Source organism: Schistocerca cancellata, chromosome 4, assembly GCF_023864275.1.
Source record: "Schistocerca cancellata isolate TAMUIC-IGC-003103 chromosome 4, iqSchCanc2.1, whole genome shotgun sequence".
NCBI lineage: Eukaryota > Metazoa > Arthropoda > Insecta > Orthoptera > Acrididae > Schistocerca > Schistocerca cancellata.
This window is the reverse complement of record NC_064629.1, coordinates 799,806,645-799,918,782: the sequence shown is the minus strand read 5'-3', so window position 1 is coordinate 799,918,782 and position 112,138 is coordinate 799,806,645. Positions and strand designations below refer to the sequence as shown.

Below are 112,138 nucleotides of genomic sequence, written 5' to 3'. Positions count from 1 at the left end.
GCATCTGCGCCGTGTGAAGATAAAGATCGTTTGCTCAGCCTGGCAATTCCTGAGGTGCGTTCGCGATCTCGCCTAATCAATTTGTCTTCATTTTTCTTCACACTCGGATGGAAATGTGTTCTTCGTCTGGCGGTGAGGCTCTCTTCTCTTTTTCTGGCGAGAAAATGCAAATGGGCGACGTCGTCGCCGCCGGCTGTTCTGGCACACTCGTTTGGGGAAGTCCCCGCTCGTTTTTCGAGGAATGTGCGCACGATCCAGTGATGTAAATCTGAATTCGCCTTACTGCCTCTTTTCTGCGCTGGACGAGCGTTATTAAGTATTGCGAAAGCTTTCGGCAGAGCGCGCCTACACCCGAGCACGGTTCTCGTATTTCTCCGCAAACGTGTTCGCTCGTTTTCAACGCTGGCCTTGGTAGACATATAAGGACAGCGGGTAGTCGTCGTGTTTCCTAAATATCAACTGTGAAGTACATGTTTTATTAACCGAGTCTATCTTAAGTTCCTCTGTGCACGAGTTGGACAGTTCGCTTTCAGTTTCTTGCCAAAGGAAATCAACGCTGGCTAATGTAATCGTAATTTATTAGCTCAAAGTTTTCTTAGGACGTTAGGAGCAACAACCATATTAATAAAACTATGAAAGCGGATGTCTGCACTTCGCAGATCTCTGCCTCAAGAAGACTTATGTGTGAATTGAAGAAACAATTGCTGTTTGTAATCTGTTCCAGAATACCTTTTCAACACCTTTACCAGTTCCTCATCGATGTCCCCATCCGTTTCACTCTGTTATCTCACTAGTCCTACTGTTTCCTTCTTTCCCGTATATTTTCTGTTGGTCGTTTTAAGTAGCGGTCTCTTCTTCCTCGCCTCCATTTCAAGTTGTTCTACACCATTCCATTACATTCAAACTCTTCCAGATTATTGTCATCGTTTCTACAACAATTACGTTTATCCTTTGGCGTCTTTCTGTCACATCTGTCGATCGTAAATCGGGTTAGGTTTAACGATATAGTCTTGCCACTCTCAGACATGTAATGCGATTTTCGCAGATCTCAGATATAGATGTGAATGATTTATCCTTACATTTAACTTTTGTACGTTCTACATTATTGCGCAAATGTTACTAAAAATCTAAAAGAGAGTTACTGTAGCATTCACCCAAGTGGAACAAAGATTACTTATGGAAAATAGCCTTATTGCTGAAGGAATTATCTGTAGCGTTGTTGAAGGAACCATCCCGGTATTCACCTACAATTATTTATTAAAAACAACATAAAATCTAAGTCGAGAAGCTTGGGTCCACCCCACTAACAACGAGTCCGTTGCCTTAAAATCTGGCCCACGCACCTAAATACGAAGAACCTTGCAATAGGTCCGTCAGTTACCCGATGTTTGTTCCGAAGCGGGTTAAGTTTCCGATTGTATTTTTATGGCATTCAGCAAATCTTCCACATAGCTTTATAGCTGCGTGACAATTTCAATCATTTTTGAAAAGTTCACAATACACATTTTCCTTGATCGCTGCAACTTTTTGCTCTGTTATTAAGTTTCCAGTCATCATACACGCTTCCGCAACTTGCAAGAATAGAGCACACACATAGTACCTACACCTTAAAATTTGTGCTCATGCCTGGGGCTGGACTCAAACCCGCGATCCTGTTTGTATTTACAAAAGCACATTTGAATTTTAAGCAGTAGTAGAGTGCGAAATATAAGAGATTTGACACAAGATCTAATACGTACTAGGCGACCAGGAAATTTGGGAAGTCCAAGATTTGTTTTATATACGCCGATTGCATTGACTGGTAAATGTGAGGCTGAAGTGAGTTTATAAATAGTGAACAGAAGGGATTGTAGACTAGTGTGCGATAAGACTGTATTGTACAAAGTTTGCATGCGAAGGAAGCCGCTCTAGAATGCAGGGTAAATAAAATAAAGCCCGAGTGAAATAGAAAGAATTGATCATAAGGTATCCTATTCTTGATTACTCCTCCTCTGTAATGTATAGCGTCAGTCGTGCTTCATTCTGGTTATTAAAAAGTCATGACGTATTGCGTACTCGGCATAATATTAATAGCCCAGTTCTCGACTCGGTCATTAAGACGAAACCGCCTAGCAGCAGGGTATCCTCGTGGTTGACACACCAGGTTCAGGTGGTCGGACACTGGTTCTCTATATTGGCAAGAATAATGAAAGTCGGACCTGCCACCTTAAGAGAATGCGGCTCGTACTGTGAGGTGCAAGTCAGCACCAACCCGGTCACTCGGCAAGTTTTTCGGGCTCTGCCTTATGTAAATGGCGTCCTCTGTGAGGGCCCTCAATGCGTTCGTGTGCGCGTGTTTGCGCCGCGGGACAAAATACGGAATAATTTATGGGCGTGTGTGAAAATGCTGCGCATATCGGATTCAAGGAAACGAACTAGCGCCCAAGTTAATGTTTTGTGTGCAAATGGCGGCACACGGAGTCGTATGGGCAGACGTCAGCGCTGCGGCGTTGCAATCATCGCTGACTCGGGAACGCGCGCTCCGCCCTTGTGGGTCCGCGGCCAACGCGTGGGTCATTCGTAACAACGCTGCGCAGCTTACACAGGAAGCAAAGTACCTGCTGGGGACTCAAACAAAAAACAGCAATTCGGGCATGCGAATATTTAAACACACCAAATTTTGAATGCCGATGCAGGTGCTAATTTACCACGGTAACGCTGCTGTGTCTGCAGATCTGCGGGTCGCATTCTGTTTATTGCTCCAGTTTCGTGGGATATAGCCACTCCTAAAGTGTTGCGAAACTATTTTGCGGATAAAAAAAAGTTTAACATGTCGCCGCCTCGATTCGAAAGCCGCAATTAAACTGAAGGTCTCCGTGGCATTGGGACGTCGCTCGTATATCAAATTGTAATAACGATGGTAATAACCAGGAGTATGTATGTCAGTGGCAAGATACTAAAATCGGCGAATCTTTGTTGAGTAATAGTGCCGAAATGTAACGTGAGTCCTCGGACGAGAAAACAACGTTCGATACAGTGGCAGATTTGTTCATAATACCAAGGAATGTACAGTAACAATCGGCTGACAGCGGTTCAGTGGCACAGAAATAGCCGTAAACAGAAAAGTTGTTTCGGCGTAAATTGCAAATAAAAATACACAAAAACATGAATGAAAAATGTCATAAAAGAATTGGATATAAAACAAAAACAACCTTTGCGAACAAAATTTCATTTGCTAGGAAGAATACAGGTCAACCCAAAAAAAAACTGAGAAGTCTTCGTTAGTGTCTATGTACTCGAAAAAGACAACTGCGAAAGGCCCAAAGCTGTCACTATAGAAGGATTGCTAAAAAGCGGAAAAACGTAATTGGATCCTGTTAAGGAAAGTTTTTCAAAAAAAGTGGTTCGGTGAACCGTCTGCCAGGCACTGAAGTGTGAATTGCAGAGAAATCATGTAGATGTACAAAATGCATGTTGGTGAAGCATAATTTTATCGACACTTCACAAAATAAAAACGTAAAAAAAAGAAATAAACATAACAATACCCCGTCCAGATAAATATGTTGTGCAGTAAGGAGACATAGTAAGCAAACCTACAGTCTATCTCGGATTCTTCGGCCGATGTTCGCCTGATGATTCTTCTGACGTTTCGCCGGCACCAGTGGATGGCACTGTCAAAGTTTCACGCTCCGTTGCTGGAGACGAAGCCAACAGGCAGTTTGTCAACAAGTGGTCACGAAAGCTTTAACACTCTTGCATTACCGCACAGCAACACCGTGTACGATGTATATGGACAGTTCTATCATTGCGGTTGTCACCAGTATGAGCGGCCTTATTTCGGCAGTGTTGATTGTTTGCTCATCCTGCGTAGTCACACTACTCACGGTAACTAGCAACAGTAGCTAAGATACGAATATCATGCAAAGGACGACGCATGATACTTATCATCTAGGCTCTTTTTGAGTCTGGTTCGTTCCTCGCATGTTCGTTACCACATAGATTCCAGTCCCGGTCCCATCTTTCAAGTTTATACTTGTCTTGATGTTTCTAAATCGGATGTGGTGGACACTGAAGTAAGTCCAAACGGTCAGTTTAGAGTTTGTCACTGCGGAACCCTCCCGTAGCTCTTAAACGGGTTAACAGTTACACGATGCAGTCGTGTTAGGGACGCGTGGCGTTCAAATCCCTAGTCGGACTTCCTCATTTAGGTTTTAATAATCTGGATCGGATGACGCTATGGCTCTTTAAACCAGACCTTGATGCTTCCTTCTCTTAACTGGGTTTATGTTCCGTCTCTTGATGCCGTCGACTTCAACGCGACGTTAATTTCAACGTATCTTCCTTCTCTCATTTAACTCCACGTGGCAGTGAAGCAAAGATGTCTTCAGCCCGAAGATGGATTGTACCCGACGCCACTTTACTAGGTATGGATGTATTAGAAGTGGTATGCCCCTGCCTTCTTTCGGCCTTCGAACTGATTTTCGCAGCTAGTTATAGGAGGACTTACAGTTTCACAGGCATACCGAACCACGGCACAGCTTAACATTATTCATAATATTAACCAATAACTTCCAGTGGGTGAGAGAAGTGATAAGCGAGAGAAAAACTCATAGAATGGACTGGGTATTGAGCGCAGGACCTTTGGATTTGTTGTCTGATACCTAGTTAGCTAAGGAGCCACGCGAACCCATTTGTATGTTATTTCACTTCATTTCATTCCTGGTTCATCGTCAATCATTCCTTCTTGACAGACGTCAGTAACGACAGTGTCCCTGTTCTGTCTGTGTTGATGGGTGAACGATGGACGTTATTCTTTTTGCCATCGTTGAATGAACTGGCAGGTGCCTGGAATGACTAGCTGCAGCAGAAAGAACAGAAAGACCTTAATCGAAACGGGTGAATGAACGTTCGGTATATCATTTACCTGAATACGTTGTAAGTACCAAACCGAACCAAACCACCTAACTAGTCTCTGTGCCAGCATATTTGTTGACTTCACCAGACAAACTCGTCCAAATTATTGGCATGAAGCACAACTGCAGACATGCGCGGAAAATCGAACTAACCCTCAAATGTAAAAACTTACAGATAAGTGTTGCCATCTGTTGTTTGGTACGGGAACTATCAAAATTGACATTGGTCTCACCCCTAAATATCCTAATGTGATATTTAGGTGTGAGACCAACCTCAATTTTGATAGTTCCACGTACCCAGCAACAGATGGCAGCACTTATATTTAAGCTTTTACATTTGAGGGTTAGCCCGTTTTTCCCCGTGTCTTCAATTTCACTACATCATTATCATACTTTTCTATCGACTTCTGTGCCTGTTGTGACGCTCTGTACCTCTCGCGAACGCTTGTCCTTTCAGAATGAAGGCGCGTCCCCATGTTGTGATGTCCACAGTCCCACAATCCACGACGTCGATCACTCGCTGGGACAGCCGGCCGACATATTTGCAATGCTGAATACACGAATTTCACTGATAAATATCTCGACGAGCTCTTGTCGTATTATACGCGAATTTTGGATCCAAATACATTTATAAGCGCAAAATTTTCAGAGGCGATTTACATGATATTTGAATGCTAGAATTTCAATTTTAGATTTCGCGTGTTTGTAAGGGAAATAATTTTGTGGGTGATGGCAGCGACCAGATACAGGGGAATCCTTGCTTTTATTGCCTTTAATACGGACTGTGATTAATGCGGCCGCTGCAGCGCCACCGACGCTGTATTCGTGCATATTATTCACCGCTGCTAAGATTTTCTCGAAAGCTTCGTACCGGTGTGCCGTGCTGGCACTGGTAGCTGCGTTATTATTCATTCCCGTGGGAATAAGTCTAAAAGGACAAGCTAACGGAATGTATAATTTAAATATTTTTTACACATTGTATGCAGATGAGGAGGTCTCTCTCTCTCTCTCTCTCTCTGTCTCTCTCTCTCTCTCTCATTCTCTTCAGTTCAACTGAAGGTGGCCGGGTTATTTGGCAGGCACTTGCAGAAGGCGTCCACTGAAGGATTTTACGTCGCAGCGCTTATGGCATCCGATACCTGTTCGATAACATTGTCGTCTTATATTGTTTGTACCTCGACACGAACCAAACTGGAACAGTTTGTTAGACTACTGAACTTTCGTCTAGTACCGGTTTCGATTCCAGAGCACGTAATTTCAATCGCTCCTTCTGAGGTTCTCCACCGTAGCTTTGCTGAAGGTATAACTGTAAACGCAAAGTCTTCGGCGACAAGGTTATTGACTAAACATAAAACCGAGCGAGTTGTACCACAGTGGTTAAGACACTGGACTGTTACTCGGAGGAGTAATGCATTAGCCATGCTTGGCTCGAGTTTCGTTGTATTTCTTTGCAATTTATTTCCGTTTCTCTAAAATTGCTCACGATCAGTAGAATTACTTTCCTGTGAAAAACGTTTGTGACTTCTCGCTCTAAACTGCCCCTCGACGTAGATATATTCCCCCCGTAACGATTTGATTCCACCGTATTCTGAACTATTCAGAGATCAACGACTGATAATGGAATTCTGTGCTTTATAGATTGTGATTTGCGAGTAGAACAAGTGTAAATGTAACTTAGTGTAAATGTAACTTTCCTACAGTGGGATTATTGTGAAAAATTATTTTTTTCATATTAGCTACAAATTAACGACATTCTCTGTACAGTAATTAACACAGATTTCTGTCTTGTTCCCCGTGACATATGCAGCAATCGTTATCACTAATTCATTGATTAATCACGTGATGTGTGTCATGTTAGAGGGTGATTACGGTACTGGAAAGAACATCCGTCGAGGCTGTATACTCTTCTTTGTTAACGAAACCGGAGAGCCAGGTGAATGAAGACCTGCTCCATGGAGTATTCTTTCAGAGAGCGTACCAATTCTGTGTGTTTGGAAGAGTGTTTACTCTTGTTCTTACGCGCGGCGTGTGCCACGTTCCCGTATACCTAAGTGTCGATTTTTCTTTTTTATCGAGTTCAGCTCGAGATCGAAATTGACGAAGTATCGTAATCACGGTGGTTATCTGGGCACTGCGCCCAGCCGGACGCTGTCATTATAATATGTGGAAAGTATTTTGTCTTCTTCTTGGGCCTAGTGGAGCCGTGCCGTAAAAAAGACTCGCGGTGATGTCCGTTCCTATACCTGCTTAAAAATTACTCTTCCGTCACGTATGCTCAAGAATGTATGTACTTAGGATTTCTACTTTGGAAGCAGTCATTCTTTGCCATGTAACATAAAAAGTGGGTGTGTAATTTCTGCTGGCTGAGAACCTGTAGCACACGCATGCAACCCGGTCATTAGGGAGACTTTCCAAGTTTTTATTCGGAACTTGGGCTTAATTTTCATTTTAAAACTGCCATCGGGCTTTAGTATAAGCGGTTAAAATGCTTATAGTCCTTGATAGGCGGGCGCGTGCTTAACCACAGGTCGGCCGCCGGCGGCAAACGCCACGCATTAGAATCGAACCGAGAACCTGGCCGCCCATTACACGCCAAGGACTTCAGGAAGACGGGCGCGGCTGCAGGCCTGACACCTCGGGCTTCTCACCGACTTGCATTACGTTTGGCGTGTTTCTTCGTCTGCTGCGGTCACTGAGTTGGAATTAATCCGTCATGGGATGCCGCGTTACAGGTTATGCAGTATCTCTAAACAGATCAGGAAAGGAACGCTGGCTACAAAATAACGTATGAGAATATTCCTGTCACACCATGCATGGTTTAAAAAAAAATATAAGAAAGTTTCGCGTGTAATGAGTCCTACGTGATCGCGGCATTACAAATGAAAACCCAGGACAAAATATGTTCTCTCAAGGTGATACAATCGTTAATGCGTGCAAGGGACTAAAATTCTAGAGCAGTAGCGCCCAACCCTTTAGCTTGCCAGGGCCACACTGCAAGAAGACGAGTATTTTACCGGTCGTGCGATAGATGCACATATCTCAGGGGCGCTGGATACTTGCTTTGTACCGGCTGCATGCGACCCGTGGGTCGCGTGTTGGACACATCTCCTCTAGAGGAAGGGAGTTAGTAAAGTGGATCTACATAGACAAAGAATTTGACCTAGTTGGGAAATCGCCTAGAAAATACCCAGAGTATCCAGATTCAGGTGTGGCTTACCTCCCCGTCTCATAAACGCTATTCGAATAGGTCATACTTGTATACGTAATAAACGGTTTAGAATATTAAGTGATTCCTCACAGAGAGAAAAGGATTAGTTAGAGTGGACAGTCTGTCTATCAGATACCGTTTTTTTTTTTTTTTTTTCGCTAACAAGATATGATTTGCGTGTTCAAATGGTTCAAATGGCTCTGAGCACTATGCGACTTAACTTCTGAGGTCATCAGTCGCCTAGAACTTAGAACTAATTAAACCTAACTAACGTAAGGACATCACATACATCCATGCCCGAGGCAGGACTCGAACCTGCGACCGTAACGGTCGCTCGGATCCAGACTGTAGCACCTAGAACCGCACGGCCACTCAGGCCGTTCTCTCAGTTTTAAACCGTTGTTCCGAGAGAAGCATGGGGATATTTAAAGTAGCAGTACAGAAGTTGTATCATGCAGCGGCAGCTCCGAATATTATGGCGGCGCCTGGGTGTGCCTTGGCCGCAGCTTCCGGAACTAATGGAAGCAATCAGGGAGACGCGACGTTTCCGCGGCCTGCTCGCATTGTCTCTCTTCTCGCGGCGAAATGAGTTTGGTGTCCCGGGAAGGCCACGTGCAGTGTAACGAGTGACCTTAGCTGGCAGCGTCAGCTGGCAACGAAGGCGACCGGCTCCCCCGGGCATTGTGAGGGCTTCGCTGCCTATCCGAGTGCGTTCACACGGGCACGCGTGCACACTGTACGCGCTTTTCCCTGTCTCTTCTCGCCGAAATGCCGCTCTCAGTGTAACGTGGAGTTGCAGCGTGCCGAATGTGTCTCATCTCAGCGTAACGGACGTCATCTAGTTAGTCGAAGAAGAAGCATTTCGTACCAGTTGCCATGATTCCATCGTTCTGAAAGTCCTGGTCTCCTTTCTTTAGGACAGAAATTTCGTGGTTTCCTTAGGAGTGGTTACGTGCAGGAGTAGGGAAATGAGCGCAGAAGTCCCCGAGGGTTATGTCCTGCAACTCGAGTACTGTCGTATTTGTATTAATGATGTAATCATAGAGAGCTGAAAATCGTCTGTCACTCATTACACATGTCCAGGAGACTGCCCAATAAGCTCGACTTCACGGGAAGGATATCTGCTGCGAATCGCTAAAATACAGTATTTCAACCCCCAAATGATCCAAAAACTCGCGTGTGGTTTACAAATTAATGAAGAAAGTAATCGAATTTTCACAATCTCTGCTTCTTTACGTCCCGAAGGAAAATTGCCCGAGGGACTGAGGAATATACGCCACACTCTTTATCTGGAGAGAGGTTCCACAAATCCACCTAGTGTTAATGTCGGCACTGTGTATGCTTGTCACCGAGTAACTGGAAAAGGATCGTGGTGGGCACTTTGGTGTATTGGAGGGCAGGCGCAGAGCCACGTGTTGCGTGTCGGGTGTCGGCGGCACCACGCCGGCCCGACGTATTCGCGCCGCGGAGCGCCACCGGAGCGACGAGGATAAAGCAAACAGGCGGGGGCCGACCTCCGCGTCCTGCATTGCAAAGCGGTTTCTTCCCCGTCATCTCGCATTCGCCACCGCCTCGTTCGAATCTGTCACTCTCCATTTCCAGAGACGTCTGCGCGCCGACCGGAAAAACATAGCGGAGAATGGCCTGCCATGTGGTTGGGTCAGCTCTCTTACTGCCTTCAGTACTCGTCTTAAAAAAAATCTCTCTCCTGTTTTTCCTCTACTGACGTAGCAGTTCCGTACGTAGAAGGTCGTAATTACATTTCGTGTTTGTTTGTTGTACTTTCTCGCCCGGCGACTCGGAACGACGTATGTTGTAACGCTGTAGGTTTTGAAGAATGCGTTGCGAAAGTTATCCAAGGACGTGTATCTGGTAAATATATTTATTAAACGTATATTTCACGAAGTTGGGTTATAAACGTGGAGCACGTTTGCAACTCACTTTTCGAGTTTGGGGAAGTGAACTGTGTTTAATTCGATTAAAAATTTGCGCCGATGAAACATAACTTGACAACTGGCCAGAAATTCTTGTCCCCTTGTGAGAGATATTTATTTAGATGGGTTTATTACGAAGTGAATACGCATCATACAGAATGGAAGCATGCGATCTAAAGGTTCACTCCTTTCGTCACTCATTCAGCATATTCCATAAAATAATAGTCAATGAAAAACCCATATTGCCCTGCAAAAAAATCGAAGTCCTGCTGACCCACAAATTTCAAATAATGGGGAGCTATGAATAGTCACTTTAGACAAAGTCATCTGTTAGAAAGTCAAAAGCTGAAAGAGGAATTAAGCGTCATGAGTATCCTCGTGCCGGAGGCGGAGGTATAGCTTCAGTATCCACAAGGAAGACAAGTCGTAAAACGTTCACTTAGTTGCAGATTACTTACTCTGCCCAACTAACTCCAAGAGAAGTTAATAAAGACAGAATGGAAATACAGCGTTTAAAGTTCCAACGACTTCGCCACATGCTCGATCAGCGAACCACAAACAGTATTCCACAAGCTTGGAATACTACAAAAGCTCCATTGGGGTTCACTGAAAAAATTCGAGAGCAAATTTTGAAATTTTGTTTATCAAGAAAACAAACTAAAGTAGTCGAAGCTGACTGAACTACAAGAGGAATGCTTGTCAGCAAAATAGTGGCGCTGGGAATAAAGGTAACAGACATTACGAAAATCCCGGTCAGGATTGCCGGCAAAACCGAGCAACGGGGTGCAGTGACTAAAGCATTAGACTCGTTTCCAGCAGAATTGGCGTTTAAATCGCTGCCGAGCTTCCTAAGTTAGATTTTCTGTTATTTCACTAAACGACACGAGGCGGATTCTAAGATAGTTCCTCGAAAAAAGGTCACCATCATGCCGTTCAGTTATCTCTAATCTTCCTCCCTTCATACTACAGTCCACCCAAGATTTGTCACAGGTACTATGCCAGTTGACCTGCGGTTCCTAAAGTGGAATAATCACGACCATTCCAATTCCGTAAGGGACTCTACGAATTGTTTTCGCCCTCCTCTCTTATGACATTACGCCACCAATGCATCAACGAAAATCGTGTGGGTGATCTTGTGGTTGAATGTAGTCATTGTTTGCTTTTCTATTTTGAGAGTGACTTCTTATCAGACGTGAGAGGGGATAATCAAAAACGGGTTTAAGGTCCCAAGCGTAGCAAGCCGCTGCTTGGGGCGCCGAGCTGAGAGGGGCGTCAGAGCGCCACGACTGTAAGATTTCTCTACAAGGCATTTGACAATTGGTAGCGGCCGCCTGGGGTCGCCAAGCCTAATTGCAAGATTTTGTGCGTATCAGAATTAGTAGCTAAAACTGACACGGGTGACAGTATACGAGTGGAAAGGAAGAAGTCCGGGGTTGTGGGGTGGAGTGAGGAGAAAATGATAAGTTGCTTATGTAGAAAAATGTTCTCGAATTGGCCCTGGTCGAATAGACCATCAGTCTACATGTTTGTACGTCACAATGGTGATGGTATAACTCTGCGCTTCCGCTTTGACGCTGTTCAGTGGCGTGGAGAAATTGTTACTTCGTCACCAGTTCCTGTACATTGGGCGCAGATAGCTAAGTGCTGCGGAAATCGTCTTCAACGGCGGAGCGTTCCGAGACCGTTCACCCTTCCCAAAGAAGCTCGCATTAAGCTCACCGGGCCACAAAAAATACGTTTGGTGGACATCATTAAAGCAGTGGCTCGCTGAGCGCGCAGGCTCACACTTTAATGCAGCCCGCGGGGCACGGCGGCGCTTCCTACCGACCGACGCCTTCCTCTCCGCAGGCAACGCGTGCGCCGATTGGTGTCGCTGCTCTACCGGATACCTGTTTCACCATTAGCTGGTTGATGCCGCTCTGTGACGTGGTGCATGCGGCAAATTTCTGCAAATGCGAAAGTTTAGTCAGCGCGACACCCTTGAAGATGCCGAAAAATCTTAGATATGAAACCTCCGAACAAACTGTCGAAAGTGTACTGACAAGATATTCAGACTCAGTGTTCGAAACAAGGTGGCGCAGTAGTTAGCACACTGGGCTCGCATTCGGGAGGACGACTGTTCAAACACCCTTCCGGCCACCGGCCATCCAATTAAGCTTTCCTTGATTTCACTAAATCGCTTCAGGCAAATGACGGGATGGTCCTTCGCAAAGGGCACGCTCGATTTCTCTCCCGGTCCTTTCCCAATCCGAGCTTGTGCTCCTGCTCTAATGATCTCGTTGTCGACGGCACATTAAACTCTAATTTTCCTTTCTTCGAGTGTTTTCTTTTTCCGTCTCCATCCAACTGAATTACTGCTCTGTCTGTAACAGTCTCGCTGTCAGCGAGACCCGAATTTACTGCCTTCATTTCTTCCTTCCTTCTCCGTCATAGTCTGCCGCCTTTCCATACGCCAGAGAAACTCACAAAAACTCTAGATCATGATAGCTTGACAAGTATTTGAATGGTAGTATTTCCAATTACGAATGCAGTGTTACATCATTTCGATCAGTGGCCCCTGCGTTGTTTCCCCTTTAGAACCACTGTACATTACATTCATATTTACTAAACAAGACTTGCTACGTACTTACCGACACCAGGTCAAATTCGAAGCAGGGACTCTCCTATTATCTGTCGGCCATGTGTTCTTCAGAAGCTAACCGTCCATTAACGCTCGCTATTTGTAAGTAAGGCAAGTACCCGGCAGCCGGCCGGTGTGGCCGTGCGGTTAAAGGCGCTTCAGACTGGAACCGCATGACCGCTACGGTCGCAGGTTCGAATCCTGCCTCGGGCATGGATGTGTGTGATGTCCTTAGGTTAGTTAGGTTTAAGTAGTTCTAAGTTCTAGGGGACTGATGACCACTGATGTTAAGTCCCATAGTGCTCAGAGCCATTTGAACCATTTTTGAAGTACCCAGCGGGACACTTCGCATCCTCAGAGCTATCAATTGTGTTCGCGGTGTTTCAGCTGGGCTGCCGGTAGTCCTGTCTTAGAGGACTACCAGCAGTGTGCCGGCGCTCGTGCCGGAAAATGCGTGAAGCGAGCCGAGTAACGGCGCGCGTCTTCGGCGGCTGCTCGCGTCACCCGGGCATTGTAGTCTCCCGCGGGACCAGGACCCAAACAATGCGCGACGCCGCGCCGACCGGAAAATTAGATCGGTCCACCCAGGCCGGCACGCAACACGTGGCCGGGCCTGCTGTTTGCCTCGCCGCACGAGGCCTCTTCCTCCTACGTCGTTACTCACCTCTCAGTGATTACACGCGCGGAGTTCAAGCTCCCTCATAGAGATCACGGCATACTAAAAGTCGCGATCTCCAGATAGGACCGGCATCTCTCTGTGACCTTGACATGTTAGGAACGGCAGAAAACGCGACGAATCACTTTCGAACTTGCTGGTCGTGATTTCCAAAAGAGGTCAGAACCTTTGCAGTAGTAGTGTCTGGGTTTCACATTAGGTAATCCGAATTCTTCATTAAGTAATTATCTGCAGAGCAGAGAGATAAAAAAAATTACATACAGTTTTCCACTGCAATTATCCTAACAAGGAAACATCGCTAACCTTACCACAGATTTTAAGCAAGGAAAAAAAGCAGAATTGCATCATCTTATGCAAGTACAGCTTTTAAACTTCCGCGCGCACCAGTTGTTGCCACTCGCTCCACCCCACTGCTATCGTCTAATGACCGAGCAACAAGTACTGTATAGCGGAGTGACAACCAGAGCGATGTTGAAGGCGAGAGAATAAGAGGGGGGAGGGCAACGTCTGCCCAATGTGTTTTGAAATCTTTTTAGAGAACATGTTATTCTACGCGAAAAACATAATATAAGTACGTAATATTTCAACCTTATCCTCATATAGACCTATGTTCAGCATTATTTTAACTGTAGCCTCGTACTGATATTCTGCAATTATATACACGCTCCAAAATCAAAGTGAATAAACCTAAGCGATTGCAGAATTATTTTGAAATGCAGTTAATAATCTATCTAAAATTTAACCATGTCTGTCACGTTTAAGAATAGCGCCTCTCTTGAAAATGTACGTCACTTTAACAGTGATAACTTTAAACTCTGACGAAAATTACGCGCAACAGCGATGTTAATAATTAAACAGCGCTACGCTACTTCTTTAATGACAATAATTCGTTTTATTCGTTTACACTGCATTTGTGAATCGTAAAATAAAAATGTTCAAAGCAAGAAGATCTCTGGTACCGTCTACAGGTTACAAACAGCGCATAGTTTGACACAATGAACAAAAGATGTTAACAGTTTCAAAACAGTAATTCAGATACCTCTAACTCACTCCACTGCACAAGGCATAAGGCAGCTGCAGTGGGGCGGAGCGAATGACAAAGATGTGCTCCACGTGGAAATTTAGAAACTGTACTTTCAGAAGGTCAAAACTGCGTACTGTCGAAACTGTGACCCAAACTTTCAAGCGGGATCGATTACTGCGGCTGAAAACTTGCAAGTGAGCTTTTTTCTTCTTAAGTGCTGAGTAACGCAGTATCTCAGTCTACACTGAGGTGACAGGAGTCGTGGGATAGCAATTTGCTCATACGCAAATGGCGGTAGTATCGCGTACACGACGTGTAAAAGGGCAGTCCATTGGCGGAGCTGTCATTTGTGATCAGGGGATTCACGTGAAAAGGTTTCCGGTGTGATTATGGCCGCACGACAAGAATTAACAGACTCTGAACACGGAATGGTAGTTTGAGCTAGACGCATGGAACATTCCATTTCGGAAATCGTTAGGGTATTCATTATTCCGAGATCCACAGTGTCAAGTGTGTGCCGAGAGAACCAAATTTCGGGCATTAACTCGCACCGCGGGCAACACAGTGGCCGACGGCCTGTAGTTAACGACCGACAGCAGTGGCGCTTGCGTACAGTTGTCAGTGCTAAAAGACGAGCGACACTGCGTGAAATAACAGCAGAAATCAATACTGGACGTGCGACCAACATATCCGTTAGAACAGTGGTGCAAAATTTGGCGTTGATGTGCTTTGACAGCAGACGACCGAAGCGAGTGCCTTTGCTAACAGCACGACATAGCATGCAGCTCCTCTCCTGGGGTCGTGACCGTACCAGTTAGACCTCAGACGACTGAGCACCAGTGGCTTGGTCAGGTGAGTCCCGATTTCAGTTGGTAAGAGGAGATGGTAGGTCGCAGGTTCGAATCCTGCCTCGGGCATGGATGTGTGTGATGTCCTTAGGTTAGTTAGCTTTAAGTAGTTCTAAGTTCTAGGGGACTTATGACCTCAGCAGTTGAGTCCCATAGTGCTCAGAGCCATTTTGAGATGGTAGGGTGCAGACCCCACGAAGCCATGGACCCAAGTTATCAACAAGGCACTGTGCAAACTGGTGGTGGTTCCATAATGGTGTGCGCTGTGTTTACATGGAGTGTACTGGGTCCTCTGGTACAACTAAACCGATCATTTCCTGGAAATGGTTGTGTTCGGCTATTTTGAGACCCAGCCATTCACGTTCCCAAACAACTATGCGCGATGTCACCGGGCCACAAGTGTTCGCGATTGGTTTGAAGAACATTCTGGACATTTCGAGCTAATAAATTGGTCACACAGGTCGTCCGACATGAATGTCATCGAACGTTTGTGGGACTTAATCGAGAAGTCAGTTCATCCACAAAATCTTGCACCGGCAGCACTTCCAACGTCTTGTTGAGTCGAGGAATCAGAAAAGCGTGCAAAAGTCCAGGTGGCTAGCGAATGCGAGAGGTACGTCAGTGTCGATAAGGAAACGACTAACGGCGAAAAACGATTACGTGGTAGGCTCATGGGCACACAGCGGCCAGCCACAGTCCAGACTTGTGTCTTATCTGTTGTAACCCTTTTTATTACTCTGTGTACCCACTGTATTAAAGAGGTTGATAACTAACCTACATTTTAATACGAAACACTTGTTACTGTTTTATACCCATATTTTCAAGAAAAATCTATGGCGTGGACTCGAACTGTGCACACACAATTTTTTTCTAAGTATCTGTTAGCGAAATTATCCGTAGTGGTTGCGGAAAATGATTCTCATGCGAAACATCGTTAAAAAATCTTTCTGTTTTAATCACCTTGAATCCACCGACTTCATTGTAGAAATATAACAAAGTCTTACCTTTTATACCTCATGTCGCTACTAGAAGCATGAGAGTTTTCTTCGTAACATTTCTTCACTGGTTACACCCTTGTCTTCTTTTCACATCCTACTTGCTTCACTAATCTTTCTTCCTCTTATTTGTTCTATGAACTGGTCTTTTAGAATCATAGTTCATTACTGTATTTGGTAGCTCAGTCTTTGATTCTTGGAATATGGTTTATTAGTTGTTTTATATTTCGTAACCTACTACATGGCAGTTCCTTCTTTCAAAACTAGTCTTTCGGCAGTATCGCACACAAAGAAGTTTTAAATTAATGGACTGTTTCCTAAATGGTCATACACCTACGACAGCTGAAGCTGTTTCAGCTCGGCACCGTATTCTGCCCATCGTAACAGGAGGGTTCGCAGCAGAACTTTCAATTTGCATATTGAATAAAAGATGTTATGCGTGTTTTGTCCGATCTCAGTTTTTTCATCATGTAGGAGACACTGCCCCATCTGTCTCGTGAAATCGTCGTTGAAGTTAGTGTGTTGCACTGTTTCAGCAAGGTTGTTTCACAGGCGAAAAACACGTTACCATGATGATACATATGTCAGCTATACAGGCCATGTTTTGGTAGTTCCTTGGAAGCTCTTTGTGTAGGAGGCACCATTAGATATGGTGCAAGAGTGTACGTTATTGAGAAATGGCAATCTTATGCGAGGACATCAAATGCCACTGCTAGCCGAGCGAATTTCGATTGACGGACCTTTTACGCGGTTACTTATAATTCGATCGAATGTATCGGACGGTAAATGCTGTAGCGTTGTACCATACCGTGTGCATATCGGTACTCTTTAACAGTACGCTTCAGTCCATAGTTCACTGTCATCACACCTTGCATGTACTCTGATATTCATATTCCGTATTGCAGTGCGCAATTCATTGCGTTCTCAGCTGTCAAGAATCAATGAGACAATAGAGATTCATTGAATGTGGCCTTTTTCCTCCTGAGCATGATCACTGTTATTTTTACAACTGCAATTGTTGGCCTGTTCTGAGCAGGACTGGCTGTCTCTCCCATTCTACTGGAAGTTTTATCTGGCACATTTTCACCGAAACTGCAGTGACTGAGAAATTCATAAAGTCGCCAGGCATGTTTTTACGCAGTTACTCACAAAATCAGTCTCTTAGTAATTTTATTTCAGATAAGGGCAAATAACTGACCAGGCAGCTACGCGATCACATTTGTACCGTAATTTGTTAGGAACAGGTAACGTTGAACAGGAAGTATGGATGTGCTTCCTAAGCCGGCCGTGGTGGCCAAGCGGTTAAAGGCGCTACAGTCTGGAACCGCGCGGCCGCTACGGTCGCAGGTTCGAATCCTGCCTCGGGCATGGATGTGTGTGATGTCCTTAGGTTAGTTAGGTTTAAGTAGTTCTAAGTTCTAGGGGACTGATGACCTTAGAAGTTAAGTCCCATAGTGCTCAGAGCCATTTTCTTGTTCTTCCTAAAATGAAAACATAACTACTTAGTGACCTATTCATGTTAAACTTGTTTTTGCATTCATGATCTGAATTCCTGATTAGACTCAAAATTTTTTGTTAAATAATCCCTATCTTTCCCTGTTGACTTAATAACTGACAGAAACGACAGTGCCTTCTGAGCTGAAGATGAAACCTGCGTCTTTATAGTTAAATGGCCATTACACAAATAGGTAATGTCGCCGTAAGGCACAATATCTGATTTCTTTCTGTCAGACTTCTTACATATTTGTGAAATATGTATTTGCGGCGGAAAAGGAGAAGTATTCCGATATTTATGCAGACGAATATCGAGAACTATGTGAAATGTACAGGCAGGCTAGCGGACAAGATTGACTCCATCTGTTAATGCAGTTAGTCGATACGAACCTACCTTTCTCGGCTGCCTCTTGTTCTAGAATGATCGTACACGTCGAAGAAGCTGCAACGTGAGGTCGCAGAAAATACTTAACTCTTATTTGGCCGAATCGGTTTTCAAAGCCCACTCAGGTTTTCCCTGGTTTCCCTACATCACTTTAGGTAAACACCGGGGCAACTCTTTCAAAAAGGCCATGGTCGATTTCCTTGTTCATCTATGTACAACTTCGTGCCTTATGGACATCAAAGCCCGCGGCAGGTTAACCCGAACTTTCCGACTTTCCTTGCAAGAACATGTGTAATGCAGAACCTCGACGAAAATCTGAATGTAGTACGCGAAATCAGCAGGTTTCCGCTTTAGCGGTGACCACCAAATACGAGACATTTCTTAAGTCAATCTCCCTTACCTATAGAATTTATCCGGAATTTACTGACACAGGGCATCATTAAAACGTGTGTGCGAAGATTTCATTACAGTGAAATGAGACGTTAAAGCGAGCGAGATTTGTTCGTTGACCTGTTGCGTGTAGCCGACAGGGTTATAAAGATCGGCGTGTTAGTGGCCAGTTTGGAGATTCGGCGACTACTGTTGGCGAGGCGGTGTGAGAGAAGAGAGCCCGAGGTACGTCTCTGTTACGCACAGAAAATGTTGTGCGGCAAGCTCGCGAGATTTAACGTGACTCGTTAAGTTAGAAACACGGGCGTCGCGCTCGCCGCACGCACTTCAGCCGGTTTACAAGTCCGCCACATCTCGTATTATATGCATATTATTAACGGGTTAAATACAGGCAAATGTGTCGTTACGTCGACTTTCAATTTGTAGAAGTCGGTTATCAATTACACGCGCGGCCTGTATTCTGTCTGTACGTACGCAAATTGTCAATTAGCGTAGAGCAGGCAGCGGCCAGCAAATGAGGCAATGGGGACGGGTCGAAGAAATGCAGGAATGCAGGCGTCTCCGAGTGAGACGTGAGCGTCGGCAGCTGCATTTGTCTCTGATTGACAGCGAGGATCGCTTTATTCCGTGGAATTGGTAATGCGCGCGCCGCTTACCATAACGAGTAGTCGCCGGCACAGTGATGGATTTCGTGCGGCCGGGAACGTACGGAAATCTGTGGTCCCCGGCTTTTTCAATAGACATTCACCGGCCGCTAAATGATGATGTCGTCTGGTCCCGAAGCGGCCTACCTTTCAGTACTCGGGAGGTCTCAGCAAGTCGGCGGAATAAAACAGCGAGCCAATTGATGGTTATCAGGCTACTCTGTTCCTCTTGACATATCCAGTTTACTCTCAACATGTCAACAGCCTTGTCGTTTGTGCCGCGCCAGGCGTCATTACTCAGGATAACAGCCACTAGGTTTGTTCACCACTCCAGTATCTAATCTACGTAATATAGCAGAGTTTTAGAACTGTTAGCGTCCACAGCACTACAAAATGTACATCCCGTACAGGACGAAAAAATCAGATACTATTCCATCGTTCGCTGTAAGATAACACGATTAAAAATAAAAACAGTGCGTCACAAGACTTGTCATCATGAACGGTACGAGGGGATCACTGCTAGGGTGAAGGTGCCATCGATGTTAAGGACATCATAGATGGATGGAGGAAAAGAAAGCAGAAGCAAACCCACCCCGCGAGGAACGACAGGTTCTTTAAACGTTAGGTAAATCTGTCATGTGCGTGTGACGTGCTTTTGGCATCATGACGCTATAATAATAATGTAAACAAAGAATCTCCAAGCTAATCTTATTCTACCAAATCGGACTATCGTACTACTGTTAGCTAACACGAATCTAGTGCCCATGATACAATGCAATTCTCTAATAGTAAATACAGGTTCAAAATGGCTCTGAGCACTATGGGACTCAACTTCGGAGGTCACCAGTCCCCTAGAACTTAGAACTACTTAAACCTAACTAACCCGGCTGGTCCCGGCGGAGGTTCGCGTCCTCCCTCGGGCATGGTTGTGTGTGTTTGTCCTTAGGATAATTTAGGTTAAGTAGTGTGTAAGCTTAGGGACAGATGACCTTCGCAGTTAAGTCCCATAAGATTTCACACATATTTGAACATTTGAACCTAACTAACCTAACGACATCACACACATCCATGCCCGAGGCAGGATTCGAACCTGCGACCGTAGCGGTCTCGCGGTTCCAGACTGTAGCGCCTAGAACCGCACGGCCACTCCGGCCGGCTAAATACAGGTTCAAATTTCCCCAAATTTCTCCAGAGTAAGGCATAATGGACACGATTTAAAGTGAAAAAAATTAAGAATGTTCCAGCTCTCGTCTCAAAAATCTCAGGTCGCATTGTAAACATGGTAGGTATGCGCGCATGAAGGGTAAACCCACTTTATATATATATATAAAAAAAAAAAACTGTCCCTCACAAGAACAGAAATGGATTTTGTTGTCAATTTCTGTTCTTATAAAGCTTTTGTGGGGCTGGGTGTTTTGGAATGCCTCCATTCTATGACGCCAAGTTACAGTGGATTGGGCGTCAGTTTAGAAAATCTGTGTGAATATGCGTTGTTTCGTATGTCGGAACAGTGTCATTACGCCCATAACAGTGCAATTCCCAATCGTAATTACAAAAATTACAAGCACTACGCGCGTAGTATGAGAAAACGTTCGTACGTCTTCTCCTTCGCAGCAATACGGCGTGATTTTTTCTTCGCAGAAATACGGCAAAAACTGAGAGTGAAATATGGCGAGAGGGGACGAGCGCAAGACCGTGCGTGTGCAGCAGGGGTTGAGTTTCCCCCTCATTCCGCGCAGGACCCCGGATCTCATTAAACGGGTTCTTCCCTTTTGTCGAGCAAGGATCCCGTCCTTCAACAACAGCTGTCCTCGGCCCTCGTGGGCCCAAGTGCGCAGCGCCGCCGCGCGTCCCGGCCCGGCCGGGGCCGCGTCTACAATTTTGTGCAACTTACACCCCGGGCCCTGTCACCTGCTTCCGTCTCTTTCCTTTACATTTCTGTTGTGAAAGTGCGACCGCCACCCTTCATTTGTTACTTTCCACACGAGGGAATCCCTCGACACCCACTTTGTTATCGGCCAGAAATCCTTTCTTCGCTAAGGCTACAAACCATTCTGTAATGCTGAGTTTCTTGACTTTTTTCGTACGCACAGCTGAGAAAGGTTAGAAAAGAATGCGAAATGCGTGTAGGAAACGAAACTAACCGTATCTGAAAACGAGGACGAAGATGACGGCTGCTGACCTTCACACAACCTACGTGGAACGCTGCGAAGGAAGAGATATTCGTTTTCTTATTGCTCAGTTGTAGCTTCTTATCTGCGCTTACATTAAAATTTACCGGTAAATTGTAGACAGGAAAGTTAAAATATCGTGAGAAACTAGCAGCAAAACTTCCAAAGTTTCATTTGTAGAAGTACAAGAAGATATTTCCGAATTTTGAAGAGTCAGATTCTTGTTATGGGTAACGTGAGGGCTACAAAATCATTGTTTAAACTGAAGATTACACTAACCATGTAAATTAGATTGCGTTGTACGTAAGACTGGAAATTTGTCGAGAAGCTTCCTATTTTCTAACAAGTCCTTTCGCTTGTAACATTCTACATAAATGTATTTTTTGCAAATGAATACATCATTTGCCGTTTTGCGAATAATTAAACAGAATGGCTTACAGGTTATTGAAAATGCGCGCTAATTGATATTCTCAAAGCAGGTTTTGTCTTCAGTACAAGGAGACATTTTAATCGTAGATACTGTACAGCCTTTAAATGGTTCAAATGGCTCTGAGCACTATGCGACTTAACTTCTGGGGTCATCAGTCGCCTAGAACATAGAACTAATTAAACCTAACTAACCTAAGGACATCACACACATCCATGCCCGAGGCAGGATTCGAACCTGCGAGTACAGCCTTTAATTTAATTTTTTTTAATACATCAATTTCAGATGTAGAACCTGATTAAGAACTTAACAATCCCACAGTGCACAGTAAAAATTAAAACAAAGTTAACTGTGTGGATGCCATGTGTAGCTGTGATTTTGTAAATGTCTCGCACGTTTGAATAACAAGAAAAATTGTAACGGCTTTCCGTGTAACTATTATTCTTTTTTGCTACCATTGATTTCAGTTACAGTGGTGACATAAGGCCCTTCTCCTGCCGGCACTTCCCACTTACTACTTTTATTCGTGTTGCTCATGAACTATGCATTTCATAAACGCATTTTTCATTGTTGTGCCGAAAATAAAGTTGTTGGTATTCTCTTTCATATCTGGATTATGACAATATATTCATCGTGGAGAAAAAAAACTGCAGTCCAATCATTTGACTTACACCGTCATTAATGGAACTTGAAAAAGCGCTTATTTCTTCAATCCATTACCTGTTTAGTGCATCACGACGTAGGTAAAGTAACACATTAACTATTAAATGAAAATGAATGAAAGTGCGGGAACGCATTGTCAGAGGTCTCCCAGTCGTGCACAGATAGCAAGACGACACATGGCTTGAGGTGAGCGTGACTACAGCGCCAAATGTGCTGGTCCCGCAGCACGAGGCAGTTGAAGGAACAGGAAGACACATTACCGGCCAGCGAACAGTTAACGGTGCGCTGTTGTGGTGTTCTTCACTACAGCATGGCCCGGGGACATCACCGGGATTACTTCACACGGGGAAGATTCATCGGGAAACTGGAAGATGGACCAAATGATACGAGTGTAGACCAGGAGACTGGTGCTACTTACTGCATTGTTTCACGTGCATGAGGAGCTTTCGAAACCACAGGAACTTCTGTCTGAAGAAGAGGGAATGCTCGACAACTATCAACTATAGCAGCAGATGTCCGCTACAGAGTGCATCAGTCAAGGATGGGGCTACGTCAAACACCTGGTGCAAATGCAACCGCACTCGACAGGACTGCAAGGCACGCAATCTCACAGTCCACAGTGGCACGGCTACTGAGTGGGGGTCGCCATTTTTCCTGACGGCCAGTACGTTGTGTTCCTTTCTCACCCGTAAATTGGCTTCAACGTTTGCGATGCTGGCAAGAGCATAGGAAATGCACCAAAGAGGAGTGGCATTGCTTGCTTTTCTCGGATGAGAGCTGGTTGAGGGGGCCTTCTGGACATACCCTCAAATGTTTGGAACACTTAATGCACCCGGGAACACAGTCTGACATGATCGTTTTGGTGGTCCAGGTGTTGTAGTGTGGGGATTCATAATGCTGCATGGGCGTACTGACCTCCATATCTTTGAACATCGTACACTTACCGACCAACGTTATTGTTACTCTATACTGCTTCCCCATATGCGTGTTTTCAGGGGTGGGTTCGCCGGCCATTGTCGCTGAGCGGTACTAGGCGCTTCAGTCCGGAAGCGCGCTGCTGCTACAGTCGCAGGTTCGAATCCTGCTTCAGGCATAGATGTGTGTGCTGTCCTTAGGTTCATTGGGTTTAAGTAGTTCTAAGTCTAGGGGAATGATGTCCTCAGATGTTAAGTCCCATAGTGCTCAGAGCCATTTGAACCCTTCAGGGGTGCGTTCGGCTCTGACTTCATTTTTATGGATGAGAATGTGCCACCGCATCGAAAAGCGCATGTGGAGGAGCTCTTGGAACGAGAGGATACTCGGCGAATGGACAGGCCTGCCTGTTCCCGTCTTAAATCCCATCGAGCACGTGTGGGGTGCGTTGAGGATTGAAGGAATGGAACGCCCCACCACAAGAACTCCTTACCAACCTTATAACCAAAAAGGGAGCACGTCGCAGAGCAAGCACTGCTGTCTGTGGTGATCATACACCCCATTAAGAACCATGTCCCGCCTTTCGTAAATCGCTGTGGCGTCAGTGTTATTTCTGTTCCTCTCATTGGATTTCTCTTTCAGCTATCTTCTGTACTATACTGTAGCAGTTATTTCTATGTTTGGTCCAAGTTTCATCTAGCTATGTTGCTTCTCAGTGACGCATCATCCGAAAGTTGCTTTCGTCCTTAAGTTTTGCACGCCAGTAGCCTATATATTGGCGTTCCCAGGCATCGCCTGGAGATGAGCGTATGTTGTACGTCTAAGTAGACAATTGACAGAAGTAAATACTATTTTACTGCTATAGTTAGTAGCTATTGTGAATATAAAGCATCGAAACACAGCATTCGCATTCGGGACGACGGCGGTTCAAATCTTCGTCCGACAAACCACAGTCAAGTTATTCCTTGATTTCCTTAAATCAACTTCCAGGCGAATTGCTTTGAAGGACACGGCCGATTTCCTTTCCTTTCTTCATCAGTGCGAGCTTCGTGACCAACAACATCGTCGTCGACGGGATGTTAAACCCAAATCTCCCAATTCCTCCTCTTGAATTGTTAAAAAAATATATTCCTTGACTTAGTATATCCACGAGCACGCACCTAGCCTTTCAGCAATATAAAGATTCTTAATTACAAAGCTAAAGGTGTTATTGTTGCTCTTGTTGTGGTCTTCAAAAAAATGGTTCAAATGGCTCTGAGCACTATAGGACTTAACATCTGAGGTCATCAGTCCTCTAGAATTTAGAACTACTTAAACCTAACCAACCTAAGCGCCTAGAACCGCTCGGCCACCGCGGCCGGCTGTTGTGGTCTCCAGTCTGAAGACAGGTTTGATGCAACTCTCCTTGCTAGTGTATCCTGTGCAAGCCTTTTCATTTATGAGTAACTACCGCAGTCTACATCCTTTTGATGCAACTTACTGTACTCATCTCTCGGTCTTCCTGTACAATTTTACCCCGTCTCCCCCCCCCCTCCCGCCCAGTTCCCCCCCCCCCCCCCCCAATACTGAATTGATGATTTCCATGATGTGTCAGAATGTGTCCCATGAACAGACCCCCTCTTTCAGTGAAGTTGTGCCACAGATTTATTTTGTCCTCGTTTCTATTCAGTAACTACTCATTAACTACGCGATCTACCCACCCAATCTTCAGCATTCTTCTGTAGCGACACATCTCAAAAGCTTCTATTCTCTTCTTATCTGAACTGCTTATCGTTCAAAGCTACATTCCTGACAAATACGTTCAGAAAAGACTTCATAATATTTACATTCGACCTTAACAAAATTCCGATTTTTCAGAAGTACTTCCGTTGATACAGCCAATGTGCATTTTATATCCTCTATATTTAGACATCATCAGTTATTTTGCTGCCATCTGATACTTTTAGTGCCTCATTTGCTGACCTAATTCACCCAGTAGAAACACTTCAGTGCCCTACTAAGTAAGGCCCTTATGGGGATGGTGCGTTCTTACTTTTCTCTAGTCTGTGAGCCGACTCAGTCATCAGCTTATGAAGTCACCAACACTAACTATTCCATTATCATGAAATTTCTTTTCTTTTGCGATTTTCTAAATTGAAAGTAGTAAATGTTGTTGCATCATAGGTAACTGCCAGATTAGAAATTCAAATTTTCGGTATTCGATCTCCGCTCTGAAATACTTTTTAGGCACTTTCTTTTACTTTCATCTTTTGAAATGCATTTTTTGGGTAAAAATAGCAAGCTCGTAGTGGTTCGGCTTCTACACTAAACTGTAGGTCCCCCAATGGCCGTCTAGGTGAAGCGCCTCCCAGATCGACGGAAGACAAGTATATACTACCTCCAACAGATCTGCACTATCTGCTTAAAAAAAATGATTAGTGGACATTAATACGGGATGTGTCCACCTTTTGCCTTTATGACTCTCTGGTGGGGACACTTTCAGTGGTGTGTTTGAATGTTTGTGGAAGAACGGCATCCCATTCTTCCTCAAGAGCCGAAACCAGAGAAGGCAGTGATGGGGGGTACACAGGAGCTTGGAGCGAAGTCGACGTTAACTTATCCCAAAGGTGTACCATTGGGCTGAGGTCAGTACTCTGGGCAGGCCAATGCATTTCAGCAATGTTATTGCCACCAACCATTGCCTCACAGATGCTTCTGTATATGACAGGCTGTATTGTCATGCTGATATAAAGAATCATAGTCTCCGAACTATTCCTCTATTGTACGCTGCACACATTGCTGTAATATGTGTTCATATCCTTCCTTATGTAGCGGTTTCTTAAGGCCGATAAGGGGACCACAACCTAATCACGAAAAACACCCCCGTTGCGGTAACAACACGTCGTCTGTACTTTTATTGTTGGCACTATGCATGACGGCAGGTACTGTTCTCCAGATATTCACCGAACCCAAAATCCCTTCATCGGACTGCCACAGAATGTAGCGCGATTCATAACTGGAAATGACTCGTTTCCAGTCATTCGCTGTCTAGTGGCGTCGCTGGTAATACTTGGTAATTCAGGAGTGATTCCTTCCATTGATTTCACGTTGTTGTTTTCTTTCCGCAATCCTCAACGGTCCCTATCAGTTAGTACACGATATCTTCCTAGTCTTGATTTAGCTGTGGTTGTTTCTTCGCTTTTCCTCTTCACAATTAGACCACAAGTAGTCGACTTGGGCAGCTTTAGAAGGATTGAAATGCCCCTGATGGATTTGTTACCTAGGTGACATCCTGTGTCAAGAATAAGCTAGGAGTCAGTGAGCTCTCCTGACCGAACCACTCTGCTGTTACTGCTTGCCTGCTGGCAACACAATATTTCCCTTCTCCTTTCATAGTGGCGGGTCCGCCCTCATCACATGTAGTGTCAATTCAATTTCGCATTAGATAGGGATGTCCGGCTATTTTTGATTAGAGAGTGTATGTGTAGTAAGTTACTGAAGTATTCAGTCCAACTTTTGGTTTGCAGATACCTTCTCTTATTATTTAAAAAAAAAAAAATAAAAATAAAAATAAAAATAAACTTTGAATAGAAACGGCATTATGTGATAAGCGAACACTGCAAAGTAAGTAGACACGATCAGATGAGTTATTTAGTGTGAGGACGACGTGTCGGCAGGTGATGCTGCCGCAGGACATGGCGACCATCCTGACGCTGGCGGCGATGCAGGACCAGCAGAAGGCGGCGGCGGCGGCTGCGGCGGCGGCGGCAGCGGCGGCGGCCGTCGTCCCTCACCCCAGCGGCACGCCGCCCTCGCCTTACGTTCTCATGGACCACTCGCCCAAGAACGGTAAGTAACGCTACCTGTGCTGCATAATGCTTTCGACGTCCACCCGATATGCCGACCGCTAAACCTGTGTCTAACTCGGTACCCGCAGACTGCTCTGCCGGGCGCCATAAAGAACGTCGACTCGAATTTTACCGACCTGCCAAAAGCTCGCTATTACATTCCTGTACAAGAAAAACGAGATTTTAGCTATGAATCAAAATGTAGCTTATTTTTTTATACACTGACGGTAAAATCGCACGCAAAAAATAATTAATGTAGAGCAATGAAATTTTGGGAATATATTTGTTTAGGTAATGATTAATGTTACAAGATCACAGGTTAATGTAAGCGCGAGATAAGCCATCGTAAATGTGAAATACTGGTACATTAATAACCGGTGTTACTTTGAATGGAAACGTGCATGCATCGTGTTGTACAGATGCCGGATGTAAGTTTGTGGAATGGAGTTCCATACATGTTGCACCTGGTCGGTCAATACAGGGACATGCTGTTTCTGGATGACGCTGGGGTTGTCGTCCGATGATGTCCCATATGGGCAGGAGTAGAGACAGATCTGATGATTGAGCAGGCCAAGGCAACATGTCGACACTCTGTAGAGCACAGTGGGTTACAACAGCGGTATGTGGGCGAGCATTATCGTGTTGGAAAACACTCTTCGAATTGTGTTCATGAATGGCAACACAACAGGTCGAGTCACCAGACTGGCGTAAAATTTACAGTTCGGTTGCGTGCGATAACCACGGGAGTGCTCCTGCTGTCAACTAAATCACACCCCAGACCAAAACTACTGGAGCAGTTCTAGTGTGCCAAGTACACAGACAGCTTAGGTGCAGGTCCTCAACTGGTGTCCTTCTAACCAACACACTGCAGTCTCTGGCACCGAGGCGGAACTAGCGTTCATCAGGAAGCAACAAACTTCCACCGTTCCCTCCAATGAGCTCTCGCCTGACTGAAGTCGCAAATGGTGGTGTTTTTCGGTCAGTGGAATGCGCGCTACAGCGCGTCTGGCTCGGAGCTGTCATTGAGGTAACCGGTTTGTAACAGTTCGTTGTGTCACTGTGGTGCCGACTTCTACTCCTGTAGACGCAGAACGATGCGACACAATGGTCTTCCCTTTCTGTAGTGCCACGTGGCCGTTCGGAGCTCGGTCTTCTTGCGATCGTACATTCTTGTGACCACCGCTGCCAGTACAGTGGCTGCTTTCCTTCCAAGCCTTTCTGCAATGTCGCAGAAGGAACGTATAGCTTCTCATAGCCCAGTTGCACGACCTCGTTCAAACTCAGTGAGGTGTTGATAATATCATCTTTGTCGCCTTAAAGGCATTCTTGTCTAACATCGGATCGCCACGTCTAGTCTGACAGGTATCTATCGCTCACGAGCGTTACAGTGCGTATTTAAAGCAAACCTGATTTGCATCCTCATAGTGATGCTACTAGCGCCACTGTTATGGGACTGGCGCGAAGTTTGAATAGATATCATCTTTCAGATATACAAACACGCGCACGAACTTTCGTTTTCGTCGCACACCTCCTTTTTGGTGTTGTGATTTTTTTCCGTCGGTGTATTTCTACAGATTTTGATGAGAATGACTATCTGTGGCAATGGTCAGCCACTGGTGTTCAATATCCTTCTGCGGAGCTGAGAATGAGAATTAGTCAGTTCTCATTAACTCGAAGATCCCTAAGACTGAGACCGAATTTTCTAATTGTGAATCTTAAAATATAATAACCACATTTTACATGGTTTACACAATAGATTTCCACGGTCGCATCTAATTTCCCAGAGGATAGTTTTAATGTAGATAACAATGAGAAGAAAGAAAGAAGTGAGTCCTTTCAGTAGCACATGATGCAGATTTGTTTTTACGTTGGTGCAACCGGAATGGAACTAATATTTGCCACTCGTGGAAACTTCATCGCGTAGTAGTTTTCTCGCTACAAAGTCTGTACGTAGAGTTGAAAATTACGTATAATTTCCGTAAAGAATATTCTTCATAATAAGTTTCTTTCCAATGACTCATGTATTTGAAGAAGCTGGAATACCAATAAACACCAGTGTGTTTTTAGTTTACATTTTCCGAGTTCTCTGAGGCAGATTGTTTTCATTTACAACCATCCTGGTTTCACTGAGACAGAGAAATAAACGAAGACTTCCGCATTGTAAAACTGATCTTGGGTACTTTCTCTCATACGCACAATTTTCATAAGTCATTTTTGGGAACTTTGCTCCAAAGCAACGTCGGGGTTAGAGGCCTCTTAAACTTTCTTATCTGTCACTGAACAAACTTACTCTCAAGTACGTCGTATTTACAGTGATCTTAGGAAAAAAATGGCCCTAAGATAATGTTGACATGTGTGCAAGTTTTCCTGTAGCCCCCTTTTTTTAACAGAATACGGAAAAATAAAAGTATTCGAAAATTCACTATCAATGCTACCCAGCACGTTGAAAGTAGCAGTAGATATCGACAGAAATTTGGAGGCGAGAAGCAGCCTCGACCAATACGGTAGATGACATAAGCTCGTCAGTGGCTAGTAGTTCAGCGCCAGTCCAATTCTGCTGAGAGATTTTACGAGATGTCAGAAAGAGTATAACATCGCGCGTGGCAGAGCGTTTCTGACAGATGGAAAGTGGGAACCAGTTTCCGGCCGCAGTGGCCGAGCGGTTCTAGGCGCTCCAGTCCGGAACCGCGCTGCTGCTACGGACGCAGGTTCGAATCCTGCCTCGGGCATGGATGTGTGTGATGTCCTTAGGTTTAAGTAGTTCTAAGTCTAGGGGACTGATGACCTGAGATGTTGAGTCCCATAGTGCTCAGAGCCATTTGAACCATTTTTTGGGAACCAGTTAATTGGACGCTGCCTCTCTAATACTTTCGACGAGTCTTTATCTTACATTATTGAATCGATCCGAGAATGTATCGCAGTGTGTTTATGACACAGAATAAACAGTGCTTTTGAGAGTCAGTATTGTCTCAGCCAGCTCACCGTACACCGTGGTCGGGCTAAGAAATTTGATAACAGCAGCAACTTTAGTACTAGCTCAACGCCTCGCTCCCCCACTGCCACTTCCTCGGGTTATCTCTATCCAATACGCAGACTTGTATGAAAGAGACTGATATTCCTGGAAATAATTTCATTTTTGAATCGGCATAAATTCCCAGTATGTATTGTGCATTCTGTTGAAACCTTCCACATCGTTATCGCCTTGATTTGGTGATTTTCTTTCTGCTTATAACTCCCGAATACCAGAACTCCCGAATTTTCCATGATTTCTGCGGTGAATGATTGTGTTACTAGGTTACATGTGTTAGTAGGTTACGGCGTACAACTGCGTACAAAATTGGTGAAAAAAGAGGTCAGAGGTAATAGAATCAAAGGCAGCTACAGAAAGGCTGGAGAAAAGGAAATAGTAGGTTCTACCTGTCTCCCTCCCACCTCCTGAGTAGAGAAACAGAAAAGACTCAAGAGGCTGGTTTCCACTCTTCGCCTCACGGGCGTTTCCCAGGTCTGCCCCCGGATGGCTCTCTACACACGTGGTCTCTTTCGAATTAATCAAATGAATATTGTCTTTGGAATCGCATCCATAGGGGAAAACAGAACATCGCTTAGCAAAATACTTATCTAAGGACAAAACTTAGATGACTTACCTGTGTAAATCTTCAGTTCAGTGCCTGTAATGCGTTGACGGTGCAATTCTGCTGTTGCGGTTAGGGAAAGCATGCTCTGTGAGCTGATTGGTATCGGCCAGCTTTCTATATACTCGTTATTACAAAGGGCCTTCCCAGAAACCACCACCAGGCTCTTTTCAACTATTTTCCGATGACTGCTTTGCCGCTCGCTTTCATGGAGAAGCAGCTACTTCACACTAAGCAAAATCGTCCCACGTTATGTTAACCAAGAAACTAAACTGCCTGCATTGTGATGATGAAATCTGCAGAATCAGTTCCAACAAGAATGCATCAACAAGACTTGAAATAACATTTCTTCGAAATTTGTCGAGTGATTCTGTGAAAAACATTGTGCTTTGGTTCACTCTTGTAACTGCCTTAGTGAATCTGTTTCACATATCAGAGGAAGAAATTATGTATCGTCCCCAACGGAATGATGCCTAGTAAAACATTGTGGTGTTCATATCAACGTTTACTTCGAAGAGATACTGTAACATACTGTGTGAGGCGGCTTAGTAATTTAAAACAGGTCACCAGCATTCTAGAGGAACAGGTTTCAAATTTACGTCCGGCCTTCCAGATTTCGGTTTTTTGGGGTTTCTCTAGCTCATGTAGGCAAGTAGTGGAATGGTTCATCTGAAAAGGACATTTACTCACGAACAACATGAAGGCTCTCCTCAAGTTCTCAACAGCTTCAATTTAGTCGTTTAATAGCAGCAAGTCTCGGTTTGGAAATGGTTGTAACGTTAGTGAATAATACTACTATAACTAACGGCGTTTTCTCATATACGAAAAACAGTGTATTCCTGTCGAACACGTTGGACAAAGCTTAATAAGAGATGTGTTACGGCATTTCCGTATTCGCTTACCTGCAAGAGGAGCATTCATTTCTTTCTTGAACATAGTGCGCCAGTCACTTCAACGACGATAACACACTGAATTATACTGATGTAAACGTAGTACTTTCGTGAGTTATATGTGGTTCACGAGAATATTTTGGGACATTTGGAAAGTTTGCCTATCGTCATTCATCTTCAGTCACAATTTGACAACATTCATAAGGGTACCTAAAATTACGGTTGTCATAGAAGGGACATCCGAGCTGAAGTCGGCAGATGTGAGCGAAAAACATATTTTCTAGTATGAGAAGGTGTAAACAAAATTGATCTAGAAATAGTTGTAACAGAACCGTAAACATCTAAATCCACATCTACATAGAGACTCCGCAAGCCACCGTACGGTGCGTGGCGGAGGGTACCCTGTATCACTACTAGTCATTTCCTTTCCTTTTCCACTCGCAAACAGAGCGACGGAGAAATGACTGTCTGTATGTCTCCGTATGGGATAACATAGCCCCGTAACAGTCGTCTGAAAATTCACTTGTTATCAATCTACGGCCAGTCTTCCCAATAAGAAAGTAAATATCGCTGTAAAACGAAAACTGGAGATTTTTTCTTTATACCTGGCCAGAGGTATCACTGCTCAACAAGTCAGAAAAAAATACTGAATTCTTTAAGCTATCAGCAAGTTCGAAATGCCCATCAAAGATTCGGAGACGAAAAAAGGAGATCTGTTTGGAAGTAATGACTTGAGTATTCATCACTTGAAAATATCACAGCGGATGAAGGAGAACTGAGTAATGTCCACGTACATATATGGCACACACTCGACATAAAATTGATTTTCTTATATATGGTGTAAAAAAAAAACAACATAAACAAAACTTTAGTGTGTTCATAGGAGATAAACGGAAACACTCTTTTTAATGTGACAAAATTGACAGAAGTGCCCCATTTCTCCGCTAGTGTACATGAAGGTTTTGTCGCTAGTGATGTTCAGATGCCGTGTGGTGACTATTGTTTTAGAGCTCTTTCTGACAGTTTGTGGATTTCTTTTTGTGGCGGAAGTTGAAGCGTTTGGTTACGAGACGCCGATAGGCACTCCAGACGAAGTGGTTGCTGGTTTGGCTGAATGTGATCCATTACTCATGAAACTCCTGGTTGCTTTAAGCGCTTTACGCAATCATTACCGCGCAGATGCCATTTGTGCCATAATGGAAACAGATAATATATTCAACAATGTATCTAAAACAATATTCACGATAGGCAGTTTTAAGACTGTTTCTGAACATGACTAGCGTCAAACCCTTCGCACACTCGTAACGGGAAAACTGAACTCCTGTGACATTTTTGTCATACAAAAAACTGTTTTTGTATCTCCTCAAAACACATTAAATTTTTGTTTACGTAGTTTTTTTACACCCGTGTGTATTTATTTGGAATCTGACTCGCTGTGCCACTAATATACGTACGTAGAATTAAAACGCGTGGAAATAAGAAACTGTAACATTCAATTATAAAGTTACCTACACAATTACAGACTAGTGTTTAGAAAGTCTTTTAGGCATATCACAAATTCACAGAAGTCACCAAAAAGCATTCCACGTTGATAGAGGATGTGTACTATTATAACGAGTCTAACAGCCAAAGGATAACAGCCAAAGGAAATGTGTTTGATATCGTTGTGTGTTATAGTAATCGTGACTCAAGGTTAAGGTGCGATACGATGTTTCCGAATCTTCTTCGGAGATGATATTTCTCGTGTCGAAACTAATCCGCAGTAGTGGATTTGTTTTCTGGTAAATGCATGCCCTCGGTGGTGCACTTTTCTCAGCGAGCTATTAAATTTGCACGACACGGGAGTGGTCGGCCGGCGGGAGAAAGACGAAAGAAAAGCAGAAGCGGCAGCAGCAGCGACGTGGAGCCGTGGAGGCCCTCTTCCCTTCTCTTGCTGTAAATTTAAAGTAATGACCCTCCCCCTCCAGGCTGCTCCAGTCTCCAAGCATCAGCTTTTCAACAGCAATTGCTTCCAATAAAGGATACTCTTTTTATTATCGCGCACAGTATCAGTGGGACTTTTTTAATTTTTATTGGCGGGCCGCGCAGTCGGTGCGTTTCGGGTGCGCCTCCGGGCGGCCGCAGCGTGGGAATCTCGACCGTGTCGTTCAAATCGGGCTCTTTATTTTATTAAGTGTGTTATACGGGGGCCCGGCCAGAATGGACCGGAAGCGGGGGACGTGAGCGCCTGCAACGTTGCATCAATTTCTCAAACACGTGCAAGCCCAAGCGGGCGCACAGCTGTGCGGCCGCCGACAAGCATTACGCCCTGACGTATTTCCTGCTGCGCTCGCCCAGCAGCTGAGGTCTCTGCAAAGATTACCTTCCTTCTCTCCAGACTAAACTTCAACTTTTCTCACCAAAAAAGGTCCGTTAAACGAAACTTAGAAATAATCTGTTACAGTTATTCGTGGCAACTAATAGCTAGGCGGAAACGCTACGTTGCTCTTTCGAATAAGCTATCCACGGAGCGAGAAACGTTCTAGCTTATGCCTTAATAGTTTACCAATCAATACGGATTCAAACACCGTAAACGAATACTGAGATGGCTCTTTCAAAAAGGCCACACCCGATTTCTTTCCTCGTCATGTCCTGGTGAGGTAGTGATCAGTCTGACGAGGAGACGTTAAACTCCGATCTCGCTTCCTTTAAGCAATTAAGAAATTCTGTTTCTTCAGTAGTGATATCTCAGACTGCACGTTTTCAGACCCGAAATAACCCTTGCCAGCGAATTCAAACCCAAATTCGATTCTTAAAGATCATTCAATCACTTTCTGAGAAGTTTAGTCCACCTGCCTAGCTGGGCGGTAACGTGCTCGCCTCCCCTGCAAGCGGGCCCGGGTTCGATTCCCGGCCGGGTTGGAGATTTTCTCCGCTAGGGGACAGGGTGTTGGGTTGTCCTCATCATCATTTCATTCTAATTACGGGCGCGCACGTCGCCCAATGTGGCGTCGACTGAAATAAGACTTGCACTTGGCGGCCGAATTTCCTCGGATGGGGCTTCTCGCCCAATGATGCCATACGCTCATTTGATTTGAGATCTTTAATCTCATTTTACAGTACTCATTACATTGCGAGGACCAAGGTTATGTGTATCTTATGTTTTTGAGTTCACACATTTGTTACCGCTCAACATGCAAGGGTGTTGATATTTCACCGTGTAATACAAGATGCGTGCCAAAGAGACAGAATCAAACTAAATTTCAAGTGTTTTCAGTGCAGATCTACCGTCACTTTTCGAACACTGATCAGGTTTTCTCACCACCCTACGTTTCAAATATATATTACTAAATTTCTGTCATCATTTTACTGCACGGAACCAATTACATTTACATTCTATAGTGTTATTTCTTCATTTTGGTGACTGTGATGATCGTGCACACTGTCGAACAATTCGGATATTTGTTCTGGTACGCCTCATAGGGAACACTTTAATGCACCGTAATGTTTCATATATTCGTTTCGAGTGCCACAATAATAAAAATGTTATAGGCACATTATATGCTTATTCCAGGAATGCCTTGTATCAGTACTTATCAAAGTCACAATTTGTTCTGCGAAAACAATTACAGATATTTTAGTTTGCAAGATGCCTATGAAATTACTAAACTCCGTCTCCAACCCTACATCATTCATTCGCTATTGCCTTCTAATCATGGAAAATGTGCAGCCCTTCTTACGCTGATAGTTATAACCGTTAAAAATACCAAGGCGATTCAGTCTACTTTCAGCAGTATTGAAATTCATTTCTCACCAGTACTGCTAGAAAGTGTACCGATGTCTCAGTGAAGAAACTGACAGTGTAGTACACAGAAAACCGGAAGACAATGATCTATCTCAGTTAATGTAAGTGCCACTGGATAGAAAGCTTTGAAGTTTCGTTGGAATTCGATGCGTTGCATGTATTTAATTTTTTTAGAGAAAAAATGTGTTTGGATGAGATGTATCTGATTCCTACTCTTTCTGAGTCGCGTCATTAGTTGATCACGAAGTAATTAATAATGCTGTCGAAGTTTCAGTGACGTGTCCGTTTAGATCGGAAAGCCACGCCAAGTACAAAGTTTCAGGGCTGCTCACAAGTATCCTGGAAAGAGTCAAATCACATACAACGTTTCGCTGATATTCAGAATTCCTTCGAAGCGGATGTCGAAACCAGCAGTGCGCGTCACGTTTCCGATCATTTATTTTCCCTGGGTAACACCTAAGGCATGTAACTACACATTCTGCTTGGGATAGTGAAAGTTGGCGGGATCAAGATTTCTTAGCAGACCTTCTCGGAAACTTCGTCGTTGCATTTCTCATTCGATTTTAAGGGAAATAACAGGAAAGCACGCCTGCTAAATTCCGGGCAAGAAGCTGTTGGGGTGTCCACCGTTGGTGAGTCATGTTACTCCTCGCAGCGAGCTGCTAGACGGGCGCCACCTTACTGAACCTCTGAGGTTATTTATACTCAAAAAGTAGTAACTAGAAAATGTACCTATTCGATTGATTCTTTGAGTTGCACCCGGACTGTGACGTTGTAGCAGACGTCTTTCGCTGTACATATACCGAGCGCAAGCATCCAGTAACCCCTTTTAAGGTCCAACATAATTCACATCGTCGTGTTTACTCCGACTAGGATACATTAAATTCTGTCTCCCGGCAATTGAATAGGTCGCGGCCTCATCCTAGTTCGCCTCGATTTCGACGTGGCAGTATTCCAAGATAGGCGCAGTCCCGACGTGTGAGGGAAAGGTGGCAGCTGTTTTTCGAACAAAAGATGGTATATGTAATTGGATGGCTGCCGTAAGATGTAGGACGGAACACTGCGCGCCGTCCGGAACATATAGTGCGCTCGGCGCCCAGAATCTCAGGCTCGCACAGAAATTAACCGCAATTTCGAAATGTCGCTGGGAATTATTTTTGCCGTTCTCTTTGTCGAGAGTCAGGAATAGGAAAATGAATTAAAAAGACGTTCTTGTCGCTAGGCCAAATTATTTCGGCACCCTCCGGCTGGCAACTAACGGTGGCTTTTCTGACCTACCGCAACTTCCACGAGATGGTCGTTTACTGCTACACCACTCCGGAGCAATTTAATGACACATTATCGCTCAGGCGTCGGATTTGTATATATTTCTCTATAGAAATTGCTTCTGGTATTTGTTCTAAATAGGCTGATTCACGGAGGTGTGACTGGTATGTGAAATTACTCGTCGCTGAGTCCTATTCGTGTCGTTCAAGACAGTAATCGAACTTAATCGAAATCAAAACTGCGTGTGGTGATGTGCCTCTCTTCCTTGTGCTGAGGAATCTTCAGATTTTCACATGCATTCTTCAAGTAGATGTGAAGAGCTAACTGGGTGACATTTTTTTTTCTAGCCGATCGAAACTTACTGTGTGTAGGCATACTGTGTGGTATGTGAAGAATTATTTCTCAAGAACTATTGAAAGTGCTTGATGTAATTTGCTGTTGTCTTCAAGCGATATATATGAACAGTATGCATGTGTTTCCGGGATACCCATACATGTCTCATGACTCTTCATACCGAGAACGATCTTTAAGAAATTAGTACTTTGTGTGTTGATTCATAGCTTGCTAGACGATGTTCATAGATATGAGAGAAAAGTAACATAGTATTCAATTTCATTTATCATGTGGCGTCTATAGAGGTAATCAATTTCATATAGTCAAATATAAAATATTTATGTACTAAAACTTATACAGCATTCGCAAAAAGGACATGCATTATAAATAAAAATTGAAAGATTCTAAAAGTTTAATGGTGGTTACATTATGTAAACATTAATTAAAATCTCGTTTTTACATAGCACTTCATTTTTCGGGTGTGTCTGCTACAGTGCGATGTTCAGTGAGTTCAGCAATTCAGTTACTTCAGTTGTTGCTGTTAGATCGTCCCAAGTCCGTTGGAATTTCCTGTGAGCGTCACGGTCACATTGAGGATTTTTAGACATTTTCCACTTACAGAGCATAGCTTTCGTTCTGGCATGCCCTGTTCTGATTCTGTTAAGGGGGCTCCATAATTTCCAAGGAAAATGCTTTCCCTGTAAGTGGTTTGGTTGGATCTATGTAGGCCGTGTAGTTGCGGTTCTGAAAGGGTGCCCTCACTGATCTCCATTGTTCTTACAAGACGGGTGGGTGGAATGTGGTTCCAGATAGGTTTCCTAAATTTAAGCCTATTATAGGGAAGGAACTCAGTGTTTTATTTATTGGCAGGTCTTTGGAGATCGAGATATAGCTGATCTTGTTCCACTCTCGAATCATCTCGATTATAAATATGTTACAAGCTTCTGGGCGATGTAGACTTCGCTACATACATAGGACAATTTTGTGCTTCGGTTCCTCATCGAGTTTTCCTGGGGTAAGACTTTCAAAAATGCATGACGTGCTGTGAACACTATAAACGATCCGTCTGATCACTACCAAAATCGTAAGTAGAGAGACAACGTTGTCGCATAAATTTGGAGAACCAGTAACACTGTTGCATACATTTAGAGAAACTGTATTTCAGATCACCTGTAAGACAATTCTAATGCTTTCATTGAATGTTTCGGAAAAGTCATTTAAGAATATGGCAAAGCGGAGAAGGGTATGTCACTTTTTACTATTTTTAGTCGAAGCACAATATAAATGTTCTCCCCCCCCCCACTCCCATTTTTGGGTTGTACAGCTATATTAATGTTATGTTCCTGTCATGTGGAGGTCAGTGATATAGTAAAATTATTTCTTATGCATGTAGTTTTGCGTAGCATTAACTATTTAGTATTACTCAGAGTATGATGGTACCGTTTATTTATGACAAAGAACACATTCCATATCGAAGGGTCAGTTTTACTATGTTCTCTTCAGTTGGGAGGTATAGGGGAGCAACTCTGGTGTCAAAAAATGATTGAATTGCTCGCATTTTCTCGCGTGTGCGATTAAATTCACCATCTGTCGCTCGACGTCACAACAGTAATGAAATTTTGGCTCGTAGAAGAGAGCTTATGGAGGCTGCAGGCGTTTCCTTTCAAATTTCCGTAGTCGCGAGAACGCCGCGAGGCAGGACATATAATCAAACGAAAATACCAGCTTAATATTACATCCCTGCAATCACAGAAGACAATAGAGGAACCTCAAAAACGCGTCAGAATTAAAAACCTCATTACGTAGTGGCTGCGTGCAGACTTAAAACATCTTTTGTTAGCCTTTTGCTCCTGCAAGTATTTCCGTTTGGCAAGATGAGAGAGTAGCCCCCGCTCTTCTTCCCCTCCACATCCCTCCGCAACCCTGAAATAATGAGTGGTGCTAGCAGCCAGCTATGCAGTTTGCGTGCATTACTACCTGATGCGGCGTGCGCGCTATTTCTGAATCAGAATCGTGACATTTCCGATAGTGTGCGGCGCAACCTCCGCAGCCAACTGCAGCCAGAGCTAGCTTCACAATGTCGCGCCCCCCTTTTTGTGCAATCAGAGGAGCTAATGTTTCTCGCGTGTCCTACAAATTATACGTTTCCTTAACTGCTGTCACTCGGGTAGCAGATAGGTAGAGAAGAGCTACCTCTGATATCTGAATAAAACTATGATAGTTAAAACATAAACGTGTGTTTCGTCATGCATCATTCTCCAACCACAGGTGTTGTCCTAATACATTCTGATATGGATTCTGCAGAAAAAGAGGAATGCGCTTGATATAGGGCATGGCACTTGGTAGTTTACGGTTCATACACAACTCTTTGCTCGAGTACTGTAGAAAGAAATCAGCAGCAGTTCATACTGTTTCAGTCAGACATTAACACTGAATTTGAGAAACAACGTTTCTTTAGTTACTTTGGTGTGGGAATAAGAACGATAATATTCTTTTTACAACTGTCTTTGCCTTCTGATTCCCATACGGAGATATACTATAAATGCAATTCGATTGCCATTGTTTTGCTTCAACATGATTAACTGAGCGACTTCGTCCTGTCGTTAGTATTATGAACTTCATTATCACAACATTAAGTTTGACTAGGATGAAAATCATGTCAAGATTATTTTAAAATCCAAGCCCCAGCAAGTACCTTCATGATATTCAAGTAGTTACACAAACATAAAACGTTTATCTTGGGTATATGTAGCTCTTGTTTTGCCCTGTTTACGTAATAATTCCTATGTAATCTGTGGAAGTTCGCCATTTTACAAAGACACAGTACTTTAAAAAAAAAATACCCAAACATGTTTTGAAATTGTTGTTAAGATCATCTGTGTATTTATTTGATTCTACGAAAAAAGCGTATATTTGAAATGGGTATGAATAAGATTATAGTGAGAAAATCTACTTGAAAGTATTTTTTACACTATTTTCTCTACTGTGTAAAATCCTTTGTTAAATTATAAAACTTCTGAAATTTTTTTATTTTGTTTTCCAATACAACTAAGACCAAGAAATCACACACAGCTTTCCTTGATCGTGAAGTTTGGATAAACTCGTAACGTAACAGTCAGGGCGCTGGCGTAGAGATTATTCACAGAATATAAAAAATTTGAAAATTAAAGATAAAAGAATATACTATGCCAACATATTTTCTCCGTGGAGAAATTTCGAATTCTTGACATATCGTGTAAAATGTGCCTTGTGCATTTTTCTCAAAATTTGTGCTGGCTTTCTGTACCTGTCATTTTTTAAACAACCATTAAGTTTTGTCCACATACCTGGACATCAAAAAGCTCAAAATTCTCTGTTCCCAAAAAATTTCAGACAGTTCGTTACACATAGCGAACTTCCACTCGTTTCTCCTCAAAGCAAAACAGAGCTTTCTTGCTAGCGTAAGGTGTAAATGGGTACAACAACTTAATTCAAAATTCTTTCTGGATAGTTGTCCTGCTAATGGACTCTTTTCTTATGGTGAAATGTGGATATCTTTCATAACACAACGAAGCTGCATTATTCGAAGCTTGTAGGGGAATAGTAATTTGGTTTACATAATGTAGTCGTAGTTACACCGTATTCATTTTGTAGAAAGCAACTGACAGTTCATTTGAGTCAATAGACGAAGTAACTTTGCGAAGAAACGTAATTAATGTCCGATTCAATTGCCGCAATGGATCAAGAACCTTGCTTGCTTTCAGACGCTCGTGTATTGTCAGATCGGTACAGCTGCAAATTGCAGTAGAGCACCACAAACTGAAGTAATAAGTCACTGAACTTGGAGCAGGCTGCTTTGCAGAAATTCGACTACTTTATACAGTAGCGACACTTCTTATGCCGAATGCCATCTTAAAAGCACGAACATCGCGCTGACATGAGACGAATAATAGCTACCAATAATATTCACGAGTTACATGGACGTACGTAACTCTGTAGTGTGGGCCAACTTTCTTATAATATTGAATTACTAGTACTATTACTATTATAATGTGGAGATCTTTTGTGTTTAAGTGGCACCTAATGTCATAGGCGAAGTATTACTGTGGCCTGATTTGGCAGACGCTCTCGTTACACTTGGCTCTGCAGTGCTCCAACGCGGACGGCGGCAAGAGAAAACACGAACAACTTCTTTTCGAGTGAAGTGACGAGTCGCGAGAAGGCATTTCCTACCAAAACACGTCAAAGTCTTTTCGCCGAAAAGTGCGGTGTGATGGCGGTGAAGACTCGGTGCTTTCACTCAGCCAGGTGGCGGCTAATAAATTACGGGAATATGGCAGGTGACCCACATTCGGACGTCTTGCGCGTTCCTTACTCCTCGCCTGTTGTGCGTCGCTTAATTAATATTTTAGCGTGTGGTTTCGAGGCACAGAAACAGTTCACGACTGGCTCCATTAAGGAGCTCCTTCTCACAGAGCACTAGCGGGTTTTGTATAGCATCAGACTTAGCAAGGATTTGATCCTGAAAACACTGCTATTGGTATCTTACTGACGCAAAGGGATTAACGATGTGACCTTTTTGTAAACAGGCCTCTGAGCAGATCAAAAGATTTTATGTTAATTCCAGTATTCTGAGACAAGGAACAACAGGCAGCGAACTTAAATTTTTCAGCAAAGATGTACTAACCTTCAGCGACAGTCGAAGACGATTCAAGATAAAATCCTTGTAAAAAATAATTTCCGTCGACTGTTTCCAGTGAACGCTGCCAAAGACTTCCCTCCTACGGACATTCAGATGTTAGAAGGCGTTGATGATAACGTAGGCAGGATAGCACCATAATTGGTGAGAGATTACGACTGTTGGGAACGTTCTGAGGAAAAATAGAATTCATGTAAAATAAGGGTAATCTTGCCTGTTCCTCCTTTTTATTCCAACGAATTTTCGTCACGAATATTGTTTAATGCCAACTACTCACGTTGCGTCAAAACATTTGCCGATAATTTGTCAACAGCTCCACTTACTTCAGCAAATCTACCGTAAAACCTATAAACGAAAAAGTTTCTTCCTGTCATCCGATTCCTACAGTATTAGGATTTCGTTTCCGGGAGAGTTCTATTTCCGATGTGAACAGTTATATTTGACTTCGGGAACTCTATAGAAACTCCTGGACTTAATGAATTAATTCTCCCTGTGCATTGTAACCAACGTGAATCAACGTAAATAAGACCAATTTCGATAAATCGCACCTCACTCAAACAGTTTTGATTAACTTGAATTCATCAAACCTTAGCACTATATTTGTGACATTGCTTAGAAATGATGCTTTGCGGAGTTCAGGCATATTTCTCCACGAGAACAGCATGGGCTGTAGTGACAACCACTGAAAGTAATGCAATCGACTTTTTAGAGAGCAGAGTAATGTTACCGACGCTGAGAGATTTTCTGCGTTTACTTATTTCGTTATTACACTAATCTAAAACTGGGGCAATTAAACCGAACAAATACTTAGCGAGATGTGTGAAAATGCTAAACGAATTTAAATGAAAAGCATGTCACGTATACTATATGAATATAATTCACGTACTACCCGCCATTCACTCGACTGAATAAAGAAAACCACTGAAAAACTAGAATATGATCTTTTTGACCTATCGCTGCTTTTCTTATGTAGTCCGCATATCTTGCTCGCCACAGATAATTCAGTGTTGAATACATTAGTCGACTTATTTGTGAGCTTACATGACTGAACAGTAGCTCTATCTCGGGAACAGGAATTCTGTCCCAAACAGCTACCGTGAAACGAAGTCTAACAAATTTAAACATTTATCGGGCTGAAAATCAACTGCTTTTGTCCAAGAATACTGCACACATTTCTGTGGTGAAATCATTTCTCGCCGTTTACGTTGTACGTGTTTTAAGTGTATTGCATATTGCTTCCGTTCACGTAAGCTTCCATTATACTTGAAGAGTTCTAATCACCCACTTCGTTTCTGTAGGCAATCAGAAGAAGTAATATAATTTCGATGTGGAGTTTGTAAGATTACAGCCGAAACGGTGTTGCTCTGCGGTAGACCATTAGTACATGCCTTTAGTGACATACATTAATATATCCGCCATTAGCGCATGTCATTACCCTTTCAAAATCTATACTTTCGTTGTATCCTTTATTTCTACTTTTTTCGATTCATGGAATTAACGTGTCATAATTCATGACGTTTCGCTGTAGCACCGATGTCAGAATTACAGCCGGCGGCGTGTCCGAGCGGTTCTAGACGCTTCAGTCTGGAACCGCGCGACCGCTACGGTCTCAGGTTCGAATCCTGCCTCGGGCATGGATGTGTGTGTGATGTCCTTAGGGTAGTTAGGTTTAAGTAGTTCTAAGTTCTAGGGGACTGATGACCTCAGATGATAAGTCCCATAGTGCTCAGAGCCATTTGAACCATCAGAATTACAGAGAATGTACTTCGATGGTAAAGCTGATATAACGCTTCGAAAACTGTGAAATACTTTTGCTTTGCATGTTTTAAAATATGAGTTAGGCCATGCGGTGAGAATAAGTTCTTATAAGATTTGCCTAAACTTAACACACGATAAGAATGACATTTGTCAAAAGCACTGACACGAAGACTAATTTTTCACATTCTGCTACCCTAACGCCTTAGAACATTCATGAATAGCACGAATGTCCCGAAGAGAGAGAGAAAAAAATTCTGCCCTTGTCGCCTGAAGTGAATTAGTATATTGGGAAAAGCTGACAGGATTTCATACTAAAAAAGTATTATCTTTAACTGTCTTTGACTATCATCGGAGGTCAGTGTGGCACCACTGAAAATTTTGCGTTCGTATGCTGTTGTCGTATGGCACACAGCTTGACATAGATGACACTCTAAGCGGTTTGCTATGAGGGAATGCGTCTGTTGTGTGAAAGTACTGTCAACACCTCGCGCTAATTAATCTCTTCGTTATATAAGAGCGACGCACGAACACGTTACTATGGCGACACTTTGTATTTCTGGAAAGTTATAGGTCAGACTGTTCTCAGAAAAGAAACCGTCTTTCACTGGCCTGTTCTTATTTGCGCGCCCTCGTATCCACCTCTTTTCACACCTTCCTCCAAGTGTCGACTTGCTCCGTCTTGCTTTTGTCTTCCTCTGTCTTCAAAGATCTTATTTTAGACTCGAAGGCCTTTGGCTCCCGGTAGAAAATGCTACATTTCCTCGTCCAAAACAAAGTTCTCACATTGCCGCGCTGTGTCATTTCTGACAGCGCTTCTACGTCATTATTATGTAAAAATTGTCGCGAGTGCCTTACCTGACGGCGAATTCCGTTTATAGCTATTGTAATGACGACAAGGTTTCACGTGTATCTCTGGCAAAAAGTAGCAGCGTCTTCCGTGCAAGCATTGTGAAACGATCTGAGCCGTTCTTATAGCCGCAGAGGGAGAGGGAATGAGGGTACCGTATTGTTCAATAAGTGGTGCGTGCGTGGTACACATTGGTGTCAGGTTTCGAATTGGATTCTTCTATAACTGGGAAGTTTCAAATAGGTAATCAGAAAATACGAAAAATAAACTAAAGGGCTCGTCATAAAACGACGTGGAATCGAACATGTCAAATTAGGGCTTTATGTCACAGCTGCTTATCAAATTTTTTTCTCTTCCAAAGAGCGATATGAACGGAATTCGTTTATACAAATATTTCCAGTTGATGTTTCACTTAATCACTGGTCAGGTATCATAGAAAAGTATATTAACTGTGAGATGGTGAGGAGAAAAATAAATAATTTCTGTCAGAAATACAATTAGAATTATTTCACATTCAGTGCAGAAATCCAGTACAACATGAAAAGCGTAAGAGTACTCCTAAAATGAAGTCATATTGTAGATTTATCTGGAACGCCAATGTGCAGGTATAGAGACGTGTGAAGTAAAGCCGTCTATATGAAGAAGGACTAGCTGGGAATCTACATACTTTTTCTAACTCTTCATTTTTATAAGTCTTGTTAATGAGGATTGAATAAATACTCCAGAAGCGTGCAGAACATAAATAATTCTCAAAAGTAATAGGGGCCCTGTGTAAAGTAACATAGCGTTATTTTGAACATAAGTGATGAGATTTACGCCGTGCACTGTTATTCCTACCAAAATTACTGTGGAATATTTCGGGATAAAGGAGGCTAACTTTGACATCAGAACATTGGTGCAATTGATACGGTTCTAAAGAATGCCACGAAAGTATAGTGTAAACCTAAACGTGACATTTGTCGCTCTTAAATCAAAAACATATAGCTAGAATTTGTTTCTAGTTACAAGATGCAGTTATCTTGTGAAGGAAGTGAAATTATCAGACTAATCGCGTGTATATTCAGCACAACGTAGTGAAGAGATAATGGAGACTTAAGCTCTTCGATGACGAAATGATTGGCAGTTCTGACCCACTCGCAGAGCCGAAGGTTATCAGACTTCCTCGATTGACCGAAACACTAAAATGTGTAAGTTAAGTGACTGGTTTCGATTTTTGTACCAAAATTATTTAAAAAATAAATTTTAAAACTGATTGTTTTTCATATTCGTCCAAAACCTTATACTTGCCATAGAATACATTTTTCAAACTTTAACTGCAGTACTCGAAGTTTCTGTGCAATGTCTTGCAGCCCTTGAAATTAATCTCCATTTGGTTTCTGCATAGTATAAATCGCCACGCAGTCCCTTTGTATTTCTACGTTTTCCGCTCTCCTTTTATTACCGTTAGACCTGGTGGTCTCTTCATGTTATCAGAACTCTCACTTTCACCTGTCTGGATTTGGGTAGTTATAATTGGTTACTTCTCTGAACGACCTAAATACGAGGCGTCTTCCCCCTCCCCCCCCCCCCTCCTTCTTCCCACCCCACCCCCCAAAAGCATAGACTTTTCTTTGCATATTGTTCGCATTGTAAATAGCAGATTAGATTGACTTCTTCTGTTAATCGTTAACCAGCTGCTTTTATTTACGTCTAACGTCTCAATTCTTTCATAGTATACGTCTTGCCTTCATTTCTCTCAAACTCAGTTACTTCGACATCAGAATATTTGTATTCAAAAATACTATATACTTTTATCATCACCGTCATCTTCACCAGTTATCTTATCACCTTCTCTTTGGCCGTGTATTTCTTCTTGTCATACTTCTCATTCGATTCGTGGACGGTGTAGGCACGAATTTTTCATCCTCATTTACAGCAGTTTTCTGCTTTTCTAATATCGCAAGTTGTGTTTTGCACAGAGTTAGTCGTTTAATTCACAAGAAAATCGAGATTCTGAGTATAGTGTATTACCGAGCGAGGGCGCAGGAGGAAATATGATTAGGTATTGCAGATTAAGGAAAGGAGTAAATGTGGTGTAGGAAGAGCAGAGAAGCATCTGCCACGCGGCGCAGCGGGCCAGCGTGGCTGGACACTTAGTTTAATAAAGGAAACGATCCCCTCCACTCGCAGACAATCAGAGCCCGCTTTCAACTAATCTGGTTGAGGGAATTTGGATTTATTTAAAGCAGTTGTAAGAGCATGCAGCTGTAGCGGGCCACCTGTTGCCAGCAGCGCCTGCGCGTTGCCCGCCTTTTATTGTAATCGCTCACTTTAGGCTCCGGGCTTCTGCCGGGGGGGGCGTACTTCTCGTTTCTCCCAACTTACTGCACGTGCCGTTACAGAACGGCTCCAGGGCGCGTAATGGGTTTCAAATTTAAAAAAAGATACGTACGGTAGTTTATATCTTAGTTGAATATGGTTTCATGATCTGTTTCATCAACAAGCTAAAATATGAGTTTTGGAGACCATATCTGGATTGGGCGTTATACGATTTGGCCGCGACGGCCCATTAATTAACAACAAAATTATTTGTATGTGTGTGTGTGTGTGTGTGTTTGTTTGTTGTGTGGACGATCGTTGTTCGAATCCCAGTCTGGTCGTTTAGATTCATATTTTCTGTGGTTTCTCTAAATAGGTCAAGGCAAATTTCGCTATCGTTCCGTTGAAAGGGACATGGCCGATTTACTTCCCCATCTTAGTCTTGTACGAAATTGGCTCCGTTTCTAATGACCTTATCTGTACACGAAGTAAAACCCCAATCTTATTCTCTCTTTTAATCGATCTTGACCTCGCAGAGGAATGTGCTCCTCATAATATAGCCTAAGGTGAAAAGTTACTTTTGAAGGGAAGGGCTGGAGTTGACCCTGCCTCATTTAGATCAATTCCAATGTCTTCACCCGGTATGAAATTAATGAGAGGCTCCCCGTATAAGGAAAGGAATTCCAGCCTGATGACTAGGAGAAAAGATACATAATGCAAAGGAAATAATTCTGCTACCGCTTGAGAAGAATGTGCAAACAATGCCGTCCCTATGTCCACTGTACACGTGCATATCGTCCATAGTTGCAATTAATGCGCTTTGAGAAATGAACAGGGACCGTTGTAACGGATCCCAGCGCTAGTAACCCTACCGAGTTTAATTTTTTGTAATTTCATAGTGAATCGGAAACCTGACGGAACATTCACAGCCTAAGTGACCTGCCGGTTAACTTACTGCACGCTGTAATACGTCGAGCATTCAAAAAGTCATTCTGAATAATTCTGCGTTCTTCGAAGCCCTCTTCCCTCTCTAACACGTACGAGGGCAGTGTTGGTTGCGGGGGGTGGTGGAGGGTGGGGTATTGGGGGGGGGGGGATAGACACTATATTTCTTTCGAACGATATAAATGTTAGGCTTGTTAGACGTAAACTTGCTTTCCACGCCGAACAGCAGCGCCACGAGACCGCAAAATTGTGGCGACGCTTCTTCTGTAATGATGAAGCACGCTGTACCACTCTGTTTTCCAATAGTAGCAAGAGGTTTAGGAAATTTATAATTGGTAAAGTCAGTGTGTGGCCGTATTTCTCCTGAAGGCAGTGGCAGTTACAACCGTCAGTTACGAAAGGATTATAATAGCTTGCGCGAGCCACAATTCCCATATTGTTGCTTTTGTGTGCAAACGCGGGCCAATGGAAGAGTTCCAAAATGAAGTTATTGTAGCTTGTGTGCTGCAGCCACCGAGTAAAAGTCCAGGAATGTGCATTGTGCGTGTCATTATCGTTCGTTGTGCGTTGTTTGCAGGGAACCGACTGTGTGATGGAAGCATATCAGTTGTAAACTAACCCTTTGAGAATACTTGTTCCAGCCTGACTGACCAATGAGTACACAGACTACGCGCAAACATGTGCGGTCCACATCGGCACCTGACGTGGTGACATATCCCAATTAAATATTCATCTTTTGATCTGCAGCTCTCGTCCTTTCCTTCCGCCTTTGCAGTTAAATTATAGGATATGGGTTCCGCCTTTTTGCAAACACTGTTTCTTTTTACCGAAACATGTTTCAGCATCTCCGTGCCATCATCAGTTTTTTTTAATTGAAAAACTGTAAAAATTGAAAATATCTCAGGTTATAATTGATTTAACAAAGTGAGGCCTAAAGAAAGTTTTCGTTTGTCTTGCTTCTTACCGTGATTTTACATTATATGGTTTTGTAGGACCAACTGTATAGTGTCTTGTACTCATAGCTTGTCATCTGCAAACCAAATATACATTTACATCATTTGGTTTGCAGACAAGCTATCGGTGCAGGACACTATACAGTTGGTCCTGCAAAACGAAATAATGTGAAATCACAGTAAGAAGAAAACCGAACAAAAACTTTCTTTAGGCCTCACTTTGTTAAATCCATTATAACCTGAAATTTTTAACTTTTTACAGTTTTTCAGTAAACAAAAAAAACCCACTGATGATGGCACAGAGGTGCTGAAACATGCTTGGATAAAAAGAAAAAGCAGAATGTTTGCAAAAAGGCGGAAGCCATACCATCTAACATCCCAGTTTAAATAGACTGCCGTTATACTTGCCTAATTTGACGCAAGTCTGCAAGATGTTAGGCTATCATTGAAGTAAAGGATGAGTGAACGACGTACAAAATGTCACTCTATCAAAGAATCTTGTTAGCGTAGTATAACTGAACTTTGATCAGTTATGTGTCAGATATATCGATGCTGCTAAACATTAAAATATGCTTTTTAGGGGATAAGCACATAACAGAACTGTAGGTCCGCAATCGGTAAATACAAATGTAAAGTGAAAATACGTTCAAAGGAGGCAGGATTTTATCTGGTGTTGTTTGTCAAGATCCTGCATAAAATGACACCAGGGACGGTGTACAGCTCATCGTCAGTGTGAAACCAGCTCTTCGCAAACAAATCCTTTTCCAGATAATGCCAAATTTCTGATAAGTGAGATCAACAGTTTTCGCAACCCTGAAGACCTCTGGTTATCGTTTAATAATAGGCCTCGTGTAAAAACTGGTATCTCTCCGCAGCAGTCATTGAACGCTCCACCAGCGATAGCAGCGGAGTAAAACACGAATCCTTGTTAATGTGTATGACAAATCGTCTTCCGAACGCAGATCGAAATACAGTTTTCTGGAGTATCGTTGCATTTACAGAGGTAATGTAGATGTCTGATACTCTTATCAGCAAAATAGATACTACACTTGCTTTCAGTACAAGTTTGTATCTTGTTACTTGTCTGAAAATACTGTTTCCAAAAAATTATCCAAACCGCTTTCGTCGCGTTAATGATTCATTTTACCCATGAGACAGATCCACTAACATCTCGCGCCTGTTGGTGGTGGTGTTACGCAGAAATCAGTCAAACGTATAGCACTCGCAACATTTTACGTCACAGGCGTAGAAAAAGTGACACACATTGACATCATCCAGCTGGATGTTTCGGAAGTACACACAAAAGACATTAAATAGAATTTTACCTATATCGCAAATTTTTACTCGAAAGGTTTCATCAACATCAGAAATTGAAAATTTTGCTACAGCTTGTTTAAAAATCTTAATTTCATACGAGCACTATTTTGGCTTTGCAGCTGCCGATGAAAATAAAGGAAATTGTTCGCTCAGTGTTCCAAAATAATAAGTAGGATATTTTACTACCAAATTTTCTTTCTGGATCACAAAATGAGAATGAAAGTAATTTTTTGGTCCCTTCCAAAACACGTTTTCGAGTGTCACATATATAAAGCCAAACCTGTGTCGGTTAGGTCGCAGACATGACCCTGTCAGCTCTAGCCAGGATGGTATGTTACATTTGCTTCACGAGAAGTTTGCTTCTAATAACATATTTTTGCGTGCCATGGAAAATTTGTTTATGTGGCTAGACACAAGAAACATAAAAAAATCATAACGATAACAATAAAAATTCTGAAACAACATTGCGCTGTTTGGTCACTGAATTATCTAACGTAGCCAGAATCAAAATATTTCGTTTTAATTTTGAAAATGAGTTTCCAAATCGTCAAGCAGAAAATACTGAGCTGCTAATTTTAGATTCGGCCATCGAGGAATCACGTTCTACTAATGTATAACTTTTGTCTTGCTTACTATGTGCTGAAGTGTCGTTTAAGTGAAGTACAGTGTCTACATATCGATTTATGGTAGCTGCAACAATTTTGTACAAACGTTTGAGAACAGAATATTCTCCGTGTTATAAATGACTAGCAAGGTAGAGAAATTTTCAAGATTATTTTGTAGATAAAAGCCCTCTAGTAATGTCTCGTTCCGCCCGCTGATCATCATAACGTAGATGTAGAACACGCTGCCGAATTGTGTCGCACAGCAGTTTTGCTCGTCTTGAGCCCACGCGTCTCACGCCACTAGCCCGAAGTTAATTCCACAAATATCTGCTGACCTTTCATAAATCACACTATCAGCCACAAAAAGGCGTTTCATGAAGCGTAGCTCTGGCGGCGAGGAAGTTCGCTAACCTCTGCAGTTTTTCTTTTTTTCTTCCCTGTTTTCGGTTTGAAACTGAGAAACTCATATCTTCTCATAGCGGTAGTTTAGACCTGTACGACTTGGGAGACGGTTTTCAAATCATTTGTTGTCAATTTGCGTGCTTCTGCATAGAGTATTGTGTAAGGTCATAGTAAATTAACGGTTTGAGGCTTTAGAATCTGTTTTCTGAAGACCCGATCTTGCCTTACTCACTGCCTATTATTTCCGTATTCAGCTACGCAAAAGTTTTATTTTAATTTAGTTTTATTTTAATTACTATGTTTGATGCCTAGTCAAACAGATTATGATACGTAAACTTCAATCGTAAGAGCTCTACAGTAAAAACGTCGAAAATTTTACACCTTGTGTTACATGTAATTTAGCTTGAGAATCAGAAACAATAGGATTGTTGTTTCAAATGCTAAAGGAGTTTCTCAATAACTAATGGTCCCTACAGAGTAGCATACAAATGAAGAGCACAAAAATCATTCACTGGCATTACGTATGACAGCCTTAGATTATCTGCATTTCGTAAATATACTTCAGATTTGTTGTCATTTGTAAAGGGTACCAGCAACTTTATTTGTTGTTGTTGAGTATTCACAATATATTGTATAAGAAAAGAAAAGTTCGTATTATCGCACAGAGATGGGAGATATAGTTTTCACTTTGTGTTGTTGCGTGACCTGACGCACAAGTGCTTTTCACTTTGCGAGCGGACAAGTTACAGAATTTTGAGAAATATCAGCGAGTTACGGAGCGCAAACCGTCGAAGGGAGGGTGGGAGAGTCGTCTTGAGACGACCGCGTCGACGCGGTTCTTCTTTTTTTTTATTTTTTTTTTAAGCAGACATTCTCCGCTAACGGTTTTCGTGCTTTATGTGTAGGAAAAGGCTTCTTCTTTGAAGCAATCCTTTATTTCCGATCCTCGTCCTTACGAGAGTCCCTCGGCGTAACCCTTTGTGCGTCAAGGGTTAAAAAATGAATAAGGAAAAAAATCCGAGTGAAAAAAAAGCTAAGAATGGAGGGAAACCTGTGTCTGTAATGTGATTCAACTGGTTGAGCCTCTTCCCTTACCCTAAGCCGCGACCCGCGTTCGCGACCTTTAGAAATGCGTTCCTATTTTCTATTCTATATGAAATCTTTTAGTGAGGCTATATAAAAGAGTCCGCAGTATTCTTTTTGATTGCTATTATGTGTGAGAAAATACGGATGTAGGGGTTTTAGAGGAAAATATATTAAACGACGGATCTTGAAATGCGCCCGGAGGGACGGGCTCGGGGGGAGGGGGTGCGGGCTTTTGATAGCGAGGGCCGGGCCCCGGGAGCTGGGAGCAGGGGAGCGCGCCAGCCCTTCACACATGCAACCCTTCCGCCGGCCGACACCCTCCGTCACAGCAAAACCGAATATTTTAGCCGCGCACAGCTGCGCCGTCTTTGTCATTAACGCCGGCTTCTTCGAATTAATTTCATTTCGTCGCGAGCCGCGACACGATGGCCGTTTTCTAGCTAAGGGCACTGGAAATCTTCCGTTATTGAATCCTTTCTCCACACCTTTTAAACTGGCGTCTCCGTTCCTGCTGCTTATAAGCACGCTTTAGTTGAAATTGGAGATTCATTACCTCGACGATTACTCACACGCAGTGCAGTACCAATAATGTGCCCTACTCTTTTTCTTATTAGTATTTGATGTCCGGCGACACAGTTACGGCAGTACTTATTCGCTTCTGACAACTATCGGGACTTGATGTGTGACGTCGATTGCGGTAGCATACAAGGGATCTCGTTTTTCTGGTAAATCACAGAGAAGTCAGAATCGGTGTGTTAGCAGAACATAACGCACACCAACGCTGCGAAAGGTTGCAATAAATAGGTAAGGCATGTTGACGCTTAAACGACGGTAGAAACAAGAAGGCAAATTGTCAGCCATAGTAGGTAGCAGTGTTCTTTTCTCAGATACGATAGAGCGTGTTGTTTCTCGGAAAAATAATTCAACCTCATTAGAACCCTGGCACCACGACAGTTTTCTTCAAAACGAGCTCTTCGTCGAAGACCGAGGGATGTCTACCGACCGCCGTGTCATCCTCTACCTTGCGCTGTCATGTGGATGCGGTGTATAGGGTCATGTGGTCGGCACACCGCACTCCTGGCCGTTTTGCAGACTTTACAGAACACGAAGCCACTACTAGTCGGTCAAGTAGCTCCTCAGTTGGCATCACGAGGCTGAGTGCACCTCACACAGTCCTCCCACCAAGATGAAAGCCTTGGCAGTGCTGGGAATGCAACCCGTGTCCCTCGCATGACACCCACCTACGCTGGATGCGGACATATTTATTTAACAGGTTTCTCTCTTTAATTTCGGTAAATGGTGATCGGTCTGCCAATTTGTTCTTTTGCGACAATGGCTCAATGTGTCAAATACACACGTCGACTCCGAATAATCACCTGTATTTGCAGAATTAACAGTAGCAGGAACAACCGTATTGGGATGAATCGTTTGTCTAATGGCTACCTGGACATCTTGTTTCTTAAACCATATGCACAGCAGAGTGAATTGTTGTAGAATTGAAAAATAGAATAAACAGCTGAATAACTCATGCTCTTACTGAAACAGAAGAGGACGATCTCCCTCGAGGAAACTGTCATGTTTTGACACAGATACTGATGTAGCCTCATTTGGTAGTTTACGTTGTTTAAAATATGTCGTGAGAACATCACCTGGCCGATTTATGCCTTAAAATTGTGCAAAAATATTGGAATTAGTATCTCATCTCATTAGTGTTTATTTTGTCATTCGATACTCTCTGCGTGTTAAAACAGATTATCGTGGCAACCGTCCACGAAGGAACACACATAATATAAAATTTCTTACGTAGGATCATTAGTATTGTCATTTCGTGGTGTAGCTGGCTCTTCCTTAAAAACGCTGTATGGGCAAAGTATAAACGTGATCATCAATTTGACGGACTAATCCTGTCACTTCATTCTTTAGGGAAGGGTTGATGCTTCGTAATGACCTTGTTGTCGAAAGGGATGAAAATACGCATTAAAAATAGGAAAAATTTCGACCACGTATTTTTTTCCGATGCTGTTGCGTCCGTTAAAGAATCCATAAAATTAACGTTTTCACTTGGTAACCTGATTTTGCACATTTTCTATCAAAAATTATTTATTATTTACTGTATTAAAATTATCTCTTAAAAGCAATTCATTTACGCAAATATGTATCTTATTTAGGACCATAGAGTGCAACCCATCTCGGTACCAAGCTACACACTGTTAATCATTTCAGAGCTAATACAAACACATATCAGTCGTTTATTAAAGGATTTGAAGCGTCTCAGTTGATTTGTCTGTAGCGAAGTAACATTTTATTCTTCTGAAACTTGTAAACGCCTGCGACTGAGGAAAGAAAATAACAAACAGTTTCTGATTCCAGTCACCCTTTATTTAAGAAGTGACGTGGCATTACGCCTTTCAGCTTACTGCATAGCATTACGTATAGCCAGGGCATACATATTATTTTAGTGGCCTTTGGTTTTGCAAGATACGGGGACAGCAACGAGCTGCGCTAATCGTGTGTGAAAGAAAGAGAGAGAGAGAGAGAGAGAGAGAGAGAGAGAGAGAGAGAGAGAGAGACAGAGAGATAGAGCGAGTGATAGATTTGTTTTCCGTTGTACATAAGTATTACGATCTGTTATTTCGGGAAATAGATGTTCCCGAAAATGTGTACGATACATGAGACGTAAAGGCGATTTCAAGACAATTTCTCGGTTCAGTCAGGGCTGCCAGCATCTAGTTCTCTCTTTCCTATTTAGAATAAAAATTTCTCGAAATTTCTTTCAAAATACATCCCAACAGTAAAATACAAAAAGTCGGTGGTATTCCACGTCCTCTGTTCGACGCCTTGGATCAGTGCGAAAGACACACGGGCGAACTTCAGGTAAGTAACCTGTTTTTCTAACGGACCCTTCACATCTCAAGCTCTGGAAACGAGAATGAGAATTTCGGCAGTTGCTGGACTCGTATTAATAGGACGGCAGGCGAACGAGGAGACGGTGTGTGAGAAAGACGGGTTTTGAGTTACATTTTTGCTGCGCTGGCGAAGGGGTTGGGTTGTATCTTCCGCGTGTGAGAACAAAGTCGCGGGGCCCCCCTCGCCGTAAAGGGTGAAACCTAAGCCGGAACTAAAAAGAAACCCAAAGGGGGAGAACACCGATGACGTTTTCCTGCTTTTTTACGTGGCATTTACTGTTCGGACTGGCGTTATTTAACATAACCTCTGCTCGTGAGAAATCCATCCCGCGCCGACTGCTCAACCGCAGACGGGCTTCCAGTTACTGAAATATCGGTTACGGCAGCCTGCTGTTCAATTGTCGGCCTTTCGTATCCGAGGCGCGAAATATAATCTCTTTCCTGCAACAATTTTTACGTTTGTCATAGGTGGAGTCAGCAAACTGGTTGACTATTTGCGGAACCTCTTGATTTTGTTCATGTATAGTTTCTCAAGCTTGATGTGAAATGGCTTCCATTCGTTGCCGGAACGTTCAGTCCGCTATTATTCTGCTACGCTGGTAGCCATCGATCTACAGAATTTCCGAATTCTGATGCCCAATCAATTGGATGTTTTTCTATTTGATTGCATCGTTTTGCAACGTTTCATTGGTTGAAGAGAACGTCAGAACGAAGCCTAAATTTTCCTTTCTTTGGCTGCAACTGTGACTTTAATAATTATAGGGGAGGGAAGAAAGATTGAGATTTAACGTCATGTAGTTGACGAGGCGAAGGATAGGGAAGATAATCAACTTCTTCCTTTTCAAAGGAACCATTCTGGTGTATTGTCTTGCAGAAATCATTCAAAACATAAATGTGGACAGTTGGGCAAGGATTCGAATCGCCACCCTTCAGGATGGGAGTCCAGCACCCTAATCACTATGCCACCTCCCTCAGTAACATTACACAGAGCCTGTTTGGAAATACTGTAATTTGGTTCATTTTTTTTTAAAAAAAAGAGAGGTTTATCAACTCTTATATTCAGATGTTCTTAAAAATATGCTGTACTGCTACAAATATTCTATTACAATTCCTTCCATATAGTATGAGGATCTCTTAAAATATTTTGGGTTTTGCTGACAGTTCTTGAAAAAAAGAAGTTAACATTGAATTCCATGGAATCGTAATTACTGACACAAACTCTTTTCTGTGACTTTCACAGGTGTAGTTTTTAAACAGGTTTCTAGGTTTAGCCAGAAGATTCATTGTATCTGAACATTACGTTTCCTTCCATATTTCATTCCAGCATCGTCTCCTTCACTCCCCATTGACAACAACCCAAATATCAACAAAACAATAGTTATATAAACATCTTTATAAATTACAAATGATAGTGTCATTGCAACAGTTACAAGCATGAAATATCACGTAAAAAATCATATTCAAAATAAACTGTGTGCCATTTTAGTGTAAAAAGTTTAGCTTCTTTGGTTCTAATTTATATTTAGACAACAATGCAAATTTACTACATCAGCAGCTATTTGGTTTTGAATGTAATGATATTTTAACCAAATTGGAGATGCAGAGTGATTTTGTGTTTAGAAAATAACTTATTATTTGGTACAATCACACTAATTACAAAAAAAGACCAATTTGGGCTGTTAATGGTTGTCATTTGATCATAAAACTCATGCTGTGGTTCACTTGTAACACTGTGGAAACCAAATAAAACCTGTGTCACGTTTCATTCCCAACACTGCAGAAACCACAATGACAGTGTGGTGTGAGTGAACCACACCATAGGTTTTATAATCAGATGGTGACTGTGCTGAACAGTAAATTATTTTCAAGCTATTTGGTATTATGTAACCCTTGCAATATTCAAGGATAGGTCTCCGCCAAATAGAATATGTACGCTACCAGTCAGTATTTTGTAGTAATTTTGGATGTCATAAGCAGTAAATATGAATCACTCAGAAATTTTGAAAACAGTTTGAACGGTCAACATAAAGAAAATTTAAGAACTTTGTTGTATGATTAAAAACTGTATACAAGCATTGAAATGTTGTAGAATATAAAATTATTCATGCAAAAGTTTTGTTTGTGATTCAGGTGGAAGTCTCCTTCTGGGTCATCGGATGTCCCCACTAAGCCCCAGTAGAGATGCAACAAGTAATGGAAAGGCTGCCGTGCCTATCGACTATTCCCGATATGTTAAGCGCTTCTCAAGTGCATTAGAATGTGCCAATGCTTACTGCAAAGATCTCAATTACAGGTCAGTGTTTAACTCCAACACATTTACTGTAATGTGACAGTATGATGACAAATTTCATGCTGCATTTGTGCATTTATTTCATGAATGTGTAAAAGGAGTTTTTTAGGGCTTGTTTTCTTTAGTGAGCTGATATTGATATTTCTCTTCTTTAAATGCTCATTATTACTTTGTTGTATGATATGTATTTACTAACCATTTTGAACCTTACGTGATCTGTTAAAAGTAAAACCTTAGTTAACCAGTACCTATTGAGATCATTCTTGTGACTTACCGTTGTTGCAAACTTCAGGCTGTACTCTTCCATATATTTTGACATTATCATTTCCTGTATTCCACAACAGACATTTTACACAACAGTTTCTGGTGCTATGATGCTTTGCCTTTTTTTTTAAACACCATATTTCATCCTGTTCCGAATGAGTTACCTTCGACCCTACTGGCTGTTCATGTAGGATATTTGATAGCTTTTCATTAATGGAACACTGAGTAAAGTGCCTGTATATCATTATACCCATACAACACTTGGTCATGTAGCAAATTTGTTATCTATTTTACAGGGAACATTTCCATTGCCTAGACTGCAATTCCAGGGTGTTTGTGAAGAAAGAGGAAATGATAAGACATTTCAAATGGCACAAGAAACGTGACGAATCTCTTCAACATGGATTTATGAGATACTCTCCAATGGATGATTGCTCAGACAGATACAGAGGGTGCAGCCACAATCGCAAGCAAACTCACTACCATTGCATCAAGGTATCACATCACTTTCAGGTGCCATTTGAACATCAGTTTTTGAAATTTCTGTGGATCTATATAGTAATGTTTTTTCCCAGAATTCATGGATTTATACCTGTTAATCCAGTATCTGTTATGTGTAAAAATATATTTCATTCTTATTACAGAGTTTTCAGTGTCTTTGTTGTGCGATAATGGGACATTGAATTAATTGCCATGGAAAGGGAGCTAGGAGATTAAAAGGATTAAAAAACTGATAATTGTTTTAGTTAAATATATTATTTGATAACAATGAACATCAAGAAGGAATTAGCAATGAGAATCTCTTTCAGAGTTGTATGAATCTCATTCCAGCCTCTTTCTAGCAAATGAACAGGTGTACTGAGATGCTGTTCATTTCTTAGTTAAATTTGTAATACCTTGTTAATACTACATCATTGTAGTACAGACTGTTTTTTAATGTTGATACTTTCTCATTGGCTGACCTATTTCAATAAATAACCATAAATGTTACAAGATGCAAATACTATCCACTAAACTTTTAATCGTTATGAAGCTAAAGTGGAGTATACATATAACAAATTCATTCATTTTGTCTAGTTTTAGTGTCACAATTACAAAATGTTTAAATCCCATTTGATATGGCTTAATGATGGTTCAGTCTTTCAATTTGTTGTCACTTTTATTTGCATCTAGATTTTGCATCTGTGAAAAATGTCATCATTTGCGTTCACTGCTAACCTATAAATCTCTTATAAACTGCATTGGTGATCTGGTACTAATGGTTAGGAAGATGGAAGCAGATTGTCTCCTGTAGAACACTCTGCGTTCAACAAACCTCCAGTTTGATTATTTCATGATTCACCCATGTGTGTGGAAATTTCTAATAAATAATTATTTAGCTTTTTTATGCTTTTTTGTCTTATAAAAATCATGAGTATTTCTCAGATAGACACAACAGATATTCATTTAATACATTTTAAAAATACTTGTAATTAATTTTGCTATTTTTCTTGGTGACACAGAAGCCATCAATATGATTTTAAATTCCTTAAAAACTATCAAATTTTTAAAAGACTGAAAAATGAAGTTTCTTCCTTTATAATTCTCCAGTTTATCCTTTTAATTAAGAATCCTTTCCTGTTCTGACATAAGTATCTAATATTTGTTACTATATGAAGAGAGGAAAAAGAACATGTGACAATAGATCTGTGTTTAATTCTCTTCCAGGAGGGCTGTGACAAAGTCTATATCAGTACATCTGATGTGCAGATGCATGCCAATTATCATAGAAAAGATTCTGCTATTATACAAGAGGGTTTCCAGAGGTTCCGTGCAACTGAAGAATGTGGTGCTGTGTATTGCACCTTCTTTGGACAGAGAACAACACACTTCCATTGCAGGCGTGATAACTGCAAATACACTTTCAAAAATAAAGCTGATATGGGTAATTATTAGAAAACCACCCTTATAATTGTTACAGTGAATTTACTTCTGTTTATTACATCTAAAAGCATTACCACTCTTTGTCTCTTCCTACGCAAATCATTACTTTCACATTAAAATCAGCTGAGTTACATATGAGTAACTTATTGTATTAAAAAATTCTATATTGTTGTGTTTTTTTATGATATATTTTTTTCACAAAAAACTGTATTTTATTGTAGAGAAACACAAAACATATCATATAAAAGATGAGCAACTGAGCAGAGATGGTTTCAAAAAGTTTATGAAGAATGAAAACTGCCCATTTGAGAGCTGTCGTTTCTCGAGGGTTTGCAACCATATTCACTGCATTCGTGCAGGATGTAACTATGTGTTGCACTCCAGTGGACAGCTGTTCAGTCACAAGCGTAAACATGAGCGCCAGGATTCAGAAATGGCTTACCGCAAATTTAAGTTGGCCCAAAGCATGATAAAAACATTTAGTGAGGGTCAGCAGGCACAACATCTTAGTCCATCTTTCATTCATGCCTTCAGTGACCAGGTAATATTTTAATTTGATAAAATTTTTGATTGTGGTGTGGATCAAGGAGACTTTGAATATTATATCAGTAACTGTAATTCAAGTTCAATGTAGCAATGTTGGAGATTAGTGGTGTTACATTTGACCAAAATTATTTTGTGTTTTCTAAGTATTGTTTACCTAGCACCTGCTACATTATGAAGAATTATTTTCACCTGTTTCCATTACATACATTGTTTCAGCTGACACAACCTTCTGAATCACCTGTGGCCTCAATTCAGACCTCTGTAATACAGCAGGGACCAAGTTCAGTGACAGTTGACAGTGGTATTTGTCAGGTGCAGGGTAATGGTGATACTGGTTCCAGTGATAGTGGGAGAATCACACCAGTCTCTGTTGCTGCTACACCTCCGAGCAAATACAGTAGCACACCATCACAAGGTAAGCACACGTATTACTAACTTGCTTCTTGGATATATATTTTCAGTGCATCTAATGTTTAATGCTTTCATGTGGCATGAGTTACATAAATTACAAGAAATTGCAGAACACACACACACACACACACACACACACACACACACACACACACACACACACACACCTGTGTCATCAAAGACTGACAAACTATTCAGCTCCTTATGATGGGTATGGTATTCATAGTTCCGAAAAGAAAGAGAACACTGCTTTTAGTTTTGTTTATAACACTATGTAACAATTCCAAAATAATTCACAAGAATTTCATATAGTACACTAAAAACAGGAAGATTTTTTTTTAAATTCATAACAACATACTGAGAAAAATCACATCACCCCAAATAATTATAAAAGTTTATAAAGATTGCAGAGACATCCTTCTGTTCATTTTGTTATGTAAGTGTTTTTATGTACATGCCAGTGTCATCTACAGCAACTTCAATCAAAATTACTTATGCTTTCACTGTTTTAGTTGTATTGTAGAGAATGTCTGATTCACCTAACACAGTTTTTATTCTCTGTTTTTGGCTAATTTATTTACCTGTGATTAAGTTGTCATGTATGACATACGAATTTTTAAAGCTGTTGGATTCCATAAAAAGATGCAGAACATTACTCACTTAAGAGTATTTGTTGCAATACAAGAATTTTTTAATGAAATTATTGTTTATGAATCCATTTCATGCTGACTTCCTACAATTTTTTTAAAACCATCATATGTTTTAACAGGTATTGAAAGTACAGCAGGTTTGCCTTCAACTCCAGGACACTACAGTATGTCCTCTCAGGAGCAAGCAAATGCGATGGATCTTAGTAGTGAATCTTTGTCCAGTCAGGGTACATGGCCAAATGAAGACTTTTGGCAAAAATATCTTGCACATTATGGTCCAAATGAGAAATGCATTGGTGGTGGTCAGTGTGAAAATATTTTTAAAGAACATTTCCACTGTGTTGCTGAAGGGTGTGAAATGAGCTTCAGGTAGGGGTTACTGTTCTGTAAACTTGTCATACTACATTAATGTTTCAGGAAATATGCATATTTTTGCTAATTTTGCTTCAAATCTATGTAACTTTTAGTAACAGATGATGTTAAGTCTAAAGTTAATGAATAAAGCCAACATTTTTTACTCTTATTACATTACTACTTTAAATCTCATAATTCATTGTATAGGTAAGAACTTCATAATGGCAAGTGTGTGTGTGTGTGTGTGTGTGTGTGTGTGTGTGTGTGTGTGTGTGTGTGTGTGTGTGCGTGTGTGTATGTGTGGGCGTGCGCGCACACGCATTTGTGTGCATGTGTGTAAAGGCTACAGATTCTAAACTAATGTACTTGTCAAGTCCTAATTGTTATTTGGAATACTTCTGATAATGTGAAATTGTCAACTCAGGTCAATGGAAGGAGTCCGTGAACATGCACGTAACCATGAACAACAAGAGCAAGTTAGTGAAGCTTTCTATATTACTGTGGAAAGTGGAAATGACTGTCAATGTGAAGAAGAATGCCCATATAAGGGCAAGGACAAACATTACCACTGCACATGGGTAAGTCGGGTTTTCTCTCTAACCCTTTATCCCAATGTCCCTCATAGTAATCCCCAATCCTGTCTTCTGTGCTTTTGCATTGGAGCATGCCAACATCCCTGCATTGATAAAAATTTTTCTTGGCATCCTCCTGTCCTATTTAACTCTCTTCTACCCTATGCTTGTTACAATTCCCCGTTATACTCACCTCAGTCAGTATGACAATTCACCCAAGTCACACTGAAGGATTAGGGGACAACTCTCTCTCTCTCTCTCTCTCTCTCTCTCTCTCTCTCTCTCTCTCTCTCTCTCACTCACAGTGTGTGTGTGTCTCACTTGGTTAAACAACATTGAATATTCAGTGAAATCTCCAGTTTTTTAATACTAGTAAATCTTCTGACACAATTTTTTGTTATTAATGAACTGTTGTGCAAGGTACTTCCTGTTGGAACTCCCTATTTTACCCTCAGTGACTCTGTCATATGTTCTTTGGTACCCCTCAACACAAATAAATTGTTCTATTAATTGCAGTTGTGATAGCATTCTGTAAACTGTCCAGTTATAATTCTTTGGCTGAGCAGAGTCATCACACATTCATTCTGATTGGGCTTCAATACATGTGTTTGTTATAACTTTTAGATAGGCTGTATTACAGCCAGTAGATTCTCCATGATTAATTGACTAAAAACATTACCTTTTTTTGTCAGGACTCTCCAGAATGGTTAGAGGGACTCAGACTAATGGTTATAAGTGCCTCAAGAACATACAGTTAATTTAAAAATTACTCAGTATTGTAAAAGCTTTGTGTAATATACAATTCTCATTTTTCATTATAATCATCCTGTTTTGGAACTTAAATTATGTCCTGAGCAATTTTACTTTATAAATGTATTTTTGTTAGGTAATATATTTATTAAGTATTGGATATATTCCTGTATATCTTCTTCTGTGTCATGCGCACTCTGACAAAAGACACTTTATTACAGTTAATGAAGCGGGGATATTTCTAATGATATTTTTATAATGTTAAATTCCAGGACAATTGCCGTGAAATCATTCTTCCATCAGATAAACCTTTCCGTCGGTTAGATCATTACAAAATGCATGAATATTCTCGCAAATTAAGCCTGACGAAAGACCCTCTTACAATGACACATCTGGCTACATCCATTGATGGCATGTTCCGCAGAAAGAGAGGAAGGCCACCAAAAAACAGAGTCATTGAGGTTAGTGATATTTAATACGTTGTTTGTTATGTTTAATAGTAAATAATTGTAGTTACTTAAGATAGAATTAATGTAGTATATTAATGTTTGGGATACAAACTTGTTGTTAAGTCAATAACATTTTGTAATTTAGTAAGTGAGTAAAATTTTCTTCTCCCTTCCTTTTCAGGTGTGGAATGACTATGTAAGTTTCATTTCATATTTTAAATTTCATAAATATTAATTAACACTGGTTTACTACATTTAATTTTTTCTGTATTTTTGCACTGCATGGTAGTTGTACCTGCCTCATCGATGTAAAGTCACTGTTAAAATTCTGCCTGAAGTAACACATGTACTTCTAGTATTCTGTCTGCATTTAAGCAACAAAGTAACTAAATTTCTTACATCTGCATGTAAATGGCACTCACAAAATATATGTTTCTTGCCATACCTTTTAATTATTTGACTGGCTGTGGGATTTAATTTCCAAAACAGTTTTGTTTTCAGAAAACTCCATGACTTATCTGTCTAAGAAAAGATAAGGCAACAGCACAGCTACCAAATCTGCCTTATTCTCAAACCATGTCCTTCAGGCATTATATAGCAAATTTAACTGTACCAGTGATAGTGAAACTAATGTTTCTGATTGTAGTTCACTAATAAGATGCATGTAATTTCCTGGTTAATTTTTGACACTTTCAGCCTCTAATGAATGATACTTTGTTTGATGTTGTACTTACCTGACTGCATGAAGTATCTTGTTTAAAATAGTGAGAATGATATAATATCTGTGAATTTTAAAGTAAACACCATGTATTGTAGTTTTAAGGCTCTGTGATTATCACTTTGTACGAAAGTAAAACAGTGGATATCTATTGCAAGTTGCTTGTTACAAATGATTAAAAACTTATCGTAGGTCATGTAATGTATTAAAAGGTGCAATATTAGATAATTTATGTAAAGAAATTTTCAGTCATAAGTTGAGAATAAACACTACGTTTTTCAGTCTACTGTTGGGAAAGTGACTTTTAATTTACATCAGACAAAGTTAGCAGTAATAAAAGGTCCAGAAATGCTGGGGATGTTTTAAGTATGATAGTATATCATGACAGCCTAGAAAAGGTGATAAAATCTGTAATGGAAAAAAGGTGGCACTGTGCATGAGGCAGAATTATCAGGATTTAGGATTGTAGGGAAAGATTAGGTGGGAAGTCAAGAAACTAATAAATGGGCCCTGAGTCACAAGCGATGATGTACTTTGGTTAGCTATGGACATATAATAAAACTTAAATTTTTGTAGCTTTGATTTTCACTATCTACAAAAAGGTGTTCACATGTCACATGTTGACATATCATGAGGGCAACATTAAAATTCTTGGCCTAACAAAGAGATGGTGTTGATAACAATGTAACTACATTTTTCCTATGTTGGTACAAGTGCACAATAATTTAAGTCAGATCTGCAAAGAAGTAGTTGCATTTGAACAACTTTTAAAAATAGTTATGTGTTAGTCAAATGTTAGTTTAATGTCCATGGAAATTAATAATATATTGGTTAAGGCTTATAAGAAGTCTGCTTCTTCACCTTTAGCAGTTATGAAACTGTTTCAGTTTTCTTGAAGATGATCCCAAAACTGCTTCTACTTTTGAAAGCATCAAGAAATGGTGCAACATGATGCTACATACATTAAAGCTGCAGTTAAATAGCTGACAGCCATAGGCATATCAGAAGAAAGAGTGAAATGCAATTTGTGTGAATAATTAGTTACAAGAGAAATTTGTGAAACATGGGTACTGCATTTGTTGACAAAAAGTCAATGTGGAACTGACTTTATCATCAATGTTTGAACATTTTAGAAAGAACTAAATTTTCTACTGTGAATAAGACATTTATCTACCATTTTGTAACTGTAAGTGAAAGGGAAATGGAAGCAGTGAGTTTTAAGTCAGTGGTCCTGCAGAAAAGCAAACCTGATTTTGTCTGACAAGTGTTTTCTTGGATGCAAGAAGATTTCTTGTTATTGATGACCATGCAGATGCTAAAACAATATCTAGTGCTACTACAAGTAATATGCTAGACGAGGACTGTGTACTAGTTAACAGAGATCCGATAGGATTGGGAAAACTTGAGGGGTTGGAAGTATAATTTGTTGGAACATTCACTCTATGACTTATTCCTATGACATATATGGATATTTTATGTACAATTTTCATTGATTGGCTTAGAAATTCTCACCTTACTCTTGGAAGCCCATTGGAGATAATGTAAGAGAGGGAGAGATAATAAAAGAGAGGGAGAGTCCAAAGAGTTCAACACCTATGAGTGCATTTTTTCATGTTAGCTGAAAAGCCAAGTAGAGGACAAGACTAAGAAATGTTACAGCAGTGCCATCAACCTGGTCATTCCTAATGTACAATATTAGAACTGCAATAGCATCTCCAGATGTCTCCTGTTTTACCAAAGAAAGCATATTCATTTAAATTATTTGTATTAGAAATTTTCAATTTTGGTTTGAGAATATTACTCTCTTGCAGCATGCTATTTTTTCATATAAATTACATTAAATTACTTATTTCATTGCAGTTTCCCATGGCTCCTGGCTCTGTGATGGACTCACCACAAGCCATTTTTACTAGTTTCAAGTTGCCAAAGCCATCTACTACCCCTACAATGCCAGGATATGGCACTCAGCAACCAAATTTCACAGTATTAACTGCTGAACAAGTCAATGCAAATATTGCTACGTCTCCTAGCAGTCCAGATGAGAGCTCAAAGAGTTCAACACCCGTGAGTCCATTGTTTTATTTGTACTGTGTGTTTGTGTGTACAATATCTGTAATCATTATACAAGGAGTAAATGAAGCTAGAACCTTCTCAGAAATTTGTAGTTATATGTGTGTGTATCAGTATCAAAATGGGAGTAACATTGTGTTTTCCTTTTAGCAGAGGCTTGATTTGCTGCAAGAAGGGTTCTTTTCATATGCTGAAGGGTCTCCCTGTCCTGATGCCCTTTGTCCATTCAATACAAGGGCTCAGCATTTTCACTGCAGTCAACCCAGGTGCTTCTATGTAACAGACCGTGAAGACATTCTGATAATGCACTCCAAAGACTTTCATGATAACATTGATATTATGGAAGGTTTTCTATTCTTTGACAGAACTGTGGACTGTCGCCTGCCTTCTTGCCATAGGTAAGTTTATGAGAATTTTAGCATTTACAGAAATATGACAGTCTGTGTCATAAAGTTAATCAGTTACAAGTTTCTGACAGAAGGGTATCAATATATCCAAAATGTATGAAGAAACAGCTTCAAGGTATCTTGATTCTAATTAGTTGTAGTTTAAAGCCTCAAATCAATAAGGTATTTAGTGTCATGCATGACTTACCACATTACAACAGAATTGTATTCTTCAATCAAGTACTTTTTATTGTCTGTATTCAGTATTTAATTAGTATTGTGTGGTTTTAAGCTTGAGTAAGGAAGCTATCTTCATCTCATAGAAATCACATGATTTAAGGAAGTCACAAATATAGTTGCACATTACAAATAAAAAATAAGTTCAATCAAAATAGTTTACATGGAAAGAAATACATTTCTAAATTAAAATTTAATTTTATAATCATAATTTTAATGGAAGATTATTTATTTTTGTTTGGTATGGAATGAAAACAGAAACATAAAAAGCACCACATTTAGCTTCACTATGTGTTACTTGATGAGTGAGTTGTTTGACTACAACTTAAGAGTATTTTTTTTGTTTCATAATAATGTGTTTATTTCTTGCCAATAGCAACAGGGTCAACCGTCATTTTCACTGTATGAGACCTGGCTGTGGCTATTCCTTTGTACGTTATTCAACAATGGCTGTACATGAGAAGAAACACCGTTCTGAGGAAGCAGGGAATGGGGAAGCAGAACCTGAAGGTACTCAGAAGAACAATTGTGAGTCATCTCTATCTGTACAGAACCTAGTGAAGACCAGTGAAAGTGGTAAGTGTTGTTATTACCTGAAAGTTTTTGGAGTCTGCTGAGCTCCACACTTAGATTTCTTGCTTGGAATCTTGTTCAAATTTAATGTGACATGTACACCTAGAACATTATGTATGTATTATTTCCTTGCTTGTTATACATTTCAAACTATTTCTTTTCTCAGTCACCTGTAACAAACACTAATCTCTCCTTTACAAAGCTGATGGCATTATCACGGGAAAAATTGATAGTAAAACAATTGATACAGCATGCAAAAGTGTACACAGGATGTTAGTTGGGGATGAAGGGGGGGGGGGGGGTGACGTGATTCCCATTAGTTTTATGATGAATTACAAAATAGTTTTGTGATTTCACAACTCTAGGTACACCTGCTAGTGGTCAATATCCAGTACATGTAGATTTATTCAAACTAATGCTAAATTCATGTGTCTGCTTGTTTGGCAGGGCCAGATAAAAGTTTGGTTTGTGAAGCTTTTTATTCCTGGTGAGGGAAGGAATGTGTAAAAAAAAAAAAAAAAAAAAAGAAAAGTAATCTACTGTGTGCAATAAGCAACACTTAGCAAAAATGACCCATGGCATAAATGAGTGAAAGTTTAGCGTGTAGAAACTTGGATGAGTAATAAACCACACATAATGGTGTATAAGTAATGCACTAATATATAACTAGTCATTTTTCTATACTATGAGCTCTCAGCAGAACAGTTTAAAGTGAAAATTTAGTCTTTATTTGAAGCATTTTTCAGTAAGGCTCCTCTGAAGATAACTTGCACAAACAAAAGTGAAAAATACCTCACAAAAATTAGAGAGTTTCAAAATTAGTTCTGTTCAGTTTCTCCTCATTTCGTTCTAAACTTTACTATAAATATTTCATTTGATTTTCCACTGACAATTCTAAGAAGTTTTTTGAATAACTGTAGAATGTACAGATTTGTGCTCTTACCATTTTTTGCTCTGCTGTATGAAGTCAAGCTCTAATTGATCCTCAAAGTTAGTGACTGAGATTTAGTAGCTGGTTAAATATTTGACAATACATCAGTTGGCCACTAGGCACTTTGGTCAGAAATGGCACTGCCTTGATACTGATCATATTAGTAGAATATCGCACTCTTTTCAGCTGACCAATGACATTAACATCTAAATTTCCTAGTTTTCATTCAAACTAAAAATCTTTTAAAAAATGCAATAACAGACAGTTCTTGATTTATGACTGAAAATAACTGTTCATAGTATATGAGTGATCAAGAAAATTGTAATAATCTTTACATTCATACTGTCTGAAGATTTGTAATCTGTTCCTTGTTGCATGTTGAACAGTGCTGTGACACTATATTTAATTCTCATTCCTGCTAGGTATGTCACCAGTGCACATAAAGTCGGAGGTTGTCAATGAGAACACAGTCCCTGTGAACTGCAGCTCACCTGTAGAGCCAGCTGTGACACAGACATCTGCTCTCACAGTGTCTTCTCCAGAAACATCTTTGAACAGAACTACAGGTATAGTTTGAAAGACAAACCTGAAATTAGTTCTTCGGTATGAAAATAGTAATTCATTATAACTGATTATTGGTTGCAAAAATTTGTTGCCTGGGAAGGGAATATGTAGTTGATTTCAGGAATGTATGGGTGTTTTGAGGTCCTTTCACAGTCAGTTTATTTTTTTTATTAAAACTATGCAAATAATATTTTGTAGAGAAAGGGGTATAGTATTTACAGGTTAAAATCTCCCTGCTACTATATTTAAAGCAGCATGTACAATTTAAATTTTTTTATTATTACACTGATCCTCTCTATGAATTACAGTTCTTTTGCACAACTAACAATAACAGTAAGTCACCCAATGCAGCACTTTCATTTTGCCTTAACAATGTCATTTTGTTCCTGTGATCATTGATAGGTATGACTTAGGTGAGTTAAACTGCATGCCTCACAAAGTATTTGGATTGATTATTTCCAGTTACAGAATTTGTCATCTGTAGACTTGCATTTGCTTGCAATTGGTGGTTTTGGAAGTATTGTTGACTTTTGTGGTGTAATACAATTTTTGATAAGAGTCTGTTTAAAATATATACTTGTGTTATCTGTTTGCCTCGGTTTTGGTTTCTCTCCAGTGGTGAAGGCTTCTGGGACTTTTTACCCGCTCTCTGCGTTTTCGTGCGAGCCGGTTGCGGGTGCGGGGGGGAAGGGGGGTGTTCCGAAATCATCCTGGGGCACGTGTCCCTCGTCCCCTCCAGCATCTGCATCCGCCAGGACCGTCAGTGTGCCAGGTGGGTGCCACTCTCCCATCCCTTCCTAGCATGCCCATGCCTAACAGTTTTGACTGACATTTGCACTAAATATTGCCCCAGGATATGAGCCATATGGACATTAACAGTGACAAAAACTTTTTTGTTCTAAATATTCCATAGTCCCCATATTATCCATCTCACCCCTTGAAATCTTTCCTGTGCTGTGTTTATGCTTGAGAGTCTTCTTTTATCTTTGTTATTGGGCAAACCAATTGTTTTTACTCTTAACACAATATGAGAATGCGTATCTCATTAACCTATCCAACTTTGTGTTCATATATTGAAAGACAAGTTGAATTCACCTGAATAGCATGTTAGCAAATCACACAAAGTTATGCCATTTTCAGTGAGTTTTCCTAGAATGTTTTGTGCTCTACCACAGGAAGCTATACTCTCCATATAATATAAGACAAGACTTTACTAATTGTCATGTGGGTTCTGATAACTGCTTCGTCATTGTTGTAGCAAATTTTTGTGGAATGAAAAATAATATTTTATGTTTAATGAGCCTCAGATTATGTGAATTAATTGATGCCCCATGATTGGAATAGCACATTCAGAAATGCAAAACCAGGTCTGTGTCTATGCAATGTGTAGGATCTAGTCTGTTTTATATACTTTTATGATTGATGCTTCCATATACTGGAAGAGAGTCTGCTGGAGTTGTTCAAGTAATGTGAACATTTGATTAAATTAATAAATGGGTTGAATATTATTTGGAAGTTTACATTTACAGTCAGTAGTTCATGTTCTCTTACACGCTGAGAATTCCCCATTCATCACTGTTGACATTTGACACTGTATCACATTTGCTGCCAAGACTATTCAAATATTTCCATTAATTTATAGGTAAAGTAAATGTATATTTTTATGTTACTCACCTTCGATTCTAAGCAGCGCTATTTGTTGACTAACTGCTCAGCAATGTAATTGCATGAGCAAAAAATTAACTATAATATTTCAGAAGTGCACACATGCCCACCAGATTAAATTACTGCATCAGTGATAGCATGCTGATTATAAAGTTTAGAAACATTTGATACCTGGAACACTTTAAAGCAGCTGAGGCTCACTGTGTAAATATCAGTCTGATGCTTTGAAAATCAGAGGCCAAAGCTCATGCAAAGGCTTGTAGTAGGAGAACCTGGGAACACAAACACATATTGAACAATTTATGAATTATAATAATTTCCATGTGGTTACTGTGACCCTGTGTGAAATACAAAGCACTGTTCCTTATTTGGAAAAATAGGAATCTCTGGAAAATCAAAACTAAATTAAAGTGATATCTTACCAGTCGTTTCTTCAGTGAATCACTGTCTTTGGATTTTGAACGTGCTGTTGATCTTCAACAGTTATCACACAATTTATAACTATGTTGCAGGAAATGAAGTAACACCTGAGTCATATAATGAGAAAAACAGCTGCCTTTTGCTGCTTATCATGCAATGCACTAATTTGTACCCTTTTTAATCATGGAGTGTGATAAATGGCTGTGAGATGTCACATAGGTCACTAATGTTTTGTGGCTGTCATCAATGTAATCTATTAGATTAGTCTCCCAGGGCTTTATTCCTGTAGTAATTATACTTGCGCCCATTCAATGTTTCTGGGGATTTTCTCACAAGATGGGACCTATGGAACATGATGTGTAAAACTCATCAGTAAAACTCATTACTTTGTCAAAATTGTACTATCATTTAGTATTATCTTTAGTTTTGTAGCCATCAAATCACAACATTTACATTGCAGTAAACAGCAAATTCAACTTGCATAAATGTCTTACATCAACCTTTGTAAATTGTAAGAAGATATTTCATGAGTAAATTCATTGCTGTATCCATCCCAACTTTCAATATTGGACTGAAATAATAATAATAATAAAAAGAAAAATTGAACAATAAACTTTTTACACAAACCTAATCTCAAAAAAATATGCTTGGTAATTTATCTGTGATGTGTGAATGTTGTGACAGGCAGACAGTAAGTTGGGAACTGCATTTTATGGATTCTGCATACACAATGTGCATACTCTGGGCTCCAAGAAAATTTATTAAGACTGTTTAGGTTGAGTGTCACTCTCTGGTCCCAGGATAATGTTAAAAGTATAACTAAAACATATTTTATGTCCCAATGCTTTTGCATGCTCTGAGCTTTTATTTTTTTCCGTTGTGGTGTTACATACATTTCTGGTTTTACGTCTGTGTTTTCTATATTATTTTCTCTTTATGTATGCTTTTTACCTCACCTTGTAGCCTTTACATAAGCTTTCTACCTCATCTTGTAGCCTTTACATATGCTTTTTACTTTATCTTGTAGTCTGGTTGAATGATGATGTATGTCTGCTGTGTATTTTTTAGTGTCCAGTGATTCTGTGCAGAATGAGAAAAAAGTTGTCTTCACAACATTTTACAGTGATGACCATAATTCTAGTTTTGATTACTGACATAGGGAGCCTTTGTAGTACCCCACATTCAAAAATTATTGTAGTGTATGGTAGACAGAAGATACAGGTATTAGTTGTCTACTACATATAATGAACTAGAATGACACTGTAGTTGATATGAAGAGAGAAATAGTATCATATAATTAATTAGGAATGTGCTTTTCTAGCCCTGTGTTCAGAATTGTTGCACAGGCTCAAAGTAACATAAATTGGATAGTAGAAAAACCAAATCATTAGTTGAAGAATATTATATTACAGTCCATCAATCCCTTTGGAGAGTATGGCTTGCTTTTTTAAGTTGGGCCAATAGTTTTTTCATTAGGAACTACTGTTATTTCCATTGTGTGTTGAGACAATATGTAATAGTTCATACCATTCCCAAATAAAAGTAGCTAGATTATTTTCACAAAAAGAATGGTCAAAATGTGGTATGGAAATTGCTTGTGGCACGTCTTTAATGATAGCAGCTTATCAAAGAATCCATTGCAGTGGATTTTCTGGAAAGGAGTAAGAGAACCGTTATTAATCTGAAGAATGTTGTTGAAGAAATTAATGACTTAAATATTTTTGCATTGTTGTAAAGTGTGTATCAATGATGAAAGTAATATTGAAACTGGGAATGATTGACACAGTGATGGTGTTCCAACCAAAAGTACTTATTGTTGTAAATAATTTTGCCATATATAGTATGTTGTGCAAAAATATAAAACTACATTTAGTGTAAAAAGAAGGGAACACAGAGTATATTTGTAATTATAGGTAAAAATTGAGTCACTGAAATAATGCATCATATACTGAATAAAAGATGTAGTCCTTAGCAAAGATTTCCTCTGTAGCTTTTAAGATATTTAAAATTTTTCATCAAGAAAAATGCTTATTGGATTGCCTGCAGAGACTTAAAAAATTAAATATTTATCATTATAGATTAGATTAATGCAGTGAAAACTACTCACTTTACAGAAATTATTTTTTTTCTGTTTACAAGTTAAGTATTGATTATTGACTGTACACTCTGTCAACAGATACTACAAAGGGTGAACCCTGCTTTGGAGCTGATACATCAGCGCAGCAGTCACTGACAAGACTTCTGCAGCAGCCACAGATTATGCAGGAATCGCCACCTCGTCCTGACTGGATGCTTCCAGAGCGGCATGTACGTTACGGTCCTGAAAAATCATGTAGTCGGCCATTCTGTAAGCTGAAAAGAAAGGAACACTATCATTGCAATGCATGCAATCAGGTAACTCAGTGTCCCACACAGTACTTGATTATTTGCCTTTGACATAGTCCATCCTAAAAAAAGAGAAAAATCATGAATCACATCTCTCCCAAAAGTTACGAACACCTTTAAATGACAAAGAAGAGACACTCATTATTCAGAATGTTTAGCTGTTTTCTGTGGGTAGCTTCTGAAAAATATTATATCTTAGGTGCCATTTCAGTATGTAGTGGACTGGTTGACCATACATCTTTGGAAAGACCTCTTAAGGATCATGACAGCAGCAGTTTCAGTATCATTTGTCACCATGATATTCACTGACAAGTGGTGTGTGTGTGTGTGTGTGTGTGTGTGTGTGTGTGTGTTTTTGTTTTAATGGTATGCCATCTAACCCTTTGAATCTGTCCAATCAAGTTGTGTAAGTGACAAGTCTCATTTATTAGTTGAAATCATTTGTTTTTAAATTTTTCATTGTATCACATAATTTTTGATGGATTCACATCAGCATCACTACAGATGTCAGAAGCTGAATAGTAAATTATTTTGGTCTTTACACTTATCACACTGAGTTCTCAAGCCTTTATATTTTCTTAATTTTCTCTTAGATTGCACTTGTGTTCGTGCACAACTAGGGTGATATGAAATAAAAGCTTTCATGGCTGCACTTTGTTTTTCTTCAAGAACCTACTTGTGGGTCCATAGCCCTTCAATAAAGAATCAGTACAGTTCATCTATCCCTTTCATGTTGTGACTTCTACATATAAATCATCTGTCTGACTGAGAGGAAATGATTTGCTAATATCATTCAATATTGAATTACACTACTGGCCATTAAAATCGCTACACCAAGAAGAAATGCAAATGATAAACAGGTATTCATTGGACAAATACATTATACTAGAAATGACATGTGATTACATTTTCACGCAATTTGGGTGCATAGATCCTGAGAAATCAGTACCCAGAACCACCTCTGCCCATAATAAAGGCCTTGATACGACTGGGCATTGAGTCAAACAGAGCTTGGATGGCGTGTACAGGTACAGCTGCCCCTGCAGCTTCAACATGATACCACAGTTCATCAAGAGTAGTGACTGGTGTATTTTGACAAGCCAGTTGCTCAGCAACCATTGACCAGACGTTTTCAGTTGGTGAGAGATGTGGAGAATGTGCTGGCCAGGGCAGCAGTCGAACATTTTCTGTATCCAGAAAGGCCCATACAGGACCTGCAACATGCGGTCGTGCATTATCCTGCTGAAATGTAGGGTTTTGCAGGGATCGAATGAAGGGTAGAGCCACGGGTCGTAACACATCTGAAATGTAACGTCCACTGTTCAAAGTGCCGTCAATGCGAACAAGAGATGAACGAAACGTGTAACCAATGGCACCCCATAGCATCACGCCGGGTAATACGACAGTATGGTGATAACGAATACATGCTTCCAATGTGCGTTCACTGCAATGTCGCCAAACATGGATGCGACCATCAAGATGCTATAAACAGAACCTGGATTCATCCGAAAAAATGATGTTTTGCTATTCGTGCACACAGGTTTGTTGTTGAGTACACCATCGCAGGCACTCGTGTCTGTGATGCAGCGTCAAGGGTAACCGCAGCCATGGTCTCCAAGCTGATAGTCCATGCTCCTGCAAACATCGTGTTACTGTTTGTGCAGATGGTTGTTGTCTTGCAAACGTCCCCATCTGTTGACTCAGGGATCGAGACGTGGCTGCACGATCCGTTACAACCATGCAGATAAGATGCCTGTCATCTCGACTGCTAGTGATACGAGGCCGTTGGGATCCAGCACGGTGTTCCGTATTACCCTCCTGAACAAACCAATTCCATATTCTGCTAACAGTCATTGGATCTCGACCAACACGAGCAGCAATGTCGCTATATGATAAACCACAATTGCGATAGGCTACAATCTGACCTTTATCAAAGTCGGAAATGTGATGGTATGCATTTCTCCTCCTTACACAAGGCATCTCAACAACGTTTCACCAGGCAATGTCGGTCAACTGCTGTTTGTGTATGAGAAATCAGTTGGAAACTTTCCTCATGTCAGCACGTTGTAGGTGTCACCACTGGTGCCAACCTTGCGTGAATCCTGTGAAAAGCTAATCATTTGCATATCACAACATCTTCTTCCTGTTGGTTGAATTTCAAGTCTGTGGCACGTTATCTTCATGGTGTAGCAATTTTAATGGCCAGTAGTGTATTTATAGGAATATTTGCGTGTTCATTGGAGCCCTCCTTTAACTGACAATGCATGCTTGCACCTTGTAATAATATTTTGGAATAGAAGTTTTATGCTGTAATTAGAAAAGTCTGATTATTTTAATTTATTAAGAAATTTTAGAGGCTTATTGTCCTCTCCCAGAATTTGTCTTCATAATACCAGGCATGTATAGCGCACATAAATATTAGTTTTAGGAAACTAATTTTGTGGACTAAGGAGGAATGAGAGAACAAATGACCCTTTCATTCTGGTAGGAAATCATATGTGAACGTAAGATGTGTGAGAATAAAAGAAAAATTGGATGTAAATCACATAGAAAATTTCCATTGCATTAGAAGAGTTAAACATTCTCAACAGTAAAAGGCACAGGTATTGTATTCTGTCTTGTAAAAGAGATTTAAATCCCAGCACCACATTTACAACAAATAATATTGTCCCTACCAGTCTGTGGTTCTCTACTTTCAGTTGTGCCTAATGTTATGTTCCTTCTTTTCAACATCAGGAAGAACATAGCATTTGTTGAGTCTTCTGTGATTGTTATCTGTATCATTATTAACAGTTTTTTGTATGTATTTGTACACTTTTATTGAAAAATTCACTAGTTGGGAATGATCATCTTCTGTATCATTCTTCATGCAATATGTTTGGAGTAGTTGCCTCTGCTGCATATCTCTTATAATCTTTTCCAGTTCATTATTTTCTTTATCGCTATTCTTTTTCAGAAAAAATATCCACTAACATGTCTCCTAAGGAATAAATACCACTTTTCATAAAATGACAACTGCACTTCTTTGAGCTTTCCCAAGCTTGGATAGCCTGTGCACATGATATTAATCATTACATGAAGATATGGACATCAGGAGGCAGATTTTGCAACTTGGCTTTCTCCTATGCTGGCAAATAGAACATAAAATATACGTCCTTCCATTGCAAAAGTGTGTTGACAAAAATAAAGGACACATCTTCACAGCAGTCCCCACTGTGCATGTGTTCACATTGTCCAAAATGTTGAAAGAAATTGAGTATGGAGTTGAAGCCTGAATTGTGAACCATGACACATGTATATACTGAGTGCCTGTTTAATTTAAAGTTTAGAGACCCATGGAGAAATATTTTAGCACTTATCTAGCACATAATTTTTTAATTCAGAAGAACACTGTGAAACACACTGTACACACTTTTCCCAGTCAGAGTTTTCTATGTAGAAACACCATTAATTCCATACGTGACAGTGTCTGGTACAGGATACAGTATCGATATCTGATCTTTATTTTTTATACGAGGGCTATCCACAAAGTACATTATGTTTTGGAATTAAAAATAAATAAAGTATTGGAAATTTTTTTTAATTATATACAGATGAAAGCCACAGTTAAATACTACTTTTCTACATAGTTGCCATTTAAATGAAGGCACTTATCGTAGCGATGGACGAGCTTGGAAATTCCTTCGTCGTAAAATTCGGCCACCAGCGCCTTCAACCACGTGGTTACCTCTTCTTGAAGCTGTGCGTCATCATCAAAACACTGCATAGTCAACCACTTCTTCATTGCTGGGAATAAGTGGAAGTCGCTCGATGCCACGTCGGGACTGTACGGCGGATGAGGAAACAACTCCCACTTAAAAGATTCGAGAATTTCACGAGTGGTATTTGTCGTGTGGGCCCGGGCTTTGTCGTGAATCGGCAAGATCTTTGAGCCCAACTTTCCCCTGTGCTTGTTTTGTATTGCTCTTCTGAGGTTGTGCAGAGTTTGGCAATACCTTTGAGAGTTTATTGTAGTGCCTCTTTCCAGGAAATCCACAAAAATCACACCTTTTCTGTCCCAAAAGACAGTCGCCGTCACCTTCCTTGCTGACATTGTCTGCATGCATTTCTTGGGTTTTTGGGGGGAATTTGTGTGCCCCCACTGCATCGACTGCAATTTTGTCTCGCAGTTCACATCCTTAACCCATGTTCTGTCACCAGTAACAATGCGATCGAGTAATGAGTCGCCATCTTTCTCGTAAGCATCCAAAAACGTTAACGCTGCAGCCATTCGCTGATTTTTGTGAATCTGTCAAGATTTTTGGTATCCGTCTTGCACAAAACTTGTGGTAACCGAGCTTTTCGGTAATGATTTCGTGCAACAAACTTCGTGAAATTTGTGGAAAACTGATAGAGAGTTCCGTTATTGTGAAATTACAATTTTCACAGACCGCGGCATCAACTTTTTCGACAAGTTCGGCAGTCACTGTGCCGGGTCTTCCACTTCGCTCTTCGTCGTGAATGTTAGTTCAGCCATTTTTAAATTTTATGACCCATTGACGCACTCCACCTTCAGTGATTATGTCGTCCCCATACACTTCACAAAGCTGCCGATAGATTTCTATCGGTGTACAGTTTTTTGCAGTCAGAAACCTCAGTACAGCACGCACTTCACACTTCGCGGCATTTTCAATTAATGCTGACATTTCAAACTGTCACAGTAACTCAACGGAGTACAGCACGAACCTCTCACTAGCACGGCAGGATGCCGACTGAGTGGCTGAATGCCACGACACCGAGATGGCGGTGCTAGCCCCGCCCCTAATGGTCACAGACGAAAATTAATGTACTTTGTGGATAGCCCTCGTATTTTTGGTATTTATTTACTTTTTGTTCTCCATTGTTCTCATGTTTCTTCCACTTGAGCTGAAGGTAATGGAAAAAACAATTTCTGTCAAAACAATGCAGTTATCAACACATTTATATTATGTAACTACATACTCTTAAATCCTAAATACACTACATACATACATAACATATGTTTTTACATACTCTTATTTCACTAATCAGGTGCATTTTCAATTTTATTTTTTGTTTATTTGATGATTGTATGTACAATTCAAATGAAGTATTTGTTAATAAATTTATTAATAACTGAAATTCATTATTGTTATTTTTATTTGCATCAGGCCTTTTCCGAACTGGAAAGACTTCGACCTCACATAGCGAAGCACAGTTCGGGAGCACTAAGTCCCTCTGTCATCAAGAAAGAAGTAGAAGACAACAACAATGAAGAAAGTAGTGACTCGGGAATCAATTCAGGTAATATTCACAGCACTGGAATATTATAAAAGTGCTAAAATAATTCTGCTGTTTTCATTTACTTTCATGACTTTATGTAATTGACTCTGATTTTTAAATTAAATATTATCAGGTTTTTTTTTTATCCGTGCTTAATGGAACAAACATTTTGTGTACTTATCATGACCATGTGGCCCCTTAATTTATCCACATAAATAACAACACATAACATCTGAACATACAAAATTAACTTTTATTCGTGAATGTTAAAATACGGGAGCATTCAGCAAAACGCGTAGAACTTACGAGTGACAGCGAAGATAAAAATGCACATTAGAGAGGTCACGTGAAAGAACCACTGATCTCGTAACACACGAGCACAGAAAGTGCATCACTGCCATGCAGCCTTCCCCCCATAGTGTTGAACATCGTGAATGTCTTGATGTTTGAAATTGAGCTGGCAATTGGCTGTTGTGTGGGCCAGATCCTGTGGTGGCATCAGAGCTGCCAGCTGCAGGACAGATGTATCTGCCGGTTGTGCATCGGTGTTGGTCAGTGTCCTGGAAGTGTGATACAGTGCAGTTCTGAAGTGTGCATTGAAACAGGTTGTGATGATGATGATATTTATATGGAATAATTTTATACTGCCGTAGTCACTTTTACCTATATTTTATTAGCACAGTGCATTTCGGCAGCATACTGCCGTCATCGGGAGCGTTATACAGTTACTTATACATCAGCTGATAGGTTATGTACATCGGCTGTGTGTGCCAGTGGGGTTAAGAAATGAAAAATAAACCTGTGTGGCAGGATAAATCTGTTACAGTGTGTACATAATGTGAATAGCATAATTTGGTTATGTATATTAATACATTTACTTACACTTTTGTTGACGATTTCATTTTCTGGCACACAGAGCACAGTAACAGGTAAATCACAACTTAGAATTTTCATAAACATCTGTTTACAACTTTCCAAAGCATTTTAAAATCTAAGATAAACTACTTACAATTTCAAAGACAGTAATGTGTACCTGTAGTGAAGATGCAAACTTTTATCTAGACTTATCAGCAATATGGAGAATGTTACACAGATACTTAATGAAAACTATTCTGTCAATGAAATAAACATTTAATGTTGGAGAAGTTTTTGAAGATGTTAACATTATTACTTTCAAGCATATCATTTAATAATACATCTCCATGTGCTGTGCCATGAATGAAGATTTCCAGTTCTTCATATAACTCCATTTAGTGTCCCTTATCCTTTTTATATAATATATGAAGATCATTCACAATATCATGAAATGGGCAGCCTGTATCTTTTATGTGGGTGGCTATTGCTGATCTATTATAATTGTTAATGTGGTAAGCATTTATATGTTCATTATATCTTGTTTGGAAATCTCTCCCAGTTTGGCCTGTATAAAGGGATCTGCAGGTATTACATACTATTTTGTAGATGCCTGATTGTGAGTGTTTATCAGTCTGTATGTGTGTATATGGTGTCTCAGTGTGTGTTGCAGATTGTTGTGTGTCGTGTGGTCTGAAAATGTTTGCTATTTTGTAGGAGAGTTTTGCTGTGAAAGGTATGCAAGCCATGGGTTTCTTTTTCATTTCATGTATGAATTCATCGACCTCCTTGAACTGGTACTAAACTACAACTATTTTACATTTAATAATAAACTCTACATGCTACATATAGCATAAGCAGTTTATCTTAGATTTTAAAACTCTTGTTGTAAACAGACGTTTATGAAAGTGCTAAGTCGTGATTTACCTGTTACTGTGTTCTGTGTGTCAGAAAATGAAATCACCAACAAAAATGTAAGTAAACGTATTAATATATATTACCTAATCATGCTATTCACATAATGTACACACTGTAACAGATTTATCCTTCTGCACAAGTTTATTTTTCAATTCTTAACCCCACTGGCACACACATCTAATGTACATAACCTATCAGCTGATGTATATGTAACTGTATAACTCACGTGATGATGACAGCATGCTGCCGAAATGCATTGTGCTAATAAAATATTAGTAAAAGTGACTGCAGAAGTATAAAATTATTTCACATAATCTTATAATACAGTCGCAGACCTCAAACAACATCCATATAATATGGATATATTTAAAATGATTATATTTGGTTTGTGGGGCACTCAACAGCACAGTTATCAGTACCCATACAAATTCCCAATCCTTACACAGTCCAGACCCACCACTTTCACGAATGATGAAAAAATGATGCAGACAACACAAACAACCAGATCCCAAGCAGAGAAAATCCCTGACCTGGCCGGGAATCAAACCCAAGAACCCGTGATCAATAGGCAGCAACACTAGCCACTACATCACGAGCTGGGGGTGATACAGATATGTCTGAGGGAGGTGGATATATGTTCCTCAGAGATGTATGCAGTGTTGATTTTGTGTAAATACATCACAAACAGGGAGACCTGTAGTCCCTGATACTGCTCTGCTACCATGAATGCACTGGCTGCTTGAGTAACTTCATGGTGAAGTACACTTTCTAGTGTGTTGGTCCAAATGTTTGTGATGCCCCACTGTCATTATTGTTTTCATGGTGATTATGCCATCTCGAACTGGTCCTCGGTTTGTCTATCAGTTCCCCGTTGTTGCTGCTTCATACACATCTGTGCCACCGGGGCCTGCATTGTAATTCATGAGCTATGGATCTCCTCAGAAACTTTCAGCAAGTGTTGTTTCATGATAGCTGCACAGCATGGAGTTGTCTCCTTGGGTAAGCTCGGTAGGCATCTGTCATCTCAGGCCAGCCAGTGTGCTGGTGTTGTCATTGCAACTGTTGTAGGTGACTCGAGTGTTGTGTAACTCTATCGTGAACCTGCAGCAATTTGTGGAGTGATTTATCAGGGCATATTGCCGACACTGTTACCACTTGTGTTGGTAGTTGTTACTGCCAAATGTATAGTACCAAATTGCCAGAAATTGTGGAGCATCTACTAAATTCTGTAGATGTGGTCACAACTCATGGTGTCTTGTCACCATGTTTGTCATGACATATTACACGTCTGCCTTTGAGGTCAGTGGATTCCTCATAGTGAGGAATCAACTCATTTTTACCTTTATGTAAGCCCTGGTGGTGGATGCAGTATAATGTCCAACACCAATGCTATGGGTTGTTGGTCCAAATTGCTTATCACCAAAGTAAATTTCTTATGATCATTGGTTACTTGATGTTGCCAAAATATGTCCTCTATTACTGTGGACCAAGTTTGCACGTGGCTGAGTATAAATGGCAGGGCCCGTAATTCTAAGTGCAATGTGGATGAACTGCTGGACCCAGCAGATGAATAGCTTGTTGCTTCGAATTGTGATCAGAGTGCTGATGAAGTGCTGAAACTGATGCATGGATATCTCACATTAAACTGTGGTCATTGCTCTGTTGTGGAGCTCCTCATTCCACACAGTTGTGGATTGGGAGTACTTCTCTGAGTTTTAAGTGTGGCTTATCATCTTCTTCTCTCTCTCCAGAAATGTTCACTGTGCTGTGATGTGAGTGTGTTGTAGAATTACTGCTATTTCTTTTAGTACTGCATAGGGATCATATTCAGAATCACCAAGGGAGCAAGCTGCAAAATTTTGGATCATCGTCTAGCTTGTTAATCTTGTCAAAAATGGTGTGGAATAGCCCATTTTCATGATTCATTGTGTTCATGAGTATTTCTGCCATTTGTCAAAAATGACATTCATGTGAAGGCATGCAAGTTCTCACAATGGCCACCAATTATGTGGCATCTTAATTGATCCACATAAATAATTGCTTGTAACCTTTGAATGTACAAAATTAACTTTTGTTCACAAACATTAAAATACAAGAGCATTCAATGAAGACAGATAACTAAAGGCAGAGAACTTACAAATGATGCACGTGAGAGAGGTATGGACTGCAAATCTCACTGCACAGAAGTACAAAATGCATCTCTGCCAAAACCTTGTTGTAAATTATTCATTTTGCATCCTTCCATTGTGTCTGTTTTGATCTACTGAGCTTGAGTATTACCCTTAGGAAACATTCTGAAATGCAATGGAAAAGAATCTTGTAATGTTGTCCTGAAATACTGTCATTACATGGTCCAGTTTTCATATTTTGTCACTGGTAGTTAATTACTTCTCAACAGTTTTAGGTTCGCACATTAAATGTACACTGCCATTGTAGAAGGGGACCTCTGTGTTATTTTATCTGATTTGACTACAATGGAGTTTGTCTCATTTTTGGGAAATTTTACGCAGTCACACAGATGAAGTAGTGAAGTGCAAGTGTAACTGTTTCATATTAATGTTGGGAACTGAATAATACAGTGCATCATGTTTTGGCCAGATGTAAGTCTTGGTTCACAGCTAATGGAAGGACTCATAATTACAGTAAAACACCCTACATGCAGTTTCTTACACCAAATTGCATGAATGGGTAATTGGTGAAGCAGTGTAGAGCAATAGTCTGGGATTTAGTATAGATGGTATATTCTCACAAAAGTCTCATTCATGAGTTTCTTCAGAAGCTGAATGCAGCTACCTTTATTAATACAAGTGAGAACACTCCTACTTCATATACTGCCGAGATATACATACTGTAGTTGTTATTTTTCAGTGTAGTGTTGAAGGGCTATTATTTGTGTTCTAGAACTAGGTACTAAAAAGAATGTTCAAATATAAAGCATTGTGAACATGATGAAAACCTTCAGTGAAGCAACCTGTAAATTTTAATTTCAGCTGCATGTTCTGGTGTTCCGGTATCTGGCAGCAGTACAACTGGCAGCTATGAGCAGGCCCAGATCCTGGGACATGGCAGTTCCAGTTCTGAGCCACCCCAGCCACAGGTCCCACCTCAGCTGCAACCACAGCCCCCAGCCCCTGCAGCGCCTCCTCCTCCACTGCATGCACCAGTCTTCCCACCGCACTCATCAGCTGCAGCTAGCTTCAATGCAGCCATGGCAGCAGCAGCTGCTGCAGGGCAGCAGTTTGCACTGATAACATCACAAGGACTGCCATTCATACAGCCTGGGTTACCTGCCATATATTCATCTCCTGCAGGTGGGTTCTGTTTCTTGGAAATGGACATGTATTTTTTGGACATTGTGTAATCTTTAGGGAACATAGTTTTTAAGAAAATGGTTACTTGATTGCTCTTTGTATTATTTTGGTTTAACCAACATAATTGTGTATCATTGTGCAGAGTACTGGATACTTTCATGCTGTTTATTGAATTAAATGCTGAATTGGCAAAACTGAAGAGGGAAGGGCAAGATCAACCGTAACTTACACCATTTTTTCTTGGCATTCAGAATTATGCATTTCAATTTAAACACTCCTCAGTTATAAGTTTCTTAACAACATTAACGTTAGTTTTTGTGCCTTCCATCTACTTTTATCATGCATACATTAGATGTCATCCCATATAATCTCTCCTGATTGCTATTAATGTAATTGAAAACAACTGAATAAAAGGCCCTTATATCTACTGTAGTGTTGAGCTCTTGAGCAGTGAGGAGTAATCAGCAGCAGTAGAAATTATTTTGTACAGAGCATTTAATTTGTAATTATGTTACATGATTATGTGAACTGTGTTTCCATTTTGTCTGTGCTCAGCAGCACTTTTTAATTTCTTTATTTGATTGTATCTTTTATGAGTGTTCATACTGCCCACCAGATTTTAGTAGAGTGCATTAGTTCAGCCTGCCTAACCTGGAATTATTGTCTCCCATTACTTAACACTATTAATCTTTCTGAGTTCAAAGGAGGGATTGCATGTTCATGATAGCAACATTTTGGAACATTGAGTCCCTCATGTAAACATCAGCTAGATTAAGAAGGAAATCGACTGTGCACGTGCAGTGATTGCTGGGACCTCATCTGAGATGTGGTAGAGGTTCTGCCAGCCTGCTGCAAGTAGTGGTTCATATCAGCAGTAGTGATGCATCTACTAGGGTCCTGAGGGTATCCTGATAAGCACAGCTTTCAGTTTGCAGGATTGTTGCCAGGACTGGCTGTAGCCACTTGATTTGGAATCAGCTAGAAGGATTGAATCAGGAGCTCTGTCCATTTTGTAACAATGTTGGATGCAGATTTCTCGACCTGCATTATGGGGGAAAATTGTAGTGTCCACTTTAGTAGGTTAGGCATCATTATCCTCTGAAAGCAGCTACTCATATTTGCATTGCAACGTATGTTTGGCATATATGTGAGAGCTTTTAGCTTAGAGAAATCCCTTTGTATACTGGACGAGCAGCTATGAGTAATACACTAGTCATGAGTGAGTCACCTGTTGTTTTTATGGAAGTGAATACAGGTCATAAAAAGAACATTTAAACGTAATGCAATATTATCTGGATGAAGATAAATTTTAAAATAAGGCCTAAAAATGAAATCATGTATTCATTCATACTGTTTATCACCTTCAGTGTTTATTTTGCCATGCTGTCAGTAATGTTGTCAGAGCTCTGTGCAATGCATACAATCTGACTACATTTAGAATCATCTCTTGCTGTAGGGTCCATTTTTTTCATAATTTTGTAAGTTTTTCTCCAGAATGAGTGTAAGCAGACTGATTTACTTCAATGCTTGCACTTCTTCAGTGTTACAAACATGAGATTTTATCTCTGTAACATTTCAAGATGTGAAGGATGTTAAGGCTGAACTAATAGAAAAGTCTGAAAAGAGAGATGATGAAAATCTACTGTCCTTTTTTATTGAAGTTTGTAGGACTAGATGAACGAAATGTGACACAGTTTAAAACAGGTCTCTTACAAGATATCTTCAAGAAAATGTGGAAATATTTCCATACATATTATTTTTGTTACTTTTAGTGTTAGTTCATTGTTAAAAATTGAGCTTGACAGTGAATTGACTATGGCTTATTATGTATACAATTTAAAATGTAACATCTGCATATTGTGGAAACAAATTAATGCCGAATTTGTTGATGTTTCAGTTAGAATGCTACAAGAATTTTTCTCAGCCCTTTCGGCTGTATAATTTTAATTCATAAGATTACGAGAAACCATGTGAACCACAGGTACTTGGTTATGCAATGAGTCACTACATAATTCACAGAAAGTGATTGTGTTTAACAGGTTTAATGTTTGCTGCTCCTGTCCCGCCTCCTCCTGGGCTACACCCACATCATCATCCCAATGGGTTGCTAGAACACCATCCAATGGTTGCAGAATCTGAGCAGGCTATGGCACTGGCAGCTGCTGCTGGCATCAAGCGTTCTATGTCACCACACATTGGTCCTGGAGGGCACACACCTCTCGACATGAGTCCAGAGGCGAAGAAGGCACGTGTTCAGAACACTATGCGTATACTTAAGGATGAACCTGTCCCAGATGGCTATGTCAGATTCAGGTATGTCAACATATTAATCTCTAACACTAGTAAAATTAGCAAAAATTATATTTGCACTCACCTTCCTTGAATTCAGAAGTCTATTGAGTAATCTCATATTTTAGATACATCTATGTAATCTTTGTCACCATCTGTAGAGAAAAAAATATCATTCAGTCTTCAATTTCAAATTCATGTGTGTCCCATTCTGTAGTTTGATATACTTTTAGCTAATTAAGGGCAATATTTGTTTGTGGAAGTACAAAATGCCCCATATATTTGTTTGACCAATGGAGATCATTTAATTTCACAGCTGTTTGTTCCCTGTGTGACCAAAGTATCAGCCTCTGAAATTGTTGAAACAGTGGAACAACATTTCTATGGTGAACTTATCAGCATTGTTTTAATTTATCTGTCACCAAGGGGAAAACATTCTTCAAGAAAGTGCATCCCCACTACCCATATTTCCAAATGTACTTAAATCACCACTGGAATATGTATTTTGTGATTTATTAATTAGTGTATGATAAAGAAAAACAGCACTGTTTAGCATACTTTATATAAATATGTGTTAAAATGGTAAGAACACAAAGAGAAATATCCGCTCTGAGCAACACTTATAATTATTTCATTCATTTACAGGTTTAACGAAGACTGTAAATACCCCCACTGTGGCTACCGAGAACACCAGACCCATTTCCACTGCATGAGATCAGACTGTGGCTACAGTTTTTGTGACAAGACACGCTTTGTGCAACACACAGCGAGGCATGAGCGCCTGGACACACTAATGGGGGGAGATTTTCAACAGTTCCGGGCAAATGTGGCTTGTGGGAGGCAAGAGTGTGTATATACATCAACACTTGGTATGTAATGCATAAGAGTACTATGATGCATTTTTATGTCTGTGATATGTACACTGAAGTTGGTAGTGACTTCAATCTACCCTCAATATGTTGGCAGTAATAGATTTTTAAATCCGGCAGTGGGTATAAAACATTGTCTGAAACTGCACTGAATGCTTTCTCAAAACATTATTTTTAACAACTTGACCTCTTAGCAACAAATAATCCTGAGCAAATAGGAATCATCATGACAGAGTTTAGTGACCACAAGGCAGTAGTAGGAAGACTGAATACTGCAACGTCCAAACCCACCAACAATAAATGCAAAGACATCTATTTAAAAAGCAGATAAAAATTCGCTTGATGCTTTTCTAAGAGACAGTTTCCACTCCTTCCCACCTGTCTTTGTAAGTGTAGACCAGCTGTGGTTTGGATTCAAAGAAATAGTGTCAATGGCAACTGAGATATACACTGAAGAGCCAAAGAAACTGGTACACCTGCCTAATATTGTGTAGAGTCCCTGTGTGCATGCAGAAGTGCTGCAACACAATGTGGCATGGGCTTGACTGATGTCTGAAGTAGTGCTGAAGGGAATTGACACCATGAATCCCGAAGGGCTGTCCATAAATCCGTAAGAGTACGAGGGGTGGAGATCACTTCTGAAAAGTATGTTGCAAGGAATCGCAGATATGCTCAGTAATGTTCATGTCTGGGGAGTGGTGGTCAGCAGAAGTGTTAAACTCAAAAGAGCTACTCTGTAGCAATTCTGGATGTGTGGGGCATCGCATTGTCCTGCTGGAATTGCCCAATGGACATGAATGGATGCAGGTGATCAGACAGGATGCTTACACATGTGTCACCAGTCAGAGTCATATCTAGACTATCAGGGGTCTCATATCACTCCAACTGCACACACCCCACACCATTACAGAGCCTTCACCAGCTTGAACAGTCTCCTGCTGACATGCAGGGTCCATGGATTCATGAGGTTGTCGTCATACCCATACATGTCCATCTGCTTGATACAATTTGAAATGAGACTTGTCCGACTGGGTCCTATCATCAACAGTCCAATATCGATGTCGATGGGCCCAGACGAGGCATAAAGCTTTGCGTCATGCAGTCATCAAGGGTACACAAGTGGGCCTTCGGCTCCAAAAGCCCATATCGATGATGTTCCTTTCAATGGTTCACATGCTGACACTTGTTGATAGCTCAACATTGAAATCTGGAGCAATTTGTGGAAGAGTTGCACTTCTGCCAAGTTGAACAATTCTCTTCAGTCATCATTGGTCCCATTCTTGCAGGATCTTTTTCTGGCCACAGCGATGTAGGAGATTTGATGCTTTACTGGATTCCTGATATTCTCGATACGCTTGTGAAATTATCGTACGGGAAAATCCCCACTTCATCTCTACCTCAGAGATGCTGTGTCCCAATGCTCATGTGCCAACTATAACACCCTGTTCAAACTTACTTAAATCTTGATAACCTGCCATTGTAGCAGCAACTGACCTAACAACTGTGCCAGACACTTGTTGTCTTATTATATATGTGTTGCCGATTGCGGTGCCATATTCTGGCTGTTTACGTACCTTTGTATTGGAATACACATGCCAATACCATTTTCTTTGGCACTTCAGTGTATTTTGCAACCTAAGAATATTAGTTTCCTAACTGCACCTGTTATAAAGGCATATTGAGGATTTTCTAGTTGCTTTAAATTTCAGTTGGCACTGTTATGAAGACAGGATGTGTATGTGTTTTTTTTAGAATGTTCGTAAGTAGTGCTAGAACATTTATACCAGGATGATAATCAATTGTGTGATGAGGAAATAGAAGTGTTTCCTAGATAGAGGCGTAGAAGATGGGTAAAGACTGTTGTTATTTGTTGCAGAAATGAATGTGTTCCAAGTTGGGATAATAGTCAGGGCAGTAAAGACAGTGGTGTCTGAGAAAGGTTAACAATGTGTACATTATAACCTTACATACAATGATGCCTATGAATAGAATGTGATTGCCTGCCACTATACTAGTCACTACACATTACCATCATACATCACACATGATTTGTGGAGATACTCCATCTGGTCTGAGGCCCAGTGCAGGAGTTGAGATTATTTTTTGGTGCTTGGTAGAATCATTGTGCCACCAGCAATGGGATACTGAATATAATGAAACTGAATAAAATTAGTCAAGATTTTACAAAGTGTATCATGAAACATGAAGTTAGGAATCATTTAATTTTGTTAGGAATGTTCTGCATAGAATTTTTTAATTGAATAGGTGTTACAGAGACTGCCTTTCACTCAATACTGATTATTTATACATTTATCAGTTCTGTAGTAACTATTTTCTATCAGTAAATTCTTTAATTCTTTTCTCAATGCACAAAACTGTCCTGTTTGTTTGATTTTTTAGGCCAAAGCATTGTTTAAAGGGTGTGTTTTATACAGGGTGTAACAAAAAGATATTGCCATGTTTCAGGAAACATTCCTCACACATGGAGGTAGAAAATGTGTAATATAGACCTGGGTCCAGAAAAATTTTATTTCCATGTTAGAGCCCATTTTGTAGTTCTTTTCATAATCACATTAATGATGGGAAACACAGAGAAATGGAATGTGCCGGCACTACATCAAACATTTTCCTACATGAATTGTTCAAAATGCCCTCTTCTTTATGTTTAGGTGGAGTTTGCAGTAAGTTGTAATCCTGGTGTTCACCACCAATGTTTGTTGTTCAAATGAAATGAAGGTAATATTGACATGTGACTCACTTCACTGCTTGTGTTGACAAGTGACTAACCTCATTGCTCTACTAGCATCGAACACGTAGCGTCAACAGTTTAGTGTTCATCATGGACTGTGCAAGCATCTAGTATCAATCTTCTATTGTTCATTGTGGTTTGGTTTCCAGTACAGTGCAATGGAAGTGTACTCAAATGCAGAGTTGACAGATGCCCATTTTCTTACAGATTAGCAGATGGTAATGACCATGGCACTCAATGTTTGTATCAGGAAAGATTTCCAGATCACGGTGCCCCAACAAGAGGATGTTTGAAGAAACTGATTGTTGTCTTAGGGAGCATGAGATATTTAAGCCTACTATTTCCCTGCATGAGTACACTTCTGCAAATGGTTCATTCAACACTGTGTCAATCCTACCTTTAGTGCAAATGTGCTGTTCATGAATGAGGCTTCGTTTCATCATGATCAGATCGTAAATTTTCAAAGTCTAAGCTGTTGAGAATCCTCACAAGGTTGTGCAGTCATTCCATCAACAAAGAGTTTCTGTAATCATGTGGACTGACATTGTTGGTGATTGTTTGTTTGGACCTCATGTTCTTCCACCCAAGCTCAACAGAGAAACTTGCCATGTCTTCTTAGAATACTCCGCATATTCTGCTAGAACATGTGTCTTTACAAGTGCAACAAAATGTGTACTTCATGCACAGTGGAGCTGCTACTCATTTCAGTGTTAATGTTCATAGCCTGCTAAGTTGGATAGGTAGAGGTCTATCAGTTCCTTGGCTTCCATGCTCTCCTGCCCAAAACACACTAGACTTTTATATGTGGGGCATTTGAAAGCTCTTGTGTGTGGAATCCAGGTACATGATGCACTGTGTCTTCATGTTCATATTGTGGAAGGCTGTGAAACAATACATAATTCTTCAGTGATAGATCAGTGCGTAAGGGATTCAACGTGAGAGTCAGTTGATGCATGTATCTTTGCTAACAGAGGGCGTTTTGAACCTTTAATTTAGGAAAGTGTTTCATACAGGGCTGATGCTTTTTTTCGTGTGTGTTTCCCATGATTAATGAGTTGAAGAATTGTATAAACTGAGCTCTTGACATGGAAATAAAGTGTTTCCAGATGTATGTCCATACAAAATATTTTCTTCTTTGTATAACGAATATTTCCTGAAAGTGCCATAACTTTTTTTTAAATTCCTGTACAAGGCACAGGAAATAAAAGTAAAATATGGAATAGGAATTAAAATCCATGGAGAAGAAATAAAAACTTTGAGGTTAGCTGATGACATTGTAATTCTGTCAGACAGCAAAGGACCTGGAAGAGCAGTGGAATGGAATGGACAGTGTCTTGAAAGGAGGAGATTAGTTGAACATCAACAAAAGCAAAATGAGGATAATGGAATGTAGTTGAATTAAACCAGGTGATGCTGAGGGAATCACATTAGGAAATGAGACACTTGCAGTAGTAGATGAGTTTCTATTTGGGCAGCAAAATAACTGATGATAGTCAAAGTAGAGAGGATATAGAATGTAGATTGGCTATGGCAAGGAAAGTGTTTTGGAAGAAGAGAAATTTGGTAACATCGAGAATAGATTTAAGTGTCAGGAAGTCTTTTCAGAAAGGATTTGTATGGAGTGTAGCCATAAATGGAAGTGAAACATGGATGATAAATAATTTGGACAAGAAAAGAATAGAAGCTTTTGAAATGTGATGCTACAGAAGAACACTGAAGATTAGATGGGTAGTTTACGTAAATACTGAGGAGGTACTGAATAGAAATGGGGAGAAGAGGAATTTGTGGCACAACTTGACCGGAAGAAGGGATCAGTTGGCAGGACACATTTGAGGCATCAGGGGATCACCAATTTAGTGTTGGAGGAAGTGTGGAGGGTAAAAATAGATGAATACACTAAGCAGATTCAGAAGGATGTAGGTTGCAGTAGTTACTTGGAGATGAAGAAGCTTGCAACAGGATAGAGTAGCCTGCAGAGTTGCATCAGACCAGTCTCTGGACTGAAGACCACAACAACATAAACAACAACAAGGGACTTCAGTGAAACAAGGCTATCCTTATGCTAAAGTGTCACGATTTTAAGTTGAAAAATTTCCAAGCTGATTCTGTTTGACTAATCTTTATTATGAGTCACACAGATTTCTCCTGGAGCTTTTTTGATTGTTCTAACATGTTTACATTAGGTACTCCAGAACACAGTTGCATATGTCAGTAAACTATGTGTGAATGAGTAATGTGCTTGCAATATAATTTCTGTATTACAGTATGTAAGGGATCAACAACCCCTTACTCAAGGTTGTTCATGGTGAACTGACACAGGTCACATGTAGGTACAAAGTTCAATTATTGAGGTCAGAGTGTGAAGATTTTTGGGTCAGTGAAATTGTTGCTCATGTAGTAGAGAGTCATTGTTGAAGTTGTGTTGTGGAAGGAGTGTCAATAGCCTATACAGCAGCTGAATTTGTCATCCTCACTGCAGGTGGACCCTCAGTAAAGTGACACAATTATACTCATTGGCAAGAAATATATATTTTTTAATCCTTTGACTGCTGTCAACGTGTTAACTCATCATACTCTGCCACTCCCAAGTTGCTGTGGACAAGTTTGAGCAAGACCTCTGGGTTTTCTTGAAGTGCTGTTGATATGTTTATGTGCCCAATTCTGTCAGCCATCTCACTGCTACAGATGAGTTCAAGTGTGGTCTCTAGATATGTTGTCACACAGAGCTGAATTTCCACATTGTTCTTCCAGAGCTTTCCAGAGTTCTGTCTGCATAGTTCAAGTGTGTGTCTGTGTCTGCTACTGCTTACATTATTGCTGATTTTGACTTTGCTTTGTGTGTTTTCATCAGTATTACTTTCGCATTCTTCTCTTCTATGACAGAAATGTCTCCTTACAGTGGTTACACAGATAGAACAATCCTGGAGATACTCATTAGAAGTGACAGCGAGTTTCAATATTCTTGTGTCGGTAGCAGTGATGAGTCTTCAAGGGAAACACAAAGTAGTAGTTCTCAGCCCTGTGCATCAGCTAGTACAGCACACTAGTTTGACATTCTTACGAAAGATGCAGTTGGAAGACATTCGGAATACGAAGATTCAGAAAGCGATAGTGAAACACTTAAGAAAAGAGCATACCACGCTGAAAATTTTCCTTAGAACCAAACCAATTTCCAGCCATTAAACATATGTTTCATGAGTTAGCTTCGGAGCACAAATGTTAACTAGTTAAAGCATTCTGTCATTTTTTTACAATATTTCTTCAAGAAAACATGTTTCAGTTTGTAGCAGATGAAATGAATCAATTTTATGTGTACACCAGGGCAAATACTTGAAAATCTGTGGATTCTCAACCATCAAAGTGGAAAGCTACTAGGAACTTTTATTGCTATTTGTCTTCTAATGGCTCAAGTTAAAAATTGATCCAGAGATATACTTTTACACACTCCAGTTTTCAGTGAAATAATGTGCTGAGACTGTTTTATTTTGCTATTGAGAATGTTACACATTGGTGGCAATGCTGTGAGTACTACAGGTGACAGTTTGTATAAAATTAGGAATATTGTCAACAGAGACCATACGATGTTGCACAGTACATTAGACCACATCAGAAGCTTTGTAGTAGTGATAGTCCCTTGTAGTTCAAAGCTCAATGATCTTTTAACCAAGGCTCAATGATCTTTTAAGCAAGTCATTTGATCCAAGTGAAGTAGATTCAGAATAATGACATTTTATTTTCATTGTATATACAGGCACTACATCAGAACTTGTGTTTGACTGTTTAGGAAAAAGTGGTGCATAATGTGTGCTGTTGAGACCGTATGTAGAACAGGGACATAATCTGTATGTGGACAATTGGTATGCCAGACCAGGCCTTTTCCTCGGGCTTGCCAACCATGGAATAGCTGCATGTGGCACTGTTCGTAAGAATAGTTGCAGCATGCCAAATACAGCTAAGGAAACTGGAACAAGGAGAAACAAAGTTAAAGTTAGCCTAAAAAAATTATTTCCTATCAAGTTGTGTGATAAAAGATAAGTGTGAGTGGTGACTTCATGAAACACTACACAAATGGTTAAAACAGATAGGACTTACAGAAATACTGGTGAAAAAATCTATTAACTCCAATGTATTGTAGATTACAACTTGAATATGGGTACAGTTGACTGTTGTGACAAGGTGCTGAACTCACCAAGATCAGCACGTAAGACTATGAAATGATATAAGAAATATTTTTTCATGTTCTGGATTTGTGCATTTCAAATGCTCATGCTCCTCACTGGTCATTTACTGTGCAGAAATGGCACTTGTAGTGTTTGGCCTATCTCTTTTGAGGGATGTTGTAGAAGAATATGCAACAGAATGGAGAAAAGCTGGTAAAGGAATTGTCTACAGTTTACAGGGAGGCATTTGAGAGATGGTATTGTGAATGAACATTTAAATAAAAATATGCTGTTTTTGTTTTCCATGAAACAGAAAGTGCACCACAAAACTGGATACTAATACAAAACTTGCAAAGTACCATTATGTGTTGTTCCCTATTTGAAGACCTATCATGCAGAGAAGCTTTACTAATCATTGGGAACCAAACCTGACAGTTCAAATTAATTGACACTTCTGAACAAACTATTTTTTAAAAAAAAGCAAGAAATGCAAAAATAGAAAAGACAATATGAAAAGCTGTTTTTAACTTTGTCAGTTCCAGTCCAAAGCCCAGATCAGAAAGAAGGATAGTAAATAGATATAAATGAAGTAATTTATTGGCAAATGAACAGACACTGCAGTCTATATTCTGTACATAATGTAATTACACAGCATACATTGTGCCAATAAAACAAAACTTGTGCCCTTCCACTTGACTCAGAACAAGGGAGCAGCGATCTCTTTTGTGGTCAGTACTGTAGATTCAAGCCTGGTTTTCTCAACCTTCTCTGCCAGTCGCTGGAATAACAGAAGTTGACTTTGGAGTCCAGATGATGGCATCATGTGTTCCAACGTATGCTACAATCTGCAGTGGGCTCCACTCTGTTCCCTTGATGACTGCTGGAATAGCCTGTTCAGCATGTTGAATGAGACCACTAGGCATACACACTGAGTCCATATGTTGCTGCTATTTCCATTATGGGTACCATTATTCACTGTACATTAGAATTGCAGATGATTAATAGACCCTGCCCTTTTGCATTTGTCTCCCTTTGACACGACACAGCATATTTCCCAATAGGTGAACTGAGTCTCACTGTCACAATTTCAATTTTAGTTCAAGACAGCAACTCAAACTTGCTAGTTAAGGGGGATCGGGATAACATCATGAGTTCTCCCAGGTCCGTGTCTCTGCTGTACAGGGCATCTAGACCTACCACTGACATGCCACTCACAATCAAGTGGATGAGTAATGATAGATCCTGGACTTCATGTAGAAGATACAATATTCACAGGAGAGGATAATTCTTGAAGTGTCTTGGCTGTTTCTGCTACATGACCTCTTAGTAACACTACCAGTACACCGATTCATAGCAGCTTTGAATTGTGTGACAGTAATCAGTTCAAATTCCAGCTGCTTATGAACAACAACTAGCTCGTCCAGAGCCCAAAAACAGCACATATAGTAGGGCTGCATTGTGGCCAGTGCAATATTTTGTGTAACAGCAAACAAATAACTTTAAGCTAACCTTATTGATTCTTTTTCAATTTAGGGGTCTCATATGCTACAGGTATTACCAGTAGCCTTTCAGAACTGTAATGATTAACACCCCAAATGCAGTATCTGTTATGACAGCACAAAAACTTGGTATAAAATTTACTGTTCCTCTGAAAATTTTTGAGCTTGTGGTCACTAACAAATTCAAAAATAGTGTTAATTTATGATAAATAAAACATTATAAACTCCAGTTAAAAGAGAAAACTAGTGTGACACACTGTATTCGTTATTATTTTACAGTAACTGTAAATCACAAACATCTGTTTACTACTGAATAGTTATGCACATCTACACCGACATGACTAATCTGTAGTTCACACACAAGTGCCTGGCAGAGGGTGCTACAGACTATTTCTCTACTTTTCTATTCTCTAACAATGTATGGGAAAAATGAAACTCTTAAATCTTACTGTACAAGTTCTGATTTCTCTTATTTTATTATAATGATAATATTTCTCTGTGTACGTTGATGGCAATAAAATATTTTTGCATTCATAGGCAAAAGTTGGTGATGGAAATGTTGTGAAAAGATCTCACTGCAATGACAAATTCCATTGTTTTAATGATTGCCACATCAACTCACTTATCATGTATGTGACCCCCTACGCCCCTTTTCACAATAGCAGAAAAAAAAGCTGCCCTTCATTGGGTTTTTTCAATGTTCTCTGTCAGTCCTATCAGGTAAGGATCCCATGCCACACAGCAGTACCTGTTCCATTGTCTAAGTATTCTGCCAATAAAACACAGTATTTGGTTTGCCTTCCTCACTACATTATGTGTGTGATCATTCCAGTAATTGTAATTCCTAGATATTTAGTAGAATTGACAGCCTTCAGATTTATGAGATTTGTTGTGTAACTGAAATTTAATGGGTTTCTTTTAATACTCATGTGAATGGTCTCACATTTTTCATTAACTAGAGTCAAGCCACTTTTTGCACCATACAGATTTCGTATCTAAGTTGTTCTGCAATTGGTTTTAGCCATCTGATTATGTTATTAGATGGTAAATGATAGCATCATATACAAACAATCTTAAAGGGCTGCTCAGACAGTCTCCTAAATCATTTATATAAATTAGGAACAGAGGGCTTATAATACTTCCTTGGGGAATGCCAGATATCACTTGTGTTTTACTCAATGACTTTCCATCTGTTACTATGTATTGTGACTTTCCTGATGGGAAATAATGAATCCAGATGCACAACTGAAATGATACGCCATATAATGCAATTTGTTTAGCAGTCTCTTGTGAGGAACAGTGTCAAAAGCATTCTGGAAATATAGAAATATGGAATCAATTTGAGAGATCCTATAGATAGCATTCATTACATTTTGAAAATAAAGAGCTCATTGCATTGTTGCTCTTCATGAGTATGCAGCTGGATTTCATTTCCTTGGCGACATGATATTTTGATGGTCCAACTAGTCTCCATCTTCAGGTGAGATTGCAGGTGCACAACCATGCTGCAGCTGAGGTAACATCAGATTATGGAAGCTGCTTTATACCGTGGAAACAGGCCACTGTGCGTGCACAAGAAGCGGAAGTGCTACCCTCTGCGAAGCAAAGAAGTGCAGTGTCGCTAGCAGTAGAAACAAACAAAAGCAAAAGATAGCAAATTAAGATGCAGTCAGTCAAAAATCAGATTGTTGTTGTTGTATATCTAAAAGTATTTTGATGGATTCCTGAAGTACACAATCCCAGTAATAAGAAGCCAGAGAAATATTTTGCACCTCTTTAAACGACATATTATGCTCTTCATTGAGACAATGCTCAGAAACGGCACATTTCTCTGGCTGGAGCAAACGTGTGTGATAGGGAAGTTTCACATGTGAGTCATGAACCATATTAACATTCTGTAAAACATAAGCTTTTCTCTGACAGGAAATTTTATATACTCCAGGATTTGTTAACCCCAAATAATTTTTGATTGATCGACAAAGGTGTCTAGTTTTGGCCAATGATGACATTATTATTGGAGTGGAATCCTATTTTATTAGATATAAAACAACACCAGTTTGATTTTCAACCGACTGCATCTGAATTTGCTATTCATTGCTTGTGTTAGTTTCTGCAGCCGGTGGTGCTTGATTTCTTCACTTTGCAGAGGGCAGAACTTCCACTTCTCATGCATGCACAGCAGCCTGTTGCTGGGGTATAAAGGAGCCACCATATCTGATGTTACCTCAGTTACAACTTCATTGTGCACCTGCAGTCTCACCTGAAAATGGCAACCAGTTGGACAATTAACATGTTGTGTCATCAAGACGATGGAATCTGGCTGCATACTTGTGAAGAGTAACAATGTTTGTTACTCTAGGAAAATCTACATAATCACAGAAATTTAAAACTGTGCACTTAACAAAATGAAAAAAAAAAAAATTCTGTACTATAAATATAATTTCAGTGCGTCACAGGTGGAATTGCTCAACTCATACAACTATCCAAGTGTAACAGTTAGTAGGGATACGAAATGGTGTGATCATGTCTCAGACATAGGTAAGCAGGTGGTAGCATGTGGTTCATTAGTAGAATGCTAGGAAATGCAATCAATCTACAAAGGAGACTGCATACAAAACACTAGTGCAACCTATACTGGAATATTGCAAGTGTGTGTGATGTCTATCAAATAGGCTTAATGGGATACTGAACTGGCAGATGCTTGAAGATAGACATAAACTATCCCACAAAAACCTACTTAGAAAGTTTCTACAATCAGCTGTAAGTGAAAAATCGAAGAATACACTACAACCCCCTAAATTTATTTATTTATTTTTTTATATATGGCATTTAAAAGGCAGTCTTTATCACATATAAACATTTATCTGTAGGGATCACAAAGATAAGATAAGACTAATTATAGTGTGCACAGAGGCCTTTCAGTAATCAATCTTCTGATGTTCCACATGTGAATGCAACAGACTAAAACCCTAATAACTGGTACAATGGGATGTACCCTCTGCTATCTACTTCTCAGTAGCTTGAAGAGTATAAACATAGATGTATACATTGTTCAGTGAGGTCACTCTTTTCCCATCCTTTCCTTTCTTGCAATTGTATTGTGCCTGTAATCTTTGTCATATTATTTTAACTATTCATTTTTGAACACTATATTATTAAGTATCATTATAGAATTTGATGATTGTTGTATATCCTGAGCAACCTATATTATGTGTTGATGGGTTGTTCCTTCCCCTTTCTTGTTTAAAGTGTGGGTGTGTCAGAAGAAAATTTATAATTATAGAAGAGTTCTCATTTACATCAGTGCAGCCCTCCATATTCCAGTTTACATGTTCCAGCAATGGTAAAAATTTCTTGTATTGTTTTGTGTGACAGGTCTTGTATATTTGTATTTCTGTGTAAACTTGATGTTCTTCAGTGATATGTCCCTTATATCAGTTTTATAGAGGTTTAATCAGAAGGACTTTACCTGTAATCTCAATTTCATATATCTACCACTGCTTATCAAAAAATATCTGGTCACATGTTGTTTCATTTGTGGTGACCACATGCTCATTTCTATTCATGTTATTAGGGATGAAGAGATTGAGGAACTGTTGCATTCCTTGAGAACTTACTTCAAACAATGTACATTTTGGAGTAGTATAAGTAAAGAATCAATTGATGTGTTCCATACCTCAAGGGTTTAAGGATGTTGCTTCACCTACAAGATTCTTATTCTTCTGATGGGGTTGTTACATTGCTCTTTCTCTCTTCTAAATCTAAATGCTGGGCACTTTCTCCATTTTTCATCTTAATATATAAATTTTAGATGGCTCATTGCTGCTGATGTTAGAATTTGAGTAATATTCTGTCTCATGCAATAATAACAACATTTAATATGTGGAAAGTAACTGTTTGTGTTTAGTGAAATAATCTTTTGTATTTCCTTGAAAGTTAAATTGACTCTGAGCATCTTGTTCATTTGCAGGTGCAATGCAGAATAAGGCATCACACTTTCATTGCCTGAAATGTGAATTTGTATGTACTGACACAAATAAAGTAGTGGCCCATAGACGTCAGCACCAGAAACTTGACTCTATTATGGCAGCTGGCTTTGAGAAATTTACCCCTTCGCAGCCGTGCAGCATAGAATCATGTGCACATTCAGGAAAGCAAACCCACTATCACTGTCTGAGTTGCCAGTATGCTGTTCTTGGATTGTCGCAGATGTCTGCCCACAAATACAGACACATGGAATGATATAGTGACACAGTTCTAATGATTTTTGTAGTGTATGCCCATCCTGGTAGAACAGGATACCCAATTGATGGCAGTGATGTTATTAAAGGAAGAGAAAGTGTAATTAGTGATTTATAAAAATACAATATATCATAAATGGAAATATGATTGATATACTCAAATACTGTAAGTATTTACAGTGAGGAATAAAATCCCAGTCAAAAGGGGAGATATTCACAATAAGTGTGATTACTACAAGTGAGTTTTAAGACAACTTACTTTGTGTAATGTGTACTGTCACAGCCACTACCTTTTTGTCTGTGGCTTCAAAAAGACTCCAGTATTACTGTTCTATGTTTGAACATGAGAAACATAATGATTTTTGTATATAATGAAATACAGTGCTAAACATTTTTAAGTTTGTAATGTTTATTTATATATTTGATAACACCAAGACATTACCATTGTAACAGTACTTGTGTGACTGGGTATCAGAAAGCATTAAATCAAAGTGATTGTTAATTATTTATGAAAATCTACTGCATTCATTGCAAGTGTATATATTTCATGTTGAGAGAGATATGAGTGAATGAGTTATTGTGATGTGTTAAGTTCGTAAGCAGAAGTCATATCATAGCTCTAAGACATTTATTTTTTTGAAATGAGACTGTGTTGTAATCAAACATTTGTGTAGCACAAACTAAAGTGTACAATTAATATTTATGATATGAATGTGGCTTTGATGCCAAAACAGAGACATGAGTTACAAGAAAATGGCTTACAAGCTTTCCTACAGCACCACTTATAGGTGTATACATCTTAAGTGTAATGTGTATAAGTCTGTATTAAATAAAAGACATCAGGAAAAGGCAACAGAATGTGAATAAGAAATTGAATCCACTGATAAATGAATGGTTTAGTCATAGTAAAAATGAGCAATATTGCTCATTTATGTATATCTAGGGATCAGAAATACTTTGTAAAGACAACAAATTCATTTTCCATTATGTAGTATTATTAGCAGTTATTTCATTTGAAGTGGTATTTGCCTTATATTTAGGTACATAATTATGATATACACATTATTATGACAGTGTATTAATAAATAATTTGTGCCTTTAGAAAAGACGTGTTGAGATATAACAAAACTGTATCTAGTTTGGTAGAGTTTTTGGGTAGGTAGCAGTTGTGCCTTACAAGATTCGAGATGCCCCCTTTTCCAGGCCCTCTTCTGTAGTGCTTATATTTGTTCCATGTATTAATCTCGTATTCCAGATGTAATATGTTTATTATACAGTAATTGTACACATATGTTAGTCATATTTTTGTTGCTCAGATGTGAATATGTATTGTGAATAGGTAAATGTGATTATTCCATAAAGAAATTCTTGTAAGTAAACATACAACATTTATACTGTGGCATGGATAAATTATATGAGATCACATTTTAAAAATGCTGGCCAACCTTCCAAAAATATAACAATAATATATTGACTGGAATTAAAAATTTTCTAAGATAAATCTAATAGTACAAAAACTGTTTTATAGATGTTTTACTCTAAATTTTATAGTCCAATTTTCTCTTTCAGATATGCATTAATGTGAAAGTGAAAGAAAAAATATTGATTCACAAATTTTAGTGCCTTAAAATCTTTTATCAAAATATGATATAATTTTTCTAGTATTATATGTATAGATGATAGATACAGTTTTGAAGACAGTATTTGTTTAACGTTTTTATAGTTTGGCACTCAGAGTGTCTGAAATTAAAAATTAGAGATGTTTTTTTTTTAATTTTTTGGGGCCCGCCAGCATACAAATGTTCAGGCAGTGCTTAATTTCATGAGGTCATGAATAAAAATTTGAGACTTGTCATGTGTGTGATACCTGATTGGCTGTTAAATTGCAGTCATGGTTACTGCTGATCAATAACAAAATATATATAGCTATTTAGAATCGGAATCAACATAGGCTATAAGCACATTGACAATGTTTGTTTCAGAAATATGAGAGGAATTTTATCTGAAATCTATATCTGTTAAAAAAGTGAGTTGATTTATAAAAGAAGAAGTTACATTGGAAATTTACCACAGTAAACATTTACAACAAGCGTTAGCTGTGTGCCTTTTTCCATATTGGCTGTCAAAATTGACCAACATTTATAATCTCAAGTATTAAGAAAAACATGTGAACTTAAGTCTTCAATGTAGATGCATTCCAACATAAATGTTTTCTTCTAATATCAGCCATATTTTGATTTTGCCCATAATAATTGTGTTTTGGGAAATGAGATTTTTTTTACCTGTGCCATATAAATACAACATTGATGTGCAGAGTTTCCATCAGTTACTCATAAAATGCCTAGTCTGCACTGTATCTACTATGTTTGTTTTATAATAATTGTGGCTGCATGTAGGAAATAAGAATAGGTATGGATAATATGTAAGTAATAATTTGAAATGTGAGAAAAACCAAATGATTATTCTTAAAAAAGAAAGTGTCTGTTGTACAAAGATATTTTAAGTATTTCATTCTGTGTAAGGAAAAAAATGTTTATCTTCTTTACCACAGAGATTGGCTTAATTGTTATTCTTTCCTCTTTATTTTCCAAACATGGTTTTGTTTGAAAGTCAAAACATTAATATTTTTGTTTGATTATTTAATCCTATTTTATAATCTTTTATTTAATTACCTGTATTTTTGAGAATATGTACAGAAGTATTCTGGAGTTTCAATCATACATCATTTGTCACTGTATCTGCAGAAGTGCAATACACACATCTTCAGCATTAATCAAGTCCTTTCAGTTTACATCACTCTTTTTAAATTACTTAAATTTTAGAAATCAAAATTAAGTTAAAAATTTTAAATTAGGGAATGCTGTTGAAGCTGAGGGAAAAGTACCCTCATGACTTTCAGACTGTATTTGGAACGTGTGTAGTATAATATGAAAGAGGAACTTAATGACTTAAAATACATCACCATCAGGAAAACAATTGTCTCATTGCATTATTCAGTACTGCATGATTCAACTGAAAAAGAAAAGGTTGTCCGTATAATTTTCAAACGTTTGTGCACTGTCAATTGAAATAAATCTTGCTCCTGTGAGATTCACATGTATGTAAGCCAATAACGGCAGTTATGCTTCATGTGATTTACATACACATTCATAATCATGAAAATAAGAACATGATGCTATATTTTCTAAAAACATTTTGGGGAACAGCAATTAATCTGCTTGCACTGGATGAAATTCATATATTTGGCAGAATCGCTAAAAGAGAAAAGATAATAAAAATTCGTGTCCATTAGGTTTTCATATCATACTGCATGTTTGATAGCTGTGAATCATTTGTAAGCATTATTTCTCACACAGTGAAATGGCCTTACAAACAGTAGCTCTCAGTTATTAGAAAAATGTAGTCTTCAGTAGCCAGTAAAAAAGTTCACAACCCTTGAGAGCATGTGCAGTTAAGTGTTCAAAATGATGTTGAGCCATTGTTTTCATTTACATATAACTGTACATTAATTTTTGGTTTCTCTTATCCTAGGTAAAATGGCATTAACTATGTGTATTAATCCAGATTTCCTCAAATTTTCTTTTTTCTTTTCATCATTTTCTTTTGTATACAGCCACACTATGCTATGAGAAATCTTTTCCAATTTTCCAATGATATGTATTACAGTGATATCTGAGACCTGCTATTTCATCTCCAACAATATCCATTTCTTATTTTAAAGGAGGAAAGTCTTGCTGCATCACTGTCATTCCTCTTTCTTATTTCGTATTTTTATTTATTTGAAGACTATTGCATCACATTTTTCAATTAGATCATTCATTTTTAGTGAGTGATCTAACCAATATATTGGTAGAGTCATTCTGTTTTAGTTACAAGATAGTTTTTATTTCACAACATGTTCTGGGAATTGTCCAAGAGAGTTTAAAAATGTTCTAAAGTAAAGTGAAGAAAGGAAAAAGATATGAATTTCTTACTATCATTAACAATGTCTCACTTTTGTAAAGGTATTGATCAGTGTCTTCAGATTTAATTCTGCTGTAACTCGAAGCACTTGTGTTGATAATGCACTTTAGAAAAAAAAAAATGACTTTTTTTGTAGCTGGTACTTATTGTCTTTCCCTACAGTGCCAATAACTCTGGTCCCCCCCCCACCCCCCCCCCCCCCCCGCCCCATTTTTCATTACTGTAAAACTTCCACCACAATTTGGTAAAACCTAAGCAGTATTTAATAATAATTTCCTTGAAATATAAGATAAATGATAGAATTTCTTTTAAATTCTATATAGAGATGACCTATACCATTACATTCAATAATTATATGCAGTTCTGTACCTTTTTAAAAGACTAATTGATGCAAATTTCATTCTTTCAGATGATTACTTCAAGACATCTTCTATTACATACAACTACTCCATTGTAGAACACACTATAAAGTCTTTCTTTTGCTGCTAACTATTGCTCAATGACTTAATTTTTTATTGCGTTTCAATAGCTGCCATACATTTATAACTCTTCCTGATGAATTATTTTGTTACCAAAAACTGAATAGATTGTATTGAGCTCTGCCATTATCATTTGCTAAGAGTTACAGCAACTTCTTTCTCTGTGATTTGGTGGCTTAACTGATTGATATGGACAGGTATAACAAACATTGTGCTGTTAAGTTTTTAATTGTTATTTGTTTGTCTCTTCTTTGCATTAAATGTGTGAGACAGTTCATTGTGGCATTTTCTGTGACCAAGTAACACTAAAAATATTAGTGAAAATCTTCAGAGAAAAATGAATGACAGTTTCTATATAATCTTATTTACATATTTCATTCTTCTTGCCCTGGCAGTACCACTCAGTACGTTCTGTCTGTTGATACTTTGTGCTATGTACTGATTTCAACAATCTAATGATTTCAACCAAGTTTTACATTGAGAGACCACGTAGTTGAGTCAGCAATATTATATACATTTCACACTGTAAGTACCATGGTCATTACATTTATTATGTTTTACAGTTTCAGACTTGTAAATTAACTATTCTTATGGGCCTAAACTGTGAAATTTCTATTTGTTAATGAGTATAATGTTTTTTCTTCTGTTTTTCTACAGTGCCCAAATATTATGTATTATTAACATCTGTTTTACATGAGTTTTAACTGTACATCATTTTTGCAGAATATTTAATACATATTTTTTCCCATCCAATAAAAGCTGTGAGAAACAACCATTAGGGGAGAAGTTGCCACTGTTATCTATACACATTTTTTCTTTTTTATTGGTTCTGCGTGCCTAAGAATAGGCACATTAATGATATTTGTGACAGTATTTGAGATTACAAAAGTCATAAACTGCAGCTACTTGTAGGTTCATCCATTAGATTTGTGTTTCACATCTCGAAACTTTCCAGAATACTCTGCATGTGTGTGTGTGTGGTGTGTGTGTGTGTGTGTGTGTGTGTGTGTGTGTGTGTATCAGAGAAAAAGAGAGAAGTGCATATATCACACATCCATAGTTTTACTATGAATAATTCCAGCAGTTATATCATTTTGTAATAAAAATGTATACTGAATGTAATGTATTTTTGTGTATGTATTCATGATGAGAATATATGAAGAATGGAACTTACATTAATATCCTTAGTTTCATGTAGTCTGTGATTTTTTTTCTAAGAAGTGAGTATTTTATTTATATCTGTCAGTAAAAGGATGCATGGTCAAATGTATAATTCGCTAAGTTTAAAAATTACCAAATACAATAGGCAATGAAGAACTGAATTTAGTTTTAAATTCACCTTAGTTTCCTATTCCTCAATTGCAATGTTAAAAACACATCTTAAAACTTGCATATACTAATGACAGAAATGTTTTTTGCACATAGGTATATAACACGAATATGTCATACATGTAAACATTTCTCAGCTACAATGTTACAAAACACACAATCCTGTGTACACATTCACACTCAAGTCGACACAATGTGGGACCTAGTTGCGAAAGTACAGCACAAATTATTTTCATCATACAAATAATGTACTGGGGACTTTGTTTTTACATAATGTTATTACACTTTTAAACTGGCACTTTCCTCATTACTGTTCTCTGTGGTATTTTTGTTAAAGTACTTGTCTAAATCTAATCCCTGTTTACCCTTTTAGTTTAATTTATATATGAAAAGTGTCTACGCTGTACACACACTCTCTCTCTCTCTCTCTCTCTCTCTCTCTCTCTCTCTCTCTCTCTACACACACACACACATCTCATTCCCTACCCCCTCCCCTCTGTTACTTTACCTTAATGCTCTGTGATGTATTGGGAGCAGAAATGTTAACTCAGTTTTGACAATGAAAGAAAATGACATAGGGACCCAGCTAGGCCCTGATGAAAACGTTGTTAAAGTGTATACTATTATTGGTTTAGCAATAACATATTTCTACATGAATGTTTCACAGGTTCAGTTGTCTACTTGAACTCTTCAGTTATCCATTAATGTCAAGCCACTAATAACTTCTCAAAATGTTGAAGCTTAATGAATGAGTTATACAAAATTCCCATACATTCGTTAATTTATTCATTCATTCACACTCCCTGAAACTATGTAAGTGGCTTAATTGAATATGAATTGTAGATTGTGATTAATTGTTGCCGTACTAAAGATGATTGTTGAATCAAGACTATCCTAGATTTATTGACCTGAACAGAGTCAAACACAGATGGAAAGTGAAATTACTGAAAATCATGTTGGTATTGACAAGATATGCGTACTTTGATGAATAAAGATAAGTAATGAGATTAGAAGCCAAACATTTTATTTAGGTGACATCAGCAATTATGTTCAAATCCATAGCATTTACAATGCAATTTATTTTTGAGGTAGATCAATATCATTTGTGTTGATATTGTTTCTTTATCGCTGTCGACTATTTGAACTTGAAGGCGATCACAGGATGTCAGTGGCTGTTGTTGTTTAGGAAATAGGAATCTGTCATGTGCTGTGTATCAAATTATGGCAATTGGAACTGTGCTAGAATATACGACATAATTTAATACTGAGCTTTTCATGTCTCAGTGTATTTACAGTTTAAAATTGTTTCAGATGTCATATTATGTGCAAGTTCTTCAGGGTTTTATATGTGTGGAACTTTTAATCTACTTTTCCAGTTACTAATATTCAGAATAATGGAAAAACTGTAAAGGGTGACCTTGGGGAAGACCAGTTTGGGTTCTAAAGGAGGAGCCCACAGGGCAATTACTGCCCCTATTTATTGTCTTAGAAGATGGGATGGAGAAAGGCAAACCTCCATTTACAGCATTTGTAGATATAGAGAAAGCTTTTGACAGTATTGACTGGACTATGTTCTTTGAAACTCTGAAGGTAGCAGAGATAAAACACTGAAAGTGAAAGATTATCTAAAATTTGTACACAAACCAAACAGCAGTTATAAGAGTTGAAGGATATGAAAAGGAAACAGTAGTTGAGAAAGGTGTGAGATCTCCCATACCCAATGTTATGAGTCTGTACATTGATCAAATTGTCAAGGAAACCAATGACAAATTTAGAAAGGGAATTGAAGTTCAGGCAGAAGAAATTCAAACTTCTGGGTTTGCTGATGACACTGTAATTCTGTCAGAGATTACAGGTAAGTTGCAAGAGCAGTAGAATGAAATGGATAGTGTCTTGGAAAGAGGATATAAGATCAATATCAATGAAAGAAGAATGAAAGTAATGGAATGTAGTTAAAATAAATGAGGTTATGCTGAGGGAATTAGATTAGGAAATAAGACACTACAGGTAGTAGATGTTTTTGTATCTGAGCAGCAAAAACGTTATGATTGTGAATGTAGAATGAATATAAACTGCAGACTGGTAATACCAAGAAAAGAATTTATGAAAAAGAGAAATTTGGTAATTGAATATAAATCTAAATGTTAGGAAATCTGTACTGAAAGTAGGTAGGAGTTAGGTGGCAGCTTCTGTCCATGCAGGATCACAGCAGAGCACACTATTTTGTTTGTGATACTTACTTTGATTTTTCTGTGTGCTTTTTGGTTTAAATTCTTAAACTTACTACATTTTTGTGTATTTCAATGTCACGTTTAACCCTTTCACTGCTACGGATGAACTCTTTGCATTCTGAGCTGAGGCCGCTTTTGTTATGGCTGTACTACTCGCCAAATGCTGGTGCTGGTGTTGGGAGATGGCATTCTGGTGGATATGAAATACTTATCATGTGATTTTTAAGAAAATTATTAGGCAAAAAAATTTATTTTTGCACATCTTAGTCTGAGATCTTCACTCAATAAAGAAATGAATTTCTTTTCATTATCAGTCATAATATTCCCTGTCCTGCATCAAATTAAGTCAAAGATTGCCTGTGCTGATAGATGGCATTCTGACCTGTATGAAATTTTTTGATGAAAAAAAGAAAAGTGGTATTTGCATATTTTGCAGTCTGATATCTGCACTCAATAAAGAAGTGAATGTCCTCTAGTTACCAATGATACTTACTGTGCTGCATCAAATTAAGTAAAACATTGCCTGAAATTTTAGAGTTTGCAGAGATAAAAATGCATTGTGTGAACTATGCATATCGTTGATTTTAGCTTATACATTGCAGTAAATGAAATGTAGACAAGATATCAAAATTGTATTTAATATTGAGAGCAGAATGATATCTCATTTTGCTCTTGAGTAATTGGGTCTTATATCTCATTGATGGTTCAGGTGTGACGTGCCTACTTCTACATCCACATCTACATAGATACACTGCAAGCCACCATATAGTGCACAGCGGAGGGTGTCCTGTATCACTGCTTGTCATTTCCTTTCCTGTTCCACTCTCAGATAGAGCAAGGGAAAAACAACAGTCTATATCTCACTTAATTTAAGTACCATATAGGTGTCATGTGTAATATTGAGAAATATTCCGTCTTTCGCGACTGTAATAAAAGTTTTATTTACACCGGACGCGTTTGGCTTTATTTTAAAGCACTTCAATCAATGAAAGGTATGGCACATACACAATGGTACTCATGTTCTCTTTCTTATTTTTGTTCCATAGTCGCAGTTTTACCAATGGTACTGAAATATATTCCTCTTCTGCAACTGTAATAAGCGACTTATTTAGACCAGACGCGTTTCTCTCTTTTGAAGCATCTTCAGTGGACAGTATTTTGTCTCCTGCATTGCCAAGTCACCTTTCATAGTTTTGTGCTGCAGTAACACAATATTCAACGTTTGTGTTGGCTGATCAGTGTTTTAGCAAATAAATGATGTTCGTGTGTGCCACACACAAAAATTAAATTTTACATAGCTCAGAGCACTTCACTGATAGACGGTATATTCAAGTCCTAATGTTTTTGTAAGTCCACAGTTTTGTTTAATCTATTTTGTCTACTTCCTTTTGATTGATTGAAGTGCTTTAAAATAAAGCCAAACATGCTCAGTGTATATAAAACTATTGTTACAGTCGTGGAAGACGGAATATTTCTCAATGTTACATACGACACCTTTGTGGTACTTAAATGAGATATTGTTATACAGTAAATTTAATATGAAATTTAGGTATCTTGTCCACATTTCATTCTCAACATTGTGGCAACTAAAATCGACCATACGGAAAGTATACTCTATGGACTTTTACCTCTGCAAACTCTTCAAAATTTCGTGCAATGGTTTACTATATTTAATGCTGCATAATAACTGCGTTGAACATCGAAACAAAATTAAGTCATATATGGGGGGAAGGTATCAGTCAAGAAGATGTGTAAAAATCAAATTTTTGGGCCAAATAGTTTTTGTGGAATCGAATGATAAGGGTGTCAAAGCAGTCGGAACACGATGTGTCTGCACAGGCGACCAGTGCAGTGACAAAATCGCGCACGGCGCAGATTGCAGGGAGCACGTCTTTGTAGCAGCGAAAGGGTTAATGCGGCCGTGGTGGCTTTACTTCATTAAATGCATGCTTCCCCCTAAACGTAAGCTTACGAACTATACTATACTATGGTGCTGCTTCTATTGCCGCGTGTGTCGTGTGCAACTGGCAACACAGCAATCTCCCGCGTCTGGGCGGGCATGCGCGAGCCGCCAAGATAAAAGAACTGAACTATAGTAATACTGTATCTGAGCATTACAGGTTTTATCTTCCAACTCATCCACATTAACTTACATTTTTCCACATTTAGGACTAGCTGCCATTCATCACACCAACTGGAAATTTTGTATAAGTCGTCCTGTATCTTCCTATAGTCACTCAACTTCGACACCTTACCATACACCACAGCATCATTAGCAAACAATTGCAGATTTCCATCCACCCTGTTCACCAAATCAATTATGTATATAGAGTTCAACAGCAGTCCTATCACACTTCCCTGGGGCATTCCTGATGGTACTCTTGTCTCTGATGAGACAAGGGTATCCATGTGGACATGCCCGCTGCTATGAAATACGTACCATCTGATTTTTCAGATAAGGTTAGGTGCAAAAATTTGAGTTTTGCACATCTTACAGTCTGATACCTTCACTCAATAAAGGGCTGAATTTCTTATTGTTATCCATCATACTTACTGCACTGCACCAAATTAAATAAAACATTGCACAAAATTTTAAAGAGTTGACATAAGTAAAAATGCATTGCATGAACTTCATGTTTATTTGATTTTAGCTTATACATTGCAGTGAATTAAATGTAAACAAGATATCAAAGTTTTATTTAAAGTTGAGAGCAGGAGCACATCTCATTTCATTCTAAAGTTATTAGGTTTTATATTTGAAGGGCAGTAGTGTGCAATGTGCCCATTCATGTTCTTGCACACTGTGAACCATGTGGTCATAACAATTATCATATCTCATAAATGATTCAAGAAATTGAAACAAGCTTTCCCAAAAATGATAACATGCAATGAGGCCCATATCTTGCGTGATAAATACTCAAAACTTCTTTATTCACCAAGATATGAAAGTAACTTGTCCACAGCAGTAAGAGGTCAGCAGCTAAGGATGCATTCAGACATCCCTAGGAGCGAAGGAAAATCCAAGCAGCGCACGTATACGCATCCGCAACATGTGGGGGACAGCACAGCAGGATGTGTGTACATGTCCACAGCAGCGAAAGGGTTAATAACTGTGTAGTGTATGGTTCCTCTCTTTAGAATGCATAGGGATTGTGATTGCTGTGTTTGCATGCAAATTGTGTTGGTGACCCTTTGCTCACAGCTCCACGCAGTGCTGACATCGGTCACACAGCATGAGGCTGTTGTCACGGAGCATCACTGGGGGCTGAATGTAGTGATCCAAGGGACGTCCAGTATGTCCCACATGTCCCCCCCCCCTCTCCCCCCTCCCCACCCTCTCACCACTATTGTGGCCACCCCAGTTACTATCAGCACTGATGTTGATTCAGTCACCCGTAGTTGATTGAGAACTCATTCTGTGATGTGATAGGCAGCATAAAACTTTATGGGGGCCAGTCAAAAGGCTTCTCTGTTCATCTGACAAATAGGTTTGAGGAACTGTCTGTGGGTTATAAAGACGCTGATCCAGATGAAGTCACTTGCCCTGTTTTAGAGGAAGCCTCTCTGCCTGCAAGATCTGGGCATTCACAGAGGGTGTGATTACTGGTAGTTGGCAGTTCCAATGTTAGGGATATGGGTGCCAAGGAGGGGAAGATGATCAATGTGCATTCTGTGTGTGTAATGGGGGGAATCATCCCAGATATGGAATGGGTCCTTCCAGATGCCATCAAGAGTACAGGGTGCCCGCCAACTCAGGTGGTGGCTCATGTTGGTATTGATTGGAAGAGATACTCTCTGGTTTTGGGCGACTATCTAAAATGGTAAGGACTGCTGTTCTTGCACATGAAATGAAGGCAATTGACAGGACTGACCATAGTGTCATGGGGTTTCAGGTTCTGTTTAATAGTTCAGTGGTCCATTACACACAAGAGGCAACTACTCAGGTAGCAGGGCTGTGTGGAGTGGACTGAGCAGTTTTTTTTTAGGTTAGAGGGTCTTGGGGAAAGTACAGAAAGGGCTTCAGTCTCAAGGGTGCAGGCAAACACATGATGAGGGTAGACCTAGCAACAATCAATACATTAGTTGCAAATTGATGTAGCTGTGTTGGGAAAGAACCAAAACTCCAAACATTAATAGGAAGCACTAAAACCAAAATCATTATAGGCGCTGAAAGGCAACTAAAGCTGGAGATAACTTCAGAGGATAGATGAAATACAGTTGATGGCAGAGTGTTTCTTGCTGTTAGAAGTAGTTTACCTTGTAGTGAAATTAAGGTAGATAGTTCCTATGAGCTAGTTTTGGGTGGAGATTATACTTGACATCTTGAATAAATTAATAACTGGTTCCTTATATAATTTCTGAACAGTTCAATGAAGACTTCAGTCTCATTTCATCATAAAGCCAAACATTTCATTCAGACAACAAAAGCAATTATTTTCAAATCCATAGCATTTACTATGCAATTTATTTTCGAAATGGGTCATTATCAATGTGTTGTTATTGTCTCTTTATCATTGCCCACTATTTGAGCTTGAATGAGGTCACCAGATGTCAGTGACTGTTGATTTCTAGGAAATGGGAATCTGTCACGTACCGTGTATGAAATTATGGCAAGTTAACTCACAAATAGGCTCAACAAAAAGACTGCTATATATTAAGCTTTCAGCAAAAGACTTTCTTTTGATGTAGAAAACATACAAATTCATGCAAGCACAACTCACACACACATGATCACTGTCTCTAGCCACTGAGACTGGACTGCTGTGAGCAGCTGCACCCTTCATGGCAGAAGCAATCTGAGGGTGGGTGGATTGGGGGGGGGGGGGGGGGGTGTTCAAGGAGCAGTCTGGGGCAGGTGGGGGGAGGGATAGAAGAGTAGAGGGGAGGAGGGTGCAGGGTTACTTGTGGGAGCATGTAGGCTCGTGCTGCGGATTGCTAGGGGCAGTCAGGAGGTTTGAGGGTGGGGGAGAAGGGGAGTGGAGAAGGAGAGAAGTAAAAGA

General features: G+C 39.7%; 1 protein-coding gene across 1 annotated transcript; it reads left to right on the top strand.

Annotated features, from left to right (window-relative positions):
- The first annotated feature begins 22,389 nt into the window (after positions 1 to 22,389).
- On the top strand, positions 22,390 to 104,558 carry LOC126184437 (zinc finger protein castor homolog 1). The gene is made up of 22 exons (XM_049926829.1): positions 22,390 to 22,451; positions 26,918 to 27,111; positions 56,941 to 57,103; positions 57,661 to 57,859; positions 59,072 to 59,288; positions 59,509 to 59,828; positions 60,050 to 60,248; positions 61,014 to 61,263; positions 61,673 to 61,826; positions 62,843 to 63,031; positions 63,201 to 63,215; positions 65,598 to 65,801; positions 65,958 to 66,205; positions 66,807 to 67,006; positions 68,357 to 68,500; positions 69,115 to 69,270; positions 72,760 to 72,977; positions 78,137 to 78,269; positions 83,009 to 83,329; positions 85,369 to 85,642; positions 86,264 to 86,487; positions 98,866 to 104,558. Exons 1-22 carry the CDS (start codon positions 22,390 to 22,392, stop codon positions 99,135 to 99,137), a joined length of 4,356 nt encoding a protein of 1,451 aa, XP_049782786.1. The 3' UTR covers positions 99,138 to 104,558.
- The last annotated feature ends 7,580 nt before the right edge of the window (positions 104,559 to 112,138 follow it).

Bases quoted from the DNA above. Each gene is read 5' to 3' on its own strand.
- LOC126184437 (XM_049926829.1), top strand. From the start codon at position 22,390: ATGGAACTTGAAAAAGCGCTTATTTCTTCAATCCATTACCTGTTTAGT. The intron at 69,271-72,759 runs GTGGGTGCCACT...CTCTGTCAACAG, and splicing joins CAGGACCGTCAGTGTGCCAG to ATACTACAAAGGGTGAACCC. The intron at 83,330-85,368 runs GTGGGTTCTGTT...TGTGTTTAACAG, and splicing joins CATATATTCATCTCCTGCAG to GTTTAATGTTTGCTGCTCCT.